Source organism: Amblyraja radiata, chromosome 6 (genome assembly GCF_010909765.2).
Source record: "Amblyraja radiata isolate CabotCenter1 chromosome 6, sAmbRad1.1.pri, whole genome shotgun sequence".
NCBI classification, from domain to species: domain Eukaryota; kingdom Metazoa; phylum Chordata; class Chondrichthyes; order Rajiformes; family Rajidae; genus Amblyraja; species Amblyraja radiata.
Window position 1 is genome coordinate 71,877,387 of NC_045961.1, and position 144,179 is coordinate 72,021,565.

The 144,179-nt window shown below is 44.0% G+C and overlaps 2 protein-coding genes and 1 long non-coding RNA gene across 7 annotated transcripts in view; 2 read left to right on the forward strand and 1 right to left on the reverse strand.

Annotated features, from left to right (window-relative positions):
- Positions 1-16,937: 16,937 nt before the first annotated feature.
- Positions 16,938-97,682, reverse strand: ndfip2 (Nedd4 family interacting protein 2). 4 transcript variants are annotated; one of them, XM_033022938.1, is made up of 9 exons: positions 97,376-97,682; positions 61,661-61,808; positions 49,787-49,920; positions 48,018-48,068; positions 37,039-37,126; positions 33,264-33,388; positions 27,056-27,122; positions 19,854-19,959; positions 16,938-18,061 (listed from the first exon to the last, which is right to left on the reverse strand). In XM_033022938.1, the coding sequence occupies exons 1-8, from the start codon at positions 97,412-97,414 to the stop codon at positions 19,856-19,858; spliced, it is 756 nt and encodes a 251-aa protein (XP_032878829.1). In that variant the 5' UTR covers positions 97,415-97,682; the 3' UTR covers positions 16,938-18,061; positions 19,854-19,855. The 4 variants fall into 4 exon arrangements, with proteins under 4 accessions (XP_032878829.1, XP_032878828.1, XP_032878831.1 ...); XM_033022937.1 differs by having other exon boundaries at positions 16,938-18,148; XM_033022940.1 differs by lacking the exon at positions 48,018-48,068 and having other exon boundaries at positions 97,376-97,680.
- LOC116974484 lies at positions 50,737-55,253 on the forward strand. Its single transcript, XR_004412373.1, has 3 exons — positions 50,737-50,747; positions 54,048-54,273; positions 55,243-55,253. It is a non-coding gene; the product is annotated as an uncharacterized LOC116974484 (long non-coding RNA).
- Positions 97,683-126,528: 28,846 nt separating the features above from the next.
- rbm26 (RNA binding motif protein 26) overlaps positions 126,529-144,179 on the forward strand; it is a 150,447-nt gene continuing 132,796 nt past the window's right edge. For both annotated transcript variants that reach the window (XM_033022942.1, XM_033022941.1), the window contains exon 1: positions 126,529-127,062. In XM_033022942.1, the coding sequence (XP_032878833.1) occupies positions 127,004-127,062 (59 nt within the window). In that variant the 5' untranslated portion in view covers positions 126,529-127,003. The remainder of the gene's footprint in view (positions 127,063-144,179) is intronic.

A 144,179-nucleotide genomic window follows, 5' to 3' on the forward strand; every position in this document is an offset into this window, starting at 1 on the left:
GCCCTCTGCGGCAATGATATCCACAGATTAACTACCCTCCAACTAAAGAAGTTCCTCCTCACCTCCTTACTAAAAGAGCGCCCTTTAATTCTGAGGCGATGACCTAGACTCTCCCACAATGTTCAATTCCATTCATAACTTATCAGCATCTGAAGAGGTCCTTGGCTGTGTGCAGTGCACCCAATAAAACATTCAGGCAGAAGATGGCAGGTGATAAGTAAGATGAGCACACAAGTACCAGCCAATGACCATCTAAAATAAGAGAATTCCTTGACAGTTATTACTGCCATCTTCCCCAGTATCAAGATTCTGGATGTCACCATTGGCTAGTAACCATAAATGTATGAACCATAATAAACAAAGTTGATACCAGAGCAGGCCAGATGCAGGTATCACATCAAATCAAATCTCGTAATGGCCTGGTAAGATAGTCAATTCAGGTAGCATTAGAGATAAGCAATAAGTTCTGACCTTGAAATCAATGCCCATTTCCTGTGGGCATTCAGTCCAAAAAATGGAATGAGTAATATAATAAATAAGAACAAGAAAAATAACCCATTAACTGTTAATCTTTGTTATGACAAATGTTAGTCTTTGTTTAAGGTAGGATCTCTGCGAATAGTGTTATGGAATTGTAACTTCACATCTAAGCAGGTTAAAGATGCTGCAAGAAATGTTTACATGGTGAATGATGCGTGAATAATGCAGCACACCTTGTATCTGTGTAGATTAGATGTTTATATCCAGTATTTAATCTTAAATTGACAACCTTCGAACTCAAGAGGCAATAATAAGGTTGCTGGTCCAAACGTTGACATTAGTAGATTTGAGTACAGGCCAGAAATTGTGCTCCCATTGCTGAGGTGCAACAGGTTATTGCAAAGACCAACATATGTGGCCAGGGGGGCTCCAACTAACTCAGGAAATCCCCCTGGAGCAGTTTAACATATTATTTGTAAAATATGAATGTAGTGTTAAACATTCTGGGGCTCGTTTCCTTTTGCATTAGATTACATGTTGTGAGTTAATGGATAGAGTGGCTTATTCAGTTAGTTTAAAAAAATAGCAGGAAATTCTTAGTCGAACTGTACTCCAGAGGTTTGTGAATCAGGAATGCTTATTAGGAATTTATTCACCAAGGACAGATGAAAATTAGTTTGTGGCCCCCTAATTATATTGTCTACGTGGAAGAGTCTGCAGATCCCACATTGGCCTCATTAGACACCTCAAAAACCACAAAACCAGACTGGGAGTAAGTTGTTGTTGATCCCAAAATACTGCCTAAGAAAAAGAGAATACAAAGTCATGTACTCTGCTGAAGTACCAAGCTCCATGTTGTGAGCACAAATTTGGAATTACAACCATGTTATTTCATTTACAGAATGCATGCCCACCATTTGAAAATCCCTTAATAGACACCAAGGTATGCATTTCAAAGATAATCCCTGTCCCCAAAACAAGTTGTTTTAATCTTCAATGTTTAATAATTACCATTTAACATGGATGTAAATAATTCCACATTTTCCAATCCGCACATGTGGTATAAATATTTTCCTATTTGCCTCCTAATGCAAGCCCATTTGCAGAAGTTGTTTCGCGTGCAACTTAGCCCCAGCTGGTTTCTTTTAATTCCAAGAGTTATTTTGCGTACATTAAATTTCAGTTCAAAGATCATTATAGCGAGCAAATAGCACCTGTAAGGGCTAACTATTTATCATTGTTCTAATGAATTGCATCATCCATTATGGTAATAAGACACCAGATCTTCAAATTAAGAAACAAACATGCACATTTTTTTTCTTTTTGGGCCTGAGAGCAAAAGTGCAGCTTTGGAGCCACCTTCTTTGAAACAGATTTTTCTGCCAGAACCCATCAAAAAAGACAGGTTTAAATTTTGAAAACTTCTAACAGCGCACATGTATTTCACAAAATGTGACTCCGTTTTTAAATCGTAAAAATCACCTGGTAGACAGATGAATCAAATTGGACATCTGTAGTGATGTGCCAAAATGTATGAAAATAGTAATCCATATTTAAAAGTGCACCCTAATTTAAAATAGTTTTCAATCATCTCTTTTAACTAACATTGCTACGAATAAAATCCTAACAAAATAGTTTAGAAGTTCATTTGTTGCTTTGTGCATATCACCAAGCTGATTTATCCTGGAGAATAGGATCACAATTTTCAATTACAATCTTAATACAACATTATAGGCACCTTTTCACCAGGCAGTATTTTCTAACAAGAGAAAGAGCATGCATGATGATATTTTCATCTTAGCAATTTGTGAGGCTGACTTAAAGGGACCTCTCCAAGAAGCCATGAGAGGTAAGAGTGAGGCATACATTCCCCACTTTATGTGGATTGTTTATTTCTGGAATGCCGGAGGAGGAGACCTGATAGAAATATAACAAATTCTGAGAGGCAAAGATAGGGTAGATAGTCAGAACCCTTTTCCCAAGAATGGAAATGTCCAAGACCATAGGGCCTAACTTTAAGGTGAGAGAGGCAAAGTTTAAAGGAGATATGCTGGGCATGTTTTTTTACACAGTGGCGGTGGAGACCGATACGATAGTGGAAGCAAATCCAATAGTGTTGTTAAAATCTTTTAAATAGGCACCTGGGTATGCAGAGAATGGTGGCGGGATATGGATCATGTGCAGGCAATGAGATCAGTTTATCTTTCACAGACATTGTGGGCCAAAGGGCCTGTTCCTGTGCTGCATTGTGTTATGTTCTATTCTCAAGAGGTTGAGGCAGAGCCGTCATTCTGGAACATAAATACCAGAAATATGGACCAAGAAGTACAATGACCTGACATTGATAACAAGCTGATAGTGCTAACTGCACTTCAGATTGTTCACACTACTCCACCCTGCTGAACATAGATTCCAATTCCATTCTCAATTATAGACAGATATAAACCCCAGCGCACATATGCACTTAGAGCCAAGCAATAAATATCCCACAACCATACCCTTTGATGCTGGAGGCAGACATTTTCAATCCACAAACCCACACTTAAAGAGAGATAGACAGATACGTTCCACATAGGCATTGTGAATATAAACTTGATAAGCCGCACAGACTTAACCAACCAGCATGGACTCAATTGGCTGAATGCATCCTTCTATGTTTAAGAAAATATGGAAAAATATGACACTCTAATTAGAGATAAGCAGGTAGGCACACATATATTCATTAAGTACAGGAAACATATCATTGTCAATCTTAGCAAAAAGGTGCCTCTCTTTGTTTGACCATAATTCAGCTGGCACAGTGACAAAAGTATATACACTGTGAGCTCACATCCTGACTGGATTTGAGAGGAGGGGCGACCACTGATGAACATTTGGATAGCTGAGCTCTACGCCCAAGCAGAGGAAAACAATTATTCTGCCTGGTTTACAATTGCATTTTAGTTCTTGGTTCTTGGTTCTTGGTCCTCCAAAATATTGCAAATGGAATTTAAACTTTGTTCTTCGTCTTTGCTCACTACTATCCACATGGGTTAACCGAGAAAGATGCAGATATACAGAGTTGCAACTAAGTATCTGCATGAATGTGGGCTATTTTCTATCATAGTGCAGTGCATGCAGAACAACTATCTATTTATTTTCTTGATGCTTCATTGCAAGCTCTGCAGAGGGAGGTCCCCTTAAAATGCCCACCTTATCTGGAGTCTGCGCACAATGACAAGAGGAGGATGAGGCTGTAGAGGTGGAAGTGCGCAAAATCCATCATTACACCTATGCCCACCAAGCATCAACTCAGATACAGTATGTTCACGATTAGGACAGAAGAGGACTGTGTGGAAGAACTCATGCATGAGATGGTATAGATAGCAACAGTGGGCTATGTCAGACAACAAGGAAAGGAAATCTTGAGTGCTGGTTCTCTGGAATGAAGCCACATATTAGCATTCTCACAGAGAACTCATATGACGAAAAATATAGGAACAAATCTGAAGCATATACACTATGATAGATGTAACCCAATTGCCTGGTCTACCAGACAGAATGCACAGCATAGCTGGGAACATGGAGCAGTCTTTCTGAAATTTCACGCAAATGGTTCAAGGAGTACATTATTTCTACTCTGGAGGTGTTGCATGTTTCTGTCCCATTGTCTCTGATGTTCCTGTACTTCACTGGCTGACAGATCCATTTTTAGCTTCAATGTTAGCAAAGGTAAAGCATTCAAACTCAGGCTGAACCATCAAAAATCTGCGATCAGTAGGAGCAGATTGTTGCGGTCAGAGAGCAGAGAGATGCCAAAGCTGAGTAGATGGCTTTTCTCTATAATCAGAGTGAACAGATTAACCCACATAGTCACATGGAGAATGTGCAAACTCCACGCAGACAGCCGCCAGTCAGGATTAAACCCAGGTCACTGGAGTTCTGACACAGTACTCTACCAGCTGTGTGCCGCCTCATCTTTTGTCCTTTCTCTACTTGAAGCAGATTTCTGTTCTGGGTGAACAGGGACACGACTCCAGAGAGAACACTGAAACTCTCAGGGAGCAGATTGTCCTATTGTATATATCCACCGGTTTGGGATCATCTAGGTCACAGCAGATCTGCACCATAGTAAGGTAGGCCTCACAAAAGTACCCGAGCCATTGCAGAGTTTGAAATTACTGTGTTATTGCACTTTGATACATCTAAACTTTGATACATCTAATTTTAGCTAAGCATCTTAGACACAGTACATGTGTATAGCAGTGGTACACTGAGACAGTAAACAGAGTCCCCAGTGTTGCTGTCATTTTCAAGTCCCAGTTTGTACGTGCAAGGTTCTTGCCCTGATCATGAAGGCCCGTTGTCCTGGCGGCATTGCAGGGTCAACCTGGCCAAGTGTAGCATGGTGTTCTCTGCTGCTGCTCCGCTGCTGCAGGCCACGTCCTGTCCACGTGTTTGGCCTCTTTTAGTGCGGGGCCTGATCCAATCCATCGTTGATGCAGTGCACTCCCTCCCGCTGCCGCATTGCTTACCGGCCCTCCATCCGACTTCTTCCACTCTAGGAGGGTGAAGCGGGCCTTCTGGGCGGGTTCCCAGTATGCAGCTTGGGTCCCCAATCTACAGCTGTAGCTATGCGTGCACATTAGGGAGGAAAAAGGCAAGACACAAGCAACTGCAGGTGCTGCAATCTTTCGTAAAACACAAAGTGCTGGAGTAAACATATACGGTTCAGCCAGCATCTCTGGGGGACGTAGATAGGTGACATTTGGGTCATGGGTCTTGTTCATTGTACAATAACCTATAGTAACTGCTACCTCTTAAATCAGTCTTGTTAACATGGCAGAAGTTCAGAAACCATTGTGACATTGGTACAAAGGAACTTTTCTATTTCCTTAAGAGATTGTGCTACAACTTTGAAGCATTGGCCTATTGAGTGGAAGATGCATTCTTGCTGTAAATAGTTTTAGGCTCCCATAAGTTGATAACTCTCTTAGGAGATGCACATTTCGTGAGTTTCGCCCATTCTGGCTCTGAAGTGTTGTTGAAGTTAATTCAGAATTGATAACATTGATAGATGATTGTGAAAAGGTCCAAATAGACTCAGTCTTCTAGACAACAGGAGCCAAGACAATCTGGAAATATATTTTAAATTACTTGTACTCTGATAAGGTATGGTACTGACATGTTGTCCTTTTTCTCATCTCACAGCCCTCTATTCGGAGACAAGAATTAATGGAGAGGTCATTCAAACCCAAGTCTAATGTCAGCCAGAATCTATTGACCCTGTCTCTTCCTGTTTTTTCACCTTTTGATAATGTTGAAGGATTCTGATGTCAGATATATATTAGTTCTTTTTGCGATTTCACCTTCAGAGATAGCTGATTTATTAAATGCTGTCTTTATTATCAGTACAATTGTCATTTCCATTCATCAGGATGGAGTTCTATGTCATATTCAGGAAGCCAAGAATTTTGAGGGATCAAATTTTGTCATCTTTGTGCTGTAATAGTTCCGCAAAGGTATTCAGTGTAGAAAGTTTCCAAAGTAAAGCTTGCCATTTGCCCATTCTAATTTTAATGACATTCATACTATTCTAATAGTGCATTCAAATATTTTTTAGAAACTTCAGTTCTCCATCTCATTGGTAAGCACTTGCCCAGTTATATTACTAATTCAGATACATTATAGGACACAGATGCCTCCAGCCCTCTTTAACAATCACAATTGATTGAATACTTTACAGCTGGGGGGATCTTATAGAAACTTACAATGTTAGGGAAGTCCAGAACAAGGGGTCACAGTTTATGGATAAGGGGAAAGTCTTTTAGGACCGAGATGAGAAAATCATTTTTTACACAGAGAGTGGTGAATCTTTGGAATTCTCTGCCACAGAAGGTAGTTGAGGCCAGTTCATTGGCTATATTTAAGAGGGAGTTAGATGTGGCCCTTGTGGCTAAAGGGATCAGGGGGTATGGAGAGAAGGCAGGTACAGGATACTGAGTTGGATGATCAGCCATGATCATATTGAATGACGGTGCAGGCTCGAAGGGCCGAATGGCCTACTCCTGCACCTATTTTCTATGTTTCTATGCTTTATAGAAAATATTGTAGAGAGACTATATTAAGATGCCCACAGCCACAGGTGAATTAGGTAAAGATTGATGTGCAGTGATACTGAATTATTTTGACGAGCCTTCAGACATCTTGAAGCACTAGTCAATTGTAGGCCAAAGAAAACTGCAAATATCTTCTTTTCCTGGGTTTATTATTGGATGTCGTACAGAAATGAGGTATCCATGAGCAGAAGCTGCACTCTGGTCAGGTCTTTCATTCTTTGTTGTTCCTGGATATTTCTGAATACAGGAATGAAGTCTTCCATTATCTACTCTGTGTGAGATTCACTATAGTTGAGGCGAAGGCTGCCTATGTTTTAATGATCTCATGACATGAGGCTTAATCAAATAAAAATAATTAACCATTGAATGCCCTTTATTCCCACATTAGTGGCTGTACATGATCAGACCTGGTCTTTATTAGGAACTAGAGTAAAATGTAGTTTATTTTCCTCTTCTTGCTCTGGATTCTCTTTTCTTCATTTTTGAATGTCCAAGCAGGATCTCTGATGACCTGTTGAATAAGTTGCAAGGGACGTAATAGGTGATGATCAAGTTTATCCCTGTGCCCCTCCTTCTCCCCATGTGTCTGGTCCCAGCTTTTATTGTTGCTGTGCTTGGCAAGATAGGCCTTTACTGCCAAGTTGTAAGTGGAATTTCAAGACGTTTTATTCATGGAAATAACAAATTGAAAAGTAAGGGAATGGTGGTTCTTGTGATTAGCAACAGGCTCTAGGTTCTCAAGATGATCCTGAAAAGCAATGAGACTTTGTTCAGAACGTTGGGCAGATATGGTGGCATATAAATGTGCTCATCTAACCTATTAGCATTTGCTGAAGGAAAACAAGTGGAAGTTTGTTTTCCTACAGTGAGATATGATATAGATCAGTGGCTGCCACCTAAGAACCTAGTGGCCACAATGCTGAGGGTGATAGTGGTGTTTACTTTGTAGAGCAGAACAATCTATGCACAGTTCTAAGGCTCATGCTGGTCTGCCTTCTGAATATCACAGATCCCCAACACAAAAATGTTCAAAAATCTCTGAAAACATTGTTCCTCAGAGTGTAGGACTCTGTGAGATGACATGACATATAAGCTCCTCTTATCCAATTCTACCCTGCCTTCATACCTGGCTTCAAGTCATCCAGCACAACTGGTAAAGCTACCTTGCAAGCTCCTACTGGAAGATGATTGTATCCACATTCATACTCCAACTGGTCATGAGGTTTCAGAATATTATCCATCAGACTGCAGAAGTTAGAACAAAGAGTTTATGGCTCTTTAATCTACAGTTGCAGAACAGGCAGCACCATGTAGGGGCGGAAAACCCGGGGGGGGGGGGGGCAGAGGGGACACGTCCCCCCCATGTTTTGAGAGGTGGGGGACGATCCCCCCCAAGTTTTTGTCATCCGGATTTTAAAACCCGGTGAAATCTCCGCTTTCCGCGAGACAGTGGGGGTGGGACTGATGATCGAGGGTGCCGATTGGACGAGAGAGACGTCGGTCAGCAGGCAATGGGGCGGGACATAATGATTCAGCGCGATGATTGGAGGGGGGAGGAGTGGGGGATGGGACTGAGGATAGAGTGCGGTGATTGGAGGGAGACGTGGCACAGACCTGCGCTTCATCCACAGCCAGGATCGATCCCGGCTCTCCGGCGCTGTCCCGAGTGCCCTCCCCCCACGGGTGGCCAGAGAGGTCAGCAGCAAAGATCCTCCGCTGTAGGATCTTTGGTCGGGAGTCAGACGGGCGTGGTGCAGCGCTAAACCCAGCTCACTCTGCCTGTCCCGTCAGGTGAGCCTACAGCCCGGCCTGGATGCGGGAAATATGGCCAGCGCGGAGAGGCAGCGCTGGTATCCCGTCAGTCCACACAGGGCTGTAGTTAACCCGGTGAGACAGGCAGAGTTGAGCTGCATTTAGCGCTGGATTGAGCCTCCAAAGTCTCGCGCGTGGCCGCCAAAAAATTGTGTCCCCCGGTCCCCTCCATGTTTTGATAGCGAGTTCCGTTCGTGGCACCATGAACACTTGGATGGATTTAGGAGTGCCCAACGATAGACACACTTTGGGGCCAAGTGATCTAATTTCTACTGATAACATTAAAATATCATTGAGAAAGGACATCATATGCTCATCCAATGCAGAAAATGCTTCAAGGGTGATTTGCGACATGACAAGTTGATCAAATGTTGTAAAACAAACTGGAAAATGTTACAAGGAACTCTGGGAAACACTGATTTACATATTCTGAGCACTGATAAACCCACACCATCATGCAATCAAATTTCTAGGCTATCAGTGTTTATTTATCATTAGATTTATATCTTCGTCATATTAAACTATCCCCAAAACTGCTGAATTTTCCAGTAACATATGCATGATAAATGAATAACTAAATCATATTGTGCAGCACGCAGAGCAATTATGTTCTAAGTCAGACTAAGATCCCAGATGATCAAGAAGTTCTGGGAACCAAAGACAATAAATCACTCTGACACTGCATGTTTTTCCATGCTTAAGGAAGAGGAAAAACTTGGCTAGGTATCCCCAAACCCTGGCAACAGCTGCTCCAATCCGGGCTAACAGGAAATAGCATGGAAGAAACGCAGCATTTGGCACATCTGGAATAGATTGCCTGGCTTTGAAAATACTGCCTAATTCCCTTGTTCCCAGTGATGAGATTTCAGACTTCCACACCATAGCCAACAAAATTGCTTAGAATTAGATAAGAATTAACCCTCTCCTACTCATTATACACTCAAGCAATTTATTTAAGCTGAAAGTATTTTGAGCAATTAACAGGTTTAAACGTCCACCAAATTATGCATATCCCATACAATTGATGAACCACTAATAAAATAACAATATGCAATCGATCATTGTTGATCTACGTCCTAACTACTTTATTCCTTTAGGATGAAACTGATCACTTTAGTTCAGACAAAACAGAAAATAATACTTGCATTAGATCAGCCATCTTTGCAGTCCTCCTTGCAAACATTTAGAGAAAATTGGATGAGGTGTCTGAAATATAAGTCAAGCAAGTTGCCCTCCCAGAATCAGCCTTTTTAAATGTTAAATGTTCTCCTTTATATACTCTGGATACCTCCTGTGAACCTGGCAGGAAGCACCTTCTGGTGATAAGAGTACAATGGTAAATGGTGAGAGAGAGCACCCTGGGAATGAACATTCACCTCAGACACTATGCAGTCTTGTGCATTAGGTCAAATACAGGCAAATACAAGCTGATTACACCCTACTATCCTCCCGCAGCTGAATGAAACACTGATGGTAGCAGGGTATAAAATGCACTCTGAATGGAGAGCTTCAATATCCATTAGCAAGACTTGCTTGGGAGAACCATCATTGACCCACCCCATAGTTGTCTGCAGTAAACAGTGAGCGAACCAATGTAAGGAATGAATTCAACGATCTTCAACCACCACCACCCATTTCAAATTCGGTCCACCACAAAATTGGTAGGATTGACGAACACGTTGCTTCACGAGGACCAACAACTAAGTACGGTCGACACAACAATGACACCTTCCATCATGTTGTTTAACACTACAATTGTATTTACTTGGAAAGAGAAAAAACATGCCATTTCTGAGGGTGCATCAAATAAAATACTCAAGCACAATGCGTTACATCACAGTCACACACATCTGGCATTCTAATATTCTAATCAAACCAAGGAATAAAACCTGATTCAATGATGGATGGTGGCTAGGAAGGAACACTACGCATAGCCAAAAGTTAGTAAACCCATAACTGAACACTATGTGACAACTATATGGCAAATCAGCATAAAAGACCTAATCAAAATCCACAATCACTGGACCAGATCAAAGCTCTGCATTCCCACCACACCTGGTACAAATTAAACAGCTAATTTAAAGAGGAATCCCCACCCTCAATGGTCCAGCACCCAAGTGGTAAAAGCAAGAGATTGTAGCCAAGTTAAGCTACAATTGCTAGGTGTACAATTCACCTCAGCACCTTTCTTATTAAATATTGTCATACAACAGTTTTCTGCCAGTTCACCTATGCCCCTGTCCAACTTAGGAAACCTGAATGGAAACCTCTGGAGACATTGTGCCCCACCAAAGGTTTCCGTGCGGTTCCCTGAGGTTTTTGTCAGTCCCCCTACCTGCTTCCACTACCTGCAACCTCCGGGAACCGTACGGAAACCTTGGGTGGGGCGCAAAGTCTCCAGAGGTTTCCGTTCAGGTTTCCTAAGTGGGACAGGGGCATAACTCCATACCAATCGGTACCAGACAGGACTGTAGGCACTACCCAAAAGGCTGTAGACTACCAGGGTCTCGTGCTGTAGATATATCCTCAATAAATAGCCATATCTTTAGCCAAGCAGATCCCAAATGCCACATAGAAAATAGGTGCAGGAGGAGGCCATTCGGTCCTTCAAGCCAGCACTGCCATTCATTGTGATCATGGCTGATCGTTCCCAATCAATAACCCGTACCTGCCTACTCCCCATATCCCTTGATTCCACCAGCCCCTAGAGCTCTATCTAACTCTCTCTTAAATCCATCCAGTGACTTGGCCTCCACTGCCCTCATGGGGCAGGGAATTCCACAAATTCACAACTCTCTGGGTGAAAAAGTTTTTTCTTACCTCAGTCTTAAATGGCTTCCCCTTTATTCTAAGACTGTGCCCCCTGGTTCTGGACTCGCCCTACATTGGGAACATTTTTCCTGCATCTAGCTTGTCCAGTCCTTTAATAATTTTATGTTTCTATAAGATCCCCCTCATCCTTCTAAACTCCAGTAAATACAAGCCTAGTCTTTTCAATCTTTCCTCATATGACAGTCCCGCCATCCCTGGGGTCAATCTCGTGAACCTACGCTGCACTGCCTCAATCACAAGGATGTCCTTCCTCAAATTAGGAGACCAAAACTGGACACAATACTCCAGATGTGGTCTCACCAGAGCCCTATACAACTGCAGAAGAACCTCTTTACTCCTATACTGAAATCCTCTTGTTATGAAGGCCAACATTCCATTAGCTTTCTTCACTGCCTGCTGTACCTGCACGCCAACTTTCAATGACTGGTGTACAGGGACGCCCAGGTCTCGCTGCACCTCCCCCTTACCTAACCTAACCCCACTGAGATAATAATCTGCCCCTTGCTTTTGCCGCCAAAGTGGATAACCTCACATTTAACTATATTATACTGTATCTGTCACATTTATCTATATTATACTGCATGTTATCTATATCTGCATCTGATGAACAATGGCATTTGTCTGAAGGTGTGGAGAATCGGCCAATGTGTCCAATCCAATTAATTAAATGACAATAAAATTGTATTGTATTGTATTGTATTGTAGCACATAATCGGTAGTATCTGTCATGGCCAAAATGACATAAGGTTGACATTTTATGTCCAGGCCTTTTATTAGTCTTCAGAAGAAAAGCGACCCAAAATGTCTTCCATCCATTTTCCTCCACAGATGCTGAGAGCCTCTAGTAATTTGTTGTTTTTTTCCAAATTCAAGATTCCTGCATCTGCAGTCTCTTGTCACGATGGAGAGTGGTGTTGACAAAGCTTTCAGTCACGTATTCATAAATGCCAAGTACTTCACCAGGATCATTGAGTTCCCGACCTCATTATTGCTTTGGTACAAACATGAATCACACAGCTGAATTCCAGAGGCATGGTGTGAGTGACTGCCTTTATCAGGGCCCTTGAATGATAAATTTGTTCAAAGGCTGCCATGCTATTCAAGTTAACGGGCACCAAGTGCGACCATAACCACCGACCCTTGATATTCAACTGCATTACAAACATACTGCATTCCAGATACCTCACCATCAACATCCTGAAGGTCACTGAAGAGTAGAAACTCTGGGACCAGTCATACAAATATTGTGGCTACATAAGTAAATTGTAATTTGGTAATCCAGTGGCAAATGACTCTGCTCCTATACCCTAACACCAGCCTGACTTGCCAAATAGAACTCCAACAACACTTAAGTACAAGAGCATCCACAAAAATAAAAGCTGTTTAATTGGTTCCCTATCAATTATCTTCGATATTGATTCCTTCCACCACAAGCATACTACAAAATGTACTGCAGTTGCTCACCTCCATTAGCTGACAGCACCTTCCACAACTTCCGTCATATGGGCAAACACAACAGGTGCATGAGAACAGTAGCATTTGCCGGTTTTCCTCAAAGTCACACAACCATCATAATTTGGAAATATATTTCCATTCATTCATCGGCATTAAATCCTAGAACTTCACCTCACTAACTTTTACTTTTAGGATACCTTCTCCAGAGGATCTGCAGTAGTTCAACATGGCTCACCATCACTGTCTCAAGGACGATTAGCGATGAGCAATAATTAGCGATCTCTCTAAGAATGCCCACATCACAGAAAACTGATAAACAGCTCCCAATTCAACTTGATGCTACGAGTGATCATCTAATGAAAATTGTAATGGGGAGAAATATGTAGAGGAATAACTTTGTTGAAGAAACATTCACAAAGTTTTTTAATTACACAAAATCCTTAGTTAATTCAACCGCAGCATTTTAAAACTACAAATGAAAGGGCTAATGTCCATGTAAAGCACAACTGCTCTTTTTGGATGATCCAAAGCAATTTACAGCCTATGAAGTACTCCATGAAGAAAATGGATGTGGCGTTTCAAGTGGGGACCTTTGCTTAGACTGAAGCGCTGAAGGGTCCCGACCCGAATTGTCAGCTGTCCATGTTCTCCAGAGATGCTGCCTGACTTGTTGAGATATCAAGGAATTTCTTTTTTCGTACACCAGCATCTGCAGTTCATTTCTACAAGTATTCTATGACGTTTGGCTTGCGTTATGCAGCAAATATGACACATATTTCCACATAACAGATTTCCACAAACAGCAGTTTGATAATAACCAAATAATTCAATGTGCAGGGTGTGCCCATGTCCTTTAGCCTACCTCGAGGCTCTAATGCTATGGTTTAAAAAAATAAATGGAGACATGATTCTGTTCAGAATCAAAAGCTAATTTAATGAAAGTAATCAATGCTACTAAGGAGTACGAAAGGCAGCAAACACTCCAAAAGAAAGTAAATGCCATGATCACGTTTGGTTACTAAATGCCCCCTAAAGTCAATGTTAATGTTTAAGCATATCTTGTTTCAAGTTTTAAAACTAAATGTTGTTATTTTAACTACTCCCCAATGTTACCACACCAGTAATTGTGGTATCACATAGAGAAGATCATACAGTTAGCATTTTGTCATTGATATCATTGATGTCAATGCTGTCAATGTTCTGATCCAAGTCTAAGTGCTCCGGACAATTTTGATGTTTCCTTGTATATTTGTTAGACCCCAAGTCTTCGTGCCGCAATCCAAAATTCTCCTTCTCACGTTCAAATCCCTCTGCAGCCTTGCACCTCCTTGAATCTGTAACCTCCTCGAACCATACAATCTTGTAAAGTCTCTCCACTTTCAGCTGGAGTATTTAACATTTCCATTTTTCCTTCACTGGTATACATGCATTGAGATACCCAAGTACCAAGCACTGGAATTCCTTCTTTATCTCTCCTCTTTTAAGATGTGCCTGAAAACCCAAAGCTTTTAAGATTCTGGACTAATTGCCACTCAGTTTCAAATTTTATCTGCTTGCAACTGGCAAATTCAAGATGTTTATAAGGCATTTGAATGAAAACCATTAAACGTGTAATTAATGTCATGTAAAATCATTGATACCAATGACAGAATAATGACCTGATGACATTCCCCTTGTGACACCTCATTTGTTGTTGTGGTAACATTGGGGAGCTGTTAAAATGAGACCATGCTTTTTTTAACAATAGCATTTGCCAAAATGCAGGGCTAGTAACGATTCTCTGCACCATACAGCTAATTTGATATTTGATTTCTGCAATGAAATTTGCATTTTATCGAATTGTTGTGAATCACTCCCATAGAGAATGTAGGTCATGCACAATACCAGAATCACAGTCCCATATTATTTCCATTCTCATTGCTGACAAGGAGTAATTTCTTATTGTCACTGGGCCTCAGTTTATATCTGAGTATAGGCATTCCTAGTTGAAGTAAATTCCAATGTAAATGAATGCCCATTGTATCAATTAACTTGTGTAGTAAAGAACTGCAAATGCTGGTTTAAATCGAAGGTAGACACAAAATGCTGGAGTAACTCTGCGGGTGAGGCAGCATCTCTGGAGAGAAGAAATGGGTGACCAATCCAATCCGCGAATCCAAGTCCAAGGCGTAGCTATGGGCACTCACATGGGTTCTAGCTATTCCTGCCTCTTTGTAGGGTACGTCGAACAATCACTGTTACAAGCGTACACTGGTCCTATCTCGAACTCTACCTACGCTACATTGACGACTGCATTGGTGCTACCTCCTGCACCCATGCAGAACTCACTGACTTCATCAACTTCACCACTAATTTCCATCCTGCACTAAAATTCACTTGGATCAACTCCCTACCGTTTCTAGATCTCACCGTCTCCATCACAGGAAACAGACTATTGACCGGCATCTACAAAAAACCTACTGACTCCCATAGCTATCTTGACTACATTTCTTCCCACCCTGCTTCCTGTAAAGACTCTATCCCCTACTCCCAATTCCTCCTTCTATGCCGCATCTGCGCCCAGGATCAGGTGCTCCATACCAGGGCATCTGGGATGTCCTCATTCTTTAGGAAACGGGGGTTTCCCTCTTCCATTATAGAGGAGGCTCTCACTCGGGTCTCATCGATATCCCGCAGCTCCGCTCTTGCTCCCTCTCCCCCCATTCGTAACAAGGACAGACGCCCCCTTGTCCTCACCTTCCACCCCATCAGCCCCCCCCCCCCCCATCCGGAAGTGGCGGCGCTGTGATACGGCTGCGGCTCGCCTGCAGTCTGTCTGTTTTTACTTTTTTGTGTTGTTTTGTCTAGTTTAGTAATTTTTTTGGTTATTTGGTGGTGTTATGTGTGTGGGGGGGGGGGGGTGAAACAGGGCTTTCTGTCTCTCCCTTCGGGGGAATGCGACTTTTATGTCGTATCCCCCTTCTCTTCTCCCGTCTGCGCTGAGGCCTAATGGCGGAGCTGGCGGCCTCCAACCTGCGACCGACCTCGAGGGTCCGGAGGTAGAGCCAGCCAGGACTCACCAACGCGAGGCTGGCCGTCTTCGAGCTGTGGCGATGTCCGGGCAGCGGCACGACTCGGCGCTCTGGTGAGGGCGGACGGCGCGGGGCTGAGACACTCCCGTGCGGGCGGCACGGCTACCGGCTGGAAGGCGCTCCCGTGTGAGCGGCCTGGGACCCGGCTGGAAGGCGCTCCCGTGGGGGCAGCCCGGTGTGGGGCTGAGACGCTGCCGTGTGGGTGGCCTGGCTACCGGCTGGAAGGCGCTCCGGTGAGGGCGGACCGGCTCCCGGCTGGAAGGCGCTCCCGTGGGGGAAGCCCGGTGCGGGGCTGAGACGCTGCCGTGTGGGCGGCCCGGTGCGGGGCGGAGACGGTGCTCCGGCAGCTGAGGCGGCGGCGACCTGGATCCGGGGCTCGGCCGCGGGCCAGCGGATGACAACGTCAGGAGCTCGCAGGTCACAGGCTGGTGCCTGTTTTCCGGAGCTCCCGTTGCAACAGCTACGTCCGCTGGACTGGAGGGCGGCAGCTTCGACCACCCCCGGGCCGCGGAGCTTGAACCGCGGGACTGATACCATCACCCGGTGGGGTATCGCCTCGGCGCAGAGGGAGAAGAGGAGGGAAGAGTCAGTAACTCTAAGACTTTTGCCTCCATCACAGTGAGGAGGTGTTTGGTGAACTCACTGTGGTGGATGTTAATTTGTGTTTATTGTGTGTTGTTATTATTACATGTATGGCTGCAGGCAACAGCATTTCGTTCAGACCGAAAGGTCTGAATGACAATAAAGGAAATCTAAATCTAATCTAATCTAATTCCAAAACTGCTCCTTTCTGTCCAAATTGGAGGAACAGCACCTCACATTTCACTTGGGTAGTTTACACCCCAGCAGTATGAACATTGACTTCTATAACTTCAGGTAGCCCTTGCTTTCTCTCTCCATCCCCTCCCAGTTCTCCCACTAGTCTTACTGTCTCCGACTACATTCTATTTTTGTCCCGCCCCCGCCCCCTCCCCTGACATCAGTCTGAAGAAGGGTCTCGACCCAAAATGTCACACATTCCTTCTCTCCAGAGATGCTGTGCTGACCCGCTGAACTACTCCAGCATTTTGTGTCTACCATCGTATCAATTAACTTGTTCGTTAAAATTAAATTACACAGTTCTTTCTCTAAAAAAAATGGTGTACGTGTGCAAGTGTTCCTTCATTATCTAGACAAATACAAAACAGAATTTTTACTAAATATTTCATACGCACTTTTATTCAAATTCGGAAACAAAACCATACTGCAAATTTCTTTTTAATCTGAATTGCTGAAATCCAAATGATCAAATCAGCATCTATTCTTCAAATCTTTGCGTGCAGAATACTGCACTTACATCTTTTGCAAACTCATAACAAATCACCATCCTTGATTTCAAATGTTCTTAAAATACCCTTTTGACTTTATTACTTTCTTTAAAGTATTTTTTTGTTTAAAAAGCATACATTGAAATGAACAATCCTTTCAAAATAGTCATTTGATTTGATGATTGACTTTAAAAAGAAACTCAGGCAAATGAATCATGTTTATAAAATGGTGTAAAAAGCTATTGCAACAATTTACCATTGAAAGTTATTAACTAAATTCCAGTTACATTTTCCTAACAGTTTGATGCAACATTTGAGCAGATAAGAGAATAGTGTTAGCAAAGCAATTTCATGTCATGCAATAGTCAATTGTAAAAAGTGAATAATGAAAAACAAATCAGCAAAGCCATTTCAAAAGCTTAAAACCATACAAATACATGGGGTTACTTCCTGCTCTGAAAGTTTATAAAGGCATGTCAAGAAAGTCAACAGACCTCTAATTTCAATTCCAGTAAATCTTTTTTTTTTTAATATACTACCTTAACAATGCAAAGGGCTGCTTTTAAATGTCAATCATTTTAATTAATTCTAGATTTGTTTTCAAAATTATGGCCAAGTAGGCAAGAGATAAAGCCCTTTGGATATCCAGTTACAAACTTATCAACATCTATAGCATAAACATTGTGGTCAATAATTCAGGAAACAAGGATGGCTTCACTCTATGTCTTGAGTAACAAGTAGTAATTCAGAACTTATTGATATTCAAAAGGGCTTTGTGTATATTCACTTTTTATTTCAAATCTGAAAGGATAAGTTCCAACCATCAAGCAATTCAGAACATTGACTCATTTTGTAATGAGTCTTTCAATTAAGTACTTTGCTTAGATTTTGTGGTAACATCTTGTTTATTCTTCAGTAGTTTTACAAGCAAATAACTTGGCAGCTTGAAGCATATCTGGACATGTCACATTAGGAAGGAATGTTCAAGTTGCTCACTAGCCACATTCTAGGAGATACAAAATTATAAGATTAATCATTTGGGATTTCCATCATCTTCCACATTTCCATTTCAGTCTTCTACAGTTGCATTCTTCTGAAGGCAAAAAATTATAAAAATGGAACAGTTGCATTGTTATAATCAATCTCCTGATATTTCACCTGTATGAATATTCATTCCATGCAAAATTTGGCAATTAACTTATTCTGCAAATCCGATATTATAATGGACTTCGGTTAAAGCAGAGGATCTGCTGATCCACCCCCAGATCGCACCGCCACCCAAGCCCTGGCTTCCGATGCCACCCCGGCTTGCAAGGTGCACAGTGAGCCATTCTTTACCCACCACATGGTCTAGTTGACATGGTTCACGTCATAGCCCCTGTGGACAGCGCTTTCTTTAGGAAGCTTCCCTCTCACCAACTACTGCTTCCATCTGTTGGACATCGTTTGTCCACTCAGCCTTCCCCACCAATCCTCCCTCCCCCCCCCCCCCCCCCCCCCCCCACACCCCCATCCTGCCACCTCCTTCTCTTTTTCCTGTCTCTTCGTCCACCCCACTTTCTACTCCATTGCCACTGCCTCCTCCTCCTCCTCCTCCTTTTGCACTGTCGGCGACTGAAGGGGAGAAGGAGGCAGCAGGGGAGGAGTAGATTAGGCGACGGGAGGAGGAGGAGCCCCACAGTGATTAAGCATGTCCAGTCGGTTGTGGCAGCGACCTAACGGAAGCACGTCCTGTTGGGATCTACAATATGAGCTGCAGCAACAGCCGCATCAATGGGTGAAAGAAAGGCTCGCTGGTGAAACAACAAAGTCCTGTTGTAATGAGAATTTACTGTATTTCACTTTCGAATTCATTCTAAATATTTGGTTGCAAATATTCCATTTAATAACACTGATGTTCTGAAATTTTATTTTTATTAAACTCTTTTTAAGATAGACTATTGAAAATACATTTTTTATAGTACTCTTTTAAAAATAAATTTTGCAAACCAAATTTGAAGCCGATTGTTAACCACTCAGCATACATTTTGCTTACATGTTTTGATGAGTCTTAGAGCGGGGATGAGTGAATGTGCATGTAAATGACCAGCAAATCAGGATTCTTGGCAATCAAACAGCAGAATGCCAGAGACAGCAACCTATCTGAATGTTTTCTGCAGTTGGTAGAGGATATGGAAATTCTGCTGAAATGAAACCTGGAGAGCCAGTACATCAGGGCCATTACGATGCGACCAGGAAATTAGAACCTAGGTCAGGATAAAGTGGCAGTAGAGCCAGAGAGATTATGACACCAAAGTTGCAAACGCTAAGGGCCTTAAATTAAATGCCTTTGGGCCAAGAAGCAGTGTTCCTTTTTGCTCATTTCCTAACTTAAGACTTTCCTCTGGTTTACTGATGTTTAAATTGCAGTGCCAACAATGTAAATATTCTACTTACCTACCTTTCCAGTACCCTCTTTAATGGCCTGTTATATGTTTGTACAAAATTAAATGGCTACTAATGAAGTTAGATTATTTGATTCTGATACTCAAATATTTCTCCTCAGATGGTCCTGCTCAATGCTGGCAATCTTGGGGAAATGATTCAGCAGTTTATGGACAAATGTAACTACATGTAATTTTCCACATGTTCCTAGATCTGCAATTAAGGACTAAATAAAAGATGCTCACTTCCTTAAATATGAATGAAATTAATTAACTAAAAATAACTGAAGAAAAAAAGGAATCTTTCAAATCACACATAAAAACAAGTAGAACAAGTCACACTGTTATTCAATTCCCATTGAAATGTGTCATTACCTCTAGTATATGAAGAAAAGTCTGGTCCTGTGTGCTACAGCCATGTTCTCAGACATGTTTCTGATTTTCAGGTAGTTGATAAAACCTCTGAAAAACAGCAGCAACCCTAAAGAGAAAAGAAATACTAAATATTTTACTGTCCCTAAAGGAATAAAACTTGTCAATATTCGTTATTTTAGAATGCATACAATTATGTTATCAACAATATGAACAAATAATTAATCAGTTGGAAAGGTTTGTAAGGACCATAAAAAAAAAAAATAGATTACAGCCAATGAGGGTCACAGATTTAAAACCAAGTACAAAACACAGAAAGTGAATTATTCTAATTTTTATTTTGTAAAGTGCCCAGAGATTTCCGATTACTAAACAATAAATAACCAACGCTAGCTAGTTGAAGCTACTATGGATCTTCCATATTTGACATGCAATGCAAAGAACGGATCAAATAACACATTAGTTTTCATACTTTACCCTGCAGAAAGCAGGACCACATTACCCCTCTCACTATCTCGTGGATGGTAGATAGTGCAAGATGGCGGCGCCTCGCGGCAGCGGCCTCTGCAGTCCGTCTGTCTTTTAAAAAAATATTTGTCCTGTTGAGTGTATAGTTTGGTTGTAGTTTCTATATTGTTTTTAGCTGTGTATGTGTGGGGTGCGGGGGAACTTTTAAATCTCTTCGCTGTACGGGGGACCCGACCTTTTCCCTGTCGGGGCTCCGTTGTCGTTGGGGCCTAGCGCCGTGGAGCGGCCTCCAACCGGAACGACCTGGGGGCTCCAGTCGCGGAGCCTGCGGACTCACCATCATGGAGCTGGCCAGCTTCGGAGCGTGGAGAGCTGGTAGCGCGCGGCTGCGACCCGACTTTGGAGCTTCGGAGGCTCCAGCCACAGGCCCGGTGGACGGTGACATCGGGAGCTCGCGGGTCCTGTTGGGAGCAGTCCGAAGCTCCGGCAACTTCTCCCGCCCGAATTGCGGGGTTGAAAACGACCTGGAGCGGGGCCTTACATCGTCCGGCGCGGCCTCAACGGCCGCGGGACTTGCCATCGCCCGCCAGAGGCTTTAACATCGGGAGAAGAGTGGAAAACAGGGGAGAGACAATGACTTTGCATTCCATCACAGTGAGGAGATTCACTGTGATGGATGTTTGTGTAAATTGTGTTAATTGTGTGTCTTGGTTTTTTTACTTGTTGTATGACAGCAGAAACCAAATTTCGTTTGAACTTCATTTGAGGTTCAAATGACAATAAACGGTATTGTATTGTATGTATCTCAACAAACTCAAAGAAAGATATTTTTAATTAAAAATGAGAATTGGATTATATAGGAAATGTATCAGTTCCTTGAATTTAAATTAGCGGTAATGCACTGTCCAGTCTTCTCACTCGATCTTGGAAATGGTTGAAACAGTTGTATTTTCAGAAGGAACTGAATCCCTTTGCTACTGGCAATCTACCTGACAACTGTCCTTTATTACAACAATCTTCAACCAAATTTAATTTTATTTACAGCACCTGCAAAGCCAATAAATCCAGGCAATTTGCAAAATGCTTCAAAGTAGAAACAAAGCTGCAATATAATTAGTGACAAAACATGAGTGATTGTTCATGTACAGTCCAAAAACAAAATTCAGTTCAGAAATATAATCAAAATGTAAATGTTCAAAATTAGGCGTTAATCTGGAATGCCAATGAACAAAAAAATGAGTGTCTTTTTCCAATTGAATTTAATGCTTTGGCATTAATCTAGAAAATCCTAATTTGCTACTAATCTGGGTCTCTGGCGCTGTAAGATTTAATAGGAACCTCTTTCTTCAGCCTTTTCCCATCGGACAAAAGGTACAAAAGTATGAAAACGCACACTGCCAGATTCGGGGACAGTTTCTTCCCAACTGTTCACAGGCTACTGCACCACCCTACTGCAACTAGAGAACCGTCCTGAACTACGGTCTACCACATTGGTGACCCTCAGACTATCTTTGATTGGAATTTACTGGTTTTATCTTGCACTAAACATTATTCCTTTATCGTGTAACCATATACAGTGAATGGATCGATTGTAATCATGTATTGTCTTTCCATTAGCAAGCAACAATAGTTTTTCACTATAGCTCGGTACACGTGACAATAAACTAAACTGAACCTGCCGTGCAACAACACATTCTCAGCTCATAACTATGGTCCCTATACATTCTCGATGGGCAGCCAAATTCTGGGGGTGGGAGAGGATAGGGCTTTTCACTGTACATACAGAGCCCTCCATAATGTTTGGGACAAACATTTATTTATTTGCCTCTGTATTCCACAATGAGATTTGTGATAGAAAAAAATGACATTGTCAGATTTTAATAAAGGCTATTTTCATACATTTTGGTTTTACCATGTAAAAATTGCAGCAGTGTTTATACATAGTCTCCCCCATTTCAGGGCACCATAATGTTTGGGACACAGCAATGTAATGTAAATGAAAGTAGTCATGTTTAGTATTTTGTTGCATATCCTTTGCATGCAAAGACTGCTTGAAGTCTGCAATTCATGGACATCACCAGTTGCTGGGTGTCTTCTCCGGTTATGGTCTGCCAGGCATGTATTACAGCCATCTTTAGCTTATGCTTGTTTTGGGGGCTAGTCCCCTTCAATTTTCTCTTCAGCATCTAAAATAATATAATAATTAATAATATATATTTTATTGTCATTGCACGTCAGTGCAACGAAATTTAGTGTGCAGCTCCACTGATGTACAAGAAAGGTAAATAAATACAATACATAAATAAGAAAGCTGAATTGATTGACGTGACCATCTGAGGGAGACTGTCCAAAGGGAGTGGGTGGGGGGGCACTCATTAGGGCCGGTTCAGAGCCGCTATAGCTCTTGGGATAAAACTGTTCCTGAGTCTAGAGGTTCGGGCGTAGAAGGCCTTGTAACGTCTGCCGGATGGATGTAGTTGAAACAGACCGTGGCAGGGGTGTGATGAGTCCTTATGGATGCTGAGGGCCTTCCTGAGGCACCGCGTGTGGTAGATACCCTCCAAGGCTGGTAGCTCTGTCAAAGGCATGCTCAATTAGGTTCAGATCAGGTTATTGACTTGGCCACTCAAGAATTGACCTTTTTTAGCTTTGAAAACCTTTGTTGCTTTAGCAGTATGTTTGGGATCATTGTCTTGCTGTAGAATTAACTGCCAGCCATTGAGTTTTGAGGCATTTGTTTGAACTTGAGCAGATGGGATGTGTCTGAACACTTCAGAATTCATTATACTACTACCATCAGCAGTTGTATCATCAATGAAGATAAGTGAGCCAGTACCTTCAGCAGCAATACATGCCCAGGCCATAACACCCCCACCACTGTGTTTCACAGGTGAGGTGGTATGCTTTGGACCTTGGGCAGTTCCTTCTCTCCTCCATACTTTGCTCTTGCCATCACTCTGATACAAGTTAATCTTCATCTCATCTGTCCACAAGACCTTTACTCAGTAATTATTTCCTTTCCTTCCTAACACTGAGACATCGCTCCCTAAATATGAATCACCTTCCAATAATTCTGCCGAGATGTTATTTCTCTTGTTCAACTTTGATAAGTCCAACTCGAGTTCTGATAATGGCCATATCAGAGTGCACCAGCGTAGATTTAGAGAGACAGACACGAGTGATTTTGGCAGGTAAATGATTTTGCCATTCATTGTCAGATCTGGCTAAACAACAGAAGCATCACTGAGACATGTTCCCAAATTGTTTATTATTCTAGGGTCATGCTTGAATGCAAGGATTACTTCTGACTCCCTTCCCCATTGTAAACAATCTGCTTAAACTCCTTAGTATTCTCCGCTCTACCTCCAATGAATATATTGACACCAGCTGCTTCTCTCCCTTCCTAATATGTACAACCTCCCCACCCGTTTTCAGCCACAAACTCATAACTTTTTTCCTGTTTCTCTCCCATCTCCCCCCTGTGGCTTTTCCACCTGGATTATCGATAACTACTCATTGAACCAATTTCTCATTGGAATGCAGACTGCACCACTCCTCCTCCCTGGCTCTCATGTTCAGCATACAAGCAATGGGCAGAAGACGAATCAACACCTTCAGGTCTGCTGACAAAACCCCCCCCCCCCCCAAAAAAAAGTTCTATCCTTGCTTATTACTGCACTGATGTTCGAGCACCCTTTCCTTTCAAATATCTTTGCCTATCATTTTGCTTCCAGAATCTGTTGAGACCTTTTGAGAACCTTCACGTTTGAATCATTCCAGGTAGATTTCTATCTCTGTCAGAGTTAAGATTGTTTTCTTCAAAGTCATTATCTGCAACTCTGATATGTGCTTCTGACCAATAATAGTGTGTCACGGTCCATGTCGCAAACATAATTTGATCTACTAGTGAAGCTTTCCCTTTTTGTTATTGTAAGATTCAATGATCACAATATCCTGGGGTTGTCCTTCCAAGTTTGGCTCTCCATAACCATGACCTCATGGGAAACTGCTGTTTATGTTTTAATATACCAAGTTTTTACCAATCCTCGCCTCTTGATGACTTACAATAGCACTGGTTAAACAATGCCCTAGCAAATAATACATCAATGCAGGTTATATCTGGGAATACTTTGTGTTTTTTTTCTACAGTCTATATCAGACACCTTCATGAATTGCCTTGAAATCATCCCAGTACAAAAAAGTTATATTCATGACAATTTGCAATCAGAACATTGATTAATCAAGTCTTCCTCAGATTTGGAGTGCTAACATTTGAAAAGATTGATTTTTTCCCCTTCTTTCCATATTAAATCTTACACTGTAATATTTACCCAGTGTAGTAGAGGTATTATAACACCCATGGTTCTTGTTGCTCCCAAGTACACCATTAAAATCAATTAGTCATCATTTGAGAATTTCTAGAGTAAAGACTTGTGTTGTCCTGATCAGTAGAGTGATATTCTGGTTCCAGTTTAAGAATGTTACATGCACATGCAATAAATGTGACAATGTCTGTACCATCATACTCAGAAAACATTTTTTTAAAATAATAGTAGGCATAATGAACATATGATAGGGAGCAAAAAAAATCCACCTTTAGACATGTGGGAAATATTTTATTGTTAATAACAGTAAAATAATTTTAATCGTTATAATAGTTGGAAGCCATGTCTGCAAATCAGAAAATGGTTTATCCTACTAATGGGTTTCTTTGCAGTTTGCAAACACGTTTCTAAAGTTTCATTTCTCCCAACCTTTCCAAATAGATCATTCTTCTGAAAAGTCTCAGGACAATAACACATTTTTTTTAAATCACTAAATATAAGCAAGTCTGATTTGCCAAAAGTAATTCAAATTAGAATATGCGATCTAAAATGGAATTGACCAATAATACATTTATTTAGAATAAATGATTTCAAATTTTCTTCCATATACATGCACTCACTAACACACATTTATACCGTGTTCTTTTCATAATACAAGATGTAAGAAATGCTCCTATGTGAATGAAGGGGATAGACAGCAAAACTTCAATAAACACTCAAGCATAGTTAAGCAATTACACACCTGTTAGGCATAATGACACAAAAGGCATTTCTTAAGGTGGCACATAATAGGCTTGTCATCAAGATTGAAGGCCGTGGAATTAAAGGGTCTGCAGCAGCACGGATAGAAAATTGGCTAAGTAACACAACATAGTAGTAGTGAAAGATTGTTTCCTGTATGGGGGAGGGTGAATTGTATTTGAACTCCAAGGGTCAATACTAGGATAGTTGTTCTTAATATTTATTAAGAATTTAGACTTGGGTGTAAAGCAGACAATTTCCCAATTTGCAGATGACAAAAAGCTTAGAGGTGTAATGAAGTATGAGGTTGATAATAAACTTTAAGTAGATTTAGACAGAATGATGGAATGGGCAGGTAAGTGACAAATAAAACTTAATACTGAGAAATGTGGAGTGTTACATTTTGGCAAGAAGAATAACACGAGGCAATACCAACCAAAAAGGCATAGGCATGAAAGATCTACCCCTGGTCAACACAATTCAGTATGTCTTCTGGGGATAGACATACAGTTACTGAAGGAGGCAGGCAAGTTGAAATAAAGCATACAGAATCTTAGATTTTATAAACAAAGGCACAGAGTACAAGAGGAAATAAAATCATGATGAACCTTAATAAAATACTAGTTCAGCCACACTTGGAGTATCATATCAAGTTCTGAGCACTGGACCTTTGGAAAGATATGAAGATGCCGGAGAGGATAACAAATAAATCAACCAAAATTATTCCAGAGATGAGGGACTTTAGTTATATGGACAGACTAGAGAGGCTGGCATCGTTCTTGGCAAAGCAAAGGTGACAAGGGAATGTTACAGTGGTACATGACATGCAGACAGCATTCCCCTTTGATGCAGAGAATACAGAAACTGTTCCTATTATTGGAGGGAACATAGTTAAAAAAAAATTGGTAAAAGAACAAAGAGTAATAAAGATTTTCTTTTTAAACAGAGTGAGTGGTTAGGGCCTGGGATGCTCTACCACACATTGTACAGGATTCCAATTCCATTGCAGCTTTCAAAAAGAGCCCTGTTAAGTATCTGAAAGGAAATAACTTGCATGGATACAGGCAGCGGCATACACTTTGGAATAAGATGGATTGCACTTACATAGAGTGCGTGTGCTGGAAGCTTCCTGTGCTGTAACCATTCTAAGATTCTATGAGGATTATTTAATTATATGAATCTCTGCTTCCAGATTTCAAACGGTGATGACAGCATAAATTAAACAAAGCAGCTGACTACAATTTATACACTAATCAAAATGCCACTTTAGACTCACATAATATAAAACTTGATGGATATAATGTCGAGCAGCCAAGTGGCTATGTAGCAACAGCAAACAAAAATATACTTTTCACTGCAAAACTGAAACTTTTTTGAAATCTTTTCCCACTTCTGGCAGAGAAAATAGCAAGGAAATAAACAAATTCAACTGAAACATTGACATTACTGGAATTTTATCTAAAATATTTGAAAACTAACAAAAACACACTATAAACCTTCAGCAACTAAAAAGAGAAGTTCTGAAACTAAACACACAAAAGAAAATGCACAAACTATAAACAAAATCGAGTAAAGACCATCCAGAGAAAATGTATATCATGTTATTGATGGGATCGAGGCATGTCCCATAATTACACAAAAATAGATTGTGGAAAATAAAATAAAGCTCACCAAGAACAAGGAATATCCACCAAAGCCAATATTGGCCATTGAAATAGCCATTGAAATAATCAGAAAACTGAAAAAGAAAGACAATAAATTACCATAAACAACTTATACAGCACAAATTTTTACCTTCCCATCCTCTTTAATAAGTTATACAGCATATTATTTGAAAGAGATTTTGAATCTGTCTATTTTTATTTGTGACTAAGCAGTTGAACACAGTAATTTGGTAGTTGTCAGATGGTAAGAGGTGTAATTCATTCTCAACATTCCTTTGTTGTAATATTATTTGGCACATTTGATAACTGTAAAAAAACAATTAGAGTGGTTTTGAAATGAGTCATAATTAAGGGAAAACCATTGAAAGAGGGTATCAAAACTTTGGAAAAACATGTAGTATACAATAACAAAGATATCGGAAGCTTATCAAAAATCAATTAAAAGTTACTGCAAATTAGAATATTTCTTAAAAGATAATCTTTTTTGAAATATGTAACAAAAACTATAAATCATGTTCAGTTTATCAGTTCGTTTTTGCCGAATTTCAAACCAGCGATCAGCTACATAACATATTCAAAAGAAACAATACATTCAACTGTAATTCTATTGTGGAAACAGATTTCCCAAGACTCCAAATTGTTAGAAGGGTTCTTAATTGCATCTTGCACATTTCAATACGGGTTTACTGCCTTAGTTTTCTACCCAATGACTTCCACACATGCTGTTGCACAATTTTCTCATGCACATCGGCTTCATGCCAAACCTGCTACCTGTATGAGGTTTAAAAATATGTACCCTCTAACATCGACACAAGACCATTAATTATTAATCATGAACTACACAATTTTATTTTAATCTGTATCTTCCTTTGTTTGTTACAAAATGAGCAATCTGTTTTCTTACCGTACTTTTGTCATTGCTTTCACAATGCTGCCATACAGCTACCAACAAAATCAAATAATTGACATAAGAATATTCAAGAACACTGTTCTTGATATTAACATCACATCCATATTAGTTTATTTGTAGCAGAGTGCGATGTCACAATGTCCTTTTGAAAGAAGAGCTTTTGACCTTAAACACTCCTGCTGCTAATCACTGCCAAGCTTCAAATTCCTGGATGTTAACATCTCAGATGACCTGTCCTGTGCCCAGCGCATACACATAATCACAAAAAAGGCACACCAACATATCTACTTTACTCTTCAACACAAGTCAAATGTCTTGTAAGATTTTTGTTGTAAGTTTCTTTTGTTCAATTTTATGTTAACAATCTTGCAAAATTCTTTCATCCCTTACTTTTCTCCCCATTACAAGTATTATAAAGGGTGTTGGCGCAACAAAAGCTTGTAATTGTTCAAAGCAGTATATTGTCATTTGCTTTTATGCATTTTAGATATTATCGTATTAAAATCTTATTTAATGGCAAAATTAATAATTTCTTAAGTAAAACAACTGAAATTACTGGTGAGCCCCAATAAATAAGATGGGTGAAAATTAAAGGACCTAACCCGATCAAATTGAAAACACTGAAAGCCAATACAGGTTGAACACCAGTTTTCCAGCAACTGATGGTCTGCCCACCCCTATAACTTGGAAAAAATTCAAAGAGCTCAATTGTAATTTCCTGAGAGGCCACGGATAGCAACGTGAGTGGCGAGCGCGCTTTCGAGTCATGTCCCTCCATCGCAAATGAGTTATTTGTTTACATCGAAACATTGAAATCCCTCCTTGTCCTCGTCTAATTCTATCTCTGCTGGCAATATTTAAGTTTTTCGTGTTTCAACTCCCCAAGCATCACCTCACAATCTGTTCTCCCATCATTTTGTTCAATTTTCCACTTACCCTGTGGAATGCCAATCTTCCTGTCAAGCCTTCTCTAATTTACTGGGCACTTTTTAAAAGGTTGCTTCCCAAAATCCCTTTTCAACTATGCTCTCAATCTTCTCTCCAAACTATTTCACAAAGACAATATAGTAAACCCTCATTTTTACAACCCCATTATAATGGATTTTGGATATATTGCAGAAGGACCTGCCGACACATCCCCGGCTCCCACCATCTCTCCAGCTGTTTAGAGTCCCGGCTTCCGACCCCACTCCCGACTCACAAGATGCACCAGCGAGCCCTTCACCTGTTCACACCTGTTGTTGCGGCTCACATTGTAGCCTCTGACAGAACGTGCTTTCTTCAGGCCGCTGCCAACGACAGGACACGCTCCGTCACCATGGAGCTCCCACCCCTCTCACCTGATGTCACTTCCAAGGCGGAGCATGTCGGCGAGACCGGGGAAGGAGGCAGGGTGACGGGGCAGAGAAGAGGCAGACTAGATAGAGCGACGGGAGAAGGAGGCAGCAGCAGCGGTCGAGCAGGAATCGAACAAAGCCACTGCCAAACACAGCAGGTGAGAGGGGAGGGAGTCCCATGATGACTAAACGCATTCTGTCGGTAGTGGCGGCCGGAAAAGCTGTGTTCAACCTGTATATGCATTTCACAATCATCCAACTGGTAATGAACTTTAAGCAAACACTAAATATGTCCATCAAATGCAAAAAGAATTTATGTGGCACAAAAAATTCAAAATAGAGGCAAAGTGAGGCATTGGAAATTCAGCTACCTGTCAACTTCAGAAATTCAGAGATCTTAAAATGGATCTCAGATTAACAAAATAATGTTAATTGTTATCTAGTAATTCTCATTATATAGTAATTACCTTCTTCAAACTGAGACAGTTGCTCAGTAGAATTGGAAAATACAATTTGGATGTCAAGAAAAGTATTGTTTATGGTTTTAGGGAAGTTTATCCAAGTTGCTTCAATATAATGATGAATAATTTGAGAGTTTACTTCCAAAAAACATTGTTTACTCTCCATACAAAATTAGAGAATTACATCCTTTGTTACGATTGTATGTACAAACTGTAAACACAAAAAACACCTCAGCCTAAACCAACATTCTAAGTTTCCTGACTGTACAAAGATGTAACCAATCATGATCAAGTTGTCTTTAATCTGTAAGCTTTATTAGATGATCTCATTGTGCATTCAGGAGTTCCAATCCAAATCAGAATTCCCTTAGTAACAGAGCAATTTCACCAAATTACAGCAGTCTAAATCAGTTCAGGATCACCCTAACATTTTTCCCTTTTTCGACTCATTCATTTTACATAGGTGTCACTGACATTTATTGAGCAACCCCAATTGTCCACAACAATAGGCCAGACTAATAAGAATGGTGAATTTCCATCCCTGAAGGACATTGGTAATCCAAGTGATCTTTTAAAACAACCCAGTTTCATGCTTTCATTATGGAGAGTATATTTGAAATTAGAGCCATTTATGAAAGGGATGCATTTCTAGAAAATGTTTTGTTCAACAATGGCACAACTACAAGGGCCAAAGACTGAAATATTAACCATTTTTTTCTTTCCACAGATGCTGCTTGACTGACTAAGTTCTTCAATTATTCCTATTTTTGGCAGATCTAATTGAGCTGCTGTCACACAGCTAGTGACCAGAGTTCAATCCTGATCTCTGGCAGCATCTGTGCAAAGTTTACACTTTTTTCTGGTGGTAGCATGCATTTCTTCCAATTACCTCCCCATCCGGCAATTATGCAGAGGTGCCAAGAGATGACATCTGTGTTGTTTCACCTGGAGAGTGCTTGATGATGCCCAATAAAAGTCATATCTGACACTGGCCGATACCAAATTTTAAGCTGAAGTCGAGAAAAGATACGTGTGTTTCCAGTGCACAATATGTCAGTCTGCCAGTTAAGGCGAGGCTGCAATTTTCAATGACATTTAACTCCTTACTGGCAGTAAAATCGGGCAACTATTGTTTCTGATGTCTGGTGGACACTCAAATATTGCATTGGTTAATGTGTTACAGCACGTCAGCCAGGGCACCATTAGAAGGGGATCCATGTTGAAAATCTCAAACATTACATAAGTTATCCCATTAGAACAGGAAACAGCATCAGCACTCTCTCTGCATGTAGGTCAAACCAGTGTAGTGGTCAGTAAGTCTAGCAGATCAGAAATCCTTGATGGATCTGGTGATTTCAGCTGGGGATCTATAATCAATTTTCCATTCCTGCTATCCTACCAGTGACTGCTGAAAAGGTGGCATAATTACATAGGTGAAAATGTTCAAGCTTGGCTGAGAACAATTCATAATATATTCATCCCAGGCACTGGGAATCTGTGAAATCAAACCCTAACATGACTCAGTGCCTTCATAAATTTGGGATGAAAATGAGAGGGAAAACTTTAGACTTTACTTTAGACTTCAAAGTCTAAAGTTTTCCCTCCCATTTTCATCCCAAATTTATGAAGGCACTGTGTGGTGTTAAGGTTTGATTCTGCAATCCAACAACACGATGATTTAGTAAAGGGAGCTGGATTAGAACTTGTAGAATTTCTATCTGAGCCAAAATATTTGAAGGAACATTGCATGTTGAGTTTCCAATGTAGCAGTTGAACATCCCTTGGAATGTGCAGGTTATTATCAATAACAGAATAAAATACATCGCCTTACATAATTTCCTCAGAATATGATCTGATGTTGTCAGATGATGATGTGCATATGCAAAGGAGTTAACTTACTCTGCCTGCTGTGACCACCTATTTGCCAATCTTAATATAGCACATTTTAAATAAATAGGGCAACAAGTTATTATTTACTCTAAATAAAAAGGTGAAATAGGAATAAAAGACAGGTAGTCCATTGATGTCAACGGGCTAGTAATCACACACCCGTATCAATTATCCAGGCAACGCTCACAAATCCCACTGTGACAGTTCCAGAATTTGAATTTAGCGAAAAGAAAATTGCAAATTAAATTCCAATATCAATAAAAGAATTCCCACGAGCCAGTGTAAAAACTCAATTCATTCATTAATGTTCTTTGTGGAAGTAAACTTGCAGTCCTTACCCCAAGCATGGCTCTACTCCCAAACATTCATGGTTAAAACTAAGATACTTAGTTGTATGAAAGTGCTACAAAGTTTTCATCCACACACTAACACTGAATAAAAAATACCAAACAATAATGCCGTTAGACAATATTATTGCATGTCAAAACTTTCTCATATTGTGGTAAACCTTGCAGGAAAAAAAATAGCTTTGTTGATTTGTGAGCAATATTTAAATTTGTAATTTAGCTTATTCAAGCTAATACAAACAATTTCAAGTAACTTCCATGATTTCTCCTCTTAAACATCAATGGATTCTATGTCAAATGCTCCTTTGCCACGTTAATTGTATTCAATGCTACTTACAATGTAATTGTTATATGGTTATATGGTTATATTATCATTTATTGTACCAATTATTTTATCATTCGTAATTGCTGTGCATTTATTATTGCAAATTTTATTCTTTGTTATACATGCCCTAGAATGAAAGTCTCAATCAACTTCTTCCTGAAGAGTTATTCAAACGCCTTACAATTTCATTCATCATGGAGTCAGTATGTAAAATGACTAAACTATTACTGATATGTATTTGGGTGATTTGCTCATTATAATTATTACCAACATAGAATTGTAAGCTTACCAGCTCACCAATTATTAACAAATGGATTTTTTTCCAGGCATATTGTTCCTATCCCTTCCACAACACTGCCATCTATGGCTAGAATTCTGTGGCTGCTACAGTCCTGGTTCTTGTGAGAGTGGCGACATCTACCGTCCAATGTCTACACCATCATCTGTGATGCTCTGAACATTTATACCACTCCATAGATGTCAGTTTTCATTATTGTTATTTTTTTAAACCTTTTTTTCAACCTTTCCAAAATCTCTTCCACTTAACTTGTAGGAAGTTATAACTCCACCATTTTTCACATTCCCTTAATGCAATTGTCAATTTCACAGTCCTGAGCTGACATAAAACAAAACTTAACCCAAATTTGTGCAGCAGCATTCCTGAAGAAGAACATCTAAGCAATTTACTACAATAAATATAGGTGTGGGTCAAAAATATTAACTATGCAGCCAGGCAGAAAGAAACAATATTCGTCAGTGTTGGGTTTTCAGAAAATCTTTGAAGATGGGGACATACAAAGAAAATAACCAAATTTGATTTAAAAAAAAAATCAGAATGATATAGCATTTATCTTTCACTGAAAGTACCTTTAAGGCAGGAACATTAATTACCAGCAGTACTGATCCCATAAAGTACACTCATGAAACAAGCAAAATGCTGCTTACCCTTACAATCAGAATCCATTTTATCAGTGACAATCCAAACCCACAAATTGCACCATAACGGCCTGCTATGGTGTTGGTGAGGCAGAATGAGAGACAAAAGCCAATCCAGTTAAACAGGAATGCCACTGCAGAAATAAGACAAATATATTTAGACTTTTAAACGGTTTAGCCACTCTCACCAACGGCTTGATCTATTTAAAAATTAGACATTAAGCATTTTTGTTTTACCCAAGAGTATATATTCACATGAAGAGCAAAACAAAGATGTGTTTGTCCTGACATCAATATTGGCGTGTTTTCATTTTGTTCTCATTGCCTACAATGGCAAATCATCTGTCCAATTCAGCAAACTCACTTACCAAGTGAACAGATACCACAGCTGAAATTTCTTGATCATTTATTTTTAATTAGTTTTTGAAATGCTGTGGTACTAGTAATGTTGACATCAAAATACAGATTTAAGACTTTTGAAGTTGTAAAACAGGCATACTTTAAAATTGTTTTTAATTAGCTAAATATAAACAATAATTTCTTATTTCTCATGTGACTAATAAGCAGTCAGTTTAATATTGTGCCATTTTAATAGTTTCTAAATAATAGATTTTTAATTGACCCTTTTCAAAAAGTAAATAGCATTTCCAGTGCTCTTCGAGATAAATATTGCCCTCCCTGAAAACTAATTTAATTCCTATGAAGCAAATCTTAACGTGTTTTCCGATTCTTCTGATTTTCTCCCCAACGCCTGCTATTTTCTTCTAGTAAATGCAATGCACAGATATTCCTATTGTTACGCTTGAAGCTTTCTCTTCCCTACTCTTATCCATTATTTTTATATTTTCTCCCCTTTGCTAATTCATTTTTCAATTTTTCTGCAGTTGCTTTCCATTTCCCCAATATTTCTTCATTGATTGACGATAGTGGTTCATATACCTTTTATAAAAAGCTAAAATTTGCTGTTATAGAGTTTCATGCCTTTTATAAAATGCAGCAAATTGGCACCCATCAGTCACAGTAACCACCATTGATTTGATTTGTTTGGTGCAGTGGAGGGGATACAAACAGAAATAAAAGAGAACTGAGAAATAAGAGGTGGAGAGAGGCAGATTAAAAAGACAAAATTATTTCACTCGAGTTTCAAACTGCATATTACATGACTAAACAGAGATTTCTTACTCAAGGGAAGTAGATTTACTTGGTCATAATTTCCAGAATGACTATGCAAAGAAAGTGACCAAAGTTATTCCCTTACAAGCCCCAAGACCATTAGTTAATGAGAATAAAAACAGACAACATATCAACAAGGCATAAACTCAGGATTATCAGCAGAAGACAAAACAGGGAAGATAGAACAAAAAATGTTGGAATACTCAGCCAATCAGATACCACTTGTAGAATCAGGAGTAAACAATTCAGGCTTGCCTTGCCATGAGCTCTCATCTTTCACTACCATCATTTAGTCTTTCTTGCTCTTTGTCCTATCCCACATCTTTCTCTAACTTTATATTTTTAATTATTCTCAGTACTGATAAAAGGACATCAATCGGAAATGTTTACTTTGTTTCTATCTCCAGGGAAACATATGCTGCCCAAAATGATGAATGTTTCTTGCATTTTGTTTTTTACTGCGGAGGAAACAGGATTAAGAATATACTTCAAAGAGGATCTCTGGATATTGTGGATCAAATAGGTTCCTTCCACACTGCAAATCCGAGTGGAAATTCAGATGTGCAAACGTGGTTCAATTAGTGAAGGACAATTCTGTAAAACTAATCCTTTCTCAGAATGTAACCACTGTGCATATATGCTGACAGCTACTTAACTGTGCAAACACTGCCGATTACTTTGATAGAAGGTGTGAATGAATGACCAGATGCTTTTTAATATTTGTACCATATTGTTTTTACCATTTGGTGTAAATCCTGTTCTGTGCGCTGGTTTAGTTGAATGGCACCCATAGTTCATTTCATTGGCCTCCCTGACTTAGAAGTATGTTATCTTTCATCCTCATTGCCATTGAAACAAACTCCAGGTACTCGCAAAGGTGTGAGGGAACTTTCATTGCTAGGTCTACAGCAATTCAAGATAGCAATTCCCAGTTTCTATTCAAGGGACATTAAGAATCTGCAATCAATACTGGGCCTCACATCCAGTATAAGTTAAATGGTTTAAAATGCAAAAAATGACAACACTAGGAGTACAAATGTTTTTCTAAGGACAGCACAGAAATTTAATATGCAATTGTATACACCCTGCATTTTGTAAAAGTGGGTTTAAAAAAAACGTGGTGGTTAGTGCCACTGAGCTTAACGAAGGAGATCTAAAAAAAAATATGAAGTTTTATTTTCCTACTGTGCAGAGAGGAAATGGGATATCTCAGTAATTGCTCAGGGTAATGCATGCCATAAACAACACTGTAATTGTTTAGCCTTCCACAAGGTGGCAAAATAATGTACAAAAATGTATATCATGGAATCGTTTACCATAGAAGAAAACACTCAATTGGAACATTATCTACCAAGTTCCAGATTCAAAACATATTAATGCATATATTAATGCATTAGAGATGAATCCAAATAGCTTTTGTACATTGATATCAATTCTTTTGTACATTGATATCAATTCTTCTGGATCTGAAGAAGGGTCCAGATCCAAAACATCACCTATCCATGTTAGTCAGTCTGATCAGTCTGAAGAAGGGTTTTGGCCCGAAACGTTGCCTATTTCCTTCACTCCATAGATGTTGCTGCACCCGCTGAGTTTCTCCAGCACTTTTGTCTACCTTCAATTTTCCAGCATCTGCAGTTCCTTCTTAAACACCTATCCATGTTGTCCAGGGATGTTGCCCGATCCGCTGAATTATTCCAGCATTTTGTGTCTTTCTATGGTAAACTAGCATCTGCAGGTCCTCGTTTCTACGTTTCTTCAATTAAGAACATTATTCAAAGATTTTTTAAAAGACATTTGGAAAGGCACATGGATAGGAAAGGTTTACAAGGATATGGGTCAAACACAGGTGGATGGGGCTAGTGGAGACTAGCATCTTGGTCGGCATGAGCAAGATGGGTCGAAGGGCCCATTTCCATGCTGGATGTCTATGACTATGTTAAGGAGCAAGTTCAGAGTGCTCTAGCAGATCCTCTCAGTCAAGCAGTAGAATAGTGCCCAAAATAATATTTAAAATGTTGGTAATTTAAATTCTTTAAAATACAGGAATCAATAAATCTCCATCAGGTCTAAGATTCAAGGACTGACTGTTTAATATTAAGGTGTCAAAAAACAAATACATTTAGAGACAGAACATTAGGAAATGAGGCAGAATAAAAACAAAATGATGTATTATGTAAAGTGAACTGAATTTCTGTTGGCAAAGTTTACACAAGATACTGACTTCTGAAATCACAATGAAGGACCTTGAAGGGAGGGTGTGGACTTTCATGTCTGGAATTTAAGGGTGATTTTTTAAAATATTGTCTCCCTCGTCCATTATGAATGCAACATCAATCTACACTAATCCCACTTGCCTGCATGCAGCCCATATCCCCCTAAAACATTCCTATCCATGTACCTGTTCAAAAGCCTTTTAAACATTACAATGTTATCTTCCTCCACTTCCACCTCTGTCAGCTTGTTCCAGTAACCGCTACCCTGTGTGAAAAACTTTCACCTCAGAGATCCACTTAAAATTTCTCCAAATTCACTTTAAACCTGCACCCTCCAGTTCTAAGCAATCTTACTATTAAAACATTGTGAATTAAAGTTTAAATAAAAGACTTACTGAAAAATGCTAACATGAAAATGCCATCATTACCAACTCGCAACTGGTCAGCATCGTTGAAGTCATCTCGTGGTGGAAAATCTTCCTCCTATATTTACAAGGTGCACAGTGTTGTATGAGCAAGCATGTAATTTGAGTATATAGTTAAACGCTTAATCACACGCGTAACCATTTTTTACACAACTAGTAACTACACAGCACTTTGATAAAATCCAGCAAAACATCACACTGAAACAGAGTATTACTTGTAAAGAGCTTAATTCTTCTGTAAACAATTTGGGAGAGATTTTAGCATCATTGCAAGTGAAGAGAAAAGATGTGTTATTTTTTTCTTGATTTTAATGAAATTGTACATTCTGAAAATTTGTGCTTACAATCATCAGAAACAACAATCAGAGTAAAGCTTCTACTTGATTACAATGGCACCAAAAGGGCCTGTTTGTAGTGAGCAGCTGTCTGCTCTAGACCCTTTTAAAAATATTTGACCTCATCTTACACTGGCCTACCATTTAAACATGTGTGAACTACCGGAACGATTCTCAGTCGCAAAATCCTATACATTTAATGGGTTTTCCATGCCATATATAGTATTGCAAAGGATGGTATAAAAGAGCCTCAGCCAGTGCTTTCCAATGAAAGTAGAATTGCAAACATTGGTTTTCAATCTTATTCATTATTAAATCTAGAAATTATTTTATTTAGGTGTAACATATTATCTGTTCTAGTAGGTCAGTATGTGCATGCAATATTATCAAGATATTAATATGAGCTACACATAACAGACAAATGAACATAATTTGTGGCATAATGGCCAATATACTTCACCTATCAAAGAACTTCCCTTTATTCTATCCATTCCAACAATCTGGTGCCTCCTTTAGTACCCAGATTAACTGGTTTTCTGTCTTTGAGATTAAACAGCTGTTTCTCATTCCTACAAATGCTGCTGGACATGTTGAGTTTTCCCCTACATTTTCTTTTGTTAATTCTCCTGGGGAATGAAAGCAACTGGGTTGTTCTATAAAATACCAGCACAAACACAGGCCAAATAGTCTTCTTCTGCACCATGTCTAATGTTCCAGGGGGGAAAAAGCTCAAATTCTGACTTTAACAATTTTAAATCAATCTAAAATTCATCAATAAATCTGCAAAATGAGATTGAACTAAATAACTTTTGAAGGCATGCTTAAGCAAATGGCCAAGTTTGCAAATGGACACAGGAAGCAAGGAGGAAAGAAAAGTAAACTTAAAATAATTGATGTTAGGCTAAATTCTATAAATTCTGAAAATCTGCATGAAATAAGGGTGTAAAAGAACAAGCAAAAGGGCTTCCTTTATCTCCTACTGAACATTGATCGTCAGCACAAGGTACATCCTGTGATGTTTAACTCATTTTAACTGTCAGCAATACACAGGTGAACTTTACTATAATGTGGCCCCTCGGGACTAAAGATTGTTTGTTTATGATGTACACAGAATTGGAATTGATAATTTGCTCTACAGAACATTAAAGAATCACCCACAATAAATCAAACATGGTTACAAATAACTATTGTGGGTATACTTTTACATTATTGATGCTTTTCTCAATGCCTGCTGCTTTTATCGCATTAATCAGTCCAAAAAGATATCTTAACCTAAAAATTCAAGAGCATATTGCTTGAAAAAAAAAGGGTTATTCATCTATAAATATATATTTTCTCTCCACAGAGCTAAATTGCAATAACAATCTTTTCTAGTTTGTGTATCACACTGGATATAAAATTGGGCACTTCCTGGTGTCAGTCATCCTTGCACGATTTCCACAGAGGCAGGTAGGACAATGTCACCTCCCTGTTCAATGCCTGAACTATGTTGTCCAAAGGGGCATCTGTTGTTAGATACTGCCAATGCCACACGGTCTTACCAAAGCAACTTCAGGAATGGATGGCAGGGAAGTAAATTGCATTCCTTCATCACTGGACCTCCTTTCCCCATACCAACTAGAAATCTCTAACCTGCCTGCCACTCTCCAGATCTATGTATCTTCCCAATCCTCCTCATTATTCTACTTACCGATCCTATCCCACAACGGCCAGCTTCATTCTTATTGCACACGTGCACCTGCTCCCGTCATTCCCTAAATCATTCTGTTTTCCTAATTCCACCACCCTTATATTGTCAAGGTTCTATACAGCGATTTTGATAAAATCCAGCAAAACATCACACTGAAGCAGAGACCTCTCTGTAAGAGCTTAATTGTGCCCTTACAATTTACAATCCACAATGCCACACTGGCACTGCATCCCCCAGAATACACGAATTGGGGTAGAATATTCATACAACTCCCACAATAAAATGCATATTACTAACTTGAGGAGGATGCATTATCCACAACTGCATCTGCATAGTTTGTATCACTTGTTGCATCAATCTTCCATCCCAATTCCCTACTAACTCAATTTTGTTTAAACCTCCAGTGTTTTCATGAAAGTGCATAATTATTTTGTTTCCTTCATCACCTGGTCTTTTTAACTACACTGCATCACCAATATCTTCACATCTTAACACATTGAGTGTTAATTTAAATGTCCACACTTCAAGGAGTTGCTACATTCTCCACCACAATCCCAGATCAAATCAGTAGCATTGTGATTTTCAACGGTCTCGTTGTCAACCCATAATCTATAAATTGACCATGATCGAGGATTATGTTGTAATGGAGAACTCAATTTTAACAATCCTACCTCAAAGGTAATGCAGTGGTAAGGAACGGAATTGAAGTTGCATTCATTAGATATAGTATTTAAAAAAAAAGCCATCGACATTTTAAATACATGGAATCCAGCAAAGGGTTTCCCCAAATGAAAAACATAAACCCAGGTTATAGAATTGTTCTCATCTTCATGGTTCTTCATAGCTGTTCTTTCAGCTCAGGTTTCAGAAATCTTAACTTATGAAGAATAGTCAATTAAATTAGAATAAAATCTACCCAATAATTCTGATAAACTAAGTGACATATTTAATCCTTGAACGTTCATGTACTGGACACCGTCCAATCCGAAGGAGGACTGAAAGACAAATACATAATTTCTGCTCATAAGCAACTTGACTTTCTTGAAATTAAATGAAACACGTTTAAACAATCACCACTACATGCAGACAGACAATATTAGAACAAATGGCTAAAATTAAAGACATTTTGAAACCATAATGGGATAAATCCTGCTGATATGCTGGACTAAACATAGTTGGGCCCGTCACCCAAGGCAATATTCCACCATTGACCCATAGCCCCCAACTGCGCAGGCGTGGCTGATGGATTTCAGTTGTGACGCCAGAGATCCCCGTTGTGACGCTAGTCATGGCAACCCTCCCCAACTGCGCAGGCGCGGCCAGCAAGTAGGAGCGCGACTGCGACGTTTTTAAAGTTCAGAATGGCAATAACCTGTAAAATATAAGATCAATGTGAATGCATCTCACTCTACCTCTTCAGTCCCTTATTTCCCACTCCATTATACTCCCTCTCCCCACCCTCCACCAACCTTCCTCTGTTTCCTCCCCTCACCCCCTTCCTCCCCCTCCCCTACCTCGCCATCCCTCTTCCTACCTATCCTCCTCCATTCCTCCTCATCCCCAGCACTCCCTCCCCCTCCTCTTACCTCTCCCTCTTCTTTCCCCTCCCCCACCCGCTCTGTCGCCTCCCTCTCCCCTACCCTCAGTCACTCCCTCACTCTTTCCAGAACCCCTCCCCCACCCCCATGTCAAAGTTTGTTTCTTACAAAGCAGATAGCAACAAAAACTGTTAAAGGTAAACCATGGAAATCTTTAATTGATTCGTCAGACGGGAGTGGCAAGATTACAATGAGCACAGACGTTGCTCAGTGCTTCTCGGGCTCCACTCACAGAACAAAGGAAAGCTAGCACAATTATACATTTTTCTTATCAGTAAAACACTCCTACCAAGTCTGAATATGGCATGACTGAAAGATTTTATAGCCTTTCAGAATATAGGAGAGCTGGGTCCAAATCAAGCTCATCCAATAACAAGTTATTACTTATCTCTGGAGCGTCAGCTATTTTTGGCTTCTTTATGGCCCAGAAAATAAGCACATGCTGTTACACAGGTGGCCATCTTAATGTCTTTATTGAAAAGACAACCTGTCCTCCATATTGTGTTCCATATAATTTACAAAGTCATTCAGACTTGGCACAGAGCCATTCTCCGGTTTGCTTCCAGTTCCTCGTGCTGGCGAGAGCAGGAACAGGGAGATACGGGACCTCAACGTGTGGCTGAGGAACTGGTGCACGGGGCAGGGATTTAGATTCTTAGATCACTGGGATCTGTTTTGTGGTAAGGGGGAACTGTACAAAAGGGACGGATTGCATCTTAACAGGTGTGGGACCAGCATTCTGGCAGGCAGGTTTGCCACTGCTACACGGGTGGTTTTAAACTGAATAAGGGGGGTGGGGTGTCGAATGGGATAGTGGAGGATGGAGTTAAAGGGAAAGGGTTTCTTAAATGTGTGAGCGTAGAGACAGAGGGGTGTAAAATGAGGGTAGAAGCAATAGGTAGCAAGGTGAAAAGTAAAAGTGGCAGGCAGACAAAACCAGGGCAAAAATCAAAAAGGGCCATTTTTCAACATAATTGTATAAGGGGTAAGAGTGTTGTAAAAAACAAGCCTGAAGGCTTTGTGTCTCAATGCAAGGAGCATTCGTAATAAGGTGGATGAGTTGAATGTGCAGATAGCTATTAATGACTATGATATAGTTGGGATCACGGAGACATGGCTCCAGGGTGACCAAGGCTGGGAGCTGAACATCCAGGGATATTCAATATTCAGGAGGGATAGAGAGAAAGGAAAAGGAGGTGGGGTAGCGTTGCTGATTAGAGAGGAGATTAACGCAATGGAAAGGAAGGACATTAGTTTGCAGGATGTGGAATCGGTATGGGTGGAGCTGCGAAGCACTAAGGGGCAGAAAACGCTGGTGGGTGTTGTGTACAGGCCACCTAACAGTAGTAGTGAAGTTGGAGATGGTATCAAACAGGAAATTAGAAATGCGTGCGACAAAGGCAAAACCGTTATAATGGGTGACTTCAATCTACATATAGATTGGGTGAATCAAATTGGCAGGGGTGCTGAGGAAGAGGATTTCTTGGAATGTATGCGGGATAGTTATCTAAATCAACATGTAGAGGAACCAACGAGAGAGCAGGCTATTTTAGACTGGGTATTGAGTAATGAGGAAGGGTTAGTTAGCAGTCTTGTTGTACGTGCCCCCTTGGGCAAGAGTGACCATAATATGGTTGAGTTCTTCATTAGGATGGAGAGTGACATTGTTAATTCAGAAACAATGGTTCTGAACTTAAAGAAAGGTAACTTTGAGGGTATGAGACGTGAATTGGCCAAGATTGACTGGCAATTAATTCTAAAAGGGTTGACGGTGGATATGCAATGGAAGACATTTAAAGACTGCATGGATGAACTACAAAAATTGTTCATCCCAGTTTGGCAAAAGTATAAATCAGGGAAGGTAGTGCATCCGTGGAAAACAAGGGAAATCAGGGATAGTATCAAAGCGAAGGATGATGCGTACAAATTAGCCAGAAAAAGCAGCATACCGGAGGACTGGGAGAAATTCAGAGACCAGCAGAGGAGGACAAAGGGCTTAATTAGGAAAGGAAAAATAGATTATGAAAGAAAACTGGCAGGGAACATAAAAAATGACTGCAAATGTTTTTACAGATATGTGAAAAGAAAGAGATTAGTTAAAACAAATGTAGGTCCCTTGCAGTCAGAAACAGGTGAGTTGATCATGGGGAACAAGGATATGGCGGACCAATTGAATAACTACTTTGGTTCCGTCTTCACTAAGGAAGACATAAATAATCTGCCGGAAATAGCAGGGGACCGTAGGTCAAAGGAGTTGGAGGAATTGAGTGAAATCCAGGTTAGCCGGGAAGTGGTGTTGGGTAAATTGAATGGATTAAAGGCCGATAAATCCCCAGGGCCAGATAGGCTGCATCCCAGAGTACTTAAGGAAGTAGCTCCAGAAATAGTGGATGCATTAGTAATAATCTTTCAAAACTCTTTAGATTCTGGAGTAGTTCTTGAGGATTGGCGGGTAGCAAACGTAACCCCACTTTTTAAGAAGGGAGGGAGAGAGAAAACGGGGAATTACAGACCAGTTAGTCTAACATCGGTAGTGGGGAAACTGCTAGAGTCAGTTATTAAAGATGGGATAGCAGCACATTTGGAAAGTGGTGAAATCATTGGACAAAGTCAGCATGGATTTACAAAAGGTAAATCATGTCTGACGAATCTTATAGAATTTTTCGAGGATGTAACTAGTAGCGTGGATAGGGGAGAACCAGTGGATGTGGTGTATCTGGACTTCCAGAAGGCTTTCGACAAGGTCCCACATAAGAGATTAGTATACAAACTTAAAGCACACGGCATTGGGGGTTCAGTATTGATGTGGATAGAGAACTGGCTGGCAAACAGGAAGCAAAGAGTAGGAGTAAACTGGTCCTTTTCACAATGGCAGGCAGTGACTAGTGGGGTACCGCAAGGCTCAGTGCTGGGACCCCAGCTATTTACAATATATATTAATGATCTGGATGAGGGAATTGAAGGCAATATCTCCAAGTTTGCGGATGACACTAAGCTGGGGGGGGGCAGTGTTAGCTGTGAGGAGGATGCTAGGAGACTGCAAGGTGACTTGGATAGGCTGGGTGAGTGGGCAAATGTTTGGCAGATGCAGTATAATGTGGATAAATGTGAGGTTATCCATTTTGGTGGCAAAAACAGGAAAGCAGACTATTATCTAAATGGTGGCCGACTAGGAAAAGGGGAGATGCAGCGAGACCTGGGTGTCATGGTACACCAGTCATTGAAAGTGGGCATGCAGGTGCAGCAGGCAGTGAAGAAAGCGAATGGTATGTTAGCTTTCATAGCAAAAGGATTTGAGTATAGGAGCAGGGAGGTTCTACTGCAGTTGTACAGGGTCTTGGTGAGACCACACCTGGAGTATTGCGTACAGTTTTGGTCTCCAAATCTGAGGAAGGACATTATTGCCATAGAGGGAGTGCAGAGAAGGTTCACCAGACTGATTCCTGGGATGTCAGGACTGTCTTATGAAGAAAGACTGGATAGACTTGGTTTATACTCTCTAGAATTTAGGAGATTGAGAGGGGATCTTATAGAAACTTACAAAATTCTTAAGGGGTTGGACAGGCTAGATGCAGGAAGATTGCTCCAGATGTTGGGGAAGTCCAGGACAAGGGGTCACAGCTTAAGGATAAGGGGGAAATTCTTTAAAACCGAGATGAGAAGAACTTTTTTCACACAGAGAGTGGTGAATCTCTGGAACTCTCTACCACAGAGGGTAGTCAAGGCCAGTTCATTGGCTATAATTAAGAGGGAGTTAGATGTGGCCCTTGTGGCTAAGGGGATCAGAGGGTATGGAGAGAAGGCAGGTACGGGATACTGAGTTGGATGATCAGCCATGATCATATTGAATGGCGGTGCAGGCTCGAAGGGCCGAATGGCCTACTCCTGCACCTAATTTCTATGTTTACTAGTCCATGCTTTTGTAGAAGAACGACTCCATTTTAGATTTGACTATTAGATTTTATTAATAGCTCTTTTACCTACCCCCTCCTCTCTATCTCCCTGCTCCCATACTCCTCACCTCCCCCTATCCCACCCCACACTCTCCCTCCTCACCTCCCCCACTGCCCTCCTCTCCCTCTATCCCCCACTTCCTACCTCCCCTTACTCGCCCTCCTGTCGCTCTATCCCCTCCTCCCCCACTCTCCATCCTCACCTCCCCCACTTTCCCCTCCATACCCCCCTTGTCTCCCACTATCCCTCTGCTCCCCACTCCTCCCTATCTCCCTATCTGCCCCCCCCCCCCACAATGAAAATCAAGATTGGGGTTTTTTTCAAACGAAATTCTCAATGAAAATCGTGTTTTTTCTTTAAAATAACCTGAATACAGTGTTCAATGTCAATGAAAATCGCAATTTATGTAAATGAAAATCGGGATCACATTGTGACATAATTGGTACTGCACAACTCAAGACAATGGAAATCTAAGGTGGGCCAAAAACTGTAGCGCTATCGTGTACCAATTTGGCAGTTTCCCGAACTCACGCATGCATACAAACAAGATGTGTGTTTTAGTAATATATATACTTGACCAAGTGGGACCCGTTGGGTCCTTGGTCCCTCAACGCAATATTCCACCACTCACCCATAGCCCTCACGGGAGGTCAGGTCCCCCAACGCAACCCGTTCTCCAATGCAATATTCCAGCACTCACCCATGGCCCCAACTGCGAAGGGCGGCTCATTTTCCCTTATTCACACTCCCCCATTAAACTTTTTTTTTTTAAATCCTTGCTGCCAGGAATATTAAAAAGGATTGCAACATAGTAGCTTGTAATTGCACTTGCTAGAGCTGGCAGGACTCAGTGTCCTGGGATAGCAACATTGTAGCGAGCAGGGCTACAATCCCATTGTGACGTCATAGCTGTAAGTGCCAGTGCAGAGGGAGAATTTTTTTTTCTCAAATTGGGGTTTTGTAAATTTAAAAATGTGAATAACTTGTGAAATATAAATCTGAACGAAACTGGATACAAACCACCTCATGACAATTGTGAGTAAATTGGTCCAAAATTGGCGTAATTTGATGACATCGCCAAATCAGAGATCACACACACACACACACACACACAGAGAAACAAATAAGATGAGAATTTTAGTATAATAGATATAGATGATAAAAGCTGAGAATCTGCAAAACTGAATGGTTAATTCTGCCACTCCACCATTTGCTTATAGATTATATCTCACTTACATTCTTTAAAAGAATAAGAAAGTATTAGATTTTCACATTAATCATCCATTAAAACACTGGATAAATAGGCCTGGAACTTAACCAGACACTTACCTTTCTCAGTGAAACAAAGCTGACCGAGCGAGAACTAATTTACTTTCACATCAGTACCTGCTTCTACATTGTTTCTCTCAATTTTACATCTTTCTTCATTTACCCTCTCCCACTGACCACCTCCCCACTTCCTTTCCAACCCTCAACTAACAAAACTCTAATTCATTCCCTTTTTGATCTTTAAATCACTTGGGATTTAAATCACAAATGCGATAATTGGTCCTGCCATTAAAGGGACCAAATTACCATGTCTTCACCATCTACGATCAGCTTGCACCTTTACAAATTGTAGTTCAGATACTTTTGAGCTGAGTGTACAAAGAGGTCCAACTAGCAGCATTGTGGAAATGTTTTACCTGAACATGGTTTGCCTCAGTACCCATATATTACAATTGACTCTCTTCTACTGAATAAATGATGAATACTATTGAAAATACTCTAGTGTATCACCAGAAAACTTGGGGATACATTAATAGCCATGTTATTACTTATACTAAACCCTGTAAGAGAAAATAGCATGTTTCAATGTGTTTCTAGTAATTTAATCCCATTGTTAAATAGCTGTATTTTCTGTAAAGAATACCATTTAACATGAAATTCAGACCCAATTTCAAATTTTTAGGAAACCCAATTGAAAACACTTCAGCTGGCTGTCATATGCCCTTTAAGAATCAAATGAAGAGAATGGAGCAGTACTTTCTCTTGAAGATCGTGAATTTTCAGTTAAAGATGGTAATATATATATATATATAGATTGTCACCAAAACGAAGGGGAAAAAAAAGGATTTCTTTGCACTTTGAAGTACCGTATTTCCCGGCGACGAAGACGCACCTGCGTCGAAGACGCATCTCCATTTTGAGTTGCTCAATTTTGAGGGGAAAAAACAAACATTCGCCGTGGTGGCGGCCATTTGCATTGCGTATTGTTTATAACGCTGCAGGCCACATCCGCTCCATGCGCTCAGCCTCGGAGCAGCGCCCGATCCAATAGAGCCCCAGGCTGCTGCGGCCCACTCCACCAACACCTCGACTTTCTGCGCGCTGTTTCCTTGCCTCCCATGGCCTCCGCTCTGCCTCCGTGACCAATGGGCGGAAATCGCTTTTAAAGCATGGGAGGGGACACAATGAGGCCCGACATCTGGGACAGGGGGCGTCAACCTACGGGCCATGGGCCGGATCCCGCCCTTAACCCGAAATCATCTGGCCCGCAGGCATATTTTTTCTCAATTCGTTTTCGCGACCTGGGAACTGCAGCCAGTCCCGGGGCAGGTGAGCCCGGCGTTACAGACATTTCCGGCCAGTTTCGCTGCAACATGTTTCTCAAAGTATAGGGGGGGCAAGGACGGACAGGTCCCCAGTTCTCCACCCCCCCCCCCCCAAGGATTTCCACCCATGCGGGCTCCCGCAGCTGACCGTGGAAACCCCAGAGCACCTCCAAGCCCCCAGCCCACTCATCAGCACCATTCCTCTCCTCTGACCACAGCCACCACCGTCTAGAAATAATAAATTTTGAAAGAAATATTTCATTTATCTCTCTGTCTCTCCCACCTTCTCCCCACCATCAATTTCCTTTATCTCAAGAGTCAAGAGTTTTTTTAATTGTCATACCATACTAGACTTGGAACAATTATATTCTTACTTGCTGCAGCTGTAGGCCGATGAACAACCTAACCTTCGGCCTCCAAGACGCAGGTAATTTTTCGGGCCTTATTTTAGGGTAAAAAAAATATCGCCTTCGACGCTGGGAAATACGGTATTACTGATACTCCCAAGAACAGCAGAAATTGAGAAAGTCATTGTCTTGAAGTGTTTGCAGGTACGGAGAATGTGTAAATTCAAACTAAAGTAAAATACATTTTATTCATAAATAAGTTAAGCTCATGAAAAAGCTAATTGGCAATATAAGATCTTTGTCAATGGAATATGACAACATAACACACACACAGCAGAAAGCACAGCACTCAGTTGGCAAAGTGTTCATACCACATTTTTGAATATACAATTCAAGCATTTCATAGTCAATTACACAGGAAGAAACTGTACCTGAGATGTACCTTGTAGAATTTCATCAAACAGATTCCTAGGCTCCCTAAACTGTCCATTTGTAGCAGGTGTTAAGCAGGAAAACACAAGACAATAAAGCACAGCACAAATTAAGCAGAGGCGAAAATATTAAGGTAATTCACCATTTGACAGTATGATATAGATAAATGTGAGGTTATCCACTTTGGTGGCAAAAACAAGGGGGCAGATTATTATCTCAATGGGGTTAGGTTAGGTAAGGGGGAGGTACAGCGAGACCTGGGTGTCCTTGTACACCGGTCACTGAAAGTTGGCGTGCAGGCACAGCAGGCAGTGAAGAAAGCTAATGGAATGTTAGCCTTCATAACAAGAGGATTTCAGTATAGGAGTAGAGAGGTTCTGCAGTTGTATAGGTCTCTGGTGAGACCACATCTGGAGTATTGCGTACAGTTTTGGTCTCCTAATTTGAGGAAGGACATCCTTGTGATTGAGGCAGTGCAGCGTAGGTTCACGAGATTGATCCCTGGGATGGCGGGATTGTCATATGAGGAAAGATTGAAAAGACTGGGCTTGTATTCACTGGAGTTTAGAAGGATGAGGGGTTATCTTATAGAGACATATAAAATTATAAAAGGACTGGACAAGCTAGATGCAGGAAAAATGTTCCCAATGTTGGGCGAGTCCAGAACCAGGGGCCAGTCTTAGAATAAAGGGGTGGCCATTTAAGACAGAGGCGAGAAAAAACGTTTTCACCCAGAGAGTTGTGAGTTTGTGGAATTTCCTGCCACAGAGGGCAGTGGAGGTCAAATCACTGGATGGATATAAGAGAGAGTTAGATAGAGCTCCAGGTGCTAGTGGAATCAGGGAATATGGGGAGGAGGCAGGCACGGGTTATTGATTGGGGACGATCAGCCATGATCGCAATGAATGGCGGTGCTGGCTCGAAGGGCCGAATGACCTCCTCCTGCAACTATTTTCTATGTTAGTTGACATTCATGTCTCCAAAAAAGTAATGTTTCATTCACATTGTTCACAGGTCGTTTAAAGGGCCTGTCCCACTTGGGCATCATTTGCGCGTCATTTACCCGACATCATTTACGCGTCACGACGCATGCATGGTGTGCATTACGCGCGCATGGTGCGTGGTGACGTAGGATTTTGGGATGTACAAAATCTTTGCGCGCCATCTGCGTGACGCGCAAATGATGCCCAAGTGGGACAGGCCCTTAATTGTACAAATGTTAAATTTAGATGATTTGCTTAAAATGTTAAAACATGCTTATTATCAAGTAGATTCAGGAGTTAAAAGAATGATATGTGCAGATTAATATTTTTCTGAAGAGTGCACTCTTAAAAATAGTTCATAATCCCCTGAAAATGGAAGATACAAACATTGCATTACTCAGTGACGTAGTTTTCTAAAATATTCAAATGATGCACAATTGGCTAACAGGATTAACAATTCCACTCTATGTTACAGAATTGTGGTGTGTACTAAATTTCAATACATGGCATATCTAGCAAATTCTATCTTTGAGTAAATTACATATTTGTAAGCAATACGTCATAATTAATAAAATAATTATTTTATAAACAAAATTGGTGTATCGATATGTACATTGTTGCATACTGCTCACGTTCTCACTCAATGCATCGAGCTTATATACCACACCATTGTACATCCACCTTCTTTGTGGAGTGAAGATTTCGCAGTGAAGATTTATCTAGATAATAAAACATATAGTACATATTGCCATATAGTATATTTTAAAAAATGAAACATTTCTCACTCTTTGTCCAACTTCTCCTGCCCCAGCTGCCATTGCAGCTGCTTTAGCTTTTTCTGCTTCATCGTAAGTCGGAAGAGAGGTAGCAACGCTATAAGGGGGTGGCACTGGCATCAGCTCACTCTGGTAGTCTGTTTCTGTTGGTCAAATAGACAGGGACATAACTTAGGTAAAGCTTCAGGGCGATAGTAGGGGGAAACAAGTTACTTTGTCTGTATTTATGTAATGAACCATATGGATGAAACTGAAATTGAATTTAATACTGTAAATGATCATCACACAAATGGAGAATTGTAAACATATTTTACTTGTTAATATAGGCACTCCCTGACTTAAGCAAGGGTAATGCACCTTGAACCCTTACGCAGGTCAGATTTTACACGTTGGTATTACCATCCCGTCTGAAATAACTCATAGAATATTAACTATCTTCGCGGTGTACGGCTGCGTTTTATGAACTTTCTTTGATGAGACAATAGGGAAAACAATCTCAATGCAATATGATAGGAAACATGTACAAAAAGCCCAATTAAAAGTAAATCAGACAGTGCAAAAATGAAAACCAGGAAATGGGAGGATAGAGCCTCAACAAAAGAAAAGTTGTAAATAGGAGAAAGGGGAACACATAATAAATGGTAGAGAATGAGACAGAATAGGGAAGATGAATAAAAGTGAAGAGATAAAATTGAAAAAGGAAAATAGAACAAAAATTAAAAGGACAAAATTAAAAGTTTTTCAAATAGAGGCACAGTTATACATTCATACAGAAAGACATACCAAGGCATTTCACCAAAAAATGTGCCATTGATTAAAAAGTAAAAACCTGTAGATGCTAAAAATCTGAAATTTAAAAAAAAAGAAACCGCCAAAAATACTTTGCAGCTTCAGTAGTGTGTTAATGGCCTTTCATCAGAACTGGGAAAAGTTAGAAATCAAACACATTTTCCGTTGTGGAGAAGGAGGGGTGGAGTGAACAAATGGCTTGCTTGTGATAGTTTAGAGACCCAAAAGAAACTAGGGCAAATGGTGGTGTTGTCAGCTGAAATAGAGATGAAGGCTTGTTAATTTTCCAAGACCTGTCCAGGAGAGATTTAAATAGGACATGTCACACATGATGCTAAGTTAAACTAATCTCCTCTGCCTGTACATGATCGATATCCTGCCGTTCCCTGCATATCCATGCGCTTATCTAAAAGCCACTATCGTATCTGTCTCTACCACCAGCCCAGCAGCGTGTTATAGGCACCCACAACTGCATTAAAAAAAACTTGCCTCATACATTATTAAACCTTTCCTCCTCATACCTTGAAGTTGTGCCCTCCAATATTTGACATTTCCACTCATAGAAAAAAAATTCTGACTGTGTACCCTAACTCTGACCTCATGGACCCATATACTTCTATCAGGATGCCCCTGACCACCGACGAAAAACACTCTGTCCAACCTCTCCTTCTAGCTAATTGCCTCTAATCCAAGCAGCATTTTGATAACTATCTTCTGCATCCCCTTCAAAGCCTCTACATCCTTCCTGTAATGGGATGACCAGAGCAGCACACAATACTTCAAGTGTCTCCTAACCAAAGTGGTATAAAGCTGCAATATGGCTCCCTGACTTATGTTCAATGCCCTGATTGATGAAGGCAAGCATACACCATTTTAAACACGAAGGTACACAAAATTGCTGGAGGAACTCAGCGGGTGCAGCAGCATCTATGGAGCGAAGGAAATAGGCGACGTTTCGGGCCGAAACCCTTCTTCAGACTCAGGCGACGTTTCGGGCCGAAACCCTTCTTCAGACTGTACGTCGCCTATTTCCTTCGCTCCATAGATGCTGCTGCACCCGCTGAGTTCCTCCAGCAATTTTGTGTACCTTCGATATTCCAGCATCTGCAGTTCCCTTTTGAACACCTTTTTAAACACTCTATCCACTTGTGTTGCACATTCGGAGAGCGGTGGACTTGGACTCCAAGATCCTTCTGCACATTGATATTCGTTGCCATTAACTTTAATTTTTCCACTAACACTCTACCTGTCAAAATATACTTGCTCAGATTAAGTTCCATCTGCCATTTCTCTCCCCATATCTGTAGCTGATCCTTTGACTGCCTTCTTCTGTCCACAACTCCACCAATTTTGGTGCATTCTGCAAACTTACTATCCAAACGACCTACATTTAACTCAGTCATTTACATAATTCACAAACAACTGAGGTCCCAGCACAGATTCCTGCAGAATTACATCTGTCACAGACTTCCAGCCAGAATAACACTCTTCCCGCACAACTTTGTCTTCTACGAGTAAGCCAGTTCTGAATCGAAACAACCAAGTCACTGTTGATTCTCTGGACCTTAGTCTACTGCATCAGCCCATGAAGGAATTTATCAAATACCGTACCAAAATAATGTCAACAATATCCACCGCCTTCCCCTTACTCATTGCCACCTCAAAAATTTGTATGACATGCCCTGCTAAGGACAGCAATACTGACCTTAACTAATTATCTTCCAAATGATAGTAAATCCTACCTAAGAATCCACTCCATTAATTTCCCAACCACTGACCTATAATTTCCCGGATTACCTCAACTTCTCTTCACAAACAAAGGAATAACATTGCCTACACTCCAGGACCTCAAATGTGGCTAAAGAAAATGCATAGATTATTGCTAGGTTTCCTGCAATCTGTCATGCCTATTTCAATGACCAACAGTGCCCTCCATAATGTTTGGGACAGATCCATTATTTATTTATTTGCCTCTGTACTCCACAATTTGAGATTTGTAATAGAAAAAAAATCACATGTGGTTAAAGTGCACATTGTCAGATTTTATTAAAGGGTATTTTTATACATTTTGGTTTTGCCATGTAGAAATTACAGCAGTGTTTATACATAGTCCCCCCATTTCAGGGCACCATAATGTTTGGGGCACAGCTGTCATGTAAATTGGTCATGTTTAGTATTTTGTTGCATATCCTTTGCATGCAATGACTGCTTGAAGTCTGCGATTCATAGACATCACCAGTTGCTGGGTGGCTTCTCTGGTGATGCTCTGCCAGGCCTGTATTGTAGCCATCTTTAGCTTATGCTTGTTTTGGGGGCTAGTCCCTTTCAGTTTTCTCTTCAGCATAAAAAAGGCATGGTCAATTGGGTTCAGATTAGGTGATTGGCGGCCGCTCAAGAAATCACAATTTGTAGCTTTGAAAAACTCCTTTGTTGCGATAGCAGTATGTTTGGGATAATTGTCTTGCTGCAGAATGAACTGCCGGCCGATGAGTTTTGAGGCATTTGTTTGAACTTGAGCAGATAGGATGTGTCTGTACACTTCAGAATTCATTATGCTAATACCATCAGCAGTTGTATCATCAATGAAGATAAGTGAGCCAGTACCTTCAGCAGCCATACATGCCCAGGCCATAACACCCCCACCACTGTGTTTCACAGATGAGATGGTATGTTTTGGATCTTGAGCAGTTCCTTCTCTCCTCCATACTTTGCTCTTGCCATCATGGAAGCATAGAAAATAGGTGCAGGAGGAGGCCATTTGGCCCTTCGAGCCAGCACCACCATTCATTGTGATCGTGGCTGATCGTCCCCTATCAATAACCCGTGCCTGCCTTCTCCCCATATCCCTTGACTCCACTAGCCCCTAGAGCTCTACCTAACTCTCTCTTAAATCCATCCAGTGGTTTGGCCTCCACTGCCCTCTGTGGCAGGGAATTCCATAAATTCACAACTCTGGGTGAAAAAGTCTTTCCTCACCTCAGTTTTAAATGACCTCCCATTTATTCTAAGACTGTGGCCCCTGGTTCTGGACTCGCCCAACATTGGGAACATCCAGTCCTTTTGGGATTTTATATGTTTCTATAAGATCCCCCTCATCCTTCTAAACTCGTGAATGCAAGCCTAGTCTTTTCAATCTTTCCTCATATGACAGACCCGCCATCCCAGGGATCAATCTCGTGAACCTACGCTGCACTGCCTCAATCACAAGGATGCCCTTCCTCAAATTAGGAGACCAAAACTGTACACAATACTCCAGATGTGGTCTCTCCAGAGCCCTACACAACTGCAGTTGTCTGCAGATGTGAACATTCTTTTGAGTAATGCTGTTGGTAAGAAGTCATAAAGGGGCCCAAAGATGAGATTGGAATGCCAACCCCCAGAGATAACAAGAAAGGGGGAGGGTGTGTGAGCTGGCCAAGGTACAATTATCATTTGTCAAGGGTGACATTTATTCGACCCTTGCGTGCTGGGAGAATAGGAGATGTGTGTTTGCAAAGATAGAGTAAATTCATACTTTAAGGTTTGTAATGTAAGATGATGTTAGTTAATTATATGATTTGTAATGAGAATATATGGGAAATATATTGTGCTTTAATTAGGATTATAAACATTAGACCCCTGTGTTGAGATCTGTAGTTTAAGAGGTAACATTCTTTCCCAAGACCTATAGAGTTTAATGGGAACAATGTCTTATTTATATAAATTGAGTGACCACTGTATCTCTTATATTTTGAGAAATGGGTTCTGGGAATTGTCTACTTTTCTTGGATTTCACTTGGAATGAAACGACTGAACAAAGAAGTCAAAGGCACATGGCAAGGCGAGGGGCCACGAGGGGAGGTCATGTGATCACCTATATCAGTTGCAAATATGGAAATGTACTGGGAAGGAGGGGATAAGTGGGAGCAAGTGATTGGCTGGTAATGAGGGAATGTTGGCAAATGATTGGATATGGAAATGTAACAGGGGTGGAGCATGCTGAGTTGAAAGTGGTATAAAAAGAGATGATCCTTTGTTTGTAGGTCAGAGAGAGCGCCACGTGAATTGATGACATGGGGGAATCCAACTTTTGTTTGCAAATAAATGTTTAAACTTCTTGAAGAATTCTTCGTGTGGCCTGAATTAATTTGAGTATTGAAAACCACAACATAATCAACCCCGTACCAGAGACGGTCAATTAGGATGGTGTGGTCGACTGTATCAAATGCTGCGCTGAGGTCGAGAAGGAGCAGGATTGCAGTCGCCGGAGTCAATGGTGAGAAGTAAGTCGTAATGTACCTTCAACAAGGCAGACTCTGTGCTGTGGTGGGCCCTGAAACCTGATTGGAAGTTTCCAGGATGGTATTTTGGTGTAGGTAAGGCATAAGTTGATTTAAAATTACCCTTTCAAGGACGTTTGAAAGGAAAGGCAGTTTGGAAATAGGCCTGTAGTTGCTAGGCAAGGTGGGGTCTAGGTTAGGTTTTCTCAGGAGGGGCTGGACCACCGCATGCTTGAAGCAGATAGGAACAGTGCCAGTGGCCAGAGAACTGTTGATGATGGCGAGGGTACTGGGAGATTGGCTATCGCAATGACATCCTTCAGAAGGGCAGAGGGGACAATGTCGAGAGGGCAGGTAGAAGGTTTCATAGTGGTGACCAGCTTTACAAGGGAGGGTAGAGTAACGGGTTGGAAACAGTCTAATTTTGAAGAACAGACCAATGAGACAGTTAGGTCACAGATGGGAGGGGAAATATTCGTTCTGATGTTCTTTACTTTGCTGGTGAAAAATGTAGTAAATTATTTGCACTTAGCAGGGGACCCAGCTTAGCTGGTACTGGGGACAGGACATATGTCAGAGGTAATGGTACTAAAAAAGGACCTTGGAGTTATGGGCGTTTTTGGAAATAAGGTCGGGAAAGTATTGTGTTCTCGCAGACTTTACTGCTTCCTGGTATTTGAGAAGATTGTTTCTCAGGAGTTCAAAGGAAATTTGAAGCTTATCAGATTTATACTTCCGTTCTGATTTTCTGTACTCTCTTCTTAGGGCTCTGGTGATGTCATTGAGCCAGGGCCACCCTTTAGGCTTAGGCTTTTTCATTTTAAGAGGAGCAACAGAATCCAAGATGGAAGAGCAAGTGGTGTTGAATAAAGAAATGAGGTCGTCAGTGCTGAGATGGATGGTGCAGATGTCGGGGGCGGTTATGAGAGCCTCAGAGAACTTACTGGCAGTCGAAGAGTTTACGTAGCGGGAGTAGTGAGCAGGGAGATGGGATTTTGAGGGAGAGAAAGGCAGAGATGCATCAAATATAATTGCACTATGATCAGACAGACAGGCATCAATAATTTCTGTATTACAAATTGGGAGACCAGATGATAGCACCAGGTCGAGTGTATGGCCAAGCTTGTGCGTGGGTGTAGCCTCTGTATTGCTGTTCATGAAGTCTTCTGCGGACAGTGGTCATTGACAAATCCACATCTGACTCCTGAAGAGCATTTCTGATCTGACGTTTCTTCTTAATGATGTTCCAAACAGTTGATTTTGGTAAGCCCAAGGCTTGGCTGATGTCTCTAACAGTTTCATTCTTGTTTCTCAGTCTCATAATGGCTTCTTTGACTTTCATTGGCACCTTTGATCCTCATGTTGAGAAACAGCAATAAAAGTTTCCAAAGGTGATGGAAAGACTGGAGGAAAGACTAGGTGCCGAGAGCTGTCTTATACCTGCATTAAGGAGGCAATTAAACACACCTGAGCAATTACAAATGCCAGTGAAGCCATGTGCCCCAAACATAATGGTGCCCTGAATTGGGGGGACAATGTATAAACACAGCTGTAATTTCTACATTTCTACTTCAAATTGTGGAGTTCAGAGGCAAATAAATAAATAATGGGTCTTTGTCATGAACATTATTATGGAGGGCACTGAAAGATGGATCCCATCAGGCCCAGAGGATTTATCTATCTTAAGGCTCTTCAAGAGCCCGAACAATACCTCCTCCTTTTTACATATTCCCGGAGGGCTTTTCCTCCTCCTCTTAATGTTTGTAAAATTAGAACACTCGGTTCATCCTTTTCCTGCTTTTTCAGTAAAAAACATTAAAAAAATTTAAAATGTTAAAAATATCTAACTGCTTCTCGCCCATAGAACATTGGTGAACATTCCATCATGTGATGTCACAATGCCATCCCTCACAGATGGCCAATCGCAATGGATCTCATTTACATATGCCTTTGCTCCAGCCCCAGCCCCGCCCCCCCGCCTGATGTTGCAGCACCTTCCATTGTGTGATGTCACAATGCCATCCCTCACAGATGGCCAATTGCAATAAATCTAATTTACAGATGCCTTTGCACCAGCCCCGCCGCCTGTGTCGAAGCGCGTGATCACGAGTGTGGGAATAGAGGGAGGAGTGGGGGTGGTAGGGAGTGGGGAATAGATGGACTGCCCCAACCCCTCCCCACTCTTCCCCCTCTCTCCACAACCCTTCTCTCCCTCCCTCCACATTCTACCCCCTCTCCCCATCTCCCTCCTCCCCTACTCCTACCCCTCCCCCCCCCCCAATCTTCCCCCTTCTCTCACCTCGCCCATCTCTTCCCCATTCCCTATTCCCCTCACCCTCTCTCCCCCTCTTTCCTCACCCCTCTCTATCTCCCCCTCTCCTCACCCCTCTCCCCATCTACCCCTCTCCCCCTCTCCTCACCCCTCTCTCCCTCTCCCTCTCCCCTCTCTCCATCTCCCCCTCCTCATCTACCCGTCTCCTTCACCCTCCCCGCTCCCCTTCACCCTCCCCACTCTCTCTCCATCTTACCACTCTCCCCCCCTCTCTCCATCTCCCCCCTCATCTCCCCTATCCCCTCACTCCTCTCTCCCCTCTCCCTCTGCCCCCCTCTACCTCCCCCTCCCCACTCTCTCCCCCATCCCCTCCCTCTCCCCACTCTCTCCCCATCCCCTCCCCACTCTCTCCCCCATCCCCCTCTCCATCTCCCCCTCTCTGCCCCATCCTCTTCCTGCCTCTCCACCCCCTCTCCCCCCACCCCCTCTCTCCCCTCCCTCCCCCCCCTCTCTCTCCCCCCCCCCCCCTCTGACTTTCTCTGCCCCACTCTCTTTGCCCCTCGAGATAGGGTGGGGATGGGGTAAAAGGAGCCAATGAATAACATTAATATAATATAAAGGGGGGTGGTTAGTGTGTGTGTGTTTGAGGGGGGGGGGGGGGGGGGGGGGGGTTAGTGTGTGTGTGCGCTGGGTTGGTTAGTGTGTGTGCTGGGGTGGTTAGTGCCGCAACCTCCCCCCCCCGCAACCGCGTGTTGAATGGACGGGACCCTCTCCCTCCCCACTCTCTCCCCCCTTTCCCCTCCCCTCCCCATTCTCCCCCCCTCTCTGCTTCCCCCCCTCGTTCCCCTCCCCACTGTCTCCCCCCCCTCCCCTCCTCCAACCCTTCTCCCCTCCTCCAACCCCCTTTCCCCCTCCTCCCTTCCCCCCATCTCTCCACTCCCGCTCCTCTCTCTCGCCTCATCTCTCTCACCTCCTCTCTCCCCTCTACTCTCTTCCCCCCAACTCTCTTCCCCCTCCAACCCCTCTCCCCACTCTCTCCCCCCTTCCCCCCTCCCACTTCCCCCCCCTCCTCCTCTTCCACCCCCCCTCTTCCCCTTACCCCCCCTCTCTCCCTTCCCCCCTCTCCTCCCCATCTCCTCCCCCTCTCGTTGTCTCCTCCACCTCCTCCCCCCCCTCTCTGTGTGTGTAGGAGGTGGTTAGTGTGCGTGTGAAGCCGCAGCAACCCCCAACCCCCTGCAAACGCGCATTGGAGAAACAGACCCAACGGGTCTGCACTTGGTCGAGTAACTATTAAAACCAACTATTTGTTGGTTTGGAACGGGTTCTATTTCGCGAAAATTCGTTTAATCTGTTTGCGAATTTACTCCTCCATCCTTTGCCGTTACGGAGAAATTTTTACATATTCCTGTAGAGTTTTTCCTCTTCCACATTTTGTTTTGAAAATTAGAACATTTGGTTATTAATTTCCCTGCTTTTTTAGTAAAAAACACCAAAAAAAATTAAAATCAAGCTGATGCATGTCACCGTGCCATCTCACAGATGTCCAATCACAATGGCTCTCATTTACTATGATATGACATCACAATGGGACAAGGGTATGAGATTGGAACCTTCAGGTGGTCCCACTAAAATCAAACAGCTGCATGAGTCACAGCCATCTCACAGATGTACAATCACAAGTTCAAGTTCAAGTTCAAGTGAGTTTATTGTCCCCACTTCTGCCCCCCCCCCCTCCACTTCTACCCTTCCTCTTCGCTCCCCCCTCCACATCCTCTTCTCCCCCCTCCACCCCCTCTTCTCTCTCCCTCCCTCTCCTCTCCCCCCTCTACTCTCACTACCGTCTACCCTCTCCCTCTCTCCCATCTACTACTCTCTCCCCTCTGCTCTCTCTCTCCTTCCCTCCCACTGCCTTTCCCCCCCTCTCCCCCTTCTCTCTCCCCACTTCTTTCCCACCATCTCTCTCCCCCCTTCTCTTCCCCCCTCCCCTCCTCAACTCTACCACCCTCTCTCCTCCCTCCCCCACTGCCCCCTCCCTTTCCACCTCTTATTCTCCTCCCCTCTCCACCCTCCCCTCCTCCACCCCTCCTCTTCTCTCTCCCCTCCACCTCCCCTCCACCTCCCCCTCCTTTTCTCTCCCCCCCCTCCAACTCTCCTCCCTCACCCCCTCCTCTCTCTCCCCTCTAATCTCTCTCTCCCTCCCTCCCCCTGCCATTTCCCCCACTCCCCCTCCCCATTCTCTCTCTCCCCATCTCTCACTCCCCCTTCTCTCTCGCCCCCCCTTCTCCCTCTCCCCCTCCTTTCTCCGCCCTTCTCTCCCTCTCCCCTCTCCAATATCTCTCCACCTCTCCCCCCTCCTCTCTCCCCCTCCAATCTCTCTCCACCTCCCCCCCCTCTCCTCTCCCCCCTCCCCCTCTCCTCTCCCCCTCCCCCACCCTTATCTACCCTCCTCACCCACCCCTCTCTCCCCCTACACCACCCACCTTCCCCCTATCCATCTCCTCTTCACCCTCCCCAATCTCCTCCCCTCCCCCATCCCCCTCTCTCTCCCCCTCCCCCTCCCCCCCACCCATCTCTCCCCCTTCCCCCAATCCCTCTCTCCCCTTCCCCATCCCGCCCCCACCACTCAGATCCCCTCCCCCACCTCCTACCCCTCTCTCCCCTTCCCCCCTCCCCGCTCTCCTCCCCTCCCCCATCTCCACCCTTCCTCCTCCCCCTCTCCTCTCACCCCTCTCTCTCCCCCACTCTCCATCTTCCCCTCTCCTCACCCCCTCCTCCCCCCTCCCTTCTCCCCCTCCTCCTCCCTCCCCCTTCCCACCCCCTCCCTTCCCCTCCCCACTCCTCCTCCCTTTCCCCTATCTCCACCCCACCCATCTCCCCTCCTCCACCCTCCTCCAACCCCCTCTACCCCTTTCCCCCCACCAACCCTCCCCTCCTCCAACCCCCCTCTCCCCTCCTCCAACCCCCCCTCCCTTTCCCCCCACTCCCCCTCCTCTCTTCCCACCTCTCTCCCCCCCGTCTCCCCCTACCCCCCTCGTGTACGGCAGGTGGTTAGTGTGCGTGTGAAGCTGCAGCGCCCCCCCCCCCGCAACCACTCTCTCCCTCCTCTCTCCCCCTCCAATCTCTCTCCACCTCTCTCGCCTTCTCCCCTAACCCTCTTCCCCTCCTCTTCCCCCTCCTGCACCCCTTCCCCCCTCCCCCACTCTCTCCCACTCACCCCTCTCTCCTCACCCCTCCCTCATCACCTCTCCCCATCTCCTCCACTGCCCCCTCCCTCTCTCCCCTTCTACCCCCCCACCCACCCATCTCTCCCCAATTCCCCTCTCCCCATCCCTCCTCCACCACTCACATTTCCTCCCCCACCCCTCTCTCCCCTTCCCCCCTTCCCCGCTCGCCTCCCCATCCCCCACTCTCTCCCTTCCCCCTCTCCTCCCCTCCACAATCTCTCCGCCATCCTCACCCTTCCTCCTCCTCTCCCCGCCCCTCCCCACCCCCTCTCTCCCTTCCCCTCCCCACTCTCCCCCCCTCTCCTCCTCCCTCTCCACCCCACCCATCTCCCCTCCCCCCCCACCAACCTTCCTCTCCCCCCCACCAACCCTCCTCTCCCCCCCACCAACCCTCCTCTCCCCCCCCTCCAACCCCTCTCCGCTCCTCCAACCCCCTCCTCCAACCCCCTCTCCCCTCGCCTCCCTCCCTTTTCCTCTCTCTCCCCCTCCTCTCTCCCCACCTCCTCTCTTGCCCCCTCCCTATCTCTCTCCCCCCTCTTTCCCCGCTCCTCTCCCCCTCTCGCTTCCCCCCCCTCGTGTATGGCAGGTGGTCAGTGTGCGTGTGAAGCCGCAGCCCCCCCCCCCCCCCCCCCGATCACACGTTGAGGGAACGGGACCCAGCGATCTCCCCTCCCTTCCCTACCCCGTCTCCCCCTACCCCCTCCCACCGCACGTTGGGGGGGAACAGACCCAGCGGGTCTGCACTTGGTCCAGTAAAGTAAATTAAAACAGTAAAATAAACGATCAGAAATAAGTAACTTTTTTCTTGATTCTTGAATTATTTCTAAAAGGTTTGTCAGAAGTGTGATAACACTTCATTTAAGAAGCTTAGCACTCACTATCCAGGGTACACCAGACCAATTGATTAACATATATCACACCACCACGATCATTCATTCTACATTGGGGCTGCAGCATATATATTGAGCAAGAAAAATGGAACTAATCACCAATAACTCTTCAAGAACTCCTCTTATACCAAAGATCTATACCAACATGAAACATAGGAAGAATAGGTTGATCACAATCCTGAGAGCTACAAGTTTACTTTTAAACCGCACACCATTCTGATACAGAAAAACAATGACACACCTTGCCATCATTGGATCAAAACTTGGCTCTTATCTCAAGCATTATGAAAGTATATTCAATTCTTAGTCTTTTGAATTGTAATCTCTCCCACCAGTACCTTTGCAACATCAACTGGGGATGAGGAACAACTATCGATGAAATATTGATGAAAGCAGCTACAACTAATGCAAAAGTTAAAATAAAACAATTAAGATATTTCTGATCGCACCTGTGGCGGATGCAGTTGCTCCCATCGTGACACTGCTGTAAGGTGGTGGTGGTACCTCCGTTTCAGATGGCAATGTTTCAGAAGGAGCCATGGGAACATCTGGCTGAATTGCTTCAGGTGACTGTGAAGAATCATCTTCATTGTGCAACTATTAAAAGAAAAACAATTTCAGTACATCTCAGATTTTTTTCTACCATCTGCAATTTGGTCACATGTGTTCTTATGCAAGCGAAGAACCTGTTTGTTATTGGTTTCCTTCTGAATTATTTAGATTCTCCAAGGTCAGTTGCTAACAATAGCAGCACTTAGGATCAGCTGCATCTATCTTTGATTTGAGGAGACCCCCAGAACTCCTCATCGAGATTTCAATACCATTTGCCATCTGTTTCTTAACTGACCCGTGATAACATGCAATGATTACAAAATTCAACCGATTCTCAGCAAACCTCCCACCCTGATCTTCAAATCTAGTTCCAATTCTAGCAGCACCCAATTAATGCAAAGTAAACTTCACTGACAACACCAAAATGAAGGCAGGGTTAATTCTGGATGTGTTTTTGGCTTCACCATTCCAAAATGAAGAGATTAACAACAGCACCACTGTCATCCACTTATCCTATGCACCTGAGAATGGACCTAAATTCGACACACTTGTTCGTTAAGTGACATTCTCCACTGCTAGAATAGACCCCACTTTCCATCATAACGTTAAGTTGCTAACCAAGTTGCATAACGCTAACCAAGCAGATGGAAGATGTCTATATTTTGGGAGGCACATACTAAAAATAGTGCAACAGTTCATTCCAAGCCCCATTCTATTATTGATACCATTGCATTTAAAATTAGACCGAAGGAGGATTCCAGAAGGGTCCCAACCGAAAGTGTTGTCAGTCCATTCTCCCCACAGATGCTGCCTGCCCCACTGGGTTCTTCCAGCAGCCTTTTTTTTGCTCTGAGATACGGATACTGTTCTGTGGTATCAAATTCATGCTCTCACTCTTTTATCAACTTGGTTTAAACAAAATTGATGCTGCACCTCACCAATTGTCTTTTTTGCATGAAGGAATAAATCCCCAACTTAAAATGGGATAATTTGTTTTGTTTTTTCCAAAAAGCTTATAAGAAAAAAACTAATTCCATCTGCACTATTTTTTAAATAATAAATTTGCTCCAGACTTCCCCCAAAAAAGTCCTAGCCTGGAGAAGCCACAGTGTAATGCTATGCCCAATGAACAACAGAACCATCATGGGAAAAGAAGCAAACAGAATCATAACAACAGCTCAATTCAAAGTACTGCTGCAGTTCTGTCACAGCCAATGAGAAAAGGTGTTGGATAAAAAAGTTACCATATCATCATCATATCTATCATAACTATCTATCTATATATTAAAACTGTGTGTGTGTCATTTTGCATGTGAGACGTATCTCCTCGAAAACCAGACGCAAAAACGTAGAGATTTTTACAATTTCGGTAGGGATTTAACTTATGAGTTCTGAAATCCACTCCTTGGTCAATTATTTCCTCAGATTTTGAATTAAATTGTTCACAAAACTCAATATTTAAAATCTAAACGGCGCTCACCAGCTGCTGATGTCACAATGCCTACATGCCCACCAATCCTGGCCCACCTGTGTCCTGGCCCTGGCCCCCCCCCGGCCTCTGTGGATTAAAGGTGCAGAAAGATCGAGAAAGTTCTGCAAAACAAAGATTCTACAGTTACGTTCCCCTGTAGCTTCTTTGTTCTACAGATCTCGGGGCAGCGACTCCTCACGCGCTGAACTTCTCCTCATAAGTTCTGCAGCTCCGTTCCGCTACCGCTGAACTTTCTCCTCACAGCCGCGAAGCCCCGCCCGCCTGCGCACCCCTCCCATCCCCTGCGCGCTCATTCCAGCTGTTGGTTTCCAGAGAGTCACAAGCCGGTGCTTCTTTGTTGTCAACGCACGCTCGTGGACGAACGCGTCTTGCTTTAGCGGCTTTAAAGGGCTGTTGTCAGCTGGCAGTTATCAACGGCTGCCGGCATCACGAGGCCGAGTTACGTCAACACCCCAACCCACCCCACTCCCCCCCCCACCCCCCCTCCCCCGACGCGCGCTGGCATTTGGCTCTCCGACTCCTTCTCGAACGAGCAAGTTCTGCAGATCCGGAAGACAAGCGAGATCCTGGGGAGGTGAAGAGGGGGAATGGGGGGAATTGAGGTACAGGAGGGAGTAGGGTGGGAGAGGGGGGGAATGGGGGAGGTGAGGAGGGAGAGTGTGGGAATAGAGGAAGAGGAGGGGGTGATAGGGAGTGGGGAATAGATGGACTGCCCCCACCCGTCTCCCTCCTCCTCCCCACTCTTCCCCACGCCCCCCCCACTCAGTCACATTTTCACCTCCCGTTGTGCTGCGGACAAAAGATCCAGAGGGAGTAATGGCCGCCAGGGCCACGTTCTCATTGCGTGCCCCGCGCGATGATAAGGGCCGCCGCCATGTTCTACGATCGGGCGGGGAAGACGGAGAGGGTTCAGAAGCAAGCCGGTTGCCTCCGGCTGTGAGCGAGCGACGCCCGTGCAGCGCGTGAAGCCCCGCCCCTCCCCCCGCCCAGCTGCCAGTTTCCAGAGTTAACCCGGTTCTATCTCCGTTCTCCGCAGCCCACTCACTCGCCCGGCTCACCCACCTCTGTTCTTTAAAAGGGGCAGAAAGATCGAGAAGGTTCTGCTGCAGACCCTACAGCTCAGCTCCGCTATAGGATTTTTGTTCTGCAGATCGCTCACGCACACTGAAAAACCTTCTCCTCACTGCTGGCGCAGCTCGTGAAGCCAAGCCCTTCCCATCCCGCCTGCCTGCTCATTCCAGCTGTGGGTTTCCAGAGAATCAGAAGCCGGTGAGAGTCAGAGGCCCGATCGTCTTACCCCGCCCCGGCCCGGCTCTGTCACGCTGGTGGGTGCGCTTCCCTGAGCGGAAGTCACGATCGGCTGATCTCCCCGCTGCTTTTCACCGTCCTCAGATCGCTCCGTGCCTCGCTCATGCGGGCCCACGCGATCTGCTGCCCCGCATCTCTCTCGCGCTCTCCCCCCTCTCTCGCTCTCTCCCCCTCTCGCCCTCTCCCCCCCGCTCCCCCTCTCCTCTCCCCTCTTTCTCTCTCCTCTCTCTCTCTCTCTCCCGCCCCTCTCCCCCCCCCTCCCTCTCCCTCACACCCCTGCCTTCCCCACACTCCCTCCCCTAAACCCCCTTTCCCCTCCCCTCCTGCCTTTCCTCGTGGCCCCGCCGCTCTGGATTAATGCAGCTGCTGTCAACGCGCATGCAAAGTTTTCCACGAGGTACGTTAGCCCCCCCTCCCCCCATTCTTCAAAAGGCGCAGAAAGATCGAGAAAGTTCTGCAGAACAAAGATTCTACAGCTCAGCTTCGCTATAGGATCTTTGTTCTGCAGGTCACTCACGCGCTGAAGGAGGTTCTCCTCACTGTCGGCGCAGCCTGTGAAGCCCGCCCCTCTCATCCCCTGCCCGCCCGCTCATTCCAGCTGTGGGTTTCCAGAGAGTCAGAGGCCTCTTCTGTCTCTCTCCGCATTTCGCAGCCCACTAACTCGCCCGGCTCCCCTCTACCACCCCCCCCCCTTCTTCTCACCTCCTCCCCTCTCCTTCCTCCCTCTCTCCCCTCTACCTGTCACAGGGGAAGACCTCCTCTCCGGTGAGGCCCCCACTCTTCCCCCCACCTCTCTCCCCCCTTCCATTCCCCCCCCCTCTCAGCCCCCCTCTCTCTCTCCCCTCTCCCCCCTCCCATCTCTCGCTCCCCTCCTCCCCCCCCTCACCCACCCTCTCCGCATCCCCACCACCCCCCCCCCCCCACCCCACCCCGTCTGTCTCTTGCCCTTCTGTCTCTGCCTCTCTCTCTCTCTCCACATTCTCTCTCTGCCCTCACTCTCTACCGCCCCCCCCCCCCCCCCCCCCCATCCCTCTCTAGACGCACCTGCGAGTTGGGGCTATGCGTCAGTGGATAGGGCGGTTATGGGGTAAAAGGAGCAAATTAATAATATTAATATAATATCAAGGGGGGTAGTTAGTGTGTGTGTGGGGGTGGTTAGTGTGTGTGACGCCGCATGCCACCCCGCCCCCCCCCCCACCCCTCAAACGCACGTTGGGGGAACAAACCCAACGGGTCTGCACTTGGTCTAGTTATAATGGAAATCTCTGATCTTGGATGTGGATGTATTTATTTATGTGTGCATTTATGTGTTTTTCTGTGATTCGCATCTCCTCAAAAACCGTGAAATTTACATATTCCTGTAGAGATTTACCTCATGATCTCGAAAATCGCCTCATCTGAAAATTTGATTAATTATTTCCCGAGTTTTTTACTAAAATTGTTCACCAATCTGAGATCTTTTAAAAATCTAACGAGCTGAAGTGAGCTGGATGACATCACAATGCTGGGCACTGTTTTCCATGAGCTGCGAGTTAATTAAATCCCCCCCCCCCCCCCCGCGTAACTCGGACTCGGCCGTCCGCAATACCCCACCCTCCGCCTCAGGGCTCTGGATTACGTATCCCCCTCCCGCTGAACACGCAGTAATTTGGTTGGGCTTCTGAGAGCTTCAGATGTCCCGCAAGGTCCCGCGAGGTCCAGAGAGGTCCCGAGAGCTGCAGAGTTTTCAACGCGCAGCCTCCTGGGCACTGTTTTCCACGAGCTGCGAGTTACGTTAACCCCCCTCCCCGACTCGCAGGCATTTTGTCGGCTCCCGCTCGGAGTCATCTCGCACTCGGCCGAGGGCTTCAGAGGTGCCAAGAAATGCCGAGGCCCGCCGCCCGCTCGCAGTCGGCCCCGTCCGCGCCACCTGCTCACAGAGTTCAAGTCCGCCCTCTCCCTCTCTCCCCCCCTCTCTCTCTCCCCCCCTCTGCCCCCTCCTCTCCCCCACTTCCCCCTCCTCTACCCCACTCCCCCCCTCTCTTCCTCCCCCCCTCCTCCATCACCCTCCCCCTCCCCAACTCCCTCCCCCGTCTACAACTCCCACCCCCTTCCCCTCAACCCACTCCTCCCTCCCCCTCTCTCTCTTTCTCTGCCCCACTCTCTCTGCCCCTCGAGATAGAGCGGGAAGGTAAAAGGAGCCAATTAATATTAATATAATTTCAAGGGGGGGTGGTTAGTGCGTGTCTGGGGGAGGTGGGTGGTTATTGTGTGTGTGACGCCGCCCCCGCCGCGCGTTGAGGGGACGGGACCCAACGGGTCCCCCCTGGTCAGGTACTTATTAAAACTCTGATCTTGTATGTGTGTGCATATGTGTGTGTATATATATGTGGTTGTCTTTACATCTTTGCAAAAACACTCCGCGGTAACGATAACATGTTTACATATTCTGATTGACATTTTTCTCCTCTAGGCAGAGATCACCTTCCCTGAACATTTTATGGTATATTTCTCGACTTATTCTTGACATTACTGATTAAAAGTCTAAAAAAAAAATCAAAAGACTTTGAATTTAAAAAAAACCAGCTTCAACTGATGACGTTACAATGGCTCGGCTAGCAGTGATCAGCTTCACTGAAGATTTCCATCATATATTGAACGTGGAGGGAACAGGTGACAGGTAGGGAACAGGCGTGTTGGGCAAGCAGACCCAACGGGTTTGCATTTGGTCTAGTATTTACTAAAACTCTCATCTTGTACGTGTGTATATGTATATATGTGTGTGTCTTTATATTGGGGGACCACTCCTCCCGTGGGGGCTACGGGTTAGTGGTCCAATATTGTGTTGGGGAACGGGTTGCGCTGGGGGACCAGGCCTCCCCTGTGACAGGGTCCAGTTGGTCTGTACTTATTAAAAGTCTGATCTTGTACGTGTGTATATGTGTGTGTGTGTGTGTGTGTGTGTGTGTGTGTGTGTGTGTGTGTGTGTGTGTGTGTGTGTGTGTGTGTGTGTGTGTGTGTGTGTGTGTGTGTGTGTATATGTGCAGGGCTCGAAATTAACGGTTACCCGTTTGCCAATGGCCACCTAAAGTCCCACCGGGCAAACTAAAAGCCCTGTCATTTTGCCCGGCTTGGCAAGCACCCGGGACACCCACCCGGGAAATCCAATGCAGAATCACTCCCTGGAGCTGGAGTAACTCTTGCTTCTTGGTTTCCTGGTCCTCCAAAAATATTCCAAATGGAATTTAAACTGGAGGCGGTGGAGGGTGGACATAAGCAAAAAAGGGTTCTTGGGGAAAAAGGAGCTACCTTAAATTTCTTTCTCTTTCTTTCTTTGAAAATCTTTTTATTGTTTTTTTTTTCCCAAAAAAACAAAAATAAAACATAAAAAAGCAAAAAGAATAATGATAAACATAACAATGATATTGGTACATAGGGATCAGGATTACATTAATAACAGGTATAACCTAATATGAGACCAATGTCAAAATACACATTGAATATAGACCTCCCGTCTATGTAAATATAGTTAAATCTTTAAAAGAAAACTTATAAATGTAGGAAAAAAAAAGATAAAAAGACAAGGAAAAAAGGAAAAACAAAACCCCCCTAAACTAAAGAAAAAAATAAAATAATAATAATAGTAATAATAATAAAATAAGAATAAAAATAAAATAAATTAAAAAAACTAAGCAAAGCAAACAGAATCTGAACCGAGAATTTCGACAATTTAAGTCTGTTTGTCGCCACGTCCGTTCCACCCTATAGAGGTAAAATAGTTTTTATAAAGGTTAAAGAGGGAGCAAATTATGAACCTTAAATTTAGTTGCGTCTGGTTGGGTAATTATGGTGGGGTGAAGACTATTCCATGCTTTAATTGTGTGGTAAAACTCCATGGAGCAGCCAGCATCTCCGGATAGAAGAAATTGGGTGGCGTTTCGGGTAGACACCCTTCTTTAGAGTCCCTCTGGTTTTAGTGTTTTTAGTTTAATTTAAAGATACAGCGTGGAAATAGGCCCTTTGGCCCACCGAGTCCTCGCCGACAACCTGTACACTAGTTCTATCCCACACATTAGCGACGTAAGTCAAGAGTCAAGAGTGTTTTATTCTCTCACGTCCCAGTTAAAACAATGAAATCCTTATTGCAACAGCACAACAGAACATGTAAACATAATGAAAGAGCAAATAGTCAAATCTAATAGTCAAATCTAAAATGGAGTTGTTGTTCTTCTACAAAAGCATGGAATAGTAGAACAAAAAAAATGGCTCGGTGCCAAATCTGAATGCCTTTGTAAATTATATGAAACACAATATGGAGGACAGGTTGTGTTTTCAATAAAAACATTAAGATGGCAGCCTGCAGTTATAACATGTGCTTCTTCAAGGCCATAAAGAAGCCAAGATTGAAAAAAATAGCTGACGCTCCAGAGATAAGTAATAACTTGTCATTGGATGAGCTCAATTTGGACCCAGCTTTCCTATATTGTGAAAGGCTACAGAATCTTTCAGTCATGCCATATTCAGACTTGGTAGGAGTGTTTTACCGATAAGAAAAATGTATAATTGTGCTAACTCGCTTTAGTTCTGTGAATGGGAGCCCGAGAAGCACTAAGCAACATTTGTGCTCATTGTAGATCTTACGACTTAATTAAAGATTGCCATGGTCTATCTTCAACGTTTGTTGCTATCTGCTTTTTAAGAAACAAACTTTGACAATGGTACTCTGTAAACAATGTTATAAACGAGAAAACAAAACAGTGTATATTTACATATGAATATATAACTATATATGTGTGCGAGTGTGAGTGTGCGTGTGCGTGTGCGTGTGCGTATAATATATACACACAACACAATTTCCCTCCTGGGATTAATACAATTCTATCGTATAGTATCGTGTGTGTAGGAAGGAACTGCAGATGCTGGTTTAAACCGAAGATAGACACAAAAAGCTGGAGTAACTCAACAGGTCAGACAAAATCTCTGGACAAAAGGGAAAATATTACGTTTTGGGTTGGGTCTGAAAAAGGTTCCTGCACACCTTTGTAATGTGGAAGGAAACAAGAGCACCCGGTGAAAACCCAAGCGATCAAAGGAAAAAGGAGCAAACTCCATACAGACAGCACCCATATTCAGGATCAATTCCGGGTCTCTGGCAACTTTATGGCCAATGTACTGCCCCATAGTCTTGAACTGAATTAAAACATACAGTAGTTGTAAAGGGAGACAGAGATTTGAGGCTGGAAATGGATAGTCTATTTATTTTTAGTAACCAAAGTTATCAACATATAATCTTTTTGTGTTGGAAAATAAAATATAGTAGCACAGCTGGTGGACTTGCTGCCTCACACGCCAGAGATCTGTGTTCGATCCTATCCTCGGGCACTGTGTGTTGAATATAGCACATTCTCCCTGCAAGCGTGTGGGTTTCCTCCCACATCCCAAAGACGTATTGGCTTTGTAGTTTGACTTGTCTCTGTAAAATTGCCCCTAATGGGTAGGGAGTGGGTGAGGAAAGTGGGATAACAGAACTTGTGTGAATGGGTGGTAGACAAAAAAAGCTGGAGAAAATCAGCGGGTGAGGCAGCATTTATGGAGCGATGTTTCGGGTCGAAACCCTTCTTCTGACTGATGTCGGGGGGAGGGGGGGGTGGGCTGGAAAAAGAAAGGAAGAGGCTGGAGACTGTAGGAGAACTGTGAATGGGAGAGGAGGAGGGAGAAAGCAAGGACTACCTGAAATTGGAGAAGCCAATGTTCATACCGCTGAGGAGTAAACTACCCACGCGAAATATGAGGTGCTGTTCCTCCAATTTGTGGTGGGCCTCACTCTGGCCATGGAGGAGGCCCAGGACAGATTTGGAATAGGATTTGGAATGGGAGCCACCGGGAGATCAGGTTGGTTATTGCAAACTAAGTGTGTAATGTATTCATGCATATTCATGTATATGCTAATGAGTTGGTGTTGTATATAAGTAGGGAATGTTGGGTAATAAATCTCTCTTGTGATCCAGGCAGCCTGTGTGTAAGTTGTTTTTCATTCTGCTGTCCGGAATATAACAAAATTGGCGACGAGGATGGAATAGAGTTTGTGAACTCATCCTTTAAATACAGTGCAGGACTATTTTGCAACACGCAGTATTGTTTAACATTTTAAACAGTAAATACGGAGTTGTGTCGCAGTTGTTTGCGAGCTGGACATGAGAGGCCTGCAGATCCGTCTATGCGGGGGACTGTAGTTTAAAACAGCAGCTGGATAAATCGGCGAGCGTTTGTCAGGCTATCTCTATGTTGTGTCTATGTGGCAAAATGTCGTCCTTGGGGTTGTATAACATTTTAGACTGAGCTTTTTTGTCGAAATCCTCAAGGTGAATAGCCTTTGTACAGCTAAGTTTCAGGTGAATTGTTACACCAGAACAGACAGGAATTCGGGGTTTTTGAACAGACCTTTTATTTAAAAAAAAGAGAGAACGACACGATGGCAGAGTCCATGAGCTACATTGGAAACATTGGCACTTTTGACAAGAGAGCCGTTCAGCTCCTATATGGACAGAGCAAACATGTTTTTCACGGCAAACAATATATTGGAGATTAGTGGTGAAGGAGAGATAGTGACTGAAACATATAAGGCCGTTTGCGAACGCATGAAAGCGATTCTGCTCACGGAGATCGGTCCTGAAGTGTACGGCACTCGTGAATCTCCTTGCACCCTTAAAGGCAAAAGACGTGCCATTTAATGACATTATAAAGAAGTTGGAGGAGCACTTCAACCCAGAGCCTCTGGAAATTGCAGAAAGCTATAAATTTGGCACTAGAAACCAGAAGCAGAATGAGGCAATCAATGAGTACATTGTTGCCTTGAAAAACTTAAGTTTACACTGTAACTTTGGAACCTTTCTTGGACGAGCACTACGCGACAGATTTGTTTGTGGTCTAGTGAGTGGTTCCCAACCTTTTTTAGTTCATGGCCCCCTTGGGCTCTTTAATTTTTCTGTGGCCCCCCCTGACATTATTAGCGGAATTTGCCATCCATATCACTGGTCTAGTGGATGAACAAATTCAGTCCAAACTGATGAACACTCCAGATCTCACATTCGAGAAAGCATGCAAGATTGCTACCACAATGGAGATGGCACCAAAGAATGCTCGCGGGTTTCGTCCACCACGAACTGCAGTGGCCGTTCACAGTCACAAGGCAGTGTCTATGGCCAAACCAAGAAGCGCTAAACCAAAACCAAAGTATGGTGGTGAGCCAAGTTCAGCCAGCTGTTATCGTTGCAACGGTAAACACTCATCCCAATTTTGTCAGTTCAAAATGGCCAACTGCCAGAAGAAAGGCCATATCGCCTCAGCATGTTGGGCCAAGCTTAAAACAGGAAACCAACAATCTGCAGGAATCAAGCAACAACACCGGAGAGTTCACAACTTGGAGGTGAACCCAAATGTAAATGAACTTGGGTTGTATACCATTTATGCAACCAACATCAATAAGCCTACAACCAGCCAAGGCAAGGACTTTCGAACTAAACTATTGATTAATGAACAGTTAATCGATGTGTATTGACACGGAAGCAGACTGTTTGGTCATGAGCAAAGACCTGTACGAAACAAAGTTCCAACAGATACCATTGTTTGAGAGTAAGGTCAAGCTGAGAACCTACTCGGGCGAAGTTTTGGAGACTTTTGGACAAATGAACTGTAAAGTTCAGCATAATGGTCAGTCAGTAACACTGCCCATCATAGTAGCCAGTTACAGAAATAAACCAACCCTCCTCCTTGGAAAGGATTGGCTGAGTAGAATAGAATTAGACTGGAAGAACATTTTCAGCGTCAATTTGTCAGAATCACGTCTTGAAAACGTCATAAGCAAACATGCAAACATTTTTGGTGACAGTTACACGGGAATAGCAGGGTACTCTGCACACATTCGACTTAAGCAAGATGTGAGACCTGTGTATTGTCGACCAAGACCTGTACCATATGCACTAAAGCAACAAGTGGAGGTAGAACTCCACAGATTAGAACGGAATGGAGTACTCGTGATGACAGACCAGAGTAACTGGGCAACGCCAATTGTGGCCGTACCCAAGGCCGATAAAACTGTTCGACTATGTGGTGATTACAAAGTCACAATCAACCAAGCCGTTGATGACGAACAATATCCGTTAGCAACCTCGCAAGATCTGTACGCAGAAGTTAGCAGAGCAAGAGTCTTCACTAAACTGGATTTGTCTCACGCTTATGCCCAACTCAATGTCGATAAGGAAAGTCAGCAGTACTTGCTTGTATTCGCATACAAAGCTGCCCTATGGTGCGAAATCCGACCCGAAAATATTTCAGTCTGTCATGGACCAAATATTACAAGGCATTCCGCACTGTGTGTGCGCAACCAGGATGACCTACTGATATTCACAGAAGGCATGGTAGAACATCTGGAAATCCTCGAGCAAGTTCTCACACGACTGAACTGCCACAATGTCAAACTGCGTCAAAGTAAATAAATGTTGTGTAATAAATCTCTCTTGTGATCCAGGCAGCCTGCGTGTAAGTTGTTATTCATTCTGCTGTCCGGAATATAACAGAGTGGAGGTGTTGTGAGAAGCGATCGCCAAGCCTGCGCTTGGTCTCACCGAGGTTGATCATACGCTGAATAATCCAACCACATTTTTATTTGGAAGTGGAAAGAAATAGAAATTGCATTCATTGCAATGTGTAAAAAGAGTTGAGATATTGTATTATAATTTTGCTGCATGTCATTGTGGTATATATCATGTCTTGATTGGTGAATATGTTTAGTTTTTGACTTTATTTGAAGCAGAAATAATATGTGAATGCTTCATTAAGCATAATTCCGATTGGTAACTACGCAATTCGTCCAAGCACATTATCGCACGCATCATGCAAGCAGTCTTAAATGACAACCTAAACTATCATTTGGCAACCTAAAAAGCTGCCTAGGTTGCCCGGCTGGCAACAGAGCAAAAAAGTTAAGTGAGAGCCCTGATGTGTGTGTATATGTGGTTGTCTTTACATCTTTGCAAAAACACTACGCGGTAACGATTACATTTTTACATATTCTGATTGACATTTTTCCCCTCTAGGCAGAGATCACCTTCACTGTCGATTAGTAACCCTCCTTATTTGACATTTCATTGATAAGCCCACAACGGTGGGCGGCGCGACTCACGTCACAGTGGCCTCTGCAGTCCATCTGTCTTTTTATTATTTTTTGTCTTGTTTCAATGTAGTTTTTATTTTTTTTGACGGGGTATGTGTGTGTGTGGGGGGCGAGGGGGTGGGAAACTTTTAAAATCTTTCCCCTGCACGGAGAACCCGACCTTTTCCTTGTCGGGTTTCCGTTGTCGTTCGGGCTGAGCAACGTGGAGCGGCCTCCAGCAGGAACGACCTAGGGCTCCAGTCGCGGAGCTGCGGACCTACTCACCATCGCGGAGCTGACCGAGTTCGGAGCGGGAGGCGCGCTGCTGCGAACGGACCCCCGGAGATTCGGAGGCTTACCGCAGGTCTGGTGGACAGTAATACCGGGAGCCCGCGGGTCCCTGCTCGGAGACCGCTTTTCGGGGCTTCCGCAACGGCGACTTCACCCGCCCGAGTTGCGGGGTTGAAGAGTGCCTGGAGCGGGGCCTTATATCATCCCCCGGCGCGGCTTGGAATGGCTGTGGGACTTTGCTAGCGCCCGCTGGGGGTTCCAACAAGACCCGGAGCGCGGCCTTGCATCACCCGGCGCGGCGTTAATGGCCGCGGGTCAATTACCATCGCCCGCCGGGGGCTTTGACTCTGACATCGGGAGGGGAATGGGGAGTGCAGGGGAGGGATAAGTTTTTGCCTTCCATCACAGCGAGGAGATGCGCTGTGATGGATGTCTGTGTAAATTGTGTTGTGTCTTGGGTCTTTTTCTTGTGTGTATGACTGCAGAAACAAAGACAAATAAAATTGTATTGTATTGTAACATCTCCCGAGGGCTCAGCGATGATACCTGGCATCCCAGTTACACCCCCCTCAATTCCATACCGTCCTGTCTTCATCTTGAAGCCCAATTGTTATCTCTCCTTTTGATCCAAATCAATTGCTGCTTTTTTTCCTCCAGAATTTGATAATGATTTGGTCATAGATGTAGCAACAAATCCCCTGCATCCCACTTCGACAGGGAAAATCTTGGTCTTCCAGCCATTCTGGGAAGCTTCAGTTCCCAGTTCAGAGTACTTGGTCTTTTTCCTCTCCTAAGCTTCTTCAACACCATCTTCCCATGGAACTGTCAATTCCACAACATATGCCAACTTGGCTGTTGTGGACCACAGGACCATGTCTGGCCGGAATGTTGTAGCCACAATGTCTGGGGGAAACACAAGCTTTTTTTCTAAGTCCACTTCCATTTTCCAATCCCGAGCAGGATGCAGAATGCTTGCATCCTTTGATGTTATCTGGTGCTCTGGAGGTTGGCCTGCTGGTACAAATGTTGTGAAGTGGACATTTCCTGCCGATGTTGGTGGGGAAGCATTTGTGATCGTTCGCCTCGGTTCAAGGATTGATGACAGCTGGTTATGCCGCCAAGTGTAACGCCCTTGGCCGAGGCTCATAGTGTATCCTGTTAAAATGTGCCTTCGTGATGCAGGTGCTTGGCAAAGGGAGCAAGTGGGGTCTTCTCTGAACCACTGCTTCAGGTTATGGGGTGATGGCAGAACATCACGTTGCTCTGATGACTAAACTTAGCCGAGATCCTTCCATTTGCCAGATGTCACGCCAGCTGAGTTTCCTCTTTTCCAGGCTCTCCCAGTTAGTCCATTGGCCCTGCTTGGCCATTGAGGCAGCCTTGGCATGTCGCTCTGCCTCCTGCCGTCTTCTCACCTCCTCCACCACGAGCCGTATCTTCTACACTGATGTTGCCTTGTGCCATTGAGGAGCTTTTGGTACGAGCCCGAGCCCGGCTCTCCTGTGTTGGACTTGGCCAACCACATCCCGGAAATGAAGAGCAGACTTAGCACTCTGAACGGCTTCTGATGGAGTCCACTTCCTCCCCGTTGCAACACTGGGGGCCGCTGTTCGAATAACAGTATCTTCAGATTCAGTGAGGGTCATAACCAACCTTGCTTTAGTGCATTTGAACTCTTCCACAAGTCCTGCAATGGCCAATTCCAATTTGCAGTGTACAGTCCGACAGCACTTAAGCATCGTGGAAGTCCAAGCCACTGTTTCACACGTGTGCTGATCATTCTTTCCAGCTTTTCCACTTTGTTGATGGGGATTTCATACATAGTTAAAGGCCACATGATTCTTGGTAGTATGCCAAATTAGAAGCACCACAGCTTGAGTTTTCCTGGTAGCAAGGTCTTGTTGATGCGAGCTATGTGCTTGATGGTATCCTTTTTGAGTTGTTCAAACTGCTCGGTGTCCTTGAGCTTTGCATCATACCATCGGCCCAAACTCTTCACTGGCATTTCTGAAACAATTGGAACATATCCGTCAATATGAAATCTTTGATCCTTGACTTGACCTTTGACAATGGAGATGCTTCTGCACTTGCTCGGTTTAATCTTCATCCTTGCCCATGTGATGTTTTGATGAAGTTTTTCCAGAAGTCTCTTGGTACAGGGGATAGTGGTTATTAGTCTTGTTATATCGTCCATATAGGCGGCAATCGCTGACCACACTCTGTAGCCGTTTTCCCCCCACAACCCATTTTGATGTTCTGATAATGAGCTCCATTGCCATAATGAAGGTCAATGGGGAGATGGTGCACCCCGCCGTGATGCCTACTTCCAGTGGTTGCCACACTGTGGTAAAGTCTGATGATGCGAGACAAAATTGCAGATCCTGGAAGTCGTTTTTTTTTTTTTTAAACCAGATTTGTTATTATTGCAGGCACCTGAAAGAGTACTTTTTCACCTGAACATTTTATGCTTTATTTCTCGACTTATTACTGATTAATGTTTAAACAAATCAAGACTTTGAATTTAAAAAGACCAGCTTCAACTGATGACGTCACAATGGCTATTCACATTATTCGCAATTAAAGCTTTAAAATTGCCAACTTTCACAATAGTTTTACTGTTAAAATCATTCCTGCCGGCTTCCAACACACTTCGATACAATGTTGCGACACAGGAACACTCTGAACTTTTCACCTCACAGGAGAGGGTGGGCGAATTGCTATTGCAACATGCAGGGCAAGAGCAATTGGAATTTTTTTTTAAACCCCACTGCTGAAGGAGGAGGGGAGTGCTGGAATCTTACGTTCGGGAACGGCTTGAGTTGGAGGACCACACCTCCAGTGGTGGCTACGGGTAGGGAATGGGTGCGTTGGGGGAGCAAACTTGGTCTAGTCTCAAATAAAAAAAGAAGTGATTTCAAAATTTCCTTTCTGCTCCCAATCTGTCGCCCTAGTTTTGGCATCTGACACTACTGAATGAATCCCAATCCAAGCTTGAGAGACAGTATACACCTTCAGGCTCAGCACATAAAGCCTTTGGGCTCAACAATAAGTTCAATCATTTCAGATAACCAGCCTTTCATGTTTGTAACAAAACTGTTCATACTATTCCCCACAGATGCTGCCTGACTTGCTGAATATTTCCCAGTATTGACTTTTAGTTCAGATTTCCAGTAACTGCTGTGCTCAGTAACTGACAGGTCTTCATTGCTTTAATTTTTAAACTGTCTCACCACATTCATCTTGTCCTGTTTATATCTCGACCAAAATAGATAATATCAGCCTTTTCCAGTATCCCTCAGCCAGTAACACTTCTATTTATGTTGCAGTCTCTCTTGGTCTCCACCCTTTCAGACATTGGGCACTGTCTCTCCGCCCTTCCCCATCCCCAAAACTGATACACTTTTCCAATGACCACTTCTGATGAAAGGTCAGCGATCAGAAACATTAATCCTGCTTTTCTCTCCACACATTGCTCAACTTGCTGAATATTTCTAGCACTGTTTTTAATTTTCATTATCTGCAGTTTTCAACTTTCAATTCTTATCATGCAGACCAACACATAAGCCAAATATGGATGCATTTAAAGCACCTTTACAAGCTTGCCAGCTTTAATCTGCCCCACCTCTTTTCCAGCTTTCTTCCTCACACTACAATCAACCCGAGTCAGAGTCATAGAGTAATACGGTGTGAGAACAGGCCCTTCGGCCCAACATGTCCCAGCTCCACTAGTCCTACCTGCCTACACTTGGTCTATTATCCCTCCAAACCTGTCCTTGAGGTTCTGATCCGAAACATCACCTATCCAGATCTTCCAGAGATGCCGCCTCCAACACTGAGTTATCCCAGTACAGGTGCACATCCTTTTATCCGAAAGCCTTGGGACCAGACACTTTTCGTAATTCAGAATTTGTCGGCCTTCGTAATGGAAATTTTTTAGCGTAGATTTTAATGGCTGGCTCAGTGGTAGAGTGCTCGGCTCATATCCGCAAGGTCGCGAGTTTGCGCCTTGATCCCGGCAGTTACTCGGTCGCGAGTTTGAGTCTTCAATGTCGTTTTTTCTTGCAGAATAAATGTCTGTATGAAATGCAGTGTAGGAGAGGTGTACTGACTGTGTGGGCAGAACTTTGGAAGTGATTGCCCACCAGTCTAAAAAGCCGCTGTGTCTCCCTGACCCTGGGATAGCAGGGGGCGATCAAACAGCACAATACCCCCCTCCCCCTCTAACTCCAGAGGAATCCGCTCCCCGATGGGCACTACGGCTACAAGTGGCAGTTTGCCCACAGCCCGAGCTGCGCCCCCTCATCCGCCACCCCAAGAACAAGACGTACCTTGCACACCATCAGCTTCTGCCCCTACGTGTTCCTCTGGAGTTGGAGCGGGGCTGGGCTGGAGTTGCTGCTGGCTGTGGGTCTCTGGGATCTCCGTGCTTGCAGTGGGCCTGGGGGTCGGTGTCCCGTTGGTCCTGACGTCTCCGGCCACCCCCCTGGACTGGAGCTGAGACTGGGAACTGTACCGCCCTTGCCCCCTCCCTCTGCAACTGCAAACAACCCCGCTCTCCTGCAAGGGTGGTACAGTTCCCGGAGGATGGCAGGTGGCCGGAGACGTCAGGACCAACAGGAACCCGCTCCCCGATGGGCCCCGCTCCCCGACGCCCCGAGCTGCGCCCCGTCATCCGCAACCCAGGTTCCTCTGTAGTTGGTGCGGGGCTGGGCTGCTGTTGGCTGTGGGTCTCTGGGATCTCCGTGCTTGCAGTGGGCCTGGGGGTCGGTGTCCCGATGAGGGGGCGCAGCTCGGGGAACGGCTTCTGGTGGTCCTGACGTCTCCGGCCAGTTTGCAGTTTTCCTCTGGAGTTGGAACGGGGCTGGGCTGCTGCTGGCTGTGGGTCTCTGGGATCTCCGTGCTTGCAGTGGGCCTGGGGGTCGGTGTCCCGTTGGTCGTGACGTCTCCGGTGACTGGCACTGACCTGCTGTCATCACCGACGTGAAGACAGTGCAAAGCCCCCGCGCCGGTGCAATGAGCGGGGAGCTGGAGAGGGGAGGGAAGGGGTCACACACATGGCCGGGAAGCAGAGGGATGTAGGTGGGGTGAAACTGAAGGGAGCGACAATCTGCTGCTGCCTGCCCCGCTGAGTTAAAAAAGTTCCCACGCAAGACTCACGATACACAGTGTATCGTGAGTCTACCGTGGGAACTTTTTAACTCAGCGGGCAGGCAGCAGCAGATTGTCAATTATTAACCCTCCCGCGCAATATACCCTCGCCTTCTCTTTTATGAATGGGGATTTAGTTCCCCTTTCTTCGAGGACCGACCGGAGGTTCCGCTGTCACCTCTGCGGGCCGCCCTCGGTGAACGTTTTCAAGGACCTTTCTTCAAGGACCGAAAAAATGTCCGCTATTCGGAGGTTTTCGTTATTTGGATCTTCGGATAAAAGGTTGTGCACCTGTACTATGCGTTTTACTCAAGATTCCAGCATCAACAGTTCCCTGTTTCTTATGTCTGTGGAATCTAGTTGTCTACAAAGTGGTTGCCATGTTTCCTGCAAAAATGGCCATAACGTAAAGTACTTAAATGAGCGGAATGCACTTTGGGGTAATTCAAGCCATGAAAGATACTTTCTGGCATTTACCCCTGGAGACCAAGCTTCATTCTAGCAAACTCTGTTCAAGGCCAATATATCTTTCCTAAGTCACGGTGCCCAAAACTGCTCACAGTACTCTGCAGTGGTCCAATCAGAAAATATAAAAGCCATGATATAATTTGCTCCCTTGCATTCTATTCTTCTGGATATAAATGTCAGCATTTCATTTGCATGTTTATTTTTTTTGTCCCTATCCCCGACATTGTAAGATTGTACCCAAATTCCCAATTCTTTTTGTACCTCCAACATACTTAGCTTTTCACGTTTTAGAAAGTGCTCTGCTAATCCACTTTCACTCCCAAGTATGTGACCTAATCTCCATCTGATATCCATTTGCCACTCTTTTGCCCTTTGCCTTTACCTTTATAATTTAATGCTTTCCATCTACAGCCTTATATACTTGCCTATCTTTTTCTGGTCATTCTGTTGCATCATCAGATTACTTTTTATTATAGAGAACAGAGTCCACTTTAGATGATTCCTGGAACTAAATTAACATTACAGAAGGTGATATAGATTGAACACCGAATTTCTGGCACCCAGAGCCAGAGCCTTTCTGGATTATCCTTTTTCTAGGCTAACAAAGTTCATATGATAATGAAACGGCAATACACCCCCGGCCTGCTAATGACACCCCTCCCATGCTCGAAAGTGCCATGGAGAGCCAGAAACTTAAATAATACAAATATAAGATGTAAACTGGGGAAGGCCACGGTGGCGCAGCAGTAGAGTTGCTGCCTTGCAGTGACGGAGAGCCGGGTCCGATTCTGACTATGGGTGCCGTCTGTACGGAGTTTTACGTTCTCCCCGTGACTGCGTAGGTTTTCTCCAAGACCTTTGGTCTCCTCCCACACTCCAAAGACGTACAGGTACATAGGTTAATTAGCTTGGTGTATGTGTGAATTGTCCCTAGTGTGTGTAGGATACCGTTAATATGCAGGGATCACTGGTCGGTGCAGACTCTGTGGGCCGAAGGGTCACTGTTACTGTGCTGTATCTCTAAACTAAACTAAACTGAATGTGAATGGAATGACCCATCTCCAAGGCCGCTTAGAGCTCTGGTTCCGACCCCACACCCAACTGCAAGGTGATCCAGTGATCCCTTCTTCACAAGGGCACAAAGTGTTGGAGCAATTTAGCTGGTCAGGATCGCTGAAGAACACGGACAGGCACCCTTGCTGTTACTCCAGCACTTTGGGTTTCAGTGTGCCCCCTCAGTCACAATAGGGCTCCCTCCCCTTTCACCTGTTGTCGCTTCCAAGGTGGAGCTTATCAGCAGCTCCAGGTAGGGGGGCCGTGGCCTCCAAGTTTCATATCACCACTTCCTCCTCCTTCCATGTTATAAAGGGGTCAAATAAAATGAGGGCTTACTGTATTTGCCTTCGCAAAACAGTTAGGAGAGAATATTGATGAGTTAATTCTTTCTCGACGGAAGGACACAACCCGAAAGAGCGCTCTCCACTCAATGCCGTCTCTGGCCAATCAAGATTTTTCAACGAAGCTCTCGTAATTTTGTCCAGATTATAGGGGTGGGTGGACCCATCAGTTGCCAGAAAATCAGGGTTCAACCTGTATATGCCATTCAGCTCAAATAGAGAAGATAAAGGAGGGCAGTTTTCAAATCCTCTGCTGCAATTAAGCTTATTTTAAGACAATGATCGAAGGCCTTTAGAATTTAGTTTTGTCGGGACGGAATTTAATAGGTCGTTGCACGTAACAGAATAGTTGCACGTAACAGAACTGCTTGAGCGCCAAGCCGAGTCCTTGGGATTCTAAATAGAGGGAGGACAGCTAAATCCTACTGTTCAAAGTTATACTCTCCCTGATATGAAAAGATCACTGCATCCTGAATCTAACCACGAGTATTGTTTTTCTATGTGGGGAGTTGGGCAGATGTAATGCATTGTGATAAGGCATAGTGTTGCGGTAAGGGAGGAAGTGGGAGAAAGGGAAGAAAAGTAAACTATTCTTTACCTTTTGCACCACAAATGACATTCACAGTTTGTACAAAAAGATTTTGGAAAGTGGATATGGCAGTGGCAATTATTGAAAATGACAATCTTGGAAAAACAAACATTGACATGGGAGACTCTTGATCAGAAAATAGGAAACCCAAAGTGGATGGATTGGTGATGTAGGAAAACTGGTTGGTGCTTTAATAAGTATTAACCATAGTTATATGTGCTGGGTGTTAAAAAATTCTAGGAAGCATTAAATAAAATGAGGAAAGTATTAATGAAGCATTGGGTAAATCTGAAAGAAGGATTGGCATTTCACAGGGTATGTTGTAATTTGCCACAAGAAAGATGCTGCATCTAGCTTATTGGATGGAAAGCTTCCTCGGGGTTTGTGACCGAGTTAAAATAGCAAAATTATTTGGTAATATTCTGTAGACACGAGACTGAAAATGACGTGGAAGTTATTACATGCATTTTGTATTAGGAACATGACTTGGCCCATTTGGGAACAAAAACATTTTTCGATGATTATCAGTAATACTGGAGACAACACAAATTAGTGACAAGGTGTCTGACTTATGGGAACGATAACTCACTTGAATGCAATAATTATCAATGAAGAATCAAAAAATAATAATAAAGAGCAAGAAAAGGTGGTCAAGAATTCTCAGTTGGCAGCTTGGAGCTAGAAATAAATACTCCCCTGTCTAACCACAAGAACCAATGATCTGCGGCCTTGCGACTAACTAAATCATGGTGGAAGGCGAAGTCTAGTGGGGAGAAGATTGGATGCTGCAGAGGATACAAGTTTGGGACTACAGAGGCATGCGGGAGGAGCCGGCCAAAGTTGACTGGAAAGGGACCCTAGCAGAAATGACAAGGGAGGACCAGCAATGGCAAGAATTTCTGGGAATAATTTGGACGATACTGGATCTTTTCATTCCAAAGAGGAAGAAAGATTCTAGGGAGAGAATGAGGCAACCCTGGCTGACAAGGGAAGTCAAGGACAGTATAAAGCTAAAAGAGAAGGCATATAACATTGCAAAGATTAGTGGGAAGCCATAGGATTGACAAGCTTTTAAAGAAGCACAGAAGGTAACTAAAAAGGGATTACCAGGAGAAAAGATGAAATACGAAGGTAAACTAGCTAATAATATAAAAGAGAACATAAATTTATTCAGTTATATAAAGAGTAAGAAACAAGAGTGGACTTTGGACCGCTGGAAAATTAAGCAGGAGAAGTGATAATGGAGAATAAAGAAATGGCAGTGGAGTTGAGTAATTTTTTGCATCAGTCTTCACAGTTGAAGACACCAGTATTGTGCCTGAAATTCAAGCGTCATGTGGTGGAAGTTAGTGGAATGGCTATTACTAAGGGGCAGGTGCTTGGGAAGCTGAAAGGGCTGAAGGTGGATAAGTCACCTGGACCCAGATGTACTGCACCCTCGGGTTCTGAAAGAGGTGGCTTTAGAAATTGTGGAGGCATTAATAGTAACATTTCAAGAATCATTGCTCTGGTATGGTTCAAGCCGATTGGAAAATTGCCAATATTTCCCGCTGTACAAGGGATTAAAGCAGAATAGTGGGAGCCTAGGGTATCAAAGGGCAGATAGTAAGCAGCTTGGATAGCAGGTTAGCTAGATGGCAGAAGGCAAAGAGTGGCAATAAAGGGGTCTGTTTCTGGTTGGCTGCCAGTGACTAGCGGAGTTCCGCAGGGATCAGTACTAGGGCTGCTCCTCTCCATGTTGTATATTAATGATTTGGATGAGGGGATTGAAGGCTTTGTGGCCAAGTTTGCGGATGATACGAAAATAGGTGGAAGGGCAGGTAGTGCAGAGAAAGCAGGGACTCTGCAGAAGTAATTGGACAGGTTGGGAGAGTGGACAGATGGAATATAGTGTAGCAAAGTGAGGAGTCATACATTTGGTAGTAGGAATAACGATGTAGACTATTTTCTAAATAGGGAGAGAATCCAGAAATGGGAGGTGTAAAGGGACTTGGGAGTGCTGCAGGATTCTCAAAAAGTTAACCTGCATGTCGGAGCGGTGGTAAAGAAGGCAAACGCAATGCTAACATTTATTTCAAGACAGCTAAAATATAAAAACGGGGCTGAGGCTCTAGAAAGTGCTGGTCAGGCCACTTTTGGAGTATTGTGAGCAATTTGGGCACCATATCTGAGGAAGGATGTGTTGGCTCTAGAAAGGGTCCAGAGGAGGTTTACAAGAATGATCCCAGGAATGAGTGGTTTAACTTATGATGACCACTGGGCCTGAACCACTGGAGTTTAGAAGAATGAGGGGGGACCTCATTGAAACATACCGAATAGAGAAAGGCTTGGATAGAGTGGGTGTGGCGAGGATGTTTCTACTAGTGGGAGAGTCTAGGACTAGAGGCTGTAGCCTCAGAATTAAAGGACGTTCCTTTAAGGAGATGAAAATTAATTTTTTTAGTCAGAGGGTGGTGAATCTGTGGAATTCTTTGCTGCAGAAGGCTGTGGAAGCAGTCAATGGATATTTTTAAGGCAGAGATAGATAGATAGATAGATTCTTGATTAGTACGGGTGTCAGGGGTTATGGGGAGCAGGCAGGAGAATGGGATTAGGAGGGAGAGATAGATCAGCCATGATGGAATGGCAGAATAGACTTGATGGGCCGAATGGCCTGATTCTGCTCCCATTACTTATGATCTTATGCTGTTGTAAAAGGAAATTCTCATTAAATATCTCAAGGTCTCTAATATTTCATATCCAAAAGGATAGGAAAGGCCTGTGACACATTCATAATCATGCATCACAAACCTGCTATATTTATGTGGGACTTGTATAGTGTACAGGAAACGATCAACATTAAGAATATATGATGAAGATGGAGGCCCGCCACGTAAAGCCACACTGACAACACCATGGTGCAATTTATGTAGTTCAGGAAATATGAACCCAAACTTGGTGACTCCCAAATTCAGCAGTCCAAATCATAGTAATTCAAACTCTTTACACATATCATTCATGTTCATGTGCCAGAGAAAAAACTGTTGCTTTGCAGCAGAACTAATGAGGAGGCTCAAGGTTTAATTAACTAGGACCTGTCAAAGGTGTTGGAATTAAAGCAAATTATTGAAATTTCAAAAAAATGTTGTTCCCTACAAACTCTTGTTACAATTGGAACAATGCCAACCATATAAAAGTAAAATTAAAATGACCCACTATAAATGAACTCACCAAGTAGGGAACCAATACATTTAAACTGTAGCATTATTTTTAAAAAATCTACAAAACGAATGCTCCAATTGTACAGATACAATTGTAAAATGCTGACCAGTGAACTTCCAGTTAAACTGACCCTTCCAGCAGAGATTATGTACGAATCAATCACTAGAAAATGTGTGAAGGGACTCCAGACCAAGGGGAAATCTGCACAAAACATTTTTTTTCAAGACGAAACCAGCAGGTCGATTGAGTATTGACTTTACCCAAGTAATGCAAGTCATTTCACATCACCAGCAAAAGTGATACTGAAAAAAATTGTTGAAATTGTAGGCTGTCAATCTTCAGGCCCTGATGAACTTCATCTCAAGGCCTTGAACGACTAGTGAGATGATTGATACGTTAATATTCATTTTCAAATAAGTCATTCTTTAGGAAAATGTATAGATTGGAATCGTTTTTTTTATATGGTAAAAAAAAAAAGGCAGAAGTGGTTTGTTAAGTTGGTAAATGAACTAAACTAGTAGATTAACAATACTTAAATTTCCAGAAGACATTTGACAAATGGTGCTGTACAGGGCATCATGTAAATTAAGAGCTCTAGGATAGGAGATTGGCTGGCTTACAGGAAACAGCAAGAGGATGTGTGTGGATCAGTTTCTTGTTAACACGATAATAAGAGGGATCGCTGCTGGGACATTCTTTTTTTTTTTTTTTAAATCATTTATATAAATAACTTGGATGAATGAACCAATAGTGTGGCTGCTAAGGATAAATAGGATAATCAATTGCACTGAAGGCATTAAGACACAAAGGCTATTGATAGGTTTAATGAGTGGGCAAAGATTTGGCAAATGGAGTATACTGTGGGAAAATATGAAATTCTGCATTTTGTGTTTTGAAGCGCAAATGGATCTGGGAGGTGATAGTGAAGGTATATTTGTGTACAATTTACACCAGTATACAGAGCTCTTGTGTACAACAAAAATGCCTTACAGACTCAGGTATTGACCAAGTCTAGTCTACTTTTTAGATTCTTACCATGCAGAATTGATTCTAAACTTTTGCTGTAGTCACGTTATTGAAAAAATAAGCTTTGAAAATACACCAATATCATAATCATGAGAAATCAGACTCTCATGAGTCAGTAACCCCAGCAATTAACTCAGAATAGTCATGTGCTCAAATATCAATAGTCATCACAATCTGTTAAGTCAAGCAGGAATTTGTCTTTGCCCTTTCCTTTGGGCACTCATGCAGTTGGTCCCACCAGCTGTAATATTTTAGACTCTGGATAATTATGGAAATGCGAATAAGTAACAGCAATGAGCTCTATTGAAAACTGCTAAGCACTATTTGAAAAGCTTAAAACATCACAGCTAATGTCCACATTTACAGAGAAGTCAAGCTAAACATAATAATGAATATAACCTCTTTCTTACACAGAGACAACAGTACTTCTTTCTGTCAAATGAGCAATCCCATTTACAGTTCAATAGTTCTTATTCTCACTTGCCTTTGAACACACACCATGGCTTGATGTACATTAATATTGTTATTAATGCTTCTAATTTAGGAAAGTACACATGCCTTTCAACAAATAATGCTTTTAATGACAACATTTGGAAATCCAAGAGAATTCAACAAATTATCATATTTATGCAAACTTTGTCCAGGATTTTCTGTACTATTTCTTCTCTGGTAGATACAGAGTGCAATTTATTTGGCCCTCCTTGTGAAATTCCAAATTCTATTTAATTTAATTGTGCAATAATACTGATTACTGATGTTGATGATGCACTGTTGGTGAACAGTGGTGCCACAATGCAATGCATTGGCAAAGATTTATGAACCTTTAGTAAGCAGGTTTCATCCTATATGCGACAACATGAACTTCAAAAGCCACTTCCTCTTAAGATAAGCACATTAAAGCTGGGTTATTTTGCAAAATAAAACTGCAAACTTCTGTCATATTTCCATGAAGTCAGAGTAGAATGTGCATCAGGTGACAAGAGTCCAGCTCTTCCACTTTAATCCGTTCCCTCCAAAATCCTGAACTATTATCTTTTACAGGAATTCAAATCATAAGAGCCATAAAGCACAGTAAAAAGGCCCTTCCACCCACCCAGTACACACCAACCATCGACACTAAACTGAATTAATCTAATTTCATTCTCACATTCCCATCAACTCTCCATATACAGTGCATTCAGAAAGTTTTCAGACCCCTTCACTTTTCCACATTTTGTTATGTTACAGCCTTATTCTAAAATGGATCACTATTTTTTTTTTAAAGCGAAAACAATGTTTAGAAATTTTTGCAAAGTCATTAAAAAGAAATAACTGAAATATCACATTTACATAAGTATTCAGACCCTTTACTCAGTACAATGTTGAAGCACCTTTGGCAGCGATTATAGCCTCAAGTCTTCTTGGGTATGACGCTACAAGCTTGGCACAACTGTATTTGAGTAATTTCTCCCATTCTTCTCTGCAGATCCTCTCAAGCTCTGTCAATACACAGCTATTTTCAGGTCCCTCCAGAGATGTCCGATCGGGTTCAAGTCCGGGCTCTGGCTGGGCCACTCAAGGACATTCACAGGCTTGTCGCAAAGCCACTCCTGTGTTGTCTTGGCTGTGTGCTTAGTGTCTTTGTTATGTTGAAAGGTGAACCTCCATCCCAGTCTGAGGTCCGGAACACTCTGGAGCAGGTTTTCATCAAGGATCTCTCTGTACTTTGCTCCATTCATCTTTTCCTCGATCCTGACCAGTCTCCCAGTTCCTGCCGCTGAAAAACATCCCCACAGCATGATGCTGCCTCCACCATGGTTCACCGTAGAGGTATGGTATTGGCCAGGTAATGAGCGGTGCCTGGTTTCCTCCAGATGTGACGCTTGACACTCAGGCCAAAGAGTTCAATCTTGGTTTCATCAGACCAGAGAATCTTGTTTCTCATGCCTTTTGGCAAACTCTACGCGGGCTGTCATGTGCCTTTTACTGAGGAGTGGCTTCCGTCTAGCAACTCTACCATAAAGGCCTGATTGGTGGAGTGCTATAGATATAGTTGTCCATCTCCACAGAGGAATTCTGGAGCTCTGTAAGAGTGACCATCGGGTTCTTGGTCACCTCACTGGCCAAGGCCCTTCTCACCCGATTGCTCAGTTTGGCCGGGCGGCCAGCTCTATGAAGAATCCTGGTGGTTCCAAAGTTTTTCCATTTAAGAATGATGGAGGCCACTGGGTTCTTCGGGGCCTGCAATGCTGCAGAAATTGTTTTATACCCTTCCCCAGATGTCTCGACACAATCCTTTCTCAATAGACAACAGACAATAGGTGCAGGAGTAGGTCATTCGGCCCTTCGAGACAGCACCGCCATTCAATGTGATATTCATATTCCCTGCCTCCGGTATCTTTAAGAGCCCTGTCTAGCTCTCTCTTGAAAGTCTCTAGAGAACTGGCCTTCACCGCCCTCTGAGGCAGAGAAATCCACAGACTGCGAAAAGGTGTTTCCTCATCTCTGTTCTAAGTGGCTTACCCCTTATTCTTAAACTGTGGCCCCTGGTTCTGGACTCCCCCAACATTGGGAACATGTTTCCTGCCTCTAGCGTGTCCAAACCCATAATAATCTTATATGTTTCAATAAAATACCCTCTCATCCTTCTCAATTCCAGAGTATACAAGCCCCGCCGTTACATTCTCTCAGCATATGACAGTCCCGCCAATTAACCTTGTAAACCTACGCTGCCACTCCCTCAATAGCAATAATGTCCTTCCTCAAATGAATGGACCAAAACTGCACACAATTCTCCAGGTGTGGTCTCACTACGGCCTTGTACAATTGCAGAAGGATCTCTTTGCTCCTATACTCGACTACTCTTGTTATGAAGGCCAACATGCCATTCGCTTTCTTCACTGCCTGCTGTACCTGCATGTTTACTTTCATTGACTGATGAACAAGGACCCCCAGATCCCGTTGCACTTGCCCTTTTCCCAATTTGACACCATTTAGATAATAATCTGCCTTCCTGTTAATCCACATTAAACTGCATCTGCCATGCATCTGCCCACTCACTCAACCTGTCCAAGTCACCTTGCATTCTCATAGCATCTTCCTCACAGTTCACATTGCCACCCAGCTTTTGTGTCATCTGCAAATTTTCTAATGTTACTTTGAATCCCTTCATCTAAATAATTGATGTATATTGTAAATAGCTGCGGTCCCAGCACTGAGCCTTGTGGTACCCTAGTCACTACCTGTAACGTAACAAAATGTGGAAAAAGTGAAGGGGTCTGAATACTTTCTGAATGCACTGTATTCTACAATTTGCATACAGAAAAGAGGCAATTTACTATGGCCACCTAATCTACCAACTCATATGTCTTTGAAATTTGGGGAACCTCCAGAGAGCACCTAGAGGAATCCCAATATACCAAAGCCAAGCTCTCAAATTAAATCTCTTCCACTCAAAGCATACCTATCTATATATCCACTAACCAACTCCCAATTTAGCAAGGCGATTGCAGCACTACAAGAGTAAACAAGTAAAGAGCGATGATATTTAAATACAGAAACATAGAAACATAGAAATTAGGTGCAGGAGTAGGCCATTCGGCCCTTCGAGCCTGCACCGCCATTCAATATGATCATGGCTGATCATCCAACTCAGTATCCCGTACCTGCCTTCTCTCCATACCCTCTGATCCCCTTAGCCACAAGGGCCACATCTAACTCCCTCTTAAATATAGCCAATGAACTGGCCTCGACTACCCTCTGTGGCAGGGAGTTCCAGAGATTCACTACTCTCTGTGTGAAAAAAGTTCTTCTCATCTCGGTTTTAAAGGATTTCCCCCTTATCCTTAAGCTGTGACCCCTTGTCCTGGACTTCCCCAACATCGGGAGCAATCTTCCTGCATCTAGCCTGTCCAACCCCTTAAGAATTTTGTAAGTTTCTATAAGATCCCCTCTCAGAAGTGCAATTTAAATTTAGCAAAGCCACAATCTCAAGTGTGGTGCTATTTTTAAATTGTACATGGAAATGTATTCAGGTGTCCCCATATTTAACACCGTGACTAAATTAAGAACTATGACATGATTTCTATTTCAATTAAATTGCTTAGGAATGGAACTGTCCCTTTAAAACATATCTTGACTTCTGGATTTGCACTTTTCCCAACTTGCATCCCATTGGCAAAACAAAACATTGCTAAATCAGTCCCAGAAGCATGAAGCTTCTTCTTTTTTTTCGGGGGCGGGGGGGTGGGGGGTGGGGGCGCAAGAGGACTATAGAAACATGGGTAGGCTATTCACCTTTTCAAGCCTACTCAGTCAAGCAAAAAAAATGATAGCCAATTATCTTACCTGCTCCAGCTTCCTTCCACACTCTCAATTAATTACATGAATAGCAATTTGTATATTGACATAATCAAAAGTTCTTGCATGAACCAACTTTTAGGAGAATTAATTCCAAAAAAAACTTTCATATTTATTATGTTAGTAGGCAGTGTTTTTTTGTTCGCAGGCAGTTTTTTCATATCAGCAGGCAGTGAAGAAAGCTAATGACAAGAGGATTTGAATATAGAAATAAAGTGGTCCTTCTGCAGTTGCACAGGGCCCAGGTCAGACCACATCTGGAGTATTGTGTGCAGTTTTGGTCTCCTAATTTGAGGAAGGACATCCTTACTATTGAGGCAGTGCAGCGTAGGTTCATGAGGTTAATCTCCAGGATGGCGGGACTATCATATGAGGAAAGATTGGAAAGACTAGGCTTGTATTCACTGGAATTTAGAAGGATGAGAGGTGATCTTATAGAAACGTATAAAATTTATAAAAGGACTGGACAAGCTATATGCAGGAAAAATGTTCCCAATGTTGGGGGAGTCCAGAACAAGGGGCCACAGTCTACGAATAAAAGGAAGGTAATTTAAAACTGAGATGAGAAAAAACTTTTTTCACCCAGAGAGATGTGAATTTGTGGAATTCTCTGCTACAGAAGGCAGTAGAGGCCAATTCACTGGCTGAATTTAAAAGCGCGTTAGATAGAGCTCAAGGGGGTACAATTTGAAGGGATATGGGGAGAAGGCAGGCACAGGTTACTGATTGTGGATGATCAGCCATGACCACAATGAATGGCGGTGCAGGCTCGAAGGGCCAAATGACCTCTTCCTGCACCTATTTTCTATGTTTCCCCGAGTAACCTAGATCTAATTTTATCTTTTTGTTGCAATCCATCTGGTTTGTGTAAAGACGTTGACAACATGATGCGAGAATATCCATTCAAAATGGCAATTCTTTTTCACTCTTTTCACCACTGCAGCCTGAACTGTTGGGTATTTCCAGCATTTTGGTTCCATTTCAGCTTCTTTGACGTTAGATGTCCTCATATTTGTCATGTGAACTTTTATTACTCAGTGTAACTTTGTTCTTGTCTTTGCCACCTACTAATTCAATATCATCTGCCAACCTTGATGTGCAATTTACTTCTTGTGTGAAAGATACATCTTCTAGATGCACTGGGACGCATCTTGAGTGATGTGACCTGGGGTCATCGGGTGTTTTGGGTCTCACAACATCAGACACCCTCGCCCAGGCGACCCAGCCGGAGTTGATCAAGCCCCGAATTGCGTCCCAGCAGCAACCGCCCATGGACCAGCCCTCTTAATCCAAAGCCACCTAGTGGCTTTCTCTGCGGCTTCATTTGCGGATTGAACGGCACTCTTCTTTGCCAGCCCCGTAATGCCCAACTGGTTGAGGACTTTGCAGAGTGAGCATCCTGCAAAGCTTCTACAGCCCACCTCGATGGGCTCATAGTACGTCTTCCAGCCTCTGTCCTGGCACATCTCCACCAGTTCCTGGTACTTTGCACGTTTCCTCTCATTAGCCTCTTCAATACGCTCTTACCAGAGCACTGTCAGCTCCAGAATGATCAGCTGTTTTGTCACCAGTGGTGATGATCATGTCTGGCCGGAGTGATGTTGCTCTGATGTGCTGTGGAAATTTCAGCTGTTTGCTCAGGTCGACGTGCAGCTGCCAGTCAGTAGCTGAGTAGAGGAGGCCCGTCCTTGTTTTTGGTTGTGGTCGAGGCTTCTCTCCAGCATTGACAAAAGTGATTGATTTCTTTGGGGCATGGTGGTGTTTGCTGTTACCGATGGCAGTGGCTATGCTCTCAGCAACCACCTTTGAGCACCTGGTCATGGCGCCACCGATAGCAACCTTCTCCAAACGACTTTGGGCAGCTGCTGAGGAGATGTTCCAATGATCCTCTTCCAGAGGAAAGTGGGCAGGAAGGTGTCTCGCTCTTGCCCCAGACGTGGAGGTTTGCTGGGCTTGGTAGGGCATCGTAGACAGCTTGGACAAGGAACCGGACGCGGTGGAAGTCTGCCTGCATGATGTTTGACCTTGTAATTCTGCGCTGCGGTTATTACTCAATCTAACTTTGTTCTTGTCTTTGCCACCTACTAATTCAATATTATCTGCCAACCTTGATGTGCAATTTATTTCTTCAGTAAATCAGTAATTATTTTGTTGAAAAGTTGTGATCCTAGAAAACCATAGTATTCTGCTAATCTGAGTACATGAATACACCTATGGATGTCCATCTCCATATATAAATAAAATTATCTCCAAATGGTTTTTTTTCTCATAATTTTCTTCATGGATATTTATCAAATGCTTTCCGAAATCTACACATCTCCAAACTTTAAACAGATATTATTGACATTCATGTTGCAATTAACTTAAAGTTCATAAAAATAATATAAATCATTTAAGATTAATGTAAACTATTAAATGCAAATGTAATGAATGAAAATGGATTAAAAACAGAAATCTATTCAAAGTAATATCTTTGAAGGAGATCAACGTTAATAAAAATACGAAATATGAGATCAACAGTTGAAGGATATAGATTGTTTCAAGTCATATAAAGTAACTACGAAAGTATAGTTTTAACATATTTGAATTTTTAAGCCGGTTGTTACATATAAGGTACTGAATTTGGATTTTTAATCATTATCAAATCAAAAGGCAAAGCAGGCCCAAAGGGCCAACACCTGCTACTAAAATCTGTTTTTAATGTTTCATGTTTAATTAAAACAAAAGGTTGAATTAGATCTCTCCAATATTAAATTCCTAGTCGAACAACTAGGATTTTGTTGAGAGTGCAAGTCTTCAATATTAATTTCAAGATCAGATATATGTGATTGTAAATTGTAGGTAGGCAGAACTACATTAGGAGTTAAGTATGCAAGAAAAAGTATTTTGCACAACTCTTCTATAAATAGAGAAAGAATTTCCTGTCTCAGTTTCTGCAATAAGGCCCGATTTGTGTTGTAAACTGGGTAGGCTAAATAAGCCATCAGGTTCATTTTCTGTTGCTACTTTCTTAGCATTACCCAACTAGACTGAGGCAGCCCATCCATGAGTGAAATCCTCACACATCTGTTTGTTTATTACCTTTAGACTTGATTTTATTCCTCTGTTCCTTTTTTTTCTCGACCTTTTGTACACTTCAAGTCATTTAAAATTCTGCTGCCTGGGATTTGTATTATTCTGTACACCCATCATCATTCCTGTATTTGATGACCTATACAAATCCACAATTAAGTTGGTTCATATATTTCATTGTCAATTCCTAACTTATGTTTGTCATTTGTTTCAACTTCAAAACACCTGAAGTTGCCCAATCTCCTTAAATTCTTGCCTCCCAAACATACTTTACAACTTGCAGCCAAGTCTCAACTACCAGGAACCTAAATGCTAATTGATTTCCACAAAACTCCTTTAAATTGTTCCTTAAAATCTCCTTGCACAACCCAGCAACAATCTTTTAGTTTGGAAATCTTTAAAGTATTACATTAATGGGAAATGCCACTCTTTCCTTCCTGTCAATGGTTGATAACTTAAGAGTGCAGGGGTGGTTGCATTTGTCAGTGGATAATAACTCAGACAGTAGCGGTGGTTGTATTGGTGTCAAGGGTCAAAATAATCCTTAGTCACTTTATTGGTGTTATTCCTACCTTTATATTTGCATTCGCCTTGATAATATTTTTGGAAATATTAAATTGACATTTAAAGTAAAACTTCACATACAGTCTAATTGTTGTTATCTATTAAGCAACGCAACATATTTAAAAAACAAATACATTCAAATGCTGGTTCTCAAACTTTCAAAGTTGAGAGTTCCAAATATTTTTCTTTCCTTCTTCCGCTATATCTCACTTTATATATTACAATTTGGAAAAGTTAACAATTGATTTGCCCCAAGGCTACAATTTTTTGTTTTAGCCAGCTTCACGACGGAAAAAGTTTCTTAATTTTATACAACTATGTGCATCTCACTTTTTCCAAATGCATTGAGGGGAATTCCAGATATACGCCCACATCTTGCTATGCAAATTGTTTTGTTATTTTGGGGGGTAGGGGGTGGGTGGGATCATCTGGCTTGACAGACAACATTATATAATACTTTTCAAATACTACATTCTGCTTTCTTTGAGGATATCCAGAACAGTTTATAAATTTCAATTCTGATTAATTTTATAATACGTTTTACTGACTGGCATGTTTCAATGAATGCGTTCGGTTCTACTGTATAAACCAGAAAATAAGAAATTCCTTAATCTCTGAAACCAATGCTACCCTGTGAATCTGGGAATTTAGTGGTGGGATTTGTTCAGATTTTAAACACACCTTCAAGCTGGGCATCTTACATAGGCATTTTATTTCTGCTCAACCGGATGAAAAGCTGTGAAATCCTCCTTGACTCCTTACCATAATGGATCCATTCTTTACAAAATGGCTTTCATGAATGCAAAATAGTGAATTGCAATGAAGACAAGGTGGGGGCAAGAATGTCCCAGGACTCCCACAATTCAAGTGGAATTCCATAATTTTAAATGGACAGAAGTCCCTAACGTTTTTGTTTGTATTGAGGCAAGTAAAAAAAAAGAGAATAATAAGCCTATGGTATCATTACCAAAAAACTGTCACGAATGAGAACCAGATCCAATCTCTATATTATAATGAATCATAAAATATCAGCAACAATGAAAAAAGTATTTCATGACAATAATTGTCCCAAATCCTTTGGCCCAACCAATCCACCAACAACAGAAACATTAAAGTGAACTAGAGATTCAACCGATCAAACCTTTATCAAACAGCATATTCTTCTTCCAGAATCCAAGCCCAGCCTCATCTTTTTACAATCGCGAATTTGTTTTAGATACCAAATCATCAATGATAAACACCTCCATTCAGAGAAAGACAATGATAACTATAGGTTTAGAACAAGGAGTAGGTTACCTGGCCCTAAATCCTGTTCATCAAGATCCAGGAGCACCCATTTTCCTGCACTGTCACTATATCCCTCGATTTGCTTCATATCCAGAAAGGTGCCTGCATTTGGCCCGTAACCCTCTAAACCTTTCCTATCTACGGGCATGCCTAAATGCCTTTGAAATTATGCTATTGCACTTTCCTCTACAGCTTTCTCAGAATTAGGAATTTGATAGATAAAAATGCTGTGCAAATATACACAGTAAACAATATTCAAACACACATCAGAAAGGAAGATGTGTCAGTAAACCACCAGGAGTATTCACGAGCAACAAATTCAATCCCATCACAACACCTCTGCATTTCCAAACAAATTCTTGATCTGATTTACCAGATGTTGGTGCAACGGACTCTGTCACTGTTTATTGTCTATCCCCAACTTCCACTGAAATGAGTGAGTGACTTGCTTGGCCATTTCAGATGACCGCCAAGTCAGTCACATGTCTGTGGAACTGACATCACAAACGGGGCAGAATCAGATTCCTTCCCAGACAGATATTAGAGAAACAGTTCCTTTCTGACTACCACCATGATGAGTGTTTTTTTTTAAATTCCAGATTTAATCAATTATTTGTATTTAAATGAAAAGGTAATTGAAAACAAACAGTAACTACTACACCGCTAATCCTCTCAGCTGGTCTTGAAACCTCATTCTGTCCATCAGCAACCTCTGGAAGATGGCGAGAGACCAGGAAGGAGGGCAAACTTTAAAAAATGACCAGCATTTCCAGATTCAATGTTGCATTTTCTGGTTTCCCTACAACTCTCAACAACATTCAAATAGTATAAAACTCTGTCATGCATCTTTCATTATGTGCAAATCAGGCATCATCTCCATCCTTACTACGTGACAGAGGCTCCAAGCCTACAACCAAAATAATACACCCTTTAACCTCTTCCTAAACACGAAAACCTTGTTGTTCTGATATTTCCATGTGTATTCCACCTCCAAGGATGGAATATTCAGTTTATTTCATCTGCAACATTTTCCCTGACTGCTGCATCTTGACCTCTCTCTTTTTGCTGCAAAATCTTCTATCTGATGAACTTTTTATTGTCTCAAAATCTCTCTATCTTGGGCATTCTGACAGGAAGTATTCCTCTATACCGAGTACAGAATTTAATAAAATTATCTTTCTAAACATCCCAGATGGAATTCAACAGTTAAAGATACAATCTAAGCCACAATAGATAAACAGGGTACAAATCAAAAGGTACAGGTTCAGATCCATTTTCAATGAGCAGCTGAAATATTATACAATGAAACATAGCCTTTTAGATATTAATACAATTCAAAGGTATAAACCAAAAATATAATCACTTCTACCATTTTATTTTTTATAAATGAACCACTTACTTACTACTTCATATGTTTAATCCAGAAACAGAAACATTGATTCCCAGAAATATACAAGCCAATGTTACAGTATCATAATTATTAACTGCATAAATATTACATCCTAAGTGCACTAAAATCTGGTCACGGTCAAAATGATTTTAGTCTAGGATATCATAGTACAAAAACCAAACGATGTATAATTTAAAATATTTATGAGCAAAATTTAAATCACTTATTCATACATTATGTTCAAAAACAAAATCGAACATCAACTATTACAATAAACTGCTCGGATAAAAAGGTTTTCTGTTTCATTATCGATCCTCGCAAAAGATTCATAAGTTAATAACGTTGCTTTTGAAATTCTACCTTCATTAAAATTGTGACATTACAAAGTCTGATCTGCCAGTGCAATATGTCAGGCCTCGACACCACCTGTCATTTGCCTTTGAACCAACTCCAGTTGCCTCACTCTAGAAATGTATGACAGCGACAGATTAAAAAACGCCAACACCACCACCTCCTACCTACACACAAACTGACAATCGCCGCAATGGAGCACTGTGGGTGGAAACGACAACGCACAAATACGCCGCAGTAAAGGAAAATCTTCGCGTTGGTCACGGAGCAGATCTTTCCTCGTCCCACGGCACAGACATAGTGATCAGGATACGCACCCCAAAAGGAGCAAAATCCATAAGGGTGCAAATATAAATGAACTGTCAGAAGAACTCTCGGCGGGTCGAGCAGCATCTGTCGGGGAGGGGGGACCACAGTGGACGTTCGAGGTCGAGACTCTGCAGCAGGACAGGGACCAGCGACCTAAATAAGAGGGGACCCGATTGCCGATCCACCTACAAACACCGGGGTTCGGGGTGGGGTGGGGAGGGGAGGGTAGAGGAAGGGAGGAACAGACTCACCGCCTGGTAGCGACTGCAGGCCTGGTGATGCTGCATCATCCTCGCTGCCTCAGCAGAAACGCTCGCCCGTCGCTTCCTTCCCCCAACACGCTCGCTCGCTCCGCTGCTGGTGTTGTTGTTCTTGCCCTCGACGTTAACTCACGATCTCGTTCCGCCCGCCGCCTTTACCCCTGTTGCCGCCTCTGCCTCCTCCTGTTGCCGCTGCCCTCCCCAACTGCCGACTGGAAGTAAACAACCCGCCGCCAGCGATTCCAAAGCCGGTCGGTCGGCGCACTGAACGCGGCGCAGGCCTGCCCTTTATGATGTCACTTCCTTGGAACGTCCCGCCACGCCCCCGCCGCTCGTCTAGCGTCATGGCCTTTCAGTCAGCTTGAGTTGAAGAGGGGGTGGGATCCCCATTTTAGTAGTGTGGGGGAGTCGATTAAATATGGGGAGTGGGATTGTAGGATGACAAAATATGCTGCATGGGTGATTTGAAGAAGGGTGAAAATAGGTAGAAGTAGAGTAGGGAGAATCTGCGGTATATGGTATATTCAACAGGCTGTGATGGGGCTTGTGGTACAGTGGGATTTGTGGGATTAGGGTATGGAGAAAATGGGATAGTGTAGATAGACGCCAAATGCTGGAGTAACTCAGCGGGATAGGCAGCGTCTCAGGAGAGAAGGAATTGGTGATGTTTCAAGTCGAAACCCTTCTCCAGACTGGGAGCCGGGGAGAAGGAGCCTAGAGATATGGAAAGGTAGGGTGTGAAATCGACAGATCAAAGCAGATGTCGATAAGGAAATGTAGAATGGTTCATTGTTAACCGAGGGGAAGGTGACAATGAGGCATACAATCAGTAATATTTGATCAGGCGGTCAGTAGAACTAGTCGGAGAACTAGGATAGGGGAGGAACGGAGAGAGAGGGAGAAATCAAGGATTACATTGAAGCGAGACCAGAAGTTAGACAAATCAAAACTCATGTGGCTGGGTTGTAAGCTGCTCAAGCGAAATATGAGGTGCTATTCCTCAAATTTGCGTTGGGTCTAACTCTGACAGTGGAGGAGGCCCAGGACAGAATGGTCAGTATGGGATTGGAAGGGGGTGTTTGTGTTTTGCAACCCAGAGATTATGTAGGCCTAGGACGGACGGAGCGGATGTGTTCACTTAAACAATTACCGAGACTGCGTTTGCTCTCGCCGATATATTGGAATTAATATATCTGTAGTAGTGTATATAGGATAATGTGTCTGGCAAGTCGAGTCAAGAGTGTTTTATTGTCGTATGTCCCAGATAGAACAATGACATTCGTACTTGCTGCAGCACAACAGAATATGTAAACATAGTACACTGTAAACAATATAATAAACTAGACTAAGTGGTCCATCCACCGTATGGACCATACACTGGCATCTGGGAAAGGGAGAGGAGGGGGCGTCTGCCTCATGGTCAACTCTGCATGGTGCTCAGACGTGGCAGTCCTGCCCAACTCCTGCTTTCCACACCTCGAACATTTGGCGGAGAAGTTGTAAGTTATTTGGGCAAATCCTCCAAAATTATGGAAGAAATTGGATAAGCACATGGATATTTTAAAAGACAAATTTGCTGGCTGCAACGGAAACCCCCCCCCCCAATCCACATCAAGAATCAAACCCGTCTGGCCTGTGGACTTGGACATCACACAACGGTGTGAACAGGAAAGGCTGAGACGGAGATAACGAGATTCTCTTGGATACACAAAGGGAGGAACCAAGCCTCAGCAGACGGTGGTAAACAGGCCAGCACAAGCACAATCACCATCGGGGATGATAACGATCAGGCTGAGGGATCATGACATCAGCAAACCCCTTATCATCGGAAGCCTATTGTTCATGCCAGATCGAAACTGGGAAACATCAAAAGAACCCCTTTTATCCAGAGGACCACCTGGGGGTTTCAAAGGAAGCTCAGGTATAAAAGTCGAAGTCAAGCCAGAACTCTCTCTCTCTTCCTGCTCTTCCTGCTCTGCTGGACAGCTCGTGGGCCTGCATCGACTTCGCTGTGAGTATCCTGGTGACCTGGTGAACTTCCCGAAATAGGAGGTTGAGGGGAGAAAGGTCAAGGGGGAGTATGCTTACAAGTAAAATTGTTAAAGTAAGTTTTACGACGTGCCCGATAGTTTCCGTTCATAGTCTTAGTTTAAAGCATAAGTTTAGCCACGCATTGTGTAGTGTTGGTGAGATTCGATTTCTCATTGTTTAATAAAGCCTGTAAATTTTAGACTTGCTTTGAGTCCATCTTGGTTTCTGTTTTCTCTCATCAGCACACTCTGGTCAATTCAACCTTTGTATCATATCCCACCATAATTCCGAGGTCTAGAACCTAGGGGAATCCCTTTTGTGGAGTAAAGGGAAACGCAAAACCCCTACAAAGTACCGTCCCTTCTACCTCCCAAGGGAATTCACCTCCATCATCCTAACCGGAGTCTACATCCCACCCCAGGTAGACGTCCGTCTGGCACTGGAGGAACTGCACGCCATGGTCAACAAACAGCAGACGTCTTACCTCGTGGCATTTACCACCATTGCTGGGGACTTCAATAAGGCAAACCTCAAGAATTCGCTCCCTAACTTCCACCAACATGTCTCCTGCTGCACCAGAGGACCAAACACCCTCGACCACTGCTACACCACCATCAAGAATGCCTATCGCTCTATCCCTCGCCCTCACTTCGGTAAATCTGACCATACTACTGCTTCTTCCTGCCTACAGGCAGCAATTAAAGACCGCACCCCCAGAGGTGAGGACAGTACAGAGCTGGTCGGGAGGTGGGGGGGGGGGGGGGGGGGGGGGGAGGGGCAGAGGAACAACTCCAGGACTGTTTGGAGTCTGTAGACTGGGCAATGTTCAAGGACTCGGCAACGGACTTGAACGAATACGCCACAGTCGTTACAGACTTCATAAAGAAATGTGTGGAGGACTGCATCCCCACAAAAACCTTCCGAGTGTTTCCCAATCAGAAACCTTGGATAAACTTTGAGAACTGCACTCTTCTGAAGACCAGACACCAGGCATTCATGTCTGATGATACAGTGGTCTGCAAGAGGTCCAGACACGACCTTGGTAAGGTCATCAAAAAGGCCAAAAGGGACTTCTGCTCCAAACTGGAGGATGAGACAGATGTTCGGCAGCTGTGGCGGGGCCTGAATGCAATCACCTCCTACAAGGCAAAATCAGGAGGCAGCTCAAACGTCGGCGAAACATCACTCGCTGACGAGCTCAATGCGTTTTACACACGCTTTGATACGAAGAATACTTATGTGCCTTCCCGAGCCCTCATTCGCTGTGATGGTATTTCAGTCACAGTCACAGAGGCCGACGTCATGAAATCCTTCAGAGGGGTGAACCCTCGAAAAGTGCCTGGACCTGATGGTATAACCGGTCGTGTTCTAAAAACCTGTGCGGACCAACTGGCTGGAGTTTTTACGGACATTTTCAACCTCTCACTTCCGAGGTCTGAGGTTCCCACCTGCTGTAAAAGGGCATCAATTATACCAGTGCCCAAGAAGAGCAAGGTGAAGTGCCTCAATGACTATCGACCAGTGGCACTAACGTCCGTGGAGATGAAGTGCTTTGAGAGATTGATTATGGCGCAAATCAACTCCTACAAGGCGAAATCAGGAGGCAGCTCGAATGTCGGCGAAACATCACTCCCTGACGAGCTCAATGCATTGTCCCCAAACCACCCCCTCTCCTGGCACTTTCCCTTGCAACCGCAGGAAATGCTACACTTGTCGCTTTACCTCCCCACTTGACTCCATTCAAGGACCCAAGCAGTCTTTCCAGGTGCGGCAGAGGTTCACCTGCACCTCCTCCAGCCTCATCTATTGCATCCACTGCTCTAGGTGTCAGCTGCTCTACATCGGTGAGACCAAGTGTTGGCTAGGCGATAGATTCGCCCCACACCTCCGCTCGGTCCGCAATAACCAACCTGATCACCCGGTGGCTCAGCACTTCAACTCCTCCTCCCATTCCGAATCTGACCTTTCTGTCCTGGGCCTCTTCCATGGCCAGAGTGAGGCCCACCGTAAATTGGAGGAGCAGCACCTCATATTTTGCTTGGGCAGTTTACACCCCAGCAGTATGAACATTGACTTCAGGTAATCCCTGCTTTCTCCTCCCCTTCCCAGCTCTCCCTCAGCCCACTGTCTCCGTCTCTTCTTTCTTCTTCCCGTCCCCCCCCCACCCACACATCAGTCTGAAGAAGGGTCTCGACCCAAAATGTCGCCCATTTCCTTCGCTCCATAGATGCTGCCTCACCCGCTGAGTTTCTCCAGCATTTATGTCTACCCATTCACACAAGTTCTGTTATCCCACTTTCCTCACCCACTCCCTGCACATTAGGGGCAATTTTACAGAGACAAGTTAACCTACAAAGCCAATGCGTCTTTGGAATGTGGGAGGAAACCCACACGCTTGCAGGGAGAATGTGAAAATTCAACACGGACAGTGCCCGAGGACAGAATCGAACACAGATCTCTGGCGTGTGAGGTAGCAAGTCTACCAGCTGTGCTACTATATATATTTTTTCCAACACACAAAAAATTATACGTTGATAACTTTGGTTACTAAAAAAATGAAAATATCCATTTTCAGTTTTAAATCTCCAAGTGACGCTATGTTTCTCCTTTACAGCTACTGTATGTTTTAATTAAGTTCAAAACTATGGGGCAGTACATTGGCCATAAAGTTGCTGCCTAAAAGTGCCAGAGACCTGGAATTGATCCTGAATATGGGTGCTGTCTTTATGGAGTTCGCTCCTTTTCCCTTTGATCGCATGGGTGCTCTTGTTTCCTTCCACATTCCAAAGGTGTGCAGGAACCTATTTCAGACCTAACCCAAAACATAACTGTAATAAACTATCCCTGCTAATCCTTCTCAATTTGTTCCCATCATTTTGGCAATTTTCCACCTGGTTATTTTCCTATATCTATTCTGTTTTCTGTGAATATTTCTGATTATAGAAAACGGTCATTAAAATAATCCATAATAATAGTGAACATATGCCCTGATGGTATTACAGTCACAGTCACAGAGGCCAACGTCAGAAGATCCTTCAGGGGGAGAACCTTCGGAAAGCGTCGCAGGGCGGCCGATGATGTGCTGGCCGTGGTTGTGCGCATGTGCAGGGGGGAGGATGCGCTGGCCGTAGCATTGCGCATGTGCAAGGCAGCCTGCCGTGCCGGCGGATGAGGAGCGAGCGGAGAGCGGAGACCCGGCGGCCTTGACACGGATGGCGGGAGGAGACGGAGATTGACAGAGAGAAAGATATAGAGAGGGGAGTCCGCCCAGAGTTGAACGGCAGGTGTCCTGCCTTGGCCGGAGGCTGCCTAGATTTCGAAGCCCTAGGCTTCAGCCTATGAAGCCTAGTGGTAAATCCGGCTCTGTGAGGCCCCCCTCGATCTCGAGGCCCTAAGCTTAAGCTTGTCAAGCTTATACGTAAATCCGGCCCTGGATGAGAGTCTGGAGAATGATGCAAGTGTCTTGGCACTCATCCCAAACAGCTCCGCAACGGTGAAGTCCCTGATTTACGGACCTTCTGATGATAGAGAAAATGGGTGGGATGTGTGATGTGAGTTTTCATTGACTTTGAAAGCATTTAAAGTTGGATGAACAAGTGTGAGAAAACCAAACTCTATTTTCCATTCCATATTATTCATATTATTAACATTGCATGGTTACTTATGACATAATGATCCAGAGTGGGGAAAAGATTGGTATGTGGAAATGTGATGGAATTGTTGGGTGGAGTGGTGTGAATGTGAGAGTGGGTGGGACTATAGGAGAAGTGGGTAGGTAGATTCTGAATTATAATATGAAGGGAATAAGCGGCTGTGATGGGAAATGATGGATATATATGTTTGGATTGATGGATTCTATTTAAAACAGTTCACGTTAAGAAATGTAACATTGAGAACTACAACAACTTCCTTCCCAACAAGCTATAAATTAAAATAAAATCATGCTTATTAGTGGTTCCACTAAAATTTGTTTTTATAAGACAGTATTAGTTAAAATACTGCAACATTTGCTCTTGGAAACATTTCATTTTGTTTGCCAATTTACCTAAATGTCATTAAAATTGGAAGTAAAATCATGTCAATCATTAGTTTCTCTTCAAAGTCCTTGAATGCACTATTTCCCTCATCTATCTTGATCATAACTCCGTTAGAATGTTACCAATGAAATTTCTGTCCAATCATCGTACTTAAGTAGTTTTTATCCCAGTCACAAAAAATATAATGTATAATGCTAACTGTAATAAACTATCCCTGCTAATCCTTCTCAATTTGTTCCCATCATTTTGGCAATTTACCACCTGGTTATTTTCCTATATCTATTCTCTGTTTTCTGTGAATATTTCTGATTATAGAAAATGGTCATTAAAATAATCCATAATAATAGTGAACATATGCCCTGATGGTATCACAGTCACAGAGGCCAACGTCAGAAGATCCTTCAGGGGGTGAACCTTCGGAAAGCGTCTAGGCCCTATGGTATACCTGGTCGTGTTCTCAAAACCTATGCAGAGCAACTGGTGGAGTTTTTGGGGACATCTTCAACCTGTCATTACTGAGGTCTGAGGTTCCCACCTGCTTTAAGAGGGCATCAATAATACCTAAGAAGAGTAAGGGGACATACCTCAATGACTATCGACCAGTGATATGAACGTCTGTGGTGATGAAGTGCTTTGAGAGGTTGGTTATGGTGCATAGCAACTCCCAGCTCAACAAGAATCTAGACCCATTTCAGTTTTCCTACCGCCACAACAGGTCAACAGAGGGTGCAATCTCACTGGCTCTCCACACTGCACTGGATCACTTAGACAATAAAAACACATACATCAGGCTGTTGTTTATAGACTAAAGTTCGGCATACAATACCATCATCCCTCCAAGCTAGTTACCAAGCTCACGGAACTGGGTCTCTGCACATCTCTCTGCAACTGGATGTTCGACTTCCTCAATCAAAAGACCACACTGTTCAAATTGGCAAAAAAACGTCTTCCTCAAAAACTATCAGTATGAGCGCACCTCAAGGCTGTGTGTTCAGCCCACTGCTCTATTCACTCCGTACTCACATCTGTGTAGCTGGACACACTGTGAACTCCATCTTCAAGTTTGCTGATGACACACTACCGTTGTTGGACGAATTACAGATGGTGATAAGTCAGAGTATAGAAGTGAGATCGATCGACTGACCAAATGGTGCCAGCACAACAACCTGGCTTTCATTATCAGTAAGACCAAAGAACTGATTGTGGATTTGGGAAGAGGATGAGGACCCACAAACCTGTCTGTATCCACGGGACGATGATGGAGAGAGTCAAAAGCTTCAAATTCCTGGGCATGCAATATTTCCGAAGATCTTCCCTGGACCCAGCACACTGATGCAATTATAAAGAAAGCCCATCAACACCTCAACTTCCTGAGAAGATTGTGAAGATTCGGTATGTCAGGAAGAATTATCTTGAACTTCTACAGGTGTACAGTAGAGACCATATTGATTGGTTGTATCACGGACTAGTTCGGCAACTTGAATGTCCAGGAGTGGAGAAGACTGCAAAAAGTGGTGAACACTGCCCAGTCCATCACGGGATCTGACCTCCCCACCAACGAAGGGATTTACAGGAGTTGCTGCCTCAAAAAGGCAACCAGCACCATCAGAGACCCACACCACCATGGTCACACAATCATTTCACCCCTGCCATCAGGAAGAATGCACAAGAGCCTGAAAACTGTAACATCCAGGTTCATAAACAGCTTCCCTGCAGCCATCAGGCTATTTAACACAACAGCCTCCAATAAGGTCTGAACGACATAGACTATTGATGTTATTATTGCACTATTATTGTTTGTTTTTTATGTATATGTTTGTGTGTGTGTGTGTATATATATATGTGTACACACTGAACATTTTTTTCTCATTTACATTCAATGCAAGCTTCATGACTCGTGCTTCCAACATCCCAATATTTAGTTCAAGGAAATACACTTCATCACCAAACTATACTTCCTTAATTTCCATAATTATACTGTATTGGGAAATAACGAAATGGCAGAGAAATTAACCAAATATTTTATATCTGACATCACAGGAAGAACATGCAAAAAAAATCATAAATAGTAATGAACATCATCTCTGAATGAGGATATGAAAAGAGAGTATTGTTTAAAAAAAAAATGGAGCAATTAAAGGCCTTGAAGTTGATAAATCACTGGGTTCTGATTATCTCCATCCCAGGGTTTGGAGAAAGATAGGAATAGAGACAGTAAATACAATGATTGTCATCTCTAAAGTACAAATCCATGGATTCTAGGTTCCACAGCTTCGTGCCAAATGTAATCTAGTATTTGAGAAAGGAAAAAGAGGAAATGAGAAACTGCAGTCCATTTTGTCTGACATCAGTAGGAGGGAAGATATAAAAATCTGTTATGTGTTATCTGTTATTTGTCTGTTTTCTGTTATTTGACATGCACGATAAATCTGTTGAAGCAACTAGTGAACATGGAGTATTTGGACTCTGTAAGCCTTAGATAGGTGCCACATAAGAGACAAAAATGAGATCATATTTAAAATTCATATATTGTGGATTTATTCATACGTAGAAAATAAAAAGCGAAAATAAATGAGGTAGTCAGAAATTTCTTCTTTTAGAGGATAGTGAATCACTGGAATTCCCTGCCCCTGGGGGTAGAAAAAACGAAATCATTATACAGTATATATTTTAAGGTGGAGATAGAGAAATATAGGCTGGTGCTCTTACTGATGCCTTTGGTGAAGATGAAAACCATTGGACTCGTTGCTGGCCTTCCATCTTCCAAATCTATTCAAGTTAAGATCGTCCACCATTCTCCTGTCATTACCCATACAGTCCTGCGCATCTCGTGCACTGACCTACATTTGCTCTGTGTCCATCAATGCCTCAATTTTAAATTCCCCTCTTTGCTTTTAAGCCCTTTCTTACATCAAGCTTCGACCCACTGAAGTAACTACCTAAAATCTTGCAACCTTACAAAATTAATATATTCTTTAATTTCATCACCTTGCACATTCTTCATTTAATTTATCGTGCATTAGGTACCAATGCCTTCAGTAGTCCCGAGCTGGAATTCTTGCCCCATCATTTTTTAGCCTCTCTATCTCCCCTCCTTTAAAATGATTTTAACGGACCAAGATTTTGATTATCAGTGCTAATATCTTTTAATTTGTGATATTTAATTTGATAAAACTACTGTAAAGTGCCATTGATATTTCAGGACTTGAACGTTGTTAGATAAATAGGGCGGTGCATGGCACAGCTGGTAGAGTTGCGCCCTCTCAATGCCAGACTTGGGTTTGATCCTGACCTCGGGTGCTGCCTGTGTATAGAGTTTGCATGTTTTTCCTGTGACTGCATGGAATTCCTCTGTGTTCTCCGATTTCCTCCCACATCCCAAAGACATGCGGGTTTGTAAGTTAATTTGGCTCTGTAAAATTGCTTTGAGTGTGTAGGGACTGGATGGAAAAGTGGAGTAAGATAGAATTAATGTGTGAACGGATGGTTGGTGGTCAGTGTGTACTCAGTGGGCCGAAGAGCCTATTCCCATGATGTATCCCCAAAGTAAACTAAATAAAAGTTCTTGTTGCCTATGTTCTGAAGGTCATTCAGGTTTGAATTGTTGAATGAAGAGAACTGGGAACAAAGTAGAATAAAAACAAAATTGCGAGAAATATTTAAACGATAAGACAGCATGTATGGAGGGAGAAATCAAGTTACCATTTCAGGCCAATGACCATTCATTAGAACAGGGAAAAGATAGTCTTCCCTTTTGTTTTTCCTCTGTCCCACTCCTTTCTCTGTAATTTAACACTTGTTTAATTTCTAACAGAATTTTGTGTGGTTCGGGCATTGTCTCTTGTGTAGCAGCAAAAGAACATTATTAATTTGTATCTATATTCTGACCTTCCCAGGGAACGATGTGTATGTGTGAAAAAAGAAATAACTTGCATTTATATGACACCTTTCACAGCAGAAAATTGTTAATTGCTGTGCACAGCAAATTCCTTGAAACAACTGCAAGAACCATGACAAAATAATCTGTTTAGGGGATCTAAACTGAAGAATATATCATAGTCAGAACACCCTTCTTACCAGGATCTTTTCCATTGTCGCATTTTTAATATTTTAATCAACTAATCTGATCTGATCTGAAACTGATCTGATGTGTTGAATTGGGAGAGGAAGCAAGATATTCATTCAAAGTCTCTTCTGAAAAAATCCCTTATGTTATGCAGCATTTACACAGTACAATGCCAACATGATGATATGGATATATCTCTTGTTTCCCTTATCCCTAAACCAGTCTGAAGAAGGGTCTCGACCCAAAACTTCACCCATTCCTTCTCCAGTAATGCTGCCCGTCCCGCTGAGCTACTCCAGCTTTTTGTGTCTATCTTCGTGATGATATGGATTGTGCTCAAGACTCCAGCTTGATTTGTGAAATTGAAATCTTCTTTCAAATAAGTGGGTAGTAACACCAATGCAAATACTTACTGTATTTCTGTGAAGCACCTTGTGACACTTTACAACAATAAACACACATATTTGTTAAAAAGCAGCTGGACTATCCCATCAAACAGCCAGGGACTATCCCATCATTTATGAAACAGTTAGACAGGTACATGGATTGAACAGGTTTGTAGCGATATGGACCAAGCGCAGGCAAGTCGGACCAGTGTAGCTGGGACATTGTTGGCCAGTGTGGGCAAGTTGGGTCGAAGGGCCTGACTATACGCCATGACTATATGATCAGTATGTTTTGTTAAGATATACTTGCAAGAATTGACAGAGAGGAGGTCCAGCACCTGACAACCTGGTGTGCCAACAATAACCTCGTCCTCAACTCCAAGAAGACGAAGGAAATTATTGTCGACTTCAGGAAGGTCAGAGGAGGCAGTCATACCCCCATCCATATAAACGGGACTGAGGTGGAGCGCGTCTCCAGCTACAAATTCCTTGGGGTACATATCTCGGAGGATTTGTCCTGGTCCCTCAACACCTCCAAGCTGATCAAAAAGGCACAGCAGCGCCTTTACTTCCTGAGGAGGCTCAAGAAAGCCCACCTGTCCCCCCAGATACTGACCAACTTCTACCGCTGTACCATCGAGAGCATCCTGACCACCTGCTTCACGGTATGGTACAGCAGCTGCACTGTTGTGGACAGGAAGGCACTACAACGGGTGGTGAAAACGGCGCAGCACATCATCGGTGCCCCACTCCCTGCCATGGATGCCCTCCACCGGAAACGGTGTCTGAGACGGGCTGGGAAGATCATTAAAGACCCCTCCCACCCCAACCATGGACTGTTTGCCCTCCTCCCATCAGGGAGACGGTACAGGAGCCTCAGGTCTCGTACCAGCAGGATGAGGAACAGCTTCTACAATTATACCATCACATTGGTGAACTCGGAGTCCCGCCGATAGATTTCTCCGGTCGCTCCGTCCCCATTGTTTAATTATTCTGTATTTTTGATTATTCTGTATCTTCTTTTTTTAAAATTTCTATGTGCACTACTACTACGGACTGACGCAAAACTGCATTTCGTTGTACCCATACTCAGTATTTGTGCAATGACATTAAAGTTGAATTGAATTGAATTGAATTGAATTGAGACTCCTGACTATTTTTGAACTCCAATCAAACCTATATATGGCCCCTTCTGCAATGCACATATTGCAAAAATATGTTGACAAATGCACCTCAGGGAACAGAATCAGAAATAAATGCATTCTGTTTGTTGAGCAAAGAATAAACCTTGATGGAGACCAAAGGTGAACATCACATTTGTCAACGGGAACAGAAAATCGTTTCAGACATGTTAAATATAATTAGCAGTGGAACATGCCAGGAAAATAGCAGACCAATTTGCATTATGGAGGGCAAACTAACCTCCAAACTACTGATCTGGCCAGCCTTCCATTCTTAATCCTGATTAAATTTCAGTTTACCCAAATGTATGGGGCTTGTATCCAATTCTGCACCAATTATCTTGTGTCCCTGACTTTTTTTGGCACCCATTCCCGCAATGTAATTACATGACCCATCTTATCTTCGTAATCTGCTCCAGTTCTGCAGTCTGCTGAAACTTGGTGTTCTTCCAACTTTGGCCTCTACTGCATTTTCAAGATACCTCTAGTAGCAACTGCATCATCGACTCACAAGGTCCTATATTTTCTGTCACCACTTAGAAGATTCCAAGCGTAGAGTTTTTGTAGTGAAGTAACAGGGTTTGCAGCAAAAATCCCATTGATAGTTCTCCATAATTTAAGAATTCCAAACTCAGTAAAAATGGTTGTGATAGTCAATACTCCAAACTTGCAACAAAAGTGGCAACATTGTTTAACCTTGGTGTAATGTGAGTATCCGTGGCAACCTCAGTACCTATTCTGTAAGCTACATGCATTGTAAGTAAACTGACAATAAGCTAGTTCGGTCTTCCGACTGCGTATGCCCAGGTCATAGGTCACTCGCGATAAACATTCTCGGCAGCTGTGCTGCTGCGTTTGTGCAGGCCTGCGTTTCGTCCGTGGTCGGGGTCAAGCTCGGGTCTCCAGCGCTGTGGGCGCTGTTGAGTTGCTGCTGGGCAGTCACCGTCCCATCCCGGGTGTCCCGTCCCTGTCCGGGGGCAGCTGGAGATGCCCGGGACGGCCCCGGGCTTACAGCCGGTGCAGGGGGAGGCGCTGGCTCCAGCTCAACTCTGCCTGTCCTGCAGGGTTGGCTGGCAGCCCTGGACTGGCGGGGTGCCGGCCCGAAGCGGTGGCGGCCCTGGACTTACAGCCGGTGCGGGGGGGGGGTGGGGGGGGCACTGGCTCCGGCTCTGCTCTGCTCTGCTCCGGGGACCGGGGACCGTCGGCTGCGCCTCCCGCCTTGTCCAGTGGCTGTCGGTTGCCCCCTCGAAACCGGTGGGGGCCAAGCTCCGTTCATCGGCGGGGATGCACACAGGGTGCTGCGGTAGCTCTGCGGGTCAGGCAACATCTTTGGAGAAGGGTCTCAAACCAAAATGTCACCCATTCCTTTTCTCCGGGGATGCTGCCGGTCCCGTTGAGTTGCCGCAGCGTTTTGTGTGTCCCCCCGTAGATTAGCAATGTTACAAAATTTTTAGATTTAATAAATCAAGTCTGCAATTTATCCCATCAGATAACACCTAATTCACTTTCATATCTTCAGTATTAAAAAGGTTATGGCCAGTTTCATACTCGGAAATTAGCATCTTGTTTCCCTATTGCTTTTCCATTGACTTAACTCAAAAGCTGTGATCAAGGACAGTCAAAAGCCCATAACTTTCTTAAAAATTAAGAGAACTGAATGAGATGTTCAGCTATTATAGATTGAAGCATTCTGAAACAAATGTGAAACAATCTTTCTTGGATGACCTGAAATTAAAACATATAATTAGTTAGTTACCTAATTGTAGCTAATTACAAAATTCAATTACTAGATCTAAACATCTATCCATTTCGTAAGAAAAGGTAAACATTTTTAAATAGCCTAAGTGTCCAAATAACATTCACACAAGAATTCACAATATAACATGATTTTTAAATCTCATTGTCATGAATTTATAGGCCAAATGGAAGGAATTTAGTGTTTAATTCCCTGTAAATTAATGGTCATTTTAATCATCTTGCCAGTGGGATTTTGTGGAACGCGATCGATTGGATCGTTGCATTTGCGGTGAATTTAAACCCCATATCGGCAGGAAAAACACTGCCGGTTCGTATGGAGCCTAAATCACCTTTTCGCAACGTGAAATTTTGATTAAAAGCATCCTAAGAAGCACGTTTATATGTAAAAATAAACGGCTTACCTTGCTTTGTCCCGTATGTGAGATCCGTCCCGTTGTCGGCGTTGACGGCTTTAGAAGGCGATTTTTATTGAACACCTGCTATTAAATTATCCAGCGCTGTTTTTAAAAAACGTGATAAAACTAATGTCGGAGCGATTTCTCTGCGGCAGCTAAACAGCCTGACAAAGATCGATTTCAACAGGCTGGAGAAAACGGCATTTTAAACCCGCCCCGCTCTCAAAGGCGCCAAAGTCGCGCACACGGCAGTGGCAGAACTGCAACGCCGCTGAAGGTAAGTTTTGTAACATACTTACGTAGATTGCTGGTGCTCGGCTTTCGCCGGCGCCGGAGGGGTCGGCCAACGGCCGCTAGGTGGGGCGGGGGGTGCGGTTGGCGGTCCCTGGCCCGTCGGGGAGCAGGTTCCTCGGGAATTGGAGCGGGGTTGGGCTGGAGTTGGCGCTTCTTCTCCGCGCTGGCTGTGGGCCTGGGGCCACCGCTGCTCCGATCCAGTATACCATCGGTCTGGGGCTTTTGGTTGGCCCAGTAGGGCAGACGGAGTTGAACTGGGGTTGGCGCATCTTCTCTGCACTGGCCGATGTCCCATCAGTCAAGGGCTGTCAGTTGGTCCAACGAGGCAGATAGAGTTGAGCTGGGGTTGGCGCTTTTTCTCCGCGCTGGCGGTCCGGGGTCGCCCCGGACATCTCCAGCCACCCTCCGGGTGGACACTCGGGGGGAGGGGGGGGAGAACGCTTGCGGCGCCGGGGACCCGGGTTCGATCCTGGCTGCGGATGAGGCGGAGTGTGCGTGCAGCTGCGCATCAGCTGAGAATGTCTCTCTGCCGTTCCTCAGATTAAATATATTTTTACAAATAAAAAATGAATAAAAATAAGAATTTATACACAGTTTATACAGCCAGCGCTTTGTTCGCTTTTTCTTTATTGCGAATGACCTTTGACAAATCTCATGATTCCTTGTGTTTTTCAGGATACCGAACTCGCTTATTACTTATTTCTAGAAACAAGGAATTGCATATGCTGGTTTACAAAAAAAGACACAGAAAGTTAGAGGGAATTGTGTGTTTAACCTGTACCCCGAACCTGGCCTTCCTGTAGGCCCCAGTTGCCTTCTTAATCATGGCACAGATAGGAACAGTCACCAAATAAAACATCTGTGCAGTGATGAGTTTCCCAAACAAGTTGGTTTATTCAAGGCTTTAATAATACACACTGGGAAACGCTCGCCCAAAGTGTTTCCCAGTGCATACTGTTAAGGCCTTGAATAAACCGACTTGTTTGAGAAACTCACCACTGCTCTACAAGGTGTTCTTAGTATCTGTCCCTATCTGAGCTGTAATTACGAGGGCAACTAGGCCCCATGTGAACCCAGATACAGAGTACAGGTTAAACATAAAATTCCCTCCAACATGGAGTAACTCAGTTGGTCAGGCAGCATCTCTGGAGAGCATGGATATTGACGTTTTCAGTCAGTTCCCTTCTTCAGACTGATTGTCGGGAGGGTGAAATAAAATGAAGGAAGAGTGGTGGGGCAGTACAAATCCTGACTGGTGATATGTTGATATCATCTTTCCATCTGATTACACTCCTTGAGGATGTTCATCTACATATTCAATTAATAAAACAACAAGATTGGGAACATTTCTATTCAACCTGTCAAAGGAATTTGGGGGAGGTGGAGGGGGGGGGGGGGGGGGGGGGGGGGTTAGAAATAGTCAGTGAGGTAAACAAACATAATAGTTGAGTGGCAAATGACAATAGTGCTACTTTCCCAATATTTAACTGAAAGAAATAATGGGTTATCGGGGCTGTATTTTGTGACAGACACCTTGCATGTAATTTTAATATTACACTTATCCCATCCCCCTGAATATTCCGGATTAATAAATTAAGGTTTTGTCAACTAACTACAAATCAGGCTAATTACAAATCAATAACATTAGGCAACTCCGAAACAGGAAGCGCTGAGCATTGGGATCCAGGCATCACAGCCAACTGGCCTCAGTTCCCCGCTCACATCTGGCAGTGCTTTCCATCTGAAGTTCCAGGGGGCGACGGAATGTTTTTGAGAGTGTGGGGGGCTGAGCGATCACTGATCATTGGCCTTGGGGGTACCCAGCGAGGGTGTGGGAGGGGGGTGTCCCCCTCCCATGGTAGGGACTTTTTGAAATTTGATGTATTAAAATCAATTTTAAGTGCATTGTAGAAGTATGATTTCAATGTTTTTTGTTTGAAGTATTTTTATGAAGTATTCAATATGATCATGGCTGTTCATTTAAAATCAGTACCTCTTTCCTCTTTTTTCCCCATATCCCTTGATTTCGCTAGCCCCAAGAGCTAAATGTAACTCTCTTGAAAACATCCAGTGAATTGGCCTCCACTGCCTTCTGTGGCAGAGAATTCCACAGATTCACAACTCTCTGCGTGAAGAAAGTTTGTCCTCATCTCAGTCCTAACTGGCCTACCCTTTATTCTTAACCTGTGACCCCTGGCTCTGAACTCCCCCAACATCGGGAACATTTTTCCTGCAGTTAGTGTAAGTGAAAATCTAGCAGGCAAGCAGGATACTTTCTCCAACCACCCCCATTTGAAGGCCACTATCTTCCACCATTTCTACCCAGTGCTTGGTACTTACTTCCAGCAGCCATTGGTTGTCTTCCAGGATGCACCGAGCCGCAGCCCGATTCTGCACAGAGACTATCATGGCAGCGGCGCAACGCTTCCGATGCCTCCGGCCCGGGACTCTTGCACTGAGGCTGCTCCATGGCTGGAGCTGCAGCGAGCGACTCGCCAGCCCAGCAAACACTCGCCAGCCCGGCAAACACTCGCCAGTCCTGGCTCTCTGTCCGCATCTGCCCCTGCCGCTGCTTCTGCTTCCATCCCTCCCTCAACCCCAGCTCTCCAACACCAGTGGCCTATGCAGTGGATATGAGTTTTGAAATTTTTGATGATCACAGAATTTCTTACGACAGAGCGTGATAAATTTGTGATCAGTGTGAGAGTGTGAGAATTTGGCCAAATGCGTGATTCTCACACTCAATGCATGAGAGTTGTCAGCCCTGTAATGTAAAGTTCATCAATGGTCAGTGTGGATTTGGCCGGGCCAAAAGACCTGTTTCTATGCTGTATTTTTCAATCGAGCAATCAATATTTAATTTAGTCACGTTAAAGCCGTACTGAATACTCAATTTGTCAATTTTGGGTAGCCTCTCTGGACTATGACTGTATCCTTTTGCTTCAATTTATTTGAATTTATTTATGGCATTCAACTGCTGATCTCTAAAATAAATATGATCTTGACAATTTTGGTCTCCACCGATTACATTTTTTCTCTGTTGGAACAAACTGCAGATGCTGGTTTACCCCGAAGCAGCTGGAGTAACTCAGCGGGTCAGGCAGCATCTTCGGAGAAAAGGAATAGATGACGTTTTAGGTCTAGACCCTTCTTCATGGATTTCTCTGTTATCTCCACCTCTTCCCCTCTTTTTTTTCTGCAAGTTAATACATGCTGGTTTCTCATTTTTCCAGTTGTGTTGAAGGGATCTTGGCCCAAAGTGTCCACACTGTTTCTACTCCACTAATGCTGAGTGTTTCCAGCAATTTCTGTTTCTTGTACCTGCATTTTATTCTTACTACAATAAATAATTGAAAACTTTATTTCTCACCTTTCCAATATTCAATTTGTTATCATCCTCTGCTAGTGATTTCAGAGATATATTTAGCTTCCCCTGTACTCTGGCTGGTATTTACTAACACCCTTTACTATTGTCATTTACCTGGCTCCATCACCTTAACTCAAGTTTAACTCTTGTATTCCGCCCTTTCTTTTTCCTCTGCCCGGCCTCACTGCATCTGAAAACACATTTTCCCTGATTTTTCCCAATGATGAAAGTCCATTGAACTAAAACATGAATACCCTGTACCCTCCACAAGTGCTGCTTACTTTTATTTCAGACCTTTGATATCTGCAGTAACTTGAAAAAAAAAAAAATCACTGAAATGTTAACTCTGTTTCTCTCTCCACCGATGCCGCCTGAGTATTTACAGCAATTTCCATTTCAGATTACAGGCATCTGCCAACTTATATAGACATAGAAACATAGAAAATAGGTGCAGGAGTAGCCCATTCGGCCCTTCGAGCCTGCACCGCCATTCAATATGATCATGGTTGATCCTCCAACTCAGTATCCTGTACCTGCCTTCTCTCCATACCCCCTGATCCCTTTAGCCACAAGGGCCACATCTAACTCCCTCTTAAATATAGCCAATGAACTGGCCTCAACTACTTTCTGTGGCAGAGAATAGTAAAATTAAACGAGAACTTACCAGTTTGAAGTTTGATCTTTATTTTATGAGGAGTTACGATGAGCGATTACGTGAAGAAGGCCGTCAGCCCGCATGCGCGTCAATCTTCAAAGCAGCGGTGTGAAATCACAGATAACAGTTGTTGAACTGAACATAGTAAGATTAGAGAGGACTAGAACTACCAGATGACCTTTATGATACGAGGGTTGGGAGCGGAGGGCACGTAATCGCTCGCCGCAACTCATCATAAGATAAAGATCAAACTTCACTGGTAAGTTCTCGTTTAATCTTACTATTTTACTTTGGAGTCACGTGAGTCCACACAAGCACAACTGCATCAGTTGGCCACAGATAAGGGAAACATTTATAATACATACAGACATGACATAGATTTAAAACATGCTGATGCTTTTTAATGAACAAATAATAATAATAATAGTAACTCCTCTCATCCAGGAGGAAACTATAAAATAGAACCTAAAATAGAGTTGGCAAATACCCCCGGTCTGGCTATGGGTTATTATAAAATGTTTGGAAAGCTCGTTCGTAGGCCATCCTGCAGTCGCTAGGATGTGGTCCAGCGGAACGTACATAACCCTTGCTGCTGATGTTGTACCAGCCCTGGTGGAGTGAGATTAGAGAATATTAGTATCTACTCCTACATAAGCCAAAATCCAGTTTTAACCACCTGGAGATGGTCTGAACTGATACCTTCTTATGAGATTTTTCGTAACTAACAAACATTGCTAGTATCAGAGCCTCTAAGGCTCTAGGTGACCTTGACGTATTGGTGTAAATGTGTGACCACACATAACCGAAGATCCATGCGGAATGCCATGAGAACTAGTTTGATACCTGACGCCCCTGGGCTGCTCTGCTTAACTAAATCATGAACATAAAATATTATATTATGTGCAGGTGTAACCATCCTGTCCAGTCGCAATTTATCTAGTGACTGGACCCGTTGTGCTGAGACCAGCGCCCTGAGGATAACTACCTTATGAGATCCGGCCCAAAGATAAGGATGTAGCTGGAGCCCCCTGGTGAAGTAGTGTTAACACAATGTCAGTATCCCATACTTCCGTGTACTTGGCCCTGGGAGAACTTGGGTTAAAGATATCCTTTATAAACTGGATATCAGAGGGTAAGACCCGACAGAGTGGGTCCCTCTCGCTGCAGCAAAAATGATGAGAAGGCACGTTGGGCACAATTAATGGCATTGTAACTTAATTTATTGTCAAGGACCCATTTGAAATGAACTCCAAGACGTCAGTTATTCGTGCCATATTATATGTAACATGGCATAAAACAAAACGCATCCCATCTCCTGAAGAGGAAATGCACTGATTTTTTGGTGCTTTCCCTGCACACTGCAGTGAGCACATACATGGATTGGTCTGACAATCCAAGCCGCAGGAGCAGTCTTCACAGAGTCTGCAAGTCAATGAATTGATTTTATCATGCAGAGGCTGGTTTCCCGAGTCACAGGCTGAACCAGCAGTTTTATGTTTAGAATAACCATATAAAGTTCCATTATATTCCCAACATAAGCGGGAACCATGGCTGCATAGGCCAGTCAGACAGTACGATAAAACCTGAGTCGGGATCTTGCTGAATTTATTGCAATACCCGACTGATGAGGCAAAATGGAGAAAAGACATAAAAGAACATTCCTCCCCCGTGTAGCGAGAATGTATCTCTGGCCCCTGTGAACCACATATTTTTGCAACTTAATTTTTGCCTAATTAATCAACTTAAATTTAACTGGATGGATGAGGAACCTTAATTTCTCAATTATAGTTTGCGGCTGAAACAGTTGATTTTAGCAAAATACAGCGTTTTGAATATCATCCAGATAAGTCATAACAAGTGTTTTTTGAGCTTTGGGCAGTCCAAGCACCGGTTTAGCAATTTGGTAAATAACCTGGGAGTTGAAGTTAGGTCATTTTGGAACGCTTTAACTGTTATCATTGCCCCATCCAGATAAATTTCAAATGTCTCCGGTGATCCCCGAGAATGGGACCTGAATAGTATGCATCTTTGAGATCGATGCATGCCATAAAGATCCTATGGAAATCAGTTGTTGGACAGTAACGAAGTTCCCTATTCTGAAAAGTCTATATTGCACATGCGAGTTAATCAAGGATGAACTGACATCCTCCATCTTTCGCAATGAACTGGCCACGCCTGCCATAATTCCGTGCCTGCCTCGAATGACAACTCTGGCCAGATTCCCGAGCCTGTCTCGAAAGGCAACGCTGGCCATAATCCTGAGCCTGCCTCGAAAGACAGCTCTGGGCAAAATTCTGAGCCTGCCTCGAAAGACAACTCTGGCCTAATTTCCCATCCTGTCTTGGAAGGCAATCCTGGCCACAATACTGGGCCTGCCTCGAAAGACAACTCTGGCCATGATTCTGAGCCTGCCTCGAAAGACAACTCTGGCCCCAATTCCAAGCTTGCTTGGAACCCTTGTATACTGTGCAGTATAAACTAATCACATGTTATCATTTTAATTTATAAACGGATCTGAATCTCATAGAAACATAGAAAATAGGTGCAGGAGTAGGCCATTCGGCCCATCGGCCATTCAATATGATCATGGCTGATCATCCAACTCAGTATCCTGTACCTGCCTTCTCTCCATACCCCCTGATCCCTTTAACCACAAGGGCCACATCTAACACCCTCTTAAAAATGGCCAATGAACTGGCCTCAACTACCTTCTGTGGCAGAGAATTCCAGAGATTCACCACTCTCTATGTGAAAAATATTTTTCTCATCTCGGTCCTAAAAGAATTCCCCCTTATCCTTAAACTGTGACCCCTTGTTCTGGACTTACCCAACATCGGGAACAATCTTCCTGCATCTAGCCTATCCAACTCCTTAAGAATTTTGTAAGTTTCTCAATCTTCTAAATTCCAGCGAGTACAAGCCGAGTCTATCCAGTCTTTCTTCATATGAAAGTCCTGACATCCCAGGAATCAGTCTGGTGAACCTTCTCTGTACGTCCCCTATGGCAAGAATGTCTTTCCTCAGATTAGGAGACCAAAACTGTACGCAATACTCCAGGTGTGGTCTCACCAAGACCCTGTACAACTGCAGCAGAACCTCCCTGCTCCTATACTCAAATCCTTTTGCTATGAATGCTAAGATACCATTCGCATTCTTCACTGCCTGCCGCACCTGCATGCCTACTTTCAATGACTGGTGTACCATGACACCCAGGTCTCATTGCATCTCCCCTTTTCCTAATCGGCCACCATTCAGAGAATAGTCTACTTTCCTGTTCCTGCCACCATAGTGGATAACCTCACATTTATCCACATTATACTGCATCTGCCGTGCATTTGCCCACTCACCCAACCTATCCAAGTCACCTTGCAGCCTCCTAGCATCCTTCTCACAGCTAACATTGCCCCCCAGCTTCGTGTCATCCGCAAACCTGGAGATGTTGCATTCAATTCCCTCGTCCAAATCATTAATATATATTGGAAATAGCTGGAGTCCCAGCACTGAGCCTTGCTGTGCCCCACTAGTCACTGCCTGCCATTCTGAAAAGTACCCGTTTACTCCTACTCTTGGCTTCCTGCCTGCCAGCCAGTTCTCTATCCACATCAATATTGAACCCCCAATAGCGTGTGCTTTAAGTTTGCATACTAATCTCTTATGTGGGACCTTGTCGAAAGCCTTCTGAAAGTCCAGATATAACACATCCACTGGTTCTCCCTTATCCACTCCACTAGTTACATCCTCAAAAAATTCTATAAGATTCGTCAGACATGAATTACCTTTCATAAATCCATGCTGACTTAATCCAACGTTTCACCACTTTGCAAATGTGCTGCTATCCCATCTTTAATAACTGACTCTAGCATTTTTCCCACTACCGATGTTAGACTAACTGGTCTATAATTCCCCGCTATCTCTCTCCCTCCCTTTTTAAAAAGTGGGGTTACATTAGCTACCCTCCAATCCTCAGGAACTACTCCAGAATCTAAAGAGTTTTGAAAAATTATCACTAATGCATCCACTATTTCTGGGGCTACTTCCTTAAGCGCTCTGGGATGCAGCCTATCTGGCCCTGGGGATTTATCGGCCTTTAATCCATTCAATTTACCTAACACCATTTCCCGACTAACCTGGATTTCACTCAGTTCTTCCATCTCATTTGACCCCCGGTCCCCTGCTATTTATGTCTTCCTTAGTGAAGACAGAACCAAAGTAGTTATTCAATTGGTCTGCCATGTCCTTGTTCCCCATGATCAATTCACCTGTTTCTGACTGCAAGGGACCTACATTTGTTTTAACTAATTTTTTTCACTTCCCATATCTATAAAAGCTTTTGCAGTCAGTTTTTATGTTCCCTGCCAGTTTTCTTCCATATTCTATTTTCCCTTTCCCAATTAAGCCCTTTGTTCTCCTCTGCTGGACTGAATTTCTCCCAGTCCTCTGGTAGGCTGCTTTTTCTGGCTAATTTGTATGCTTCATCTTTTGTTTTGATACTATTGTGGCGGCTCCCAAGGGTCGTGCCACCTTAGTGTCGAACCCCTCGGCACAGGAGTGGTTCAGTCCGGAGGCGGCCCTTAGCCGGAGGCTTTAAAGGCTGGGGTTTGGGTGCCATCTTTCTCTCGTTTGGTCTTCCCTACAACCGGGAGGATCAGAATAAAAAGTGTCTCTCTCTAAACACGACTCCGTGCTTTATTCCAAGACACACGCTACATTGGTGACCCCGACGCTCCATTGGCGTCATGATGGAGAACAGAGAAAGCCCTACCTCCTCACAGGCCGGCCTGGCCCTGTCTCTGGACGCGGTCTCCGTTAAACTGCCCAAGTTCTGGACCACCCGGCCGCTCATCTGGTTCCAGCAGGCGGAGGCCCAGTTCAACCTGCGGGGCATCACGGTCGATGCCACCCGTTTCTACTACCTGGTGGGAGCCCTCGACCAGGATGCGGCTGAAGAGGTCACGGACTTCCTCGCAGACCCCCCGGACAATGATAAATACCTCGGCCTGAAAGAGCTCCTGCTCCAGATTTACGGACTGAGTAGGATGGAGCGGGCAGGTAAGCTCCTGCATATGCAGTGCCTAGGCGACCGACGGCCATCTAGCCTCCTAAAGGAGATGGTGGCTCTACTAGACGGGCACACGCCGTGCCTGATGTTTGAGTATACATACCTGCATCTGCTGCCGGCCTACATTCGTCTGCAGCTCACCGACGTCTCGTTTGCCGACCTTCGGGCCCTCGGAAGGCGCGCCGACGCCCTGTGGATGGCGCGCCCTGATGACGTCAGCGCGCTGGGCGTCAGCAGAGACGGGGTCGCGCTGAGGTCGACGCGCCCTGATGACGTCAACGCGCTCGCCGTCAGCAGGTACGCCGATGATGTCACCCCAGCAGCTCCCGAATTCCCCCGGTGGGGCGGGGGAGATGTGGAAGGAGTGACAGCTCCAGCCCGACGGCCCGTACGATCGCCCCCAGCGGCAGTGAGGGGTACTGCACCTGCAGCCCAGCGCCAGCAAGCTGCAGGCACCACCAGCAGGAGCAGGCAAGCTCCAAGTGACTCCAACAGGAGACGTTGGTGCTACTACCATCAACGCTGGGGTGCTGCAGCACAACAATGCCGCCAGCCATGCACATTCCCGGGAAACGCCTGGGCCGGCTGCCAATAGTCCCCGCGGCGGCCGGCCAAATTCATCGCCTTTTTGCCTGGGATCGGCGCTCCGGGACCCGCTTCCTCGTGGATACAGGAGCGGAGCTCAGCGTCCTGCCCCCTTCGCTGGCCGACATTCGTTCCGGTAAGCGGGGGCCCGTCCTCACCGCGGCGAACGGCAGCCCCATCCGCACATATGGACTGCGGATGGTTCCCATCGTGCTCGGCTCCTGCCATTTCTCATGGAGCTTCACCATTGCCGACGTCTCCCAACCATTGCTCGGGGCCGATTTCCTCCGGGCGCATTCCCTCATGGTGGACGTCGGACGTCAGCGTTTGATCAACGCCACCACGATGGAGCCGATCACGTTGCGTGTGGATCAACCGGTGGGACGGCCACTGGCGTCCGTGGACTCCCGATTTGCACGTACCTTGGCTGCGTTCCCGGACATTCTCACTCCGCAGTTTCAATCAGCAACCCCCAGCCACGGAGTGTTGCATTATATCCCGACTACCGGCCCACCACTCCATGCACGAGCACGGCGACTGCCACCAGATAAACTGCGTCTGGCACGGCGGGAATTCCGCACGATGGAGGCCTTGGGGATCGTCCGCCCTTCAAGCAGCCCTTGGGCGTCCCCACTCCACATGGTCCCCAAGTCAAGCGGGGGCTGGCGGCCATGTGGGGATTACCGACGGTTGAACGCGACAACAACAGCGGATCGATACCCCGTACCCCACATCCAGGACTTCACGGCCCATTTGGCTGGGGCCACGATTTTTTCCAAAGTGGATTTGGTACGGGGTTATAATCAGATCCCAGTTCACCCGGATGACGTGCCGAAGACGGCGATCATCACGCCATTCGGGCTTTTCGAGTTTACTCGGATGCCGTTCGGCCTCAAAAACGCAGCACAGGCCTTTCAGCGCCTCATGGACGGGGTTTGTCGCGGCCTCGATTTCGTGTTCGTGTACCTGGACGACATCCTGGTGGCCAGCCGCTCGCAACAGGAACACTGTGCTCACCTTCGACAGCTCTGTCAGCGGCTCAGCGAGCATGGTTTGGCCATCAACCTGGACAAGTGCCATTTTGGGGTGAATGAAATTGACTTCCTCGGCCACCGCGTGACTGCGCAAGGCGCGGTTCCCCTGCCTGACAGGGTCGACGCCATCCGCCGGTTTCCCCGCCCACGCACGGTGCGTGGCCTGCAGGAATTTGTCGGCATGGTGGCGTTTTATCATCGTTTCGTGCCATCCGCGGCCCACATCATGCGGCCCCTGTATCAACTTCTGGCGGGTGGGCAGCACAAAAGCGTTGAGTGGACCCACGAGGCGGAGGCAGCTTTCGACGGCGCGAAGGAGGCCCTTGCTCGGGCCGTACTGCTGGTACACCCGCGGGGAGATGCCCAGACTGCTCTCACGGTGGACGCCTCGGAGTCGGCGGTTGGTGCTGTGCTGGAGCAGCTGACGGGCGGAGGTTGGCGGCCCCTGGCCTTCTTCAGTCGGCACCTCAACCGTGCGCAGACCAAGTACAGCGCGTTCGATCGTGAGCTCCTGGCTCTGTACCTGGCTGTGCGCCATTTTCGTTACTTCCTGGAGGGCCGCCCGTTCACCGCCTACACCGACCATAAGCCGCTCACTTTCGCCCTGCAGAAAGTTTCCGATCCCTGGTCCGCACGTCAGCAGCGGCAATTGGCCTATATATCGGAGTACACTACATCTATCTGCTACATCAAGGGGAAAGACAACCGGGTGGCCGACGCATTGTCCCGGCCCGCTATCAACGCCGTGTTCGAGGTGGCGCCCGGAATGGACTATTCTGCTCTGGCGGCGGCACAGCTCACGGACGATGAGGTGCCCGCCTACCGGACTGCCATCTCCGGCCTCCGCCTTGAGGATGTCCCTCTCGGTCCTGGGGGAGAAACAATCCTGTGCGATGTGTCGGCCGGTCAGCCGCGCCCCATCGTCCCTGCCACCTGGCGCCGGAGGGTGTTCGAGGTGATCCACGGACTGGCTCACCCATCAATCCGGGCGACAACGGCACTAGTGGCTGCTCGTTTCATGTGGCACGGTCTGCGCAAGCAGGTTGGCCATTGGGCTCGCACCTGCATTCCGTGCCAGACGGCAAAAATCCAGCGCCATGTCCGTGCGCCACTCCAGGAGTTTGGTCTACCTCACCGGCGGTTCGACCATCTCCACATAGACATTGTAGGGCCTCTCCCGCCGTCCCGGGGCATCACCCACCTGCTTACAATGGTGGACCGCTTCACGCGGTGGCCGGAGGCCATTCCGTTGACCGATACCTCAACGGCTACGTGTGCTCGTGCGTTGTCCGCGCACTGGATTGCTCGCTTCGGGGTGCCGGCGCACATCTCCTCAGACCGGGGGCCACAGTTCACCTCCGAGCTGTGGTCAGCCATGGCTCACTTGCTGGGGGTGCGGCTACACCACACCACGGCTTACCACCCGCAAGCTAACGGTCTGGTGGAGAGATTCCACCGGCAGCTGAAGGCAGCACTGAAGGCACGACTCTCCGGCCCGGACTGGATGGACGAGTTGCCGTGGGTCATGCTGGGCATCCGGACTGCTCCCAAAGAGGACTTGGGCTCATCATCGGCGGAGCTCGTTTACGGGTCGCCACTCACGGTGCCCGGGGAGTTCGTGCCGTCGGCGCCGGGGCAGCAGGTAACGCCCTCATCCACCCTACAGCGCCTTCGCGAGCAAGTTGGCAGGCTCGCACCCGTCCCGACGTCCCGCCATGGGACATTTCGCCCACACGTGCCATCAGCCCTCAGGGACTGCCCGTACGTCTTCCTGCGCCGTGATGCCCACCGGACTCCACTCCAGAGGCTGTACGAGGGTCCGTTCCGAGTGCTGGAACACGGGCAGTCGACTTTTGTCCTGGACATGGGGGGCCGGCCGGAGGCAGTGTCGATCGACCGGTTGAAGCCGGCACACCTGGACATTGACCAGCCGGTGCTGGTTGCCCAACCTCGGCCCCGAGGGCGCCCCCCTTCACGGCTCCCTCCGCCTGTCACTCCACCTGTCCTCCCGCCGGTCCCTCGTCCTGTCCCTCCACCTATGCCTCCGCAAGCCCCACGAGCGGCTAACTTCCGCACACGGGCCGGCCGGGTCGTTCGCCCGCCGGTGCGTTTCGTGCCTCTGGTTCTGGGGGGGGGGTCCTGTGGCGGCTCTCAAGGGTCGTGCCACCTTAGTGTCGAACCCCTCGGCACAGGAGTGGTTCAGTCCGGAGGCGGCCCTTAGCCGGAGGCTTTAAAGGCTGGGGTTTGGGTGCCATCTTTCTCTCGTTTGGTCTTCCCTACAACCGGGAGGATCAGAATAAAAAGTGTCTCTCTCTAAACACGACTCCGTGCTTTATTCCAAGACACACGCTACACTATCCCTGATTTCCCTTGTTATCCACGGATGCACTACCTTCCCTAATTTATTCTTTTGCCAAACTGGGATGAACAATTGTTGTAGTTCATCCATGCGGTCTTTAAATGCCTTCCATTGCATATCCACCGTCAACCCTTTAAGAATCAATTGCCAGTCTATCTTGGCCAATTCACGTCTCATACCCTCAAAGTTACCTTTCTTTAAGTTCAGAACCCTTGTTTCTGAATTAACTATGTCACTCTCCATCCTAATGAAGAACTTAACCATATTATGTTCACTCTTGCCCAAGGGGCCACGCACTACAAGACTGCTAACTAACCCTTCCTCATTACTCAATACCCAGTCTAGAATAGCCTGCTCTCTCGTTGGTTCCTCTACATGATGGTTTAGAAAACTATCCTGCATTCATTCCAAGAAATCCTCTTCCTCAGAACCCCTGCCAATTTGATTCACCCAACCTATATGTAGATTGAAGTCACCCATTATAACTGTTTTATCTTTGTTGCACGCATTTCTAATTTCCTGTTTGATGCCATCCCCAATTCCACTACTACTGTTAGGTGGCCAGTACACAACTCCCACTAGCGTTTTCTGCCCCTTAGTGTTTCGCAGGTCTACCTATATCGATTCCACATCCTCCAAGCTAATGTCCTTCCTTTCTATTGCGTTAATCTCCTCTCTGATCCCACCTCCTTTTCCTTTCTGTCTATCCCTCCTGAATATTGAATATCCCTGGATGTTCAGATCCCAGCCTTGGTCACCCTGGAGCCATGTCTCCGTGATCCCAACTATATCATATTCATTAATAACTATCTGCACATTCAACTCATCCACCTTATTATGAATGCTCCTTGCATTGAGACACAAAGCCTTCAGGCTTGTTTTTACAACACTCTTACCCTTTATACAATTTATGGCATGTTCTGTGTCATTTGCAAATTTCAGGATCTGCAGTATTTTGTTTTTCACTGTAGATTCAGAAAAGGTTGACCAAATTACAATAGCTATGGGTTTCCTGAGATTGACAAGAAATTTTTTTTACTCGTGGACATTTTTTGCAGGGATGAAAAAACATCACGAGTTTACCGGATGTGCCGAGTACCTACCGTTAGCATTACGAGCCGCAACAAGACATCCACAAACTCCTACAGACCCGTTACGGACATTCTCCGAGTTCGAATCAGGGGAAAACTCGGGAGAACTCTTGAATTACCACGTACAGTGGGACAGGGGCTTAACCTGTCAGCTGAAAGACAATATGCGATTACAATCGAGCCATACAAAACGCGCACATAGAGCGAATAACGTGAATAACGTTTAGTGCAAGATAAAGTCTGTAAAGTCCATTCAGAGAGTCCAAGGGTCTCCAATGTAATAGATAGTAGTATAGAACTGCTCTCCCTCTGTTTGTGGTAGGGTGGTTCGGTCGCCTGACACCAGTTGGGAAGAAACTGTCCCTGAATCTGAAGGTGCGATTTCACACTTCTATACCTATTTGCCTGATGGAAGGAGAGAGGGCAGAAGAAGGGGGAGGGGAAACGTGGGGGGTGTGGTGCGACTCATCCTTGATAATGCTGCTGGCCTTGCCGAGGTAGCTCTTTCTTCCCAATTAAAGTAGCTCTTTCTTCCCAATAACCCTTTCTGGCTTAAGCCCTCCCTTCACCACCTCCAGTTTAAATTCCATTTGGAATATTTTGGAAGACCAAGTAACCAAGTAGCGAAGGGTATAAATGGTATACACCTATTTTTTTTTAACCAAAAATAAAACAAAAACACCCAGCCACGCATGTAGCCCAGAAAAAACCCACAAGCAAGTAAGAAAATGCTGCGTGCAGTGAGTGGCTCCAGGTTGCAAAGATACTGGGGCTCAACTTGCAACCAGGTAGCCCTGCCCCAGTCCCTGAGCCCGATCTCGCGATAGCCCCGGCCCTGGCGGAGGAGCGAGAGTGGGAAGCCGCCATTTTCTGAATAAAGTTGCGAGGAGCGGCCGAAAGGGGAAAAGCAGAAATGTTTGTTTTAACCCGGTGGCTTGGGTCGGGCTGGTAAAACAGCCCGCGCGTTTTAAACCCCCTCCAAGCATTATTCGCGCGTGGAAACCTTTCCTTGTTTTTAAATCGCTGCCATAGGCCCTGCGTGCGGCGGAGTGTGGACACGTTGTTTGCAGCCTCGGCGGCAGCTGTTTGTTTTGAGGCCTTTTCCTTTGGATGTTCGGATTCTGACAGCCGGCTTTCCCCCGCAGCAGGGGGGCAAGAAGAAACAGACACGGCTCGTTTAGAAACGAGCAGGACACCCATTCCCGTCCCCTCTGCTCGTTTCCCAGCACCTGCCCCTCACGTCACTGGCGAGATACCCCTGGCCTCTCTTTACCCCTCCCCCCCCTTCCCCCCCCATCCCCTTCCAAAAGGATCGATCACCATGATGATAGAAAACCTTGATGCACTCAAGACTTGGCTCACCAAGACTCTCGATCCCATGTAAGTACAAGATTCCTCGTATGATGAAAAACCAAACTGGTTAAACAGATCCACGAGGTTGCTGCATCAGAAATTGTTTCATTTTTTCCCTCCACGTCGGTGTGATCAAAGTCTACACTGTAACCTAATTGGATTAGTCTGGTGAAATTTCTCGTCATGTTTTAATTTAGGAGATTTCCAGAACAGGTCTAGAATCTCAGTAGTTTTGAAGTTTCTCAACTGCATGATGGTGAGTTTCGTGTGGTCCATTAACTAATAGCGCAGGTGTGCAGCTTGAATGAATATACTATGTTAACTGTTCTGTAGATTCACAGCAGTATGAGTAATTGTAATATATATTTGAAAATGCTTTTGATGTCTTTTGTTTGGTATCAATTATAGTGCATGTGCTGAACATCAAAAATGCTGACTGCACATTGGCATTGACAGTAATATCCAAGTAATTCAGCACATCTTTATAGTTGGCAATCTTTATTTTGTTTCAGTTTATATTTGTCCTACACCTATGCCCTTTCCAACATTACGCATGTGAAAATCAATATTTTGCCAGACTGGAGTGTAACTAAAATTGAATTGTTCCACTTCAGAAGTTTAACCCGGTAAATTCTTGTGAATTGTGCTTGCACTAATAAGCCAATTTCTGTTTCAAATAGACACTAAGTGGAGTCATAGATGGTACATCACTCATTTAGATTTGATTGTTGGCAGAAGAAATTAGGTTGCATTGATTAAAGCATTGTATACCTTTTGTTTGTTCGCTATTGCTTGTACAGGTTTTTATTTCAAAAATAAACTTTATTCATAAAATGTATACAGGAAATACCATGCAATCAGTGCATACCTTCCTTCATATTTGTGTGGTGGCATCAACTCAAAGCTGTTTACTCTTTAGCTGCTCAGTGTAGTGAACCTCCCTGAGTGGTTTGCAGCCAAGTGCTGGGAACCTGACTGAGGTTGGTCGTGTTTTTGAAGTTACTTAGTCACCAGTTTTCCTTTGACACCCTCAACTCATTGACCAGTTACAACTCCCATTCTTCCCTGTCCCCCATGGTTGTAATCAAACTCTAAATTACTTAATTACCCAAACTGTCTCATCGAGAATGATTTCCAATTCAGCTGCTGCTATCGATTTGAACTATTTTGTGATGCCTTGGGCCTCAGGCTACTGAATTTCCAAGTGGCTGCCCATGACTAAAAAAGATAATTTGCCTGCTGTACAGTAAGATGTAATTTGCCATTAGAGGAACAAAAATAGAAAATAGCAGATACTCGGCAAGTTACGCAGCATCTGTGAAGAGACATACAGTGCCCTCCATAATGTTTGGGACAAAGACCCATCATTTATTTATTTGCCTCTGTACTCCACAATTTGAGATTTGTAATAGAAAAACATCACATGTGGTTAAGGTGCACGTTGTCAGATTTTAATAAAGGCCATTTTTATACATTTTGGTTTCACCATGTAGAAATTACAGCAGTGTTTATACATAATCTCCCCCCATTTCAGGGCACCATAATGTTTGGGACACAACAATGCCATGTAAATGAATGTAGTCATGTTTAGCATTTTGTTGCATATCCTTTGCATACTTGAAGTCTGCGATTCATGGAATCCATGGAATCATGGATTCGGCGAACAAACAAAAGGTATACAATGCTTTAATCAATGCAACCTAATTTATTCTGCCACCAATCAAATCTAAATGAGTGATGCACCATCAAGACACCAGTTGCTGGGTGTCTTCTCTGGTGATGCACTGCCAGGCCTGTATTGCAGCCATCTTTAGCTTATGCTTGTTTGGGGGCTAATCCCCTTCAGTTTTCTCTTCAGCGTATAAAGGGCATGCTCAATTGGGTTCAGATCGGGTGGTTGACCACTCAGGAATTGACCATTTTTTAGCTTTAGCAGTATGTTTGGGATCATTGTCTTGCTGTAGAATGAACTGCCGACCAATGAGTTTTGTTTGAACTTGAGCAAATAGGATGTGTCTATACACTTCATAATTCATTATGCTACTGCCATCAGTAGTTGTATCATCAATGAAGATAAGTGAGCCAGTACCTCAGCAGCCAGACATGCCCATGCCATAACACCCCCACCACTGTGTTTCACAGAAGAAGTGGTGTGCTTTGGATCTTGTGCAGTTTCTTCTCTCCTCCATACTTTGCTCTTGCCATCACTCTGATATAAGTTAATCTTCATCTCATCTGTCCACAAGACCTTTTTGCAGAACTGTGGTTGCTCTTTTAAGTACTTTTTGGCACATTGTAACCTGGCCATCCTATTTTAGCGGCTAACCAGTGGTTTGCATCCTGCAGTGTAGCCTCTGTATTTCTGTTCATGAAGTCTTTTGCGGACAGTGGTCATTGACATATCCACACCTGACTCCTGAAGGTAGACAAAAATGCGTGAGAAACGCAGCATCTATGAAGAGAAGGAATAGGTGACGTTTTGGGTCGAGACCGTTCTTCAGACTGTCAGGGGGGGGGAGCGGGAACAAAAAAGGAAGAGGCGGAGACAGTAGGCTTGTGGGAGTGCAGGGAAGGGGGAGGGGAAGGAAGGAGAAAGCAAGAACTATCTGAAAGTGGAGAAGTCAATGTTCATACTGCTGGGGTGTAAACTACCCAAGTGAAATATGAGGTGCTGTTGCTCCAATTTGCGCTGGGCCTCACTCTGGCAATGGAGGAGGCCCAGGACAGAAAGGTCGGTTTCAGAATGGGAGGAGAAGTGCTGAGCCACCGGGAGATCAAGTTGGTTAGTGCAAACTGAGCGGAGGTGTTGGATGAAACGATCGCCAAGCCTGCGCTTGGTCTCGCCGATGGAGAGAAGTTACTCCTGAAGAGTGTTTCTGATCTGTCGGACAGGTGTTTGGGGATTTTTCTTTATTATAAACAGAATTCTTCTATCATCAGCAATGGAGGTCTTCCTTGGCCTGCCAGTCCCTTTGCGATTAGTAAGCTCACCAGTGCTCTCTTTCTTAATGTTGTTCCAAACAGTTGATTTTTGTAAGCCTAAGGTTTGGCTGATGTCTCTAACAGTTTTATTCTCAGTCTCATAAAGGCTTCTTTGACTTTAATTGGCACAACTTTGGTCCTCATATTAATAAACAACAATAAAAGTTTCCAAAGGTGATGGAAAGACTAGGTGCTGAGAGCTCTGTTATATTTGCATTAAGGAGGCACACCTGAGCAATTACAAACACCTGTGAAGCCATGTGTCCCAAACATTATGGTGCCCTGAAATGGGGGGGGGGGCTATGTATAAACACAGCTGTAATTTCTACTTGGTGAAACCAAAATGTATAAAAATACCCTTTAATAAAACCTGACAATGTGCACTTTAACCACATGTGATTTTTTTCTATTCTCAAATTGTGGAGTACAGAGGCAAATAAATAAATGATGGGTCTTTGTCCCAAACATTATGCAGGGCACTGTATGGTCAATACTTCGGGTCAGTGACCATTCATCAGCATTGCTGAGGAAATTCTACTTCATATTTTACTTTTACGTAGTTTTTAATTCCCCCCCCCCCCCTACAGTAAGTAGCAGTAAAGTGGTCTGTTCAGTTAATCTTGTTCCCGTTTCTCTTCCTTTCTAGCTGCTTCCCTCATCCTTATTTGCTTTACATTCATTGTGCATAAGTAAAGGATTTTTTTTCATGCTTCTCCTTCTATTATCGAAGCAACTGCATCAGATATTTGACTACCATTTCAATGCCAAGTTGGTGTCACTTGTTAGCTTTGTTCCTCAGTTTAATATTAGCAGACAAAGTCACCCATTTGACTCGTCGCCTGTAAATGTTTGCGTCTAACTCCATTCAATTATCTGAAACATTGATTCTAGTGGTCAAGATTGATACTATTAAAAACAAGGGATCATCCATGTAGGGCAGGTGAAGTGAATTGTTTGATAACTGAGTCTTCAAAACTCTTTCGCAAAGAAGCCAGACATAGGAAGATTCTTTGTAAAATAGGCGTGAAAAGCTGCAGTGGATAGTAGGATTATTAAGTTGATGTTAATCAGATCAAGCATGATCTCATTAAATGGCAGAGTAAACTTAAAGGACTCACTCCTGCTCTTAATTTGTGCAGTCTTAGACTGCAGCAATATTACTGAATACTCGATTACATTTACCTGTAAGTGATTTATTTTCTTAAGGCACCTTGAGCTTTAAAGTCAAAATATATTGTTATGTTTTGCTGGAAAAGGCCGAGAGGTTTTGCATACTATTTTGTTCTGTACTTTATAATGGACCATTTTATGAATAATAAGGCAGTAGTTGGACTATAAGAAATATTAAACTGAGTTCTAGTTGTGGTGTGCACAAAGATGGCAAACTGATCCATTTTAATGCAAACAGAAAATGTTTTAAAACTCAGCATGCAAGGAGGCAACATCAATAGAAACATAGAAACATAGAAATTAGGTGCAGGAGTAGGCCATTCGGCCCTTCGAGCCTGCACCGCCATTCAATATGATCATGGCTGATCATCCAACTCAGTATCCCGTACCTGCCTTCTCTCCATACCCTCTGATCCCCTTAGCCACAAGGGCCACATCTAACTCCCTCTTAAATATAGCCAATGAACTGGCCTCGACTACCCTCTGTGGCAGAGAGTTCCAGAGATTCACCACTCTCTGTGCCTCCTTAAGGGAAACATATTTAATATTTTAGGCTCACAATCCTTATCATCAATGTTTTTGCACGTGCTGATGAGATTTGTGTTATAATAAGGGCCATGTAGCATGTTGATTAAGTTATGTATGACATTTCTCACAAAACATAAGATTGGATATTTACTGTAAATAGACTTGCACCACATTGGACTGGCAGGCTTGGATTGTTATAAATGAATCACGATCGTTGAAGTATTGTTGAAGTGATACTGTAGTAGGAAATGTGGCAGCCAATTCATTCTGTGCTAGTTCTCACAAGCAATAATTTTGATTGAATTATAAATATTGGGCTGGACACTGGGGATAAATTCCTGTTTTTCAGTATTGTCTAAGTTATATTGTTCACGAAAGAGTGTAGGTGGGGAGTTTTTTTTAAACTCCTTATCCATCTTCCAAAGCTGCATTTCCGTTCGTGGCATCATTCCTTCAGCACTGGAATAATATCTGAGCTTTTTGCACTCGTCTCTCGTGTGTGATTTGATCCCACAATCTACTGAATCAAGAATTCTGATGCTTCTAGCTTAGCTACCCGTGCAACACCTTTGTCACTGCTACAGTCCAAACATTGATACCTTAATTATATTAAATTATTTAGCTTTTACAGCTCTATGGCGGAGATATTTCTGAAGGTTCACTCGGAAGAAATTTCTCCTCCTCTGAAATCTGAAACAATGACTCCGAGTGGACTGCTAGAGTGATGTATTTAGGAGAATACTTCACAGATTCTGAAAATTGGTTCAACCCAGCCAATTTCAACTGAGTGCCATTTACATGTTCTCTCTATTGCATAGGATTCCTTTGCCTGACCAGTTTCCTCGCTATTCTAAAGCTGTGGGTTGGTAGTATAGTTGTCTTATTTATAGATATATATAATTTATAGGTAAGAGTGGAGAGTGTTTAATTGTCATATGTACCGTGAACAGAACAATGACATTCTTACTTGCTGCAGCTTTATGCCCCCATTAACACAATAAGAAATAAATAAACAATAATTAATACTACAATAATTTACTAATCAGTTATAATAATCGAAAGCCAAAGAACGTGGTGTAGCCCAAAACAAAGCCCATAGTAGATTGTTGCTGAGATAAGGATGTCCATGCGGTTCAAGGGGCAGAGACGGGGGGGGGATGGAGAGAAGCTTGGGGAGAGTGGGGGGAGGGGGGAGAGAGGAGATAAAGGGGTAGAGGGGGGGTCAGTGGGGTGGGTGGGGGGTGAGGGGGGGAGAGGTGGGGGGATGGGGAGAGGATTGGGGGAGGGGGGGATAGAGGAAATAGGAGGGGGGGTGAGGAGGGGGGGGGTGAGGAGGGGGGATGGGGAGAGGATGGGGGGGAGAGAGAGGGAGAGGGCGGACCTGAACTCGGTGAGCGGGCGGCTCGGACGGGGCCAACTGCGAACGGGCAGCGAGCCTCGGCAGCTCTCTCGACCTCGGTTGGCGTGGAGAGCCTCGGCAGCTCTTGCGTGACGGGAGATGGAGAGGATTCAGAAGCAAGTCGGTGGCCTCCGGTGACCGTCTGTAACCTGCTGTGACCTCCGGTGACCTCCCGATCTGCAGAGCATTTTGAGAACGGGGGGGGGGGGGTTGGAGTGAGTCGGCGGGCTGGGAGTCCAGCTGCGGGAGGCTTGGCGCGAGTGTACTTGGGCTGGGCGCGGGGCTTTAGTCCACAGCGGCGGGGGGGGGGGGGGAAGAGAGAGTTGGATTGAAAGTGCGATGACAGCATCTGCTCGAATCGAGAGCGGTGGGGGGGGGGGGGGGGTTTGTGGCGGTGCCGCGAGCAAGGGCATTGTGACGTCCGCAGCTGGGCAGCGTTCTGACCCATGCGATCAAAGGGAAAGGGATCAAACTCCATACAGACAGCACCCATATTCAGGATCAATTCCGGGTCTCTGGCACTTTTAGGCAGCAACTTTATAGCCAATGTTCTGACCCATAGTCTTGAACTGAATTAAAACATACAGTAGCTGTAATGGGGGACATAGCGTGACTTAGAGATTTAAGACTGAAAATTGATAGTTTTTTTTAGTAACCAAAGTTATCAACGTATGATTTTTTTGTGTGTTGGAAAAGAAAATATAGTGGCACAGCTGGTAGACCTGCTACCTCACACGCCAGAGATCTGTGTTTGATCCTGTCCTCGGGCACTATCTGTGTTGAATTTACACATTCTCCCTGCAAGCTTGTGGGTTTCCTCCCACATCCCAAAGACGCATTGGCTTTGTAGGTTAACTTGTCTCTGTAAAATTGCCGCTAATGTGTAGGGAGTGGGTGAGGAAAGTGGGATAACAGAACTTGTGTGAATGGGTAGAACCTGGAGAAACTCAGCGGGTGAGGCAGCATCTATGGAGCGAAGGAAATAGGCGACGTTTCGGGTCGAGACCCTTCAGACTGGTGGGGGAGGGGGGGGTAGGGACGAGAAGAAGAAAGGAGAATCCTGAAATTAGAGAAGTCAATGTTCATACCGCTGGGGTGTGAACTGCCCAAGCGAAATACGAGATGCTGCTCCTCCAATTTACGGTGGGCCTCACTCTGACCATGGAGGAGGCCCAGGACAGAAAGGGACTGATTCGGTATGGGTGGGGGAGTTGAAGTGCTGAGCCACCGGGAGATCAGGTTGGTTATTGCGAACCAAGCGGAGGTGTTGGGCGAGGCGATCGCCAAGCCTAAGCTTGATCTCACCGATGTAGAGCAGCTGACAACTAGAGCAGCGGATGCAATAGATGGGCTTGGAGGAGGTGCAAGTGAACCTCTGCCACACCTGGAAAAACTGGTTGATCCTTGAATGGAGCCAAGGGGGGAGGTAAAGCGACAAGTGTAGTATTTCCTGCGGTTGCAAGGGAAAGTGCCAGGAGAGGGGGTAGTTTGGGTGGGAAGGGACAAATTGACCAGGGTGTTACGGAGGGAGCAATTGACCAGGGAGATACGGAGGGAGCAATCTGCGGAAGGCCGACAGGGGAGGAGATGGGAAGATGTGGCTAGTGGTGGGATCCCATTGGTAGACAAAAAAGCAGGAGAAAATCAGCAGGTGAGGCAGCATCTTCGGGTCGCGCCGCCACTTCCGCCTGCAGTCCGTTTGTTTTTACTTTTTTGTGTTTTTTTTCGTTTTGTCTAGTTAAGTTTTTGGTTTTTAGGTTGTGTTTATGTGCGTGTGTGGGGGGGGGGTGGGGGGTTGAAACGGGGCTTGCTGTCTCTCCCTTCGGGGGAATGCGACTTTTCTGTCATATCCCTCTTCTCTGCCTCCGTCTGCGCTGAGGCCTAATGGAGGAGTTGGCGACCTCGAGACTCCGCAGGCAGAGCCAGTCAGAACTTGCCCTGGGCTCGCTCCCGTGAGGGCGGTCCGGCTCGGGGCTGGAACGGCGCTCCCATGAGGGGATGTGACGCTGCCGTGAGGGCGGCCTGGCGCGGGGCTGAGACTCTCTCGTGAGGGGCTGTGTTGGTCCCGTCGGGGCGGCCCAGCCTGAGGGTGGAATGGCGCTCCCGTCGGGGCGGCCCAGCCCGAGGGTGGAATGGCGCTCCCGTCGGAGAGGCCCAGCTCGAGGGAGGAACGGCACTCACGTGAGGGCGATCCGGCTAGGGGCTGGAACGGTGCTCCGGTGGCTGGGACGGCGTTCTGGCGGTGGTGACCTGAGTCCGGGGTTCAGCTGCGGGCCAGCGGCTGTGTCCGCTGGACTGGAGGGCGGCAGCTTCGACCACCCCGGGCCGCGGTGTTTGAGCCGGCCCGTTTGCGGGGTTCGGTGAGCCGCGGGACTGATTGTACCATCGCCCGGTGGGGTATTGCCTCAGCGCAGGGGGAGAAGAGGAGGGAAGAGACTTCAGCCCTAAGATTTTTGCCCCCACCACAGTGAGGAGGTGTTTGGAGGACTCACTGTGGTGGATGTTAATTTGTGTTTGTTGTTGTTTATTATTGTATTATTGTATGTATGACTGCAGGCACGCAATTTTGTTCAGACCGTAAGGTCTGAATGACAATAAAGGTAATTCTATTCTATTCTATTCTATCTATGGAGCGAAGGAATAGGCTACGTTTCGGGTAGAGACCCTTCTTCAGACTGATGTCGGGGGAGGGGGGGGGGGGGGGAAAGAAAGGAAGAGGTGGAGACGGTATGCTGTGGGAGAGCTGGGAACGGGAGAGGAAGGAAGGCGAAAGCAAGGACTACCTGAAATTGGAGAAGCGAATGTTCATACTGCTGGGGTGTAAACTACCTAAGCGAAATATGAGGTGCTGTTCCTCCAATTTGTGGTGGGCCTCACTCTGGCCATGGAGGAGGCCCAGGACAGAAAGATCGGATTCGGAATAGGAGGGGGAGTTGAATTGTTGAGCTACCGGGAGATCAAGTTGGTTATTGCAAACTGAGTGGAGGTGTTGTGCGAAGCGATAGCCAAGCCTGTGCTTGGTCTCACCGAGGTTGATCATACGCTGAATAATCCAACCACATTTTTGTTTAAAAAGAGTTGAGATACTGTATTATAATTTTGCTGCATGTGATTGTGGTATATATCATGTCTTGATTGGTGAATATGTTTAGTTTGTGACTTTATTTGACACAGAAATAATATGTGAATGCTTCATTGAGCATAATTCCGACTGGTAACTACGCACTTCGTCCGAGCACATTATCGCACACATGCGAGCCGTCTTAAATGACCACCTAATTTGGCAACCTAAAAAGCTGCCAAGGTTGCCCGGCTGACAACAGAGAAAAAAAGTTAAGTGAGAGCCCTGGTACCAGCCCAATATTGACTCTTCCAAGGACCCCAACAGTCTTTTCCGGTGAGGCAGAGGTTCACTTGGACCTCCTCCGACCTCATCTACTGTATCTGCTGTTTCAGGTGTGGACTCCTATATATTGGCGAGACCATGCGCAGGCTCGGCGATCGTTTTGCTGAACACCTCTGCTCAGTTTGCCGAAACCTACCTGCTTTCTTTAACTCCCCCTCTCATTCCCATGCTGACCTTTCTGTCCTGGGCTTCCTCCATTGTCAGAATGAGGCCCAGCACAAATTGGAAGAACAGCACTTCATATTTCACTTACACCCCAGCGGCATGAATATTGACTTCTCTGACTTCAAGTAACCCCTGCTTTCCCTCTCTCTCTATCCCTCCCCCTTCCCAGTTCTCTGACCAGTCCGACTGTCCGCTGATTAAATTGTATTTCTGATTGCTTTGTTGTCACCTTCTAGCTAACAATCGTCTATTCTACATTTTCCTTGTTCTGCATCTCTTGATCTCTTACACTTCCTTATCTCTGAAACTCCCTCTCCCCTGACCCTCATTCTGAAGAAGAGTCTCGACCCAAAACATCACCCATCCCTTCTATCCAGAGATGCTGCCTGTCCTGCTGAGTTACTCCAGCATTTTGTGTTTAAATTTCCCCTCTCTGAAAGCTATGCCCTCTAGTCTTTGACATTTCCACGATGGGGAAAAGGTTTCTGACTGTTTACCTATGTCTCTCATAATTTTATATGCTTTTATTATTATCTCCCCTCAAAGCCTGAACCAGAGAAAACAATAAGTTTTGAACAATCTCATAACTAACATCCTTTAATCCAGGCAGCATTTTGGTACCTCTTCTATACATTCAAAGACTTCACGTCCTTCCTGTAATGGGATGAAAGGAACTGGACCCAATACTCCAAATGTGTTCTTAGAAAAGTTTTATAAAGCTACGACATGACTTCCTGATTCTTATGCTCAATGTTTTAACCTTTACCAGCGTGGCACATTTGTGCAGTGGTATAGTTGCTGCCTTACAGCGCCAGAGACCTGGGTTCGATCGTGGTTGTGCGTGTACAGAGTTTGTATGTTCTCCCTATCACAGGTTGAGTTTTCTCCGATTTTCTCCCACATTCCAAAGACATGCATGCTTGTAGGTTAATTGGTTTCTGTACATTGTCCCTAGTGTGTAGGACAGAACAAATGTGAATGGGTGATTGCTTGTTAAGGGCCTGTCCCACTTGGCGATTTTTTTCGGCGACTGCCGACATAATTGACTGACATGTCAGGTCACAGAAAAATACGCTGCGTGACGCGGCGTGATGACGTATGACGCGCAGTGTTTTTTCAAGTGTCTCATTTTTTTTTTCGCCGCTCCATTTTGAAATGCTCAAAATCTTTTGGAGACACTGATATGACGCTGGCAAAATCGCCAAGTGGGACAGGCCCTTTAGCGTGGACCTGGTGGGCCGATGGGTCTGTTTCTATGCTGTATCTCTAAACTAAACTATGAAGACAAATATACTATACTATCAAGAAACTGGATTTTTTCCCCAAGATCCCTCTATCCATTAATGCTGTTAAGAGTCTTGCCATGAACTGTACACCTTACTTTTGACCTCCCTAAGTACAACTACTCACACTTGCTCGTGTCATTGGCAAATTTAAAGATGGTTGGAAGTGTGTTCAGCCACACAGTCATAGGTATAGAGCAGGGGTTCCCAATCTTTTTCGTCCTGTTTACCCCTGGCAACTTTAATAGCACATAACAATGTTATTTCACATTGATGAACAATTAATGATGAACAGAACCAAACACAGTCAGTCAATGAGAAAAAATAACCAGAATCAACAAATTCACCCCTGGGTAGGTGAAATTTACCCCCTGGGTTGGGAATCCTTGGTATAGAGTGACTAGAGCATGTGGCTGATTCATAGGTTTGAGATGCTCTAGTGCTGATGGTTATCGAGCAAAAGGTGTTGCTGCCAATTCGTACTGACTGTTCTGTTGATGAGGAAGTCGAGGGTCCAGTTGCAGAGGAATGTACATGGACCCCATTCCCTGAGTTTAGTAACCAAATTGGAGTGGATGGTGGTGTTAAATGTCGAGCTGTGGTCGATGAACATCAGCCTGATGTATGTGCTCTTATTATCTAAGTGGTCCAGTGCAGAGTACATCCTCCGTTAACCTATTATGGTCGGTAGGCTGATTGTAGTGGGTCCAGGTTCTTGCTGATGTAGAAATTGATATGGGGCATAACCAATCTCACAAAGCACTTCCATCACCACAGACGTTAGTGCCATCGGTTTGTGGTCATTGAGGCAGGTCACCATTGCTCTTCTTGGACACCGTTTTATTGTTGCCTGTTTAAACCTCAGACCTCATTAATGACTTGTGTCTTGTTTTGGGACTATTTTGGCGAATATTTAACAAAAGTCTCAAATTTAAAAGAAAAGCATTAAAAATATTGTGAAAATGACAAAGCTTGAATGTTTAATTAAACTAGCATTAATGGTTGTTCTCCATATTCTGCAAAAATGAACAATTGTTAGTTTATCTCAATTTGAAAACCAGCATAGCCATGTTCTGTTGGACGTACTTTATTCACAACGGTCAAGAGAGTGGGGTTATGGCGAAGGATGGAACTGTATTGCAACAACTGCTATAAATGTCATATCAGGTAAGTTAGGTTTTCAAACAGGTTGAGATAACACCAGACCACTCAGCAATACACCACATAACATAGATTTCATATTTGGTTTATTATGAATCGCACTGCCTCAGCAAAGCCGGCAACATAATCAAGGACGAGGAGCACCCTGGCCATTCCCTCTTCTCCTCTCTCCCATCAGGCAAAAGGAAGTGTGAAAACGCATGGCTCCAGATTCAGGGACAGTTTCTTCCCAGCTGCTATCAGGCAACTGAACTATCCTGTCACACGAGAGAACAATTCTAAACTATCTACGCATTTCAGACCCTCGGACTATGAGCGGCCTACTCAGTTTATCTTTCACTAAACGTTATTCACGTTATTCCCCTTATATATCTGTACACTGTGAATGGCTCAATTATAATCATGTATTGTCTTTCCGCTGACTGGTTAACACACAACAAAAGCTTTTTGCTGTACCTGGGTACATGTAACAATAAACTAAACTCTGAATTGTATTGAAGGTTATGGTGTTTCTGGTTGGATTAATTTATTCAAATAAAGTTAAAGTTAATATTTCTGAACTGGATTATTTTATCATTATAAACAGTATAAAATAACATGAAATTCCACTCAAGATTCAGGAGGATAGCATTTTACATTTTAAATGTTTTAACTGAAGCTTGTACCTCTTCTTCTGTTGGTCTTTGTGTAATTCACCTGTTGGATGGGGGGAAATATTAGTTCATGGATATTGCACACTGAAGCAACATATATTCAAATCAAAGCATTAGTTCCTATACAAATGATAAATATTGAGACATTTTCTGCAATATTGCCTTCTCTTATCCATCCATTGCATTTAGACCAAACTTTCAATTCAAATCCTTTTATTTCAGATTATTGTAATACATATTACAATTTTGGTGTATGCACTGTAGATTATTTATAATGTTTGTCCAGCACATTTTAGCATTCTCTTTCTGAATGGTGAAAGAACCTAGGAAAATTATACTAATTTAGTCTACTCTACTGCCATGGGTGGTGCAGCTGGTAGAGTTGCTGCCGCCAGAGATCTGGGTTCAGTCCGGAGCTTGGGTGCTGTATGTGTGGAGTTTGCATGTTCTCCCTGTGACCGTGTGGGTTTTGTTCCACATCCCAAAGACATACAGGGTTGTAGATTAATTGGCCTCTAAATTGCCGCTAGTTTTAGGGAGTGGATGGAAAAGTGGGATAACATAGAACTAGTGTGAATGGGTAATCGATGGTCGGGGTGGGCTGAAGGGCCTATTTCCATGCTGTATCAGTAAACTAAATTAAATGTCAACAGTCACAGAAATTTATATATATGTATGTATATGTATCTTTATATCGTATGTGTATATATTTATTGTATGTATATATTGTGTGTATATATCTCTCTTACTAAAACTCTCATCTTGTTTGTATGCGTGCGTGGATGTAATATCCCAAAACCCCATCAAAACGGTACACGATAGCGCTACCATTTTTGGCTCGCCTTACTCACCATTGTCCTGGGATGTAAATGGAACAACTTTTGCTCAGATTGGTGTTATATTTTACTGGTGTTATATTGACATTTAAAATTTTACAAAAAACACTTTTCAAACCATTTTTCCACTTCCCCTGCCCTTCAGCAGCGTTCAACGTCACAATGGGATCCTGAATCTCAATTACATACAAAATTGCGATTTTCAATAAATCGCGATAATCAAATTCTTCTGTTTTCATTTAAAGCTGACATTGTGTTTGGGTTATCTTAAAGAAATAATGCGATTTTCATTGTGGAAGGGTGGGATAGGGGAATATCCAGCATCTTTCCCACCACCGAAGTCAGGCTAACTGGTCTGTAATTCCCTGTTTTCTCTCTCGCTCCTTTCTTGAAAAGTGGGATAACATTAGCTATCCTCCAATCCACAGGAACTGATCCTGAATCTATTGAACATTGGAAAATGATCACCAATGCGTCCACTATTTCTAGAGCCACCTCCCTGAGGACCCTGGGATGCAGACCATCAGGCCCAGGGGATTTATCATCCTTCAGTCCCATTAGCCTACCCAATACTATTTCTTGCCTAATGAACATTTATTTCAGTTCCTCTACCCTCTTAGATCCTCTGTCCTCCAGTACATCTGTGAGATTGTTTGTGTCTTCCTTAGTGAAGACAGATCTGAAGTACCTATTCAACTCTTCTGCCATTTCCTTGTTTCCCATAATAATTTCACCGTGTCTGCCTTCAAGAGACCCACATTTGACTTTGCTACTCTTTTTCCCTTAACATATCTAAAGAAGCTTTTACTGTCCTTCTTTATATTCCTGGCCAGCTTCCCTTCGTACTTCATCTTTTCAGCCTGTATTGCCCGCTTTGTTTCCTTCTGTTGTCCTATGAAAGTTTCCCAATCCTCTGGCTTCCAGCTACTCTTTGCTGTTTTATACATCTTTTCTTTTAGTTTTATTCTATCCCTAACTTCTCTTGTCAGCCACGGTTGCCTCCTACTCCCCTTAGAATCTTTCTTCCTTTTTGGAATGAAATGATCCTGCGTCTTCCGGATTATGCCCAGAAATTCCTGCCATTGCTGTTCCACCGTCATTCCTACTAGGATCGTTTTCTAGTCTACCTTGGCCAGCTCCCCTCTCATGCCTTCATAGTCCCCTTTGTTCAACTGCATCACTGACACTTCCAATTCAACCTTCTCCTTCTCAAATTGCAGATTAAAACTAATCATATTATGATCACTACCTCCAAGAGGTTCCTTTACCTCGAGTTCTCTTATCATATCTGGTTCATTGGACAACATTAAATCCAGAATTGCCTTTTCTCTGGTCGGCTCCATTACAAGCTGCTCTAAGAATCCATCTCGGAGGCATTCTACAAACTCCCTTTCTTGGGGTCCTGAAACAACCTGATTTTCCCAGTCTACCTGCATATTGAAATCCCCCATCGCCATAGTGGTATTACCTTTGTTACATGACAGTTTTAACTCCTGCTGCAACTTACACCCTACGTCCAGGCTACTATTTGGGGATATGTAGATACCAATTAGTGTCTTCTTGGCTTTACAATTCCTCAACTCAATCCACAGTGACTCTACCTCGTCAATCCCTATGTCTTCCCTCGCAAGGGACTGAATTCCATCCCTCACCAGCAGAGCTACCGCCCCTCCTCTGCTCACCTGCCTGTCCTTTCTATAGGATGTATAACCCTGAATATTAAGTTCCCAGGCCCGATCCTCCTGCAGCCACGTCTCAGTAATCCCCACAATGTCATATCTACCAACCTCCAACTGAGCCTCAAGCTCATCTACTTTACTTCTTGTACTTCGCGCATTCATATACAATACTTATAATTCCTTACGCATCTCACCTTTCACATCGATCCCTATTACACTTGGCCATACTCTCCTATCCCTTTGTGAGCTTCCTTTCCCGTTAATTCTGGGGTCATTAACCATTCCTTTACTTTCTTTCCCTTTAACTCCATCCTCGACTATCCCATTTGACACCGCACCCCCCTTATTCAGTTTAAAACCACCCGTGTAGCAGTGGCAAACCTGCCTGCCAGAATGCTGGTCCCCCACCTGTTAAGATGCAATCCGTCCCTTTTGTACAGTTCCCCCTTACTCCAAAACAGATCCCTGTGATCTAAGAATCTAAATCCCGGCCCCCTGCACCAGTTCCTCAGCCACACATTCAGGTCCCATATCTCCCTGTTCCTGCTCTCGCCAGCACGAGGAACTGGAAACAAACCGGAGATAACCACCCTGGAGGTCCTGCTTTTCAGCATTTTTCCAAGCTCTCTAAAGTCGCGCTGCAGAATATTCATCCCCTTCTTTCCAACATCGTTTGTGTCGACATGCACTACCACTTCCGGCTGTTCACCTTCCCCCTTGAGGATTTTCTGCACTCTGTCCGTGACATCCTGGATCCTGGCACCAGGAAGGCAGCACACCATCCTCGAATCCTGTCTGTTCCTGTCTGTACCTCTCACAATGGAGTTTCCAACTACAATGGTGTTGCCTTTCGTTGGCCTCTTTGGTTTTGACTCAACAGCCCTTTTTGCTTCGCAAGCCAGTCAGTGTGATAACGTCTTTTGTCCCGACAGCTTCTAAGTGGGTGAACCTGTTCACAAGAGGTACAACACCTGGGGACGTTTGCATTCCATGTTTCCCTCCCTCTCTCACTGTCACCCACCTTCTCTCATCCAGTACCTTGGGTGTAACAATCTTACTGTAGGACTTGTCGAGGAACGACTCCGTTTCTCGGACGAACCTGAGGTCATCCACTTGCTTCTCCAGTTCCCCAACACGGTCCTTCAGGAGCTGTACCTGGATGCACTTCTCACATTTGTAGCAGCCAGAGGCATCAACAGTGTCCTTGACCTTGACCTGAGAGAGGGGTTATGGAGGGAGGGAGTGGGGAAGGAGGAGACGGGAAAGAATAGGGAGGGTGAAGACGAGGGTGTGGGTGTGCTGGGGGATGAGGGTCAATGAAGGAGGATAGGGGTAGGAAGAGGGATGGCGAGGTGCAGGAGGGTTGCCATGACTCGCGTTTCAACGGGAACCCCTCAGCTGTGCCTGCGCAGTTGGGGGCTATGGGTCAGTGGTGGAATATTGGCTTGGGGGACGGGCCCAATGGGTCTGCACCTGGTCCAGTAAAACCTAAAAATAAAGATGTTCTATATGGCAAAACATTGTATAGATTTCTGGAGGATACATGCTTTTATGTATTAATTCTTTTGGCCGACGGTATTTTGGTCATCACAATCATTTAAGGCTGGTGCTTGTTTTGATCAATTCTTACAACCTTTAGTTGCAACTTGGCATTATGAAGGTAATGCATGTGTCTGACCTTGCCTATGAAGATGAAAACCCAGTCTCTGTGGGAGGGTGGGGAGTAACCTTTCCTGCATGCTGGCAACATCAGTGGTGCAGAGTTCACCACGTGGGCATGTTTCAGAGCTCATGAGATTGAATGTTGCAACTCCAACTTGTGAATGGATGTCAATTTAGATAATATATAAAAAAGCATATTTATATAAAGCATTTTATCTTG

Bases quoted from the DNA above. Each gene is read 5' to 3' on its own strand.
- ndfip2 (XM_033022938.1), bottom strand. From the start codon at position 97,414: ATGATGCAGCATCACCAGGCCTGCAGTCGCTACCAGGCG. The intron at 37,127-48,017 runs GTACAGTTTCTT...TTGTAAATATAG, and splicing joins TTCTACAAGGTACATCTCAG to GAGGAAGATTTTCCACCACG. The intron at 33,389-37,038 runs GTAAGTCTTTTA...TTATTTCTGCAG, and splicing joins TTTCATGTTAGCATTTTTCA to TGGCATTCCTGTTTAACTGG.